The 114,830-nt window shown below is 38.9% G+C and overlaps 4 protein-coding genes across 4 annotated transcripts; 2 read left to right on the top strand and 2 right to left on the bottom strand.

Annotated features, from left to right (window-relative positions):
* Positions 1-6,486: 6,486 nt before the first annotated feature.
* On the top strand, positions 6,487-11,938 carry egr3 (early growth response 3). The gene is made up of 2 exons (XM_084728103.1): positions 6,487-7,333; positions 10,010-11,938. Exons 1-2 carry the CDS (start codon positions 7,180-7,182, stop codon positions 11,086-11,088), a joined length of 1,233 nt encoding a protein of 410 aa, XP_084584229.1. The 5' UTR covers positions 6,487-7,179; the 3' UTR covers positions 11,089-11,938.
* A 5,728-nt stretch (positions 11,939-17,666) lies between these two features.
* bin3 (bridging integrator 3) lies at positions 17,667-60,885 on the top strand. The gene is made up of 9 exons (XM_084728102.1): positions 17,667-17,799; positions 27,663-27,711; positions 29,428-29,468; positions 37,886-37,947; positions 40,447-40,583; positions 46,108-46,148; positions 55,021-55,162; positions 56,231-56,365; positions 59,009-60,885. The coding sequence occupies exons 1-9, from the start codon at positions 17,792-17,794 to the stop codon at positions 59,153-59,155; spliced, it is 762 nt and encodes a 253-aa protein (XP_084584228.1). The 5' UTR covers positions 17,667-17,791; the 3' UTR covers positions 59,156-60,885.
* A 1,149-nt stretch (positions 60,886-62,034) lies between these two features.
* Positions 62,035-87,259, bottom strand: acsl2 (acyl-CoA synthetase long chain family member 2). Its single transcript, XM_084728101.1, has 20 exons — positions 87,160-87,259; positions 79,430-79,680; positions 79,210-79,324; positions 74,418-74,482; positions 74,224-74,325; positions 73,452-73,551; positions 71,027-71,205; positions 70,857-70,889; positions 70,614-70,665; positions 70,384-70,457; positions 69,998-70,075; positions 69,784-69,918; positions 68,244-68,378; positions 66,485-66,653; positions 64,365-64,453; positions 64,167-64,283; positions 63,945-64,088; positions 62,814-62,915; positions 62,652-62,723; positions 62,035-62,566 (listed from the first exon to the last, which is right to left on the bottom strand). The coding sequence occupies exons 2-20, from the start codon at positions 79,676-79,678 to the stop codon at positions 62,423-62,425; spliced, it is 2,154 nt and encodes a 717-aa protein (XP_084584227.1). The 5' UTR covers positions 79,679-79,680; positions 87,160-87,259; the 3' UTR covers positions 62,035-62,422.
* Positions 87,260-94,140: 6,881 nt separating this feature from the next.
* Positions 94,141-113,002, bottom strand: prkg1l (protein kinase cGMP-dependent 1, like). The gene is made up of 19 exons (XM_084729453.1): positions 112,810-113,002; positions 112,580-112,703; positions 112,225-112,391; positions 110,915-111,028; positions 105,878-105,983; positions 104,853-104,916; positions 104,457-104,534; positions 104,166-104,260; positions 101,480-101,545; positions 101,282-101,359; positions 99,881-99,977; positions 99,637-99,776; positions 99,462-99,551; positions 98,698-98,839; positions 98,456-98,619; positions 97,169-97,291; positions 96,739-96,801; positions 96,572-96,638; positions 94,141-94,505 (listed from the first exon to the last, which is right to left on the bottom strand). The coding sequence occupies exons 1-19, from the start codon at positions 112,997-112,999 to the stop codon at positions 94,422-94,424; spliced, it is 2,052 nt and encodes a 683-aa protein (XP_084585579.1). The 5' UTR covers positions 113,000-113,002; the 3' UTR covers positions 94,141-94,421.
* Positions 113,003-114,830: the final 1,828 nt, after the last annotated feature.

Below are 114,830 nucleotides of genomic sequence, written 5' to 3'. Positions count from 1 at the left end.
GTATCCGTCGGTTGGAATATCGCTCTTGACCTTGATTTACCCATCTTATTTGACTTATGAAATCACATTTTTAACAATTGGCAAGTGGAGTATAATTCCACACTCATTGTGAAGCATGCCAAGTGGGAGAGCATTCTTCCAAAAAACCACCTACTTGAATCCATCAGTACACCATTGAAATGCCAAGATTTGTACTTCCAAATACACTATGCATTTTTTTTCTCCTTTATATCTTGGAGATATCCTGCCAAAACAGCTGGGTTTTGCCACTCAGCTTCCTTGAATGTGTTTATTTTTACTCCAAATGTCAGGAGAGTTGAAATATTCTGATTAAGAAAAACTGACAGCTGTAGTTCAACAGTGCACAGTATATTGCCTTCTCTGAAAAAAATAACTTCTCACATCCCCTGATGATATGGGAAAGGCATTTAATATTTTCTTAATTTATTCAAACTTACATTAATTAAAAGGAATTTGTATAATCAATTCAATTGCCTAACCGGCACTAAGTGATCTAATATGCATACGATGACTTGAGTCTCCACGCTGCTGCTGCTGCTGCTGAAGAAGAAGAAGAAGAAGTGCAGGAGATTTATTTCACAGGAGAATTTCTGCAGTTCATCACTTGTTGTGGTGAAATGGATTTGAGTGTGACATCTGTTCAATGCATGTCAACAGTATGCTCTCCTGACCACTTTGCAGCATTTATTTTCTGTGTGCTTGACCCCAACAGGCTGGTATTGTTCTGCAAATCTGACTGCAGAGATTCACTGCGGCTTAGTCCACCTGGAGATCTGAATCCTGCCTCTGAAGAAAATTCACATGAATATCCTTATTTTTAGGCTCTATTTAACGTTTGCATACAACCCTTTGACCTTCATAGGTGCATTTTTCTTCTAAAGTATCTGTGCTGGCCTTGTTTCCTAAATGTTTTAATTTCTCCTATAAAATATGAAAAAATGGAACTCTGCACATACAAAGAAGATAACAGTGACTTGGTACAAGCTTAAAGGGATAGTTCAGAGAACTAGCAGGAGTACCGGTGTGGACAGGGTCAGCAGCAAAACGTGTTTCAGCCGCCTAAAAAAATGGCCCACCTAAAACAAAACAAAAAAAAATTAATATCAGTTTAAGTGCACACTATATTTAGAATATTTCACCACTTTATCTTACCATCAGATGACCTTTTTGTCAGTGGGAAACCACAGTTAGAAATGTTAAATATTGCTCTATTGAAGGCAACCAGACTTCTTAAGCAAAACCAGTAATTGTAACTTAAAGCAGTGTTTCCCAAACTGATATTCTAGGGACCCACTTTTTAAAAATGACAAACCATTGCAATCCAATTCACAATAAATCCTGGAAAGAGTTCATTTGTGCATAAATGAACTTTCCTGACCATGTCTACTGTCATTCCCATGTCACCTTGTATTATCTTAATGCATGCTAATGAAAACAAATGAGAACTAAGTGCATTTAGGCTGAGTTATCAGGTCATCTCATTGTTTTTATTTCCTATCATCAGGAAATCTATCTAGAATATTTAAACTTACTTAATTCAAGAGACAAAATAAGTTAATTTAGGTGGAATTTGTTTTTTTCTTCTCATCAGTAAAGCGATATATACTTTTGAAATGCCTGATAAAAGCTGTACTGCAGATATAAATCTTAAATTTACAGAATTTCTGCACACCATCTTCAGTCAGATGGCAAGGTAAAGCAGTGAAAATATTCAAAATATAGCGTACACTTGAACTTTATAATTTTTCTTTTCTTTAATATTGATTTTTTTCTTTAGGTGGGCATTTTTTAAACTATAATATGTAACATTTCTACGTTAAAATGTATAAAAACACTAGACATATCATATAGTTTGTTGAGCTGTGTACTCACATTATCCTAAATATTTCCCACAATGTTCAAAAGCAGAGAAATCCTTATTTTATTAAAGGTAACAGTGAGTTTCCTGCTAGCCATTGCCAGATAATTGCTAGTCGCTAAACAGGGTATACGTCAGATACTTCAGAGAGTGAGGAAGGAAGTTAGCGAACGTGACTAAAGGTAACTTGAATAAAACGTTAACTTTCAGATCGACGTTCACCGGCTGAGGTGGCTGTTTAGCAGTGACGATAACAATTCCCATGATCCCACATTACTATATGACATCTTTTGTTATTGTTTTAATGTGAGAAATCTCTAGTGGCAGAATGTATATATTGTGCATTTAAGTGTCCAAAATATGTTTCACTCTTGACCCTGTCTACAGCAGTACATTGCATAGCCTCCTACAATAGTACTCCAGCTGCTGCCTTTACAAACCGGGGGCACGTTGACCACCGTTCACTGTAGGTAATACACTGATATGATAAAGTACCTCATACAACCCCAGTTCACTTGTATAGCAGATTTATGACTGTATAATCCAAAATTGGATGCTGGTAAACTTTTAAAAAAAAGGTCATAATTTTGGAGATATGAGGTCTTTCTGGGAACATTTACATATTATAGCATCATTATAGGGATTGGTCAGCCTAATTATAAAATACTTCAGTATACACAGTCATAGAAACAATGACGCATTTGTTTTTAAAAAGTAATGTACAACTGTAAAATAAAGGATGTTACTGTTGGCATTACTGCCAACTTTTTATCTTTCCGGCTCTTTAAGTAACAGCAAGGAACAACAATTTCAGCCTTCCCCATGAAGCTTGGAAAAACAAAACTAATTTGCCTATATATCCACAGTGCCTGGTTAGTTTTCCACTGTGCTGTACAGAGAGTCTGTGCTTCCATGGAATCCCCGTATGCAAAGGAGCCAGGACGCTGCAGTCAAAGAGATCTAACGCCGCGAGCCATCAACAAACACTGCAGGCCTGCCCCACGTGACCCAGTTCACAGTCGAGGAAATAGGCCTGCAACAGGTAGGTGTTCCAGCCGGGCTGGCCAACTTTCCAACCACAGAGCCACACAAACGCCTCCCCTGAGGACAGACACCGTAGTACAGTAAGTCCTCAGCCTCACCTGAGGGAACTCTCTTAATGCTTTGCATCCATAAACATGACAGTTGGGCACCCTTTTTCCATGGCTTTTCCTACTGCATTGATGTAGCTGTGCAGTTACATGGGATGGACAAAAAAAAAAAACAGGAACAACAGGCGGTATGACACAATCAGATGCAATAACCCTTCAATAAACATGACCTTTTATAAGCTTATAATAGTCTTTATTTTTAAACTTCGTCATTTATGAGGGCATAGGTTGTGGCATTGTTCTGCTTTTCATTTACACTCAGGCTTTCCTGTTATTTAATGCAAACTCAGTATGTTTGATACATTCCTCAATTTGTTTAATTATGTAATGGTATACAGTGCAGTCAGGCTGGGCAATATATCAATAATATATCAGTAGATTTTGGATGTCGTTATAACATGATATGGCATAACCATTGTCTTTTCCTAGTTTTAGAGACTGCATCACAGTAAAGTGATGTAATTTTCTGAATATACCAGACGGTTGTAGCTGGTATATTATTAGCCTTTAACCACTTACACCACTATATCCCTATTACTGATGATTATGTATTTTAAAAAAAGTCATTGTGTTAATATTTTGTGAAAGCACCAATAGTTATCCCCGCAATCTTGTCACAGTATCGATATTGAATTTGGTCAAAAATATTGTGATAATTGATTTTGTCTATATTGTCCAGCTTTTACTTAATGACCTGATGGTTTAATCTACAGTAGTACATCATATCCTGTCACCATAATTTAAGAAGAATAAAGAAAATTTAAGAATACAGTATGTTTTTTCAGAGAAAATGTGTATATCGAGTTACACATCGCAGCACAGTCTAAAAATATCAAGATATTATTTATATAGGCCATTTCACTCAGCCACACAATCAGGGGGTGAGTTCAGAAGGTATTTCACCATTTAACACTGTAATATTCATATGTTTTGGGAGCTGTTCACTTGAAAGAAATCAAACTTCTATCCAGATCTATTGTGTCCAAAGTATGTTTGTTCTTTTACCTGAATGTACACAACAAACAGATACTGCCTCTTAACATGAGCTCAACTGAACTTCAACCAGCCACTGTATCACAAGCAAGGACAAAAAAGTATAAAATCACCAAATCAGTGTTTAAATGAGGCCTATACATACACGGATGGACAACTTTTAGCTTCTACTCTGTGAACAGCTCAAACACAACTTACAGTTTTAACTCGTGCTGCCTTTTGACCTGGAGCAATGTACAAAAAGTGAAGTTTACAGAGTGAGTCAGTATGAGGCAGATGACGAAGTCTGCTTTGGATATCTATATTTGGTTGGACACAGGAATAAATTTTGAATCACGTCCATCATTGTTGTCTGTTTTCCTGATTGAAGGTGCACCAAGACCGGGATGAAGACACCCTGAGAGCAGTCCTCAGCTGTGCCCGCCGGTATGACTGCTGCTCAGAAGACACGCACACATAAACACACATGGAGGACTTGCCTGTGGTAATGAGACACACACAAGATCACTGGCTGCTCTGTTTGTGTAAGCCCCCTAAACGCAGAGCATGATTCAGACTAATTCTCCCACACACTCTGTTTACACTTCTGGTTCATTGAGGTACTATTAATTTCTCAGGTCTGAATATTCAGGCACTGACATTTCATTCAATATTTTCTGTGAAATATTTTGCAAAGGCCTGCAGTGTGTTTCATATTGTTGCAGCTGCAGCAGAAAATAGATGAAGTATACACCGAAACTAAGCATATATACACTAAACTATTAAAGAGACAGTTCAACTCTAAAACAAAAATGCATATTTCTACCTTTGGCCTTTAGTGCTATTTATCCATCTAGATAGTTTTGGTGTGAGTTGCAGAGTTTTTGAGATAAAAGCTGAGAGATATCACACCCACCAACCATATCACCGTGCAGAATGAAGCATGCATCTCCTCATGATGTGTGCAATATAAACATCCTCCTCAGCTGAGCTGTGATGCTACCATCACTTAGCCACCTAACACAGTGATACAGTTGGTAGGTGCAGTTCGGTAGAAAGAAAATAGGTCCTGCATGAAAGTGCTGGATTCAAGGGCACAGATCTTGTTGTATCTTAGTGGGGGACAGGGGTGAAGTTCAGCCCTGGACTTATCCACGTGGACTGGCGAGTGGGTTGATAGCTGTTTGTGCTTATTATATGACCTTTTACCATGAGCTGAGAGAAACGGGTTTGTTTATCTCCACTTCCTACATTACTTTATGCTGTTTGCAAGGTTCATTATCAGAAGGTCGGTCAGCTCAATTTATGTGACTTACTAATATTTAAAATCACCTCTGTAAACACTGTAGTTCACCATTGCTAAGACTCCTAATTTGCTTTAATTTACGTGCACAATCTGCACAAATACCATGTACTCTGTACCATCATTAACTAACCTCTGATGAACTGTTTACGACAGACGTACATTACACATATTGACTGGCCCGGCACTACAGCTCTTGTTTTCACCTGACAGGAAAGTGACGTATGTAGCAAGATAGCGTTGTGTTTATATGTTAATTATTTCTAAGGTGGAGTCAGCCTCTATTAAATATATATTTTCAATTACATGATTTATTTTAAAATTACAACTTACAACTTAATCCTTTTTTATATTGGAGAGAAGGCAGACATCTGCAGCTGATATCACCAAAATTCAGCCACTAATGAAAATGATCTATAGGGATAAATACCAGTGCAGGGAAGAGGAAAAGTCTGTATTTTTGATTTAAAGGTGAACTAGTCCTTTAATTCTGAGTGCAAAATAGTTTAATTATGATGTGATAAAGGTACATGTGAAATCAGTGAATGACCTCACAGTAACTGTCAGCTTTTTTTGGTAACAAAGCCAAACATAAAGGGTGTATTTTTAAACATTAAGGCAACTAGTGTGGGTAGTTTTTTTTTCACAAGTTGGTAAACTGGTGAAAAAAACACGAGCCATGACGCTGCTTTGTCCACTGACATCTCTTTGAGCGTCTGTGGCTTCCTGATCACTTTTCCACTACTACTTCACCCGGAACTCACATGTCCAAATACAGACGAGCAGGGGGCGGGGCCGGACACTCGCCTTATTTGGAGCTTCCACTTAAGCGGTCACTTGGGCTCCAAGTCAAAGCAAGCCTGGTGGATTTACAAGAGTGCATGCAATATTTACAAGCGATTAAATCCGTCAATTACGGTCTTTGGATAAGTGTTGCTGCATGAAAACGGGTTTTCTGCAATACAGGATAACACTAAAGTACTTAAAATCATTTTTGTGAGCTCATTTGGGACAAAAAGTAGTTTGAAAGTAAATCCAACGAAAAATATCTTCCAGAATCTATTTGGTTTGTAGACCTTAGTTCATTAGCCATAACACACTCTTTCTCTCTCACACACAGCTGCATAAATAGCTCCTTAGTGTGCCTGATAGTCCACGATGGATATCATAATGCCTGACAATAACAGATAGAAGATTTTCCACCAGGACAGGATCACAGGAGAAGCGCCGGCTCATCCCGAAGAAGGACTCGGCTGGAGGTGACATGCAAATTTAGTCAACTTTTTCTATCTTTTCTATCTATCTTTCTATCTGTCGGAGCCTTTTGCCTCCACTGTAGTTTCCACCGACTGACGCGCGGAGAGCCTGGCGCTGAGCTGCTCTGTCCATATATGGTCATCTACGTCACACAAATGTTCCATCCCCCTATTTAATACAGGCAAACTGGAGTCCCCTATCCAAGCTCCAATAGAGCAAGTAGAGCCGCTCTTGTGCAACCAACACCACCACCTCCTCCTACCATTGATTCACAGACTTCAAATTCCCCCACAAGCAGCAGCCCATCAGCTTCCACAGTGATCAGATTAATAACAACAATAGCCTGTGTGTGTGATCACCACCACACAGGAGGAGATAACCGGCGCTGCGTGCTCGTCTGTCCGTCCTCCGCGGGATACTTGGATACACCAGCAACAGGATCCATCCATCCATCCCTGCTCCTCTCCTCACCTCTTTTTTTTTTCCAGATCCACACCTGTGTTTTCCACTTTGAGAACACCCGCTGAATTTTTCTTTTTTTGTGTGTTTTTGTGTGTAACTACTTGGATACCTGCGCCGCGTTGTCCTTTATAAATGTCGGACTGAATATAACTGCTATGACAGGGAAACTAGCGGAGAAGCTCCCTCTTACCATGAGCAGTTTAATAAACACGATCCCTGACAGTCTCTACCCAGAAGAGGACATCCCGACGTCTATGAATATTTTCACCAACACGGAATCTATTAACCACTATTCACAGATGAACACAGGTAAGATTTTTAATCTACTTTTTCATGTTTAAGTGGTTCAAAGTGCGATGTGCGCGAAAAGGCAACAGTTGTCTTTGGGGCTTGGAGCACCTGTTTGCGCTCTGGCTGTTGCGCACAAAGACACATTCCCGTACTCAATACTTTTTCGGGGTCAGGTGTAACACTGCCCAATGTGAATTACATACATCTTCATTAAATGATTGACTTTTAGCTCGGACATGTGATTTTTCTTTGTTTCCTTCTCTTTTCTCTCTTGTCCGTAGCCGAAATGAGAGGATCTCAAACGCAACCTGAAAAAGGCTACTGGAATAATGTCAAAAGTTTTTCTTTTTAAAAATCATCAGCTACAATATTGTATTCAAGTAAATATATTGTATTTGAATAGTTTATAATTATCTAAAGCTGACGCGTGCTTGAGGAAATGTGTTGTTCACGGCTGTGGAAAAATGCTGTTTTACGCAAAGTCCACTAAAAACGCAATCGGCTCCTGATCTGAAACTGAAATCTAAAGATTGTGAGAAAATGTCTCCAGTTACTACAAATGCCACCCATTTATTAATCTAATATCCACCGCAGAGATGAGTCAACTACTTTAAACAACGACTTTCATTCACAACTCTATTAACATGTCACAGATTGGATTTTAGTAGGCGTGTGTGTCTCATTTTGCTTTTATATGAAACATATTTACACGCCAGGCCCCTGAATCGTCGTATATTCACTGAAATTGCGAGGCCGGAGATATATGATTGATTTATTGCTTGTGGTCCAGATTTTAACGTATATTTCTTATTAATTCAAACGCCAGCCTACAAAAAGATGACTTTATGGTTCGGCTCAGTGTTTTTGGCATTAAATCAGTCACTAATTGTCCAGGCTCACCTTCTGAGGTGATGGGTCAACGCTGCACGAAATATACTAAAATCTCTAAGAAGAAGACGATCAGTGGCCAAATTTATATTTACCCCGTCGAAGTTTCTTCATGAATCATTTTATGCTAAAATATTTTTGTTCACAAATTAAAACAACACCTCAGTTTGAATTTAAGACGAAATATGTCTGTTATTTACCTGAGAAATGTGCGTTAATTAATTACCTGAGCGCCTGATCTTATAAATAGCACACTTCATTTTTTAATAAGTGAATTTAAAAAAAGACACTTGAAGTTCTTGACATGTTGTATTTTTCTAATAAACACGGAAATAAAAATGTATTGTATTTTGTAGGTAACCTCTCACAAGATATATTTAAACAAATGAAATGAAACAGAGCAGAGAAAAAAAGGATATTGCAGCGTACAGGTGTTTTGATTAAGTCTGATCTGGGTGAAATTAACATTATAATTTCTAAAATTTATATATACATAATTTTTGTACCTGTGCCATTTTTGGGGCAAATAACAATAATAGATTTTTTAAAGCACCATGCTGTGATTTTACAGGTGGAGCAGGTGTGTGCTGCTGTGCTCTTCAACACTGACCTATAAGAAAAGAGTGGTGACTTAATTTCATGCCCCTCGTCCTGTTTAAATGTCCCACTGGCTCAAATTACCCCCAAAAGACTAAAAGAGTAAAAATGAATTGCTATTAACTCAGGGTTTTTTTTCTAAATGTCATACCCCAAAAAAGAAAAAAAAAAAAAAAAAGAAATTATGCTACAAGTGTGATTGTTCCTATGTAGCTCATGTTTGTGCAACATACGTAATTTTGCTTTGTTTGTTTCATTATGATTTTGCCTTTAGCCAAATTCCAGCAGGCTGTAATTACTGGGAGTGAGTATATAAGCACCCCTGTGCATGATTTCCTGCAAATGAAAAGAGACGTCTATTTTAACTTCTGTTAAGAAAAGAAAGAATTCTTTTCAAACATCTCACATTAAGCCTTCAGAGAGCATAAATGTATCTCCATTAGGCACATCTGCATTTGATGGTTTTTACGGCATCTTTGGAATAAGTTAAATGCAAGTGTGTGTGTGTGTGTGTGTGTGTGTGTGTGTGTGTGTGTGTGTGTGTGTGTGTGTGCAAGTGCGCGTATTCAGCATGAAGATTCTGTACAATTAAAATTATCAAGGAAATTTGTGAAAATTGTTGTTAAGCTCACTAATGCGGAGATTGGATCGGAAACACTTAAAATTTTTACCCCCATTATGTGCAGATGTTCTTTGCTGCAAATGTGTTTTGAATCCTTGAGCGTGATAGATGTGGCGTCTGCCTCATAATCCTCCCCGCTGTAAAGAAATCAGATCTTGCCATTCAGTTTGGCTGTCCTCCTGAGGGACACAATGACTGGATCAAAGGGGGTGTTTAGGTCTTGATTTATGAGAGCTTGTGGGATCTGAGAGAGAGAGACACACACACCACTGTCTCACATGCAGCAGTCACTCACTTAACTTACAGGTCTGACAGCGCTCACATTTCTTTATGAACTCTTATTGGACTTCTTTTATTTTTGATCTCCTGTTGTTGGCACACTGTTGCAGAGATATGCAGAAAAGCTGAATTTCGGACACACCGAGGACTGTCACTTCAAGTTCATACAGCTTGACAAAGTGAATTTTCTGTACTTTTTGTGCCACATTATCACTTTTAGAGGATTATCCTCCCAACTGATTGCATTTCATATTCATGTCTGTGGATGATTTGCTCATGTTATCTGTTTTTTATTTGCTCTCATCTAGATAATATCATGGATCTGGGCATGGGAAGTGAGAAAGCAAGCGCAGAGATTCAATATGGATCCAGCTTCCAGCCCAACCGCAGCGGGCAGACTGTCACGTATCTGGGGAAGTTTGCCTTCGACACTCCTCCTTCAGGTGGCATCGGTGGCTCCGGCTGGTGCTCTGACAACAATATCATCAGCCTCGTCAGCGCGGGGATCCTGGGCGTTTCTCCATCACCCGGCACGGTAACAACGCAGACATCATCCTCCGCAGCCAGCATGGGCGGACAGACGTCAGATATGGAGCAGGTATATGGTCCGCCGCTGCCTGCCTACTCCACCTGCAGCGACCTCTACCAGGACCAGGTCTCCTTCCACCACAGCCCGGCCACCAGCACGGCACTTGCCTACCCTGGCAATGACTATCATTCCACGTCCAAAGCCTCCATGGATGGCAGCCTGTTCTCCATGATTCCTGACTACAACCTCTTCCACCATCAGGGGGAGGTTGGCGTGATGGAGCACAAGCCCTTCCAGACCATGGACCCCATCCGAGTCAACCCTCCGCCCATCACGCCCTTGGAGACCATCAGAGCGTTCAAAGACAAGCAGCAGATTCACCCAGGGTTCATCGGCGGGCAGCAGCACCCTCCTCAGCACCACCCTCCACCACAGACTCTCACCCTCAAACCCATCCGACCTCGGAAGTACCCCAACCGTCCCAGCAAAACGCCCGTCCACGAACGGCCGCATGCCTGTCCGGCGGAGAACTGCGACAGACGCTTCTCACGCTCAGACGAGCTCACGCGTCACCTCCGCATCCACACAGGTCACAAACCCTTCCAGTGCCGAATATGCATGCGCTCCTTCAGCCGGAGCGACCACCTGACCACACACATCCGCACACACACAGGCGAGAAACCCTTCTCCTGTGAGTTCTGTGGACGCAAGTTCGCCCGCAGTGACGAGCGAAAGAGACATGCAAAGGTTCACCTGAAACAGAAGGACAAGAAGCCAGCTGACAAGAGCAGTGGGGCAGCTGGGAGCCACAGCTCGCCGCCCAGCTCCTGTGGGGGGCCGACAGTGGGGACGTCATGACCGTCACTACGTGCACACTTGGACTGGACCCTCACCATGCCCCATACAGAGACTAAGGAAGAAGGGATCACGTCCACTATGAGATAAATAGGTGACTCTTTTCCTCTCTTTTACATCCCACCGCTCTTTTCAGTTCCTTCTATTTTGAGATGGATGCCTTTAGTTTCAGTGAGAGGGGGAAAGGCTGCTACGCCCTTCTCTGTCAAGTAACTCAGAGCCTCAGCTACTGTAACACAGTGCCAACACAAAGAAGGGCACCATGGCACATTCTGTCCAAAAAGGCCACTGTGTATCTATAGGTTTTGGGGTGGATACACTTTTGTAAATTTCACTGAGAATCTCTAAATTGGAAGGAAGCCAGAATCCATCACAGGGGTCAAAACAGACAAAAATTACAGTGGAGCTTAGTTAAAGGGTGAGTTGTCTGGGAGGTATGCATTAATTTTATTAGGCTGTTTAAAAGTGCAATTGGTTATATTTGTGTACTGTCATGGATACCTATTCCTATTAGTGGCACTTGACTGTCTTTTTTTGTTGTTTTTTCTTTTGTTAAGGTGTCGTGTTTTTATTTTCTATCTGAATGTTGTTTTCTCAAAAGAATGTGCCAAATGTATTGTGGTGATACAGCCAACCTTGTTCTTATTATTGTGCCTGACATTTGCCAAACATAAAAGTGATATCAGCTTAGCACACATGTTGACTTAAAGGATTCAAACAACGTATCTCAGATTTAGATTTATCTGCACAATTTGGTTAAATCCAGATGATGACTGAACTGGGTTACACAAAGCAAAACGATGTCTTGTCCTGTAACCTGTACGTATAAAACAAACATGCCTGCAGCAAACAATGCCTTTGCCAATACTTATTTATTTGTAGTCACTGAGAGACACTGTGTGTTTTTGTTGCCTTTTTATATGGTGGCTTTATGTGGTGTTACCAGATATAATTTCTGTTGCTTTTTTGGAAAAGCTCACCAATACTGTTCATTTTCTTTTAGTTTTCTCGAGTTCTGCAATTATATGCAATATATTCATGACATATGCCACCAACCCGTAAATCAAATTAACTAAGAGCACAGTTAGACAGACTGAAATGCTCAAATAAATGACACTGGGTTGTAAAAACCAGCAGAATATGAAAGCAAAGATGAATAAGTGTAAAAAGGTTTAAGTCACCAAAAGACGAGCAGCATATGGTGAAAGAAAAATTAAAAAGTGTCCAAATTTATGTTTACATCTTTTATAATAATACAGCGAGACTGAGACTGAGTTGTAAACTAAGGAGTTGTTGTTTTTGTACAGTATACAAACATGTATGCAGGTAGCTACAGTAGAAGTTTCACTTTTGTACTCAAATGTCAAATGCACCATAACTCAGTATTAAAATTGTGCATATATGTGCATGCCTTCATGCACACTATGTAAATACAAAATGTCTGCATAAACAAGAACTTTCAAATTGACTGAATGCTTGTGCGGAATGTGTCTTAAAGCTTTTTAGTAATGTAGTTATAATACAGAATATTTTGTTGTCATAGGTCACATTGCAAAAATTTTTTGGAGCACTTCAACAGTGCCAAAATATGGTGTATTATCCTCCATAAAAGAAAAAAGAAGAATAGCATTTTGCACCATCTGTACGCTTAAAAAAAAGTGGTTAACTGGTTTAAGGAAGCACTAATGTGTTCTCTGAATAAACAACAAGATTTTTTACATTTTGTGTATCTCCATTAGAGTTGAAATCAGTTATTTCAATTAACACATCTTCCCCATTTTATAGAAAAACTGGAGACTAAATGATTGGATTCCCTCTTAAGCAAAATGCATTACAGGGCAATGCCAGTTTTTTTCAAATGTGGTATCCTAATAGAAGGAAATACCTCTTTTATCAGTAAATTAAACATTTTGTGCAGGCTGATCTCTTCCATTAACTTCTATAATATATACGTGTATTACAACAGTATTGACAAATGCACAGCAATGACCACATTTGATAAAACTCACTGTGATGCCAAAATATTATTTTTTTCCAGAAATATTTGTCTTTAAGGGTTTTTTTTTCTCCAAGAATGCATTATGGCTCTGTGGAGCAAATCAAAAATGTTCTAATTGTTTTATTAATATGGCATTTAGTTCTAAAAATGCAGAGTTTTGAGAAATACTCAAGATATTGAAAATAATGAGGTATTTCCTTCTGTCACGGCTAATATAAAACTCATATGTCAAAAATATTGGTTTTAGCAAACAAATCATTCACATTTATTTTCATTAGTTTTTTATTTGAGCAGTAGTAACCTTGTCCATGTGCTAAGATAATTTCAGATTTTATTATTTAAGTTTATACCAGGCAAAACTTCTCCTTCTTTTAAAAGAAACATTCTCCTCTCCATCCACTTTGACTGACAATATTTTTGGCAGTTGGTTATGCTCTCAGACTATTAAGCAGTGTAGGCTGTATGCGAGGCAGAGAATTTATATCAACATTGTTATCAGCTGGAAAAAAATATATCGTACTGGTCAGTAGACGGACCGAATCAGACTTAAAGAGAATATCGACTGACGAATGCAAAGGCCAGAAGAAAGGTTCAGAGCAGCAGTGCCACAGAGATCACAGTGCACACAGAAATGAGCTTCCAAGGCCATGCTTTCCCTTTCCTGTAACAACCAGTTTTCACTGCTGAGCTTCCTGGCAAGTGTCCACTTATTTTCCAATTAATTTGGCCTCAGAGAGTCTTTTCTCAACTCATCTACATGGTTAAATGAACAGACCTCCTTGCACTTTTTCAGATAGTTTAAAAGTTTACACACCCTGTAACATCTAACTGTAAATCGATAGTTTTGCATCATAAAAAATGTTATTTTATTGCATGGATGGTCATCGACTAATGAAACTTTTCTGAGCTCATCCCAATAAAATGCAACTGAAATGAATATCCCAAACTTTAAAAACTTTTACTCTTTAAGCATTACATCACACAGCTCTCCTTTAATTCTGATCCCTAGAAATTTCCTTGAGATTCAAACGTAAGATGAGTAATGGCCTCTGATGGAAACATCATGTAGCAGACAGCCTCATGGAGTCAGCACAAAGGAATATATATAGCACTTGAGGTGATAGGAAACACAAAATGTTTATTTTATAATAATTTGATGTTACACCCTGCTCATTATAGGCTCATTTTGAATTTATTTGACTCAGAAGTATGCTCTTGTGTGCTCTTGATTTAACACTTTGCTGGTGAGAATGGATGTTTTTAATTATAATATATAGGATGTGGCTTCCTCCGAGAGAAAACTATGTTTATGTTGCTTTGTGTTAAAGGAACGATGCAGAGTCGAGGCGGAGACTACACCAAACTATTTCCACCATCTAAATGAAGCCATGTAATTACAACTTTGCAAACTCAACATTTCATCAGTCATATAATCGCACTGTGTTTGTCACTTTTTGTTTTGTGACACTTTTGTAATGGACAGATAGATTTTTGTAAAATTTATATGATCCCACAATATACTTTGGTGGTTGAACAACAATACAGGCTGCACCATGCTCCTCTGAACAATAATCCTTCTGTGTAACGTGTGAATGTTATAGATATATATGTCAATGACTTGTTAAACAAACCCAGAAACAACCCCCTCTTAATCGTGCTTCTCCAAGAATAATTTATTTTATGTTTTTTTTATGTTCTATTGTCCAAAAGTGGGCGGCTGAACGCTCTGAAATTGGAATTTGCTTCATCCTCGTTCTCTGCTCCATGTTGGACCTGAGCCAACATCAGCAGCCATCTTTGTGCCAAACTGGGTTGCAGGGTTGGCTGATCAAAAACAATATGTGATGAGAACTCCACAGGAGCAACAAATCATAAATGTGACCTCAGTCCGCTCGCAGTTGAAGGCAGCCTTGTGCTAATGTTTGTGTTTAACTGTTTGATCGAGTCTCCGTGAAGTTGGCCTTGGGCAGGGCAGTAGGCTTGGGCTCATTCATCACAATTAATAATTACAGGATTTAAAAAAAGAGAGAGATTACAATAATGTGTAGATATTACAGGCTACTCACGTCATCTTATGGACTACAGGGTGGCTTCAGGGATTTTGTGGTCTTCAATTTTGACACTATGGTGTTCAGATGGAGTCGATACTCACTGTTTTCTGTTGTGTTGTGTTTCCTTTTCATTACAGTATATCCTCATGTTTGCATGTGCACGGAAATGTTCCAAAGTGCTGCCCTCAGACGCTGTGGGCGGTGCTCATTTCTTTATTATGCATGAAAAATAAAAGTCACATTGGGTGAAATGGAATAAACCCGACAACAATTCAAGACAGACAATTGAAAACACACACTGGGATAACTGTTCTGTTGGCTTTTTCTTTTTTCTTTTTTTTTTTTTTTAAAGAAAACAAGGGGTCTTGTTTAAAATGTTGTGGATGTCTTTAGCCTATTTCATGTTTTTATTACCTTATAATAAGGTCCTTTTATGATGAGCTGAATATTGAAATGAATTTTACTATATCCTTGTGATGGGGAGATGTGCTCCCCTGTTTACTCGGCACTTCAGTTTGTTGTAATGCAATTGTTTTGTTATTTCTATGTAAGTACTTGAATAAAGAAAAATATCACTTGCCTTCAGGTTACTCGGGTCTCTACGAGCAGACATACACGTGCACCCACAGCATGTATGCCAAACACACACGACATTTTAAGTAGGACTGGGTGATATAGCTCTAAAATAATATCCAGAAATTTTAGGGTATTCTGCAACGATGTTGTTGTTGTTGATGATATGACAAAATACTGATGAATATTTTTCGTTTATACCTCACAATAGCTATTGAGCATTCTTCACGGGATTTTTGGTTCTCCCCGTACTCAACAGGTTGCTTCTGCTTGAGGTGGTGAAATTAATTTGCTGTATTTTTTACAGTCTTTGTGCACTTCTAACATACACTTATTGTACCATGGATTATTGTACATCTGATCTTTTAAAACTAGTTATCTACTGAAGTTGCTCCCATTTTCGGAACTACAAAATATGATTTCTTTTTATAATTTAAAAAACTTGATATGTCATGAACGATACAATATGGCACAACCCTAATTTAAAGGGACAGCTCGTCTGAAAATGAAAATGAAAATTTATCTTACTTGTAGTTCTATTTATCCATTTAAATTGGTTTGATGTGAGTTGCCGAGTTTTGGAGGTATCGGCTGCAGAGATGTCTGGCTTCTCTCTGGTGTAATGGGACTAGATGGCACTCAGCTTGTTTTGCTCAAAAGGCCGTGCTAGCAGTGTCACTTGTCAGAAATCATGATCCTGTTACACAAAATAAACCACAGACAAATTATATGTAGGAACTGTTTTCTTTCTACTGAACTAAACCTGCCAACCACATCTCCATGCAAACAGAAGTGTGCATCTACTCATTGATGAAAGGTTACAGTTCAGCCAGTGAGGACACCATTAATGTTGCCAACAAAATATGCCAACAAAATTCCCCAGCTTCCGAGTTTTCTTCTGCAGTATGCAGCCCACTGAATATCCACAGTAGTGTTTCTCCAGCTGCTCCTGCCTGCAAGTTTCCAGTTGGTCCACAGAGTTTACATTGTGGTGATGTCACAGACTTTGAAATTGTTTTCCTCGCTTCAGGAAAGTTTTACAAATATAAAACCTCCATGGATCAAAAATTTAAATTAGAAAGAATGACAATTGACCTTGTTTGCGGTTCCAAGTGTCCTGTCAACAGTTTTACAGATGTCTCTTTTATAATGGTGGCTTATGGGGTAGTGAGTCATGGTCGGGAAAGGGATTTTTTCGCCGCAATACTGCAAGTAGCCAGGGGCAAAATTGGAGGCAAGGCTACAAGGCAGCAACATATCTAGGGCAGTTCAATCCCAACAAAACGTACCAAAACATTTATTTAAACAGAAACAGTGGTTGAACACTGCACAACCTTTTTAACACAACAGTGTTTGTGTACAAGTTGCTTATTGGTTAACAATTCTGACACATCTACCAAACGAGAGAAAACGTACCTCAAAGCAGATTGCACACCATTTTGTAGAAACATGACATTCAACCCCGAAACCACAGCCAATTGGTTTGCTCTGTTTTCAGATTGAACAGGCTCTAGGTTTTCTTATACATCTATGGAGTAGATTCATGCTTCATTGGACAGTAGGAAGAAAGTGGTTCCTACATGAAACTGCTCACAACAAGGTTTGTGGATTATCTTGACTAACTGGGAAATGATTTCTGGAAACAGACGCTACTTTGCACTTCGAGCACCACAAGCTGAATGCCATCTAGTTTCATTATATTTGAGAGAGGACAGACAATAGCTCCAAAACCAAACCAAAATAATATACATGATAAATAGCACTACAAGCCAGAGGAAAAATTTCTATCTTTGATTTTGGGGTGAACTGTCCCTTTAACTTGATGACTATGCCTGCATTACATACACCAATTTAATAAAGATACGTGCGCGTTAGCCGTCAGTTATTAACAATATTATTATTAACATTGTAACGTTTATCATAATATAAGTTTTTTTCCGCTTTTTAAAAACTTCCTGGAGGCACGAGCGGCTGAGCAGTGAACTTCCTGTTTAAAGCTCGTCTGTTGACTGGTAGAGAGGGATGAGGACCTCGGAAGATAATAAAACTACCCAATGAAACACGGAATAAAAGTTCACTCAAAATGAGCTGGTATGTATTTCTGATACATTATTAATTTAGCGTTTTAGATTAAAAGTACAACTTGGAAAGGATACATTAGTAGTGACCTAAGCTGGAACAGATGGTTGTCGACTGGGCTCCGGCTATTTCCTGGTAGCGCTATACAAACACTAACGATACAGTAGAGCAGGAGTTAGCGCTAGCTTGTTAAACTCAACAGCTCACGAATAAAACCTTTCCTGTATGCTTTTCTAACTATTTATAGGTATTTATCAGTGTCTTCTCTGGCAAAGAGTTACAAGCAAAGTGGTATTTGTTGTAAATAGTCAATTTCGACCGAAGGTTGTTTGTTAAAGTCGAGTATTTAGCTTGTTAAGTTAGCTAACTTGTACTGTAACTTAACTACTTAAGCTATTCAACGCCAGTGTGGTAGCTTAAACAAATCTAAACAGTAGAGTTGCCGTACTATCTGAAGTTATAGGGCTTGTTTGTACGGTTTGAACAAACCTAGACTGTGTCTTTAGCATAACAGTGAAACTCCATGTAGCTAGCTTATTATTAGGTTAACAGGTTAAACACTGAAGCCATTTAAAGGGATTTGATCATCTGTTGAGAGTGGGCACTGTTACTAGCTAACGTTAGCATTTTGACATGTACCTAGAAATCATTGAGATTTTTTGTACTCCATGTAACCATTATAGCAATATGATGTTGTGTAGTTTGCCATCTGTGTATGCGTCGTACAGCTGTGACGAATAAAAAGTAGGTGGGTAGGTCAGTGTGTTGATACCCCTAACATGTTTACTGCTACCAACAAAGCTGTGAGTTTCATCAGGTTTTTGCAAGCGTCCAGGCCACCCATATGTTCAAATGTTGTTTTAGTAGTCTAAACCAAGTTTGATAGTTGTTGGGTGGGCTTTTTAGGAAACATTTACCTTAAATTTGGGCTACTAACCCACAAATATGGAGTTACATACTGGAATCAAGAGGAGTCTCTAAAACCACAGATTTTAGGGCCACAGAGTTGATTCACTTATGTCTGCATTGTTAGCATAGCCCCACAACTGAACTCACTTTAACAAGTACTGTAACTGACACAATCAGTTTTTTAATCAGCCACTGAGACCTATGACTGACCTTACAAGCTTTGGGCATTAATTTATTTTGTGGGCAATAGGCAATCACTACCAATGTTGATACCGTACTGCTTGATATGCTGAAGAAAATGTTATAACATTGTGAAATGAAACAACACTGTGCTACATTTGCCTGGTTTTCTGCTGGTTTTCACACCAAGTCAATAGAATTTCTGGCCATTGTCCATTATTTCTCTTAATCCTTATTTGTACTCCTGCTTAGATTCAGATTTTCTAACATTGAAACGGGCCTAGCTCCTAGGGCTCAACAAATAATTGAAATTTTATCAAAATCGCAATATGGCCTACGGCAATTTTCAATTTGTGGGAGCCGCAATATGTGTTAAATACAAAATGTGTGTCAAAATACCATTTTAGATTAAATATTGCCATGTTGAAGAAATGTCCTACACATCATATGTTTATGTACTATAGAACATGTTTATTTGGTACAGATCCTTACAAAAATCATACCGTAACAATATGTTCCAAAAAAAATGAGAATAATGACGTAAAAATTAGCATTCCTTCTAATGTCGCAAATCATATTGCAATATCCATCAAAATAATTGCAATTAGACATTTTTCCCAAATCGTTCAGCCCTACTAGCTTTTTGGTATGTGACATTGCATTCAGCATCTTTATTTTTAACGCAGAAGTGAAAATTAGATCAACTAGATCACAGCTGAAGTCACTTTAACAAATATTATGACTGACACAGATTTTAATTGATAAGTGGGTAAACTATTTTGGTTACCAATTATTTTCAAGCAAAAATGCAAAGCATTTTTAGCTTCTCAAATGTGAGACATTTTTTGCTGTTCTTTGTTAAATGTGATAGTAAAATGAATATGTTTGAGTTTAGGACTGTTAATTGGCCTAAGCAATCAATTTCAAGATGTCACCTTTTGTTGTAAGGGTGGTTAGGGCTGTTTTCCATAAAGATTAATTGGGGAAAATAATGGTCAGATTAATCAATAATTCAAGCTCAGTTAGGCAGCTCAATTAGAATATGATAATCACATTTACCATCTTAACATTATTATGTAATTTATAGACATACTCTTGAACCAAATTGTGTCAGTTTCAAGAATTTGAATTTTTTAGTGCTTTGTCATGGAGCCACAGATGATTTAAGTTCAATGAATGAATAGAGGTTTTGTGAACATTTGGTCGTATGACATAGTCTGCATGGATGATCTGCGCAGATATTAGCTGAATCTGCAAGTCTTGTAATCAGAGAGCTTCCATCCAGCTGGTGATCTCCCTGAGAAAGTAAACAACAGCAAACAAGGCTGCGCTATCTTTTTCAGCCACATGGCTACAGGAAAAAGTATTCATCCACAACTGAATATGTTTTGTGCATCTCTAATTCTTGACTCTTCTCCAGGACAAGTTAAATTTATTTACATAATATACTTACAATGTTTCAATTGGCTTTACAGAACCACATCAATACTAGTTTCTGACCCAATGCAAGATATCTTAGGAGATGCAGAAAAACTCCCCCAAACTTGTGGTTATAAGAAAAAGTCCACTGAAGGGTGTCTGAGAGTTTATGTGGCTCCACCATGTCTTCTCATTTTGGCTCTCTGTAGAAATAGTCTGAATCTGTAGCAGTATGTAGTCTGTTCATGGTTTAGTCACAGGAAGATATATATATAAATTTATAATCCTATATATTGTATTACAATTTCTTCTCTTTGATAGGCTTTTGTGTTTGATGTGTGATTTTTTTTTTTTTTTTTTTTTGGCAACAGTTTGTTTTCATGTTTCCTAGCCAAGACTTGTTTTCTTTTCTTGGAAAACCATTGCCTACCAGGTTCAGAGGGATGTGGTCTGCTGTAAAGTCTGTGTCCATCACTCTGTGTGTTATGTTTCACACAGGGGAGGGCATGTTTCATTGTCTGTCACAATAACTGCTTTTGACATTATTGTGTTAAAAGGCATTATTGTAATTTTAAGACTATTTTATGCCACCGATATTATAATTATAATGATAATAATTTAAGAGTACCATAATGCAAGTACACTGTTTCAAAGAGCTTCAAACTTTTACTTCATAGAGCAGATGACAGGAATACAGAAGGAGCATGACCAGAAATGACAGCAAACTGTGTCTCAGCGTAGCACTGTGAAAAAACGCGGCACCCAAGTCTTATGATGGTAGGGAAAACCTTGCTGTTTATTCTGGCATCATGTTGAATGTCAAATGTAAACAAACAGCCATGTAAACAGAATGGGGCAATATCATACAATATAGACATGACTTTGATCATTTTTTTCTGACCTCAGTAAGCTGTCAAAAAGACGTAGGGTCTAGTGGCACCAATGGTTTGCTAAGGTATTGACAGATCTTAAAAAATTAAATGTACCTCAACATTGACTAACTTTTGAGGAGCGCTGTGAAGTAATGGTCATTAAGACAGTAAAAACCCAGTTTGTATGCCATCCTCACATTTTTGGTTTTCAAGTTATGAGGGCAATTAAGCTGGACTCTTATCTATTACAGTTTATAGGAGGTTTCAACCCATTAACATCCACAACAGTTGAATTCTTTGTTGTCCCTTCAGCAACATGTTGAAATCCATAGATCATGAAGAACTCAGCTCTGAGTATAATCGATCAAAGTATGGGAAGATTTTGTCACACAGTCCTCAGTTGTGTGCTGCCATTTAGAAGTTTAGAATGAGGTCTGAATAAATTCATTGCTTCTTTCTCACAATCTCACAATTCATTAATGCAGTTCAAGAGGAAATGGGGAAAAACTAACACGTATTATAACAAACTCTTTCAGTTCGTCTGTGACGTGTATGTACATGAACTCACTTTATAATAGCTTACACATTCCTAGTGTCATTTTCAAGGAAGACAGTGATCCAGTAAGAACGACAGCGTCACTCAGTTCAGTCAGACAGTCAATAGCTGGCAAGCGACGCTGCTACCAGCAGCCCAGCACGCACCGCCAAATACAAGGTCAAGAGTGGGGTGCCTGACTGCTGAAAAGAGTCCTTTATGGGCTCTGCTGACTGATGCATTCCAGTAGGCCCTGCACACTTGCTTCTATGACGTGAGAGGTTTGACTTTGGGGTCATCATCAGAACAATCACACTTCCCAACATCTTCAACTAGCCCTCTGTGCTCTATGGAATATCCGAGGTCGAATGATGCACTATCCCTCTAATCGCGCACACATTTGCTGTTTTCGTGAAAAGCCATTGGTTCTTCCAGTCGGTGCATAATGGGTCCCGGATAGAGGAGACTGTTATGTCTTTGTTCTGGCCTACGTGCTTACTCGAAGGTAGTGACGTGTAGCCCATTGCAGCAAAGATGAGATAGCTCTGTAAATGCAAGTTGACCATGTTGCTGGTAGTGACAGCAAATTTGTAATGGAGCATCTTTTTCAATGTATCTGGACTTGAAATTGGAAGGTGACTTAAAGTTTTTGTGATTTATCTAAACATTTCATGAATTATTGTTTTGTTGGTTAAGTAAATTATTGGATTATGGTACTATGGTAGTACTGTGTATAAATAATATAATAACTGTATATTTGAATTGTTTAAGTCACTTTTCGAGCTAAAATGGCAAAACTACTGATATTAGCTTTTTAAATGTAAGAATTTTTCTGCCTTTATTTGTCATTTATGATAAATACACAGTTTCTTTTGTAAGCTAAACAAATGTGTACAAAATCAGCAGATTAATCAATAATAGGGCTGGGTATCATTTATCAATTAAGATAACAGTACCCTTAAAGTGATACCAATAGCAGTGGAGTATTCCATTCAGTACCTTTATTCTTTATGACTTGACTGCGTGCAAAGCCATATAAATAGTAATTTTTTCATAGTTCTGGGCAATAAAAGGATTGAATGCAGGCATTGCTTGACCAGAGAAGTTTCAATACTAGTTGGTACTGGGTTATTTCAATCAGTATTTTAAAGGTACTGAGCACTGATACCCAGCCCTAATCGATAATGAAAGTAATTGTTAGTTGCATCTCTAATAATGTAGGCAATGTTCAGCTGAAATGCCCTCGCCTGCCATCCCTAGGCTTAGATTTATTTTCAGAAAGATTTGGACGTCAGCGGGTGTAACACATAAGTTTTGTGTCTTCAGCTGTCTTGTGGCCGGGTCTCTGCCATGTCAGACACTAGTTCTGGGTTCACAGGACCCGACTTACCAATGTTTCTAAATGTGACAGCCCCTACAGAAATATTGCTGTGTGAAGAAACATTAGAAATGATTCTCACAGTGACTACCATCCTCCCTCTTTCTCATTCTCTCCCTCTGGTTGCCTGCTACATTTTCCCTCTCCCTCCCCGAAGCACACTTCACTCTGTGTGTTTGCCAATTCTCATGAGCAGTCGAAGAGAGTGACCACTTTTCTTTGGCTCCTTGTAGAAGTGGATATACTCTGAATCTATAAAATTAAGGACTCTCTTCATTTTTTTTCCCAAGCAAATGTATCCTTTGGTACATTAAAGGGAAAATCCATCTTAATAGAGTTACACTTGGACACACTCTTGAGTCATCGAGAAATAAATCCTGGCATGGACACCTCTGCCAAAACGTATCAGAGAACATTAAAAGCAAACATCTAAATGTATGTTTCATGGTACGCTGATGGCTGTTTGGAACACTACAATTTTTTTACTTAACTCTTTCCATTTGGTATTTGCTAAGGATGTCATAATTTTCTCCCTGACACACCCACCAAATTGGAGCAAACATGAAAAGCTGTTGCCAAACATTGCGCAATGTGAGAAAACCGATTGTCCAACCAGAAAAACACAAATGCTAAATTGCAAAATCAGTTTGAAGTAACTGCTAGTGTTCTCCGTTTAAAAGCAAAATGTAGAACAGCAAATCAACAAAGTGATAGTGTATGTTAGGGGTGCGCGATATGGCCAAAATCTTTAAACATGATATGTAATTTTATATCATGCTAATGGAATATATGTAATGTAAATTCAGTTAAGATATTATTTAAAATAAACCACACCACACTTAACATTTGCTTAACAGACTTGGAACTTCCATACAAGCAGCGGCCTTACATAAGACCATGCTTGTCACTTTTTTCTTCTGGGCAAACCAACTTAGACAAGCTTTTCCACCACCAACACCCTCACGTCACATTAGAAAGTGGTAAGCAGTCATGATACCTAAATCACGTTACCTTACGAAGTGGCTGGATTCATGAGATCACATGAGAATACAACCCTGATCTGCTACACAGCCTGTAGAGTTGGGAGAAAAAGTCGTTTTTCACAATTCCTGAATAAATTTTTCAAAATTCCTTAGTGATTTCGCAAGCATTGCAATGGCGATAATATCAGAACAAATTGATGTATTTTACTTTACATGCTCAACATAAAACGACGTGTGCTCATACTTGATATATACATTTCCTCTGTCCCTCTGCTCTGTTAAAACAAACAAATAGGTGATGATTTCACATTGCTAACATACTCTGGCTTCAACACTGACCAGCTACAGCAACCTCAGAGGGTCAAAACTCAAAATACAACTACTATTTGGAAGAGACATTGCGTGTCAGGAGAGGGCAGCACATATATTAATATTTTATATTTAATATACTATTCACTACTTTATGAACTGAAATGGCTAGATGTAGCTTCAAAAGGTATATACTTATTATGAATTCTGTTGTAAATTTTATTTGCCACTTTTATATGCAGTCAATTCCAGGACTTTGAAAGGCTTGTTTTCAAGTTCAGTTGTATATGTGAAGGATGTTAATTCAACTGCTCAAATAGTGCTGTGTGCATTTTTCAGGGACTCAATTCATTTTGGCCTGTAATATTATCTTATTTATTATTTTCTTATGGCACCAACTTGATGTGCAGAAATAGCTGAAGTGTAATTCCAAGAGTATTTTATTTGCTTCTTTTACAGGCAGTATAGCTAAGATGCAGCTTAAATAAAACTCAGACTGGCTGATATGTGATATGCATTATTTTTGGAAATAGAAATCATGATATACAGTCTCACAAAGTTTATGGTTCAACTTTGTCACATAGTCCAGTGTTAACAAAAATCGCAAAGAATTGTAATATGGAATTGCAATACTTGTAGAATCATAATACTTTAGAATTGCAATACATGTAAAATCTGCACTCAAATATGCTGATAGAGACACTGAAGGATAGCTCCAGTGGTGGAAATGGTATTGCCAAATCACTACCAGTACACACATTTCTACTGTTGCCTGTTATTTACTGTCATATCGACCAGCCCTAGTATATGTCCCTTTTCTTTAAAGAGATACTGCACATTTAAACATGTTTTTTGAGTTGTAAATGACATTACTGTACAGTGATAAAACACACTCATGCTGGTGTTAATATTGACATTTCTGACCAAATTTAGAATCAGAATTTAACAAATTGAAAATGGCCTGACACACTATCTACTGTTTTAAATAATCCTGAACCTTGCTATGCTGACAGAGTTAACTTTATGTCATGAAATTTATATCTGACCCCCGTTAGGCTCAGACCAGGGGGGGAAGTTACACTTGAAATACAACCACACTAGCTGCATTATAATAAAATAAAAAAAATAAAAATTGTTAATCATTCGAATGGACACACACTACTGTTGTGCACATGTTAGTTAAGATTATTTTATTCAGGAAGTCTCATTTAGATCTCTTTTACAAGATAGGGAGAGATAAATTACATACTACATAGAACATCATAATAGTACAGTTCAGTCACAGATACACTAATGAAAACAATCACAATATTATTAGCAAGAAAATCTTAAATGTCCCTCAGAGGATTGAGTCTTTCATTTGTTTCTCAGTTTGTTCCAGGTGCATAGTACCTATTAATATCAAACCTATTAGTGTATATGAGTCATTTGTGTAGCTGTGTGTAGTTGTAGTTTCATCATTCATAAACACTGGAAAATGATGTGAGTAAAGGTCTTACAACTCGTCAGGACTTAAGCCAAACAAATGAATACTACATTAGCAACATCAAGAGGAACAGTGCTCAAATGAAGTAGATGCTTAACCACATTGACTGAAATGGTTAATGGGATATGTACTCAGCACAAGAAACTAGTGTTAAGGGTGGCAATTGATAAACTTTTGGAGATTGGTTGGTATGTGTCTGACCAGGCTGAATTGTTTCCCTAGTGGTTGTTTCTAGACTTAAATCTCATAGTGAAACCTGATGTTTCCAGATGCCGTCTGGCTGGTGAGGCTGGTTGTCTGTATTGTAGCTCTGAGAGAGCACAGATTGATCTCCAGACTAAGTTCACGCTCAGATAACTCTGCTAAAGCATCCTGCTGTTGTATTTTGGAAAAAGGAACTCCTTACATTTTCAAAGACCGCTACATACGTAAGTTTTGTGCCTAATGTGACGTTATAGTGCACAGATCAGGTAATCAGAGAGAGGTGAGTCACGTAAGATGGCAGTGAGTAATTTCTGTGGTTATTTTCCATGTTGGCTCACCCAAATGATGACACAATAGGTGAAACTGCTTTACTGAGCCAAAAGCAACACGATGTTTTTAGGCATCAGTAATCTGCTCAGATTTTAATGAATAACAGATTAATTCAAAACTTCAATTAAGATAAGGTCAGGAGGGCAATTGGTACCTGATACAACATAATACACAGCAGCAACACAGGACAACCAGCAGATCAAAAGAAATCTTGATACTTGAGCCACTAGTGGAACCAGTTTTTTTCTTTTTTTACTAGATTAATCCTGTCGTTATTTGACCATGTTGAGTTTTGTGATTGAGCTGTCATCAAAAGGATCTTCCCCACAGATCAGTAGCATTCCCTGGTTGCACAACGAGGCCCTACATCACACCCTCTCTTTTCCATCTCATTAGTCTACACACCTTTCGTTTGACGCAGCTGCTGCCTCACCCTGCCTGTCAGCGGCAACTGTCCATCATATACCTTAGATTTCAGGCTGTTAGTGCTACATCAATGACAACCTACAGCCAAGGCAGTGTATTCTGTCTCATGGATTTGCAAAGCACTCTGATGCTGCACAGCAACTTATTAAGGCAAAGGCAAGGTTTTGAAATGAGGATAAAAGATTGTGTTTTAACTAAGACGGAACGGGTTTCTTTTTCTTTTCCCAAAACTATAGTCAGGATGTCAGTGTGTTTGTCTTTCAAGAGTGAAGAAAAGTTTGTGTTTCATTCTGAAAATTCGGTGCAGCTACTGCACATACACTAAACCCTATGACATGTTTTGTTTTTTGACTGATTTGCAGCAGTGGTCTCAAGTTTTCTTTTAAAAGCAATCCATTGCACTGGCCACACCTTTTGTGTCCAAACATATATTAGTTCATCTTCCTCACATTCTGAAATATAGTTCCTGTTTTTCTGACATACAATACAGCGTGTGCATCTGTGTTTAATTGCCAGCCAGGGTCATGCAGTAAAGCCACACTGAGAAGAGGGGACAACCACTTCTGTTTAGTGATATCCGCCTGCAATGGGAGCCAGATGTGTTCAGTGATGACATGGAGTTCATGTCCATGGCTTTGACTACACACTCCTGAGAAGCAGGAATTAACAGCTTCAGATTGTCAGTGTCAGGGATCTGAAAGAGGTGTTTGTTAACCTTTTGACCTGTACCAGCCTCTACTTGTCACCCATCATGCAACTGATGATCTAAGCATTCAGCAATCATTTTCATTATTTTCCATTTCCTAAAGTCTGACATATGGCGTTTCTTTTTGTCTGATTGCAGGATTCCCTTCAAGATTGGACAACCAAAGAAGCAGATTGTCTCTAAAACTGTAAGTCATTCACTGGAATAAAAGTTGACTCAGTTCACTCCTAATGCAAAAGGGGATAGTGTAGTATATAAAATTCAGTCAAGTCTGCCAAAACAGACAGCTGATAACTTCCTGCTTCCTGCTACTAATGACCTAGCCAATAAGAACAGTTTTGACTCTTATTTTTTCTAGTTAAGTTCATCAAAAAACTTAAATATACTTTGGCTTTTACATAGTGTTTTGCCCTAAGATTTCAAATTAAATGTTTTGACATAATAGGGCAAATTGGATATTATTACAGGTGGTATTTATGGCTATAATTTTAATATTGGAATTATAAATAATATAGATTATTTGTTAAAGATCATGATTTGTGAAGGTTTAGCTGTAGTTGTCAGAGGTTACAAAGGTACATACATTCCTCCAGTCCAGACATTTATGTAAAAAAAAAAAAAAAGTAGAAGTACTGACTCAGCTTCTTTATCCAGGTAAAAGTGATAAGTACAGGTTAACTCAAAGTATAAAAGTAAAAAGTCACCGTCTGAAGGACCTGTCTACTGACTGTTTCTGTGTAAAGCTAACTGAACTTTACCTTTCCTCTGTGGTCGAGTTTCCCTCTCTGTCTGTTACATCTTGTTACATAATTTTTCGTCTTGCTACGTCTGTCGTACATGATAGCCACTGATGGATACGCCAAGATATCTTTTTTTCTGTTTTTTACTGTCACATCTATTTGAAATCAGTCTTAATGTTGAGAAGATGGCACACAACGATGTAAAATAAAGATAATCAGTAATTCCCCTCAAATGTATTAAAACTAAGTAACAAGCCTGTTTTGAAAATTTAAGGAGTAGAAAGTGTGGATCTTTGTATTAAAATGTAGGTAGTAAAAGTAAAAATTTGTCAGAAAAATAAATACTCAACTAAAGCACAGATACCTGAAAACTATGGAAGTACAGTAACAAAGTATTTATACTATTTATATATAGTTACTTCCCACCTCTGGTAGTTGTCGTCCTTTAAAAAATGGTATATACAACCTGACTAGTAGTCTAAATAAAATGTCATCAGAGTGCCTCACCCGAAAGACTGATTGGATGCCAATTTGTCTGAGCCATGTAAGGGGGCAGAAGTGGTTACCTTGAAGTGACAGTCAGTGGGTGTTCTCCTTGCTGGAGAAAACCACTTCCAGCGTAATGGGTCTGTGGCCCAGCAGGCACTGTTAGACTGGGTTCCCAGCTTCCTGTGCCATCCTAGGCAAAAACCAGCGAGTGGGTTAGAGGCAGCCCAGTTAGATGATCCACTAGCGACAAAGTGTCAGCTGCCTTCCTCGTTGTTTTGGCCACTGTGTTTAAATCCAGGAGCCCACAGAACCACAAGACAGGAACCCATGCTGCCTCTGTAACCTGTAAGGCATATTTTAGAGACCTGGTTCGACAAACTGTCAAAGCCCTTGTTGACCCTGGGAACTTGAAGTACTTAAAGTATTTTACTCACGTTTCCACTGGATCCCAGAGGAGTTACAGTTTATTAGCTCTGGTCTAGGCCCTTGAAAAAGTCTACAAGATTAAAAGAAAAGTACTATTGTTGCAAATTTTACATCTCAAACCTTGCTGTCGTTTTATAATTTGATATCAGTCTAATGGACCTAAACTTCTGCAGCTGATGTGAACATCTTAACAGAAATTTTGTCCCCAAACACATTTTAAATAATGGCATGTGTTCTTTTTTTTTTAGGTTGAGAGAGACTTCGAGCGAGAATATGACAAGCTCCAAAAGTAAGTTTACATTTTGAAGGTCTATATTAAGGTAGATGATCAGAGAGGTTTTGTTTAATGTGGTATTCATATCTCATTTGTGATTCTGATACAGCGTTATAATGAACCCAGAGTGTGTCTGAGCTCCATGCATGTGTGTAAAATTGCTGTCGTTTGGTGCTTTCAGTGTGGTGAGAGGCAATTTCTCCTACACCATATCTGTGCCCACATAATGCATTTTATTTTTCTCGAAGTACTGTTCAAATTCTTAAATCCAGCCATCGGTCAGAGAAGTCCTTTTGCCAATATGAAAAATTAGCAAAACAGGCATGTTAAGTAAACTGCCATCATTAACATTTAATTTGCAACTTACTTAGAAATATGTTTTTAAAGAAACATTAAATTACAGTATAATAGCTTTCTATAGCTTCTGCTATGATGTGTCTGAGGCATTCAGTTCTCCTTTTTATTCCTTTATTAATTATTGTAATAATGACAGTAAGAGCCAAAGCTATACCACTGATATGTATTTGTGTTCTTTATCGTAAAATAAATATCTCTTATTGTGCATTCCCTAGTCAGAGAAGTATGCGCTAAGGAAGCCACAATGTAATGAAGATGTTGGAGATCACAGCAGATCTTTTCACAAATTTATGCATGTTGATCCATAATTAGATTGTTGTTGTGTGTTATACTGTACAATTATTGTGTAATTTTACCTAACATGTAGGTATTTTGGTTTTACATGTTTACAAAGCACTCTGAGAAACTAACACTTAACATGCGCCTCATTGTACATACAGTTTCTTTGTTCCACACAATTTGCCAGTCCCTGCTGTGTCTGGTCACTTTTTTTTCTCAACATTGAACTGTGAAAGGACCCACATTTGAGCTATGGTGGAGTCTGAAATTAGAAATTGTGAAAGAGAACTTGCTTTCTGATATTCCCCTCAACTTCTGATAAACCTAATTTTAAGCAAGGAATTTCCTACAAATTAATGCAGAAGAAAAAAAATTATATATATATATATATATATATATATATATATATATATATATATATATATATATATATATATATATGATATATATATGATTTCTGTAAGATCAAGGTACTCATGAGGCAAACAAAGGTGTGTTTTTAATGAAAGCTAGGTTAGTTTAAGGTACAGAAGTAAATATGACTGGATATCAACTGTCAGTAGCCTACTTTTTTAACTCTGTTATTCTCTACCTGAGCAGATGAAACAGGCACTACATAAACTTCTGTCAGTTGCTAAGCAAAGCATGACATCATGATTTTTTTCACTTCATTGTAGGGCACTCTAAAGGTGTGCACCAAAACTGCGTATGGCCGTGCATGCTAGGCACAATCTCAAACATTTGCCAGTTTTGTCTCAAAAAATCCAGACAAACCTTGGTTATGACACGCCCACTTTTCAATGTTAAAATCAAGTTCCTCTGTCCCATCTGTCTGTCCTGTTTCCCTCAAGAATAGATCACAAAACGGAAGATAGATACTCTCAAAATGCCACTTTGATTTGTTAGTGTAGTCATTCTAAATTAAGAAGTTAAAGCACCCAAAAAGCTTAAACTAAAAAGTAAAATTCTAAACGGTTGACAGATACTATTTAACCAGCCTACTTCAAATTGAGTAACATGTTTTCAGTGTTTCTATGAAACAAAGGAGAGACTGGTTCAGAACACTCAAGCACCCAAGACCTGAGAGCTCAGTACATCCGGGGCTTTCCTCACTGTGAGGCTGAGGTTAGAGAAACTCCCTCAGGGCCCCACAGAATGAGTGGGAGCACCATTTCCCTCTCAGGTTTTGTTGAGTAGGAGGGCCCATTATCAGAAAGGTGTGGTGCCAATAGACCTTATAGATGAGTCAGAGCAGCAGGCATGTACAGACATTCAGGTTCTCCACCCTAGAGATCCATATCAACAGACCGTGGAGCATCTCTGACCTAAATATACTTGGTAGGCTTCACCATGGTTCCCGTTTTTGCTTTCTGGCCACCTGAAAAAAGATTATTTTGGTGTAATTTGACTTGTGATTTTGTGGGATTAATAATCTTGAATCTTAAATAAGTATCATTGCCATGTGGATATCTTGTGTAGTAAAGCTGTCAACAAATATTTTAAATTCAATTACATAATCAAATAGTAAAGAAAAAACAGACATTCCACAATTGTGTCTATGTGTTTTTGTGGGAAAAAGCAGCAATACCTGTGTGGCTGTCTGCTTTCCAAATTCTTGCTTGGGCTGCTGTGTTCAAAGGTTCAGTGAATGATTTCGGAGAAAGAAAGTTGATTGTTGAGTTTTCATGTCAGGCCGTCAAATTCCGTCACTCTGGGTTAGAACCTAACCACAATAACACGTTGATATTTTGTGACCTGGAGAGTGTTAGTTATTTTTCTCCAGAATCACTTACTACACCTTGAATTTACTGCATGACAGGAGTCACACAATGCCGCTTTCATTGATTGAAAATGAAATTTAAGTCAAGCTGAATGAGTGAATTCAAGAACAACTGTGTGGTAATGATGACGCAGGACTCAGTGGCAGAAAAAGTGATTTACTGTCTTTGCACTTTGGCATTTTGGTCAGATGGCAAAATTGTTGCATCTTGAGAAAGTTGAATTCAAATCAAATAACATATCAATTACAAATTGTTTATTTGATGTTGCTACACGAAACTGCCCATTCTCATGTTTCACTTTAGCACCAACTACAGCAAAGAGAGGGAGAGTCTTTAAATGAGTATTTACAGTATTATAGGACATTATTTTACGTGTTTATTTTCTGTGTATGTATGCAGATTTATTAAGACATGTTTTAGTTGAAATAAATATGCCTATATAAACAGTCTGTTTCTAGTTGTATTGGTTTGGATATAATGCACAAAAATATATATTCAAATGGTTCAAACCCTTGTGTTTTATAGAAGGAATAATCAAACGCCATTTTGACCAATTATTGTGTAGTTTATGACAGTGGACAATAACCAGTGCCACATCTGAGATGCCTCATGACATCCTGACAACAAGACTAGCATGATGTCCAGTAGGATGACAGAGCAGTCTTCGAAGCACAACTATAAATAACAGAGGAATGATGCTGTTGGCTCTGGGAATGGGAACCGTGAAACAGAGAAAAGTTCAACCATTGCTTTTTCTTTCTTTCTTAGGCTTTTCCAAACACAAGACAGCCAGTATCATACACAGCCATTGTTTGTTTACATAGTTGTGTCCAGATTCGGCTCCGAGCACCCCTCTTTCCTAGTGACAGAGCATGTCGTGAAAGACAGCAAGCTATAATTGGTCAGGGAGCAGCGTGTATCCTGTCATGTCTCTCGGGCAAAGCATGCCAACAATTTATGACTATAATCGTCCAATCTGACACGTAACAGACAAAATTATCATGTAGTCTGAACCCAGCATAAGGGAACACTTAAATTTGTTGCTAAATAATCACAGTCAAAATATGTAGTGAGCTGGACATTGTGTGTTTGAAAACTAAACTTAGAAGTGCTCTCCTTTTTCACTGGAAAAAAACACCAACACCCTCCAACATCTGGCATATTTATTGGCTCCAGCTGAACAACAGTGATGTAAATATGACAGGTAGACACAATATTTTTGCCCCTTTTCCTGCGTGATGCTATGAAGGCTTGTCAAGCCTCTGTCCGTAATTTGTGCAACTCTTTTGCCCCTTTTGCTTGAAGGTGTGTATTTAACCAATGACAGGCTTGTTTTGAGTTGAGCAGCTGTAACACGTTGGATAAACACAATGATTTCCTATATATTCTTCGCCATAAATGTCCTGATATTTTATTATGTTAAAACCTTTGTTATGAAGCAGCAAAATCTGGAAGTGTTGGGTTTTCATTGGCAGTAGCTTAACACAACAACCATCCAGCTGAAAACAAACATGAAACAATTAAATAAAGCAGATAACTGGCAGTACAAACAGGGAGAGAAACTCAACTTCAAACTGCAGAGATTCAGTTAGAAGCTACAAATGAAACGAGAGCTGAACACACAGAGACTTTTAAAAAAAACACCTTTCTACCTGCTGTCCTGCACACACGAGTGACACTGATTGGCTACTTACTAGCAAGCTAACCCTGACTGGTTGTTTGATTCATTTAAAAACTAAATGCAAACACACTTTTTTCATGGAGCCCTTCAACTGAATATTGCTGGTGACATGTATTGTTTAAAATTAGTTATTCCAACCAAAATAATTATGAAATTATGCTGCCTACTGCAGCTTTAATCTACTGAAACTGGAGAACTCTAGTTAATAAATAAATTCACACAATGTCTGTTATAAGTATTTTGTTTCAGCAGTGATTCACATGGGAATTAAGTACCTGGATCGTTCCTGTGTGAATGGCAGTGACCAGGTATTTACCCAGAAGGTGTGAATGGTTAAACATGGTTGAAAGTCTGTTCCCTTTCTAGTGTCATACAAAGGATTTGTGTGTGTCAAAGTCATGTAAAATGCAGTAGTGTCATTCCAGTTTTCAATAGGCGATGTGGCTCGGTGATTGTGGCTGCACAGGCCCAATGAACGTTGGGGCAGCGGAGCAAGGAGCAGCAGCTGTTCCACTAGGCCGCTCTATTAGCACCTTTTGGAAAGAGACTCCAGGCTCACCTGGCACTCATCCAGAATGGCTCTCTCACTGTCAGTGCTGACAGAGTAGGGGAGATGCAACAGCATTGTGCAACACATTTTAAAGTAGGAGGTACTCTGTGGAACACGAGTTTCACATGCACGAACAGGCTTTGGTCTCAGAGAAGGCTAGTTTGTTTACAGAGTGTGATGCTTTCACCCACCATCCCGCAACCCGATCTCCATGATTGGCAGAGTTTTACTGTTATACTGTTATTTTCCTCATCTCATATTTGTCTCCTTTCATTACTCTCAAGTGTTAACTGTGTCAGCCAATTTACAAGACTATTTTAGTTTTAGTTTGTTTTACATGATGCCCTCCATTGACTCCACTGGCACTCAGAATTGCATTCAAAACAAAGTCTAGTTTATGTTGTATGAATTCTCAATAGGATTGAAAATTTTGTGTATTTTTCTAAACCAGTAGTTGCTAACAATCGATTAATCATTAATAATTAACAAGATACAAAATGCATGTTTTTTACTTTTTTTTCTCATTTTCGTTTATTTCCTCTCTTTTTCTTTAGATTGAAGTTTAAGGTTCATTATTCAACCAATGCCTCAGCCAGACAAAATGTCAAATGAGGCACAATTGCTGCCATTTCTAGACTATTGATTAATTATCGCTTAATAGATTTTTAATGGGCTAAATATCTAATTGCAGTTAATCAGCTGCTTTGACTTGCTTCCACCACAAAGACAGAAGTGATACAACTTCCAGATGCTTTTAACAATGTCCAAAGCAATTTTCTAGTTGCAGGTATGATTGAAAACAGAATTGTAATATAATCTGTACGCAGTGACCTGAACCCTTCACAGCACATTCATTTTCCTGGTCTTCGTGCAGGCTGAAAATGTATTTTCTGAGCGACCTATGTTATGGAAACAGGAAGAGGTCTTCTAATTATTGAATACTGACTAAATCCTGCCTGAGTTATTGCTAATAATGCATGTCAGTAGCATTTGGTGCAATTAGAAACGTCTGTTTCTAAATATCTGGAATGTAAGAGTATATTTTGATGACTTTAGAGGAAGGCTGATATGGCTTATTATGAGACCCAGTTACATCTAATTGGTGAGAGAATACAAGAAGTTACTGTGGAGATTGTTCTGACAGAGTGTTTTTTTTCCTGTGGTGTGAACAATAAGGGATGAAAGTTACATCATTTACTGCAAATGACATTTTTGGAACAACCTCCATCTGGTCTGTGGCGATTGAGTGCAAAATCCTAAAACACGTCAAGACAAACAAAAGCGTGTAGAGGACAAGTTGTGATAGAAAATAATTAATGGTTTTCTAGTTAGCCTTAGACCCTACATCTTCAGAGTTTACTCGCCTTTTGTTAGAGCAACAAACGAATGAATAAATTAAATTGCAATCACAGATCACTATCTAATTTCCAAGCTGTTATAATTAAGGCTGTCACGATACCAGAATTTTAAACTTTGATATAATAATAGTATATAAAATGATACTCCATACCTCTTTTCAGACCGTGGCAAAAAGAAAAATGTTCTCTGCACATTTATTTTTCTTTTTTCATAAATTAACAACCTGCACACAGTGCTGGTACAGAAAAGGTCAATTAACATTGTCTGGTTTTGCTGTGCTGAAAACCAGATTTCATGCAGGACAATAAAGACTAAACTGAAGTGAGATCTTGAATGAGCAGTTAAATCTTTTCTTCTTTTATAGCGTTGATACCTCCGATACTATTAAATTAGTGTTGTTGCATTGTATTGTTTTTAATCATGTGGTGTTGAAAATGTATTATGTGTTGCTACTTTTGCCAATTTTCGTTACAGTACTAATGCAATCTGACATACCAGAAAAACACATGCATTCGTCCTCCCCTCACTTAGGCGTGAAAGTAGCAGCAGTAATTTCAATGAACTGCTGAAATGCAACTCAAAGACCCAGCAAGACTCGATTAAAATAGGTGGCAATATGCAACCCTCCAAAGCAATTGACTTGATTGTCTTGGCTCTTGTCTATAGATTTAAACTCTGGTGCCTACAGTATTTATTTTTCAGAATTATTGAGAAACATTAACAAGATTTCATAGATCCCATCAGCATTTTAATCAGTTATTGCCAAAATGTATATTCCTGTTTTTGGTCGGCTTCAGTAATGTAGTTGAGATGTATATGATTTACAAAAATCATTTAAAAGCACAGATATGTGGGATATGAGCTTTTAAAGTCCAGGGGTTTATAATTAAAATGATTTAATTAAATTTTGAATAGGTACGACATGCACTTTTATAGAGGTCACTCCCTCATACAAAAGACACAAAAGAGCATGGAAGAGGAAGTCATGCCTATTGCTGACTCAGCAGGAATAACATTAAATCAGAAATCTAAATTTGATCTTGTCTTTCTGTTGTCAGTTTGTGTCCCTCCCCACTCCTCCAAACCCCAACTTGCTCTCTGTCACACACACCTTTTCACTATAAATTAAGTGTAATTGCACTTCTTTTGTGCTTTTGTACAGTTATGATTACAGACTCTTCCTTCAGCTCCCTACACTTGTATTTTGAGTGTAACTCATTAGCTTAAAAAAAAAGACAAAACACAGTAAATAAAGTTAAAGATGAATTTTGCTGATAGCCTTTTTTAAAGTAAAATATTACCATAGATTTTGCGATACTATTGTTATTGTGATTTTTTTTGCCAACAATAAGTGTGTAGTGAAAATCTGATATCAGGTACAAATTTGCTGCATGAAAATTTACCAGAATGCAGGAAAAGAAATGCATGACACTCAAAATTCCTGGAGGAGGACTCTCAAACCACCAATGTTGAAATGAAACCTATGTCCTTGTCCTTGAAAGTTTGACAGATTAATGAATAATTTTTAGAAATTTGAGGTGCAATATTCCTTTGAAGTCTGTCTTGTTTAGTTTAAGAGTTTAAACCAGTTAAAGCCAGTATTGAGGCAGCAGAGAACCAGTCTTATTCATGTTTGGTTCATGCACCTGTGGGTTTGTTGGAGCAACCCACCATTTGTTTATTTCACAGCTGCTGAACCCTGTATTTGAAGGAAACTGACTGCCATTTTTGGTTTGCATAGCCATATGTGTGTTACCAGTGTCTTTAAACGTTGTGGCTAGTGGCCATAGTGCCCCTACCAGAAATCCCATGAGATTACACAGCTATTGTCTTCCTTGTTAATATAATCCCTCAAAGCAAAGATGGAAATGAAACCCCACCACGTTCCCTTTTTCATCAAACCAGGAGAAGTGATATGACAGCAGTCTCAGGGGAGATTCTAAACCCCTCGTTTGCCTTAATTGATATAATGAATGGCATGTGTTTTCAGCCTCCATAGTCTGGTAATTGCCATTTTTAACACCCATCAATGGAATATGTGCAGTGGAATGATTGAAGACATTAATGCTTTTGAGCGCAAATGTAGTTGACAGTAACAAGAAGGATTCCCTGTATTATTAATTAGCTAACGGATGTTATAATAACATTTTATGTGGAATCAATGAAATGTGTAATTCCTTCTTGATCCATTTTTTATATACTAATTTCCTTTTCTAGGTTTTTGGTTTGGATATTTTCTTTGTCCATGTCAACACGATTAGATTTTGAATTGGGCTATATATAGAATAATTATAAGACATGTGAAGACAGTGTACAAATTTTTTTTTTTCAGCCCATATTTCCCATTGTTTTCAGCATTACAGATGCTTTCAAGTCTTACAAGAGCAGGAGCTGACTGATAATCATTCATCTTCTTGTCTTACAGGCTGGAGGATCAGACGAAAAAGCTTCACAAGGACATGAAGAAAAGCACTGAGGCTGATTTAGGTGTGTTCTGCCACAAACCCGTGTGTTATCGCCGGGTGTGCCATTGATCTCCACTTGTTCACCAACATACTTGATGTTGCTTGGCAGGTTTTTCAGGGCTAGACAGACATTTAGTTGCCTTGGTTTGTTTGGTGGCGCATCAGCTCTCCGAACGACTCGACAAATGAGACGAGCGCGTGCGGGCCTTAATCTTACATAGGGATTTTTTTTTTTAGGCTATTACAGTGTGAGTGCTTTGGATTTCTGATTTGTGCAGTGTTCAGTTAGAGCTCAATTTGTCTACCATCTCTGTCTTCATTTATTCATGCATTTGTCGGCCACAGAGAACATGTTTACTCTACTTTTTATTTGCTTATTTGTTGGTTTTGGAGTTGTGTATTTGGGAAGCAGCAGTAGACATGGCCTGTGGTAAGTAGTCAGTTGTGGGGGTGGAGACGCGGGGACGGATGGAGGAGTGAGAGGCTTCTTCATTTCCTCTCCTTTGTGCTCTGGAATATGGATGTCTGCATCATCAAAGTGTCATAGCTGTCAGGCCCTCATTATCGTTAATGGATTCCATCTGTTGCACAGGTCCCGTCTCCACCAACTGCTACTAAACAAAGAACTGGACCTACTCTGCATGTCAGCACTGCATTTAATACACTGCTTTCTATATCGGCCGTCATTTATCAAGTCAAGGGTGGTGATAGGCAGAGTTCTATTGAACTCACTGCCAATTAGCTGGTGAGGGACGATAATATCTTTTAAGGGCTGCTTTGGTTCACACTTTCAATTAGACTAAGTAACAGAAAAGGCAGAGAAAGTGGCGGGAATAACTATGCTTTTCATACTGAGAAATTGTTCATTTCGTTTCAGCCCCAGGTACAAGAGACTTACTTATTTGCACACTACTAATACAAATAATTAAATCACTACCTTCAGCTCACCTTTTGATTTTCCTGACCCTATAGCCAACACGTCTCTCAGTTATATCAGAAAATGTCAATCAAGCAATTTGTTGCTTGTCACAAGGAGAGAGATACAGAAATGCCACACCACCATAATTGATTGGTTGAAAATTGGACTTGAGAGAATCCCAAGGTGGTGTGAAAAGACTGTTCCAGATCTCCATGAAGCCCATTTTCACCACAGCCTCTCCTGTCAGCTCGTGTCTCCTCAGTGAAGCTCATTTATTTTGACTGTGAAGCCATAATCTGATATGTGCTCTGTGTCTAAACAAAGTGGCACGAGTGCAGATTAACAGTAATTGGTGCTGTCACTGTAGAAACATTGCAGAGATTCTTGGTGAATATTCAGCACAGCAGCCGGCCCCAATAAACCCTTGAGCATTGTGTCATTCTACTTTTGCTTTTTAGGTCTTTCCCAAAAGCTCACTTTTGAAGACCCCACCACACACAAACACGTACACTGATGAAATGCTTTAAGCCTTAGAGTAATTCACAGAAATTTGTCTGTCTACTTTGAGAAAAATGTAAAAATCTGTCGCTGAATCAGATGATAATATGTAGATTTATGTAGGCTGTAATCTGTATATTCGTCTTTTCACAAATGTATTTAAATTTAAAGGGTTGCTACAAATGTTTTGTTTTCAAGGTTAGGGATATGCTTGAATTTGAATATATTCATAGAAAATTAATTGATTTTCTACATATTCTCAGGACTCAACAACAAGGATTGCCTGCGTGCTCGTGGAAAGTAAAATGTCTTGTCAGTCTAGTTAGCAGATAAAAGAGTATTTTAAGTATTTGATAACTGATTAATGATTAAAGTGACTTTTCATGCAAAAATGGCAGAAAATTATGTATTTGGGCTCTCAAATGTGAAGATATCATGCTTTTCTCCACTAATTATCATATTAAACTGAATACCATAGGTTTTGGAGTGACAAAATAAGACTTTTAAAGACATCACCTTAGACTGAAAAACTGAAAAATTGACATTTTTTGCTATTTCCTGACAAATTATAGACCTTGCAGTACTAGACTAAACATGAAAATCAACTGTAGCCTTTGTTATTATTTGATAAATGCTACTGAATAAATGTGTACAGCGACAAGTAAGTTTACATAAATCAAGTAGATCTCTGAAAGTGAAAAACACATCAATGTTGAACCCTGTAATCTGTATTTGTAATCAAATATTTTTATTTGAAATGAAATGACCCCATCATCACATATGTTATCCATAGTGAGATAGGTCCTTTGCTGATCTTTTACTCATTATCTCAAGCATTAGATAATCATGAGAATCACAATCAAAACATACTATCAGACTTAATATGAACAACTGTCAAATTAAAAGTGGAAATATTCATTAATTGCTGAGGTTATGGAGGAATTTACATTTATAGCAACAATTTAGATGAGATGATAAAGAATCTGGAAATTTTTGGTTTAGGTACTTTTGAAAGTGCTTGAAAAAGGCTTGAGTGTTATTTTACAAGCCCTGTATTTAACTAGGTTTTAACAGTATCTTTGTCTTTGTGTGTTTGTCTGTTAGCCATGTCCAAAGCAGCTGTGAAGATCTCTGCAGACCTGCTCAGTAACCCACTGTGTGAGCAGGACCAGGCCTTTCTGGAGTCCATGACTGCTTTAGATACAGCCATGAGAAGGATGGACGCCTTCAACCAGGAGAAGGTCAGACTCAGTCCCACAGTCCTTCACACTTGTAAATTTTTAGTGTGCATCTCACCCTTTTGCTGTTTCTCTCTGCTTTGTTTTCTTGGCACTTGCCATTGGCACTGATACCATCAGATTGGTATCGGGGGAAATGTCTTTCCTCAGACATACAAAGTAGGAAACTAGACGAGTTTTATTTGAAAATGCATGTTTTCATATTTGTCAATATTGTGCAGCCTGTGGACTAAAAACTATCCGTATGTCTTTCCTTCTGCTGTTTTTGAAAAGCATCTGTGGCATCATCCTCTATAAGCTCAAGCTACTGGTTATCAGCTGTGAAAATTGATGCATTTGTGACTCACTGGTGTCTAAAATAACTCATACAATGGAAAGGCCTTTTCTCAACAGGAAAATATGCCAGACCAGAAAATCCATAGAAGTAACGTTTGCAGCTTGTGTAGTGCACAAGTGTATTGTATTACTTGGATTACTTATTGAAACAAACATTTGGCCTCAGTTCATGACCTTCTTCTACATTAGTAGTTGACCCCACCCCATATAGTCCAGCCTTGGTGACTGCATCTATCAAAATTTGATTGAATTTGATCATTTTCGTAGCTAACAGTAACCTGCATCATGTAGGCTTAAGTACAGAACTTTTTTTGCTCAGACTAAAGTGTATTGTGTGAGAAAGATTGTCTGTGCATGCAGAGTTTGGCGTGAGTTGCTTATGTAGGTCATATAGAGGCATCAGCATTAAATTGAGACTGTTAAAAACTTTAGTAGCTTTGATCAATACTTTCAATGTAAGAATTTTACTTGTACTGTCAAAGTCACATCGAGTGTCGTCTCCTCTTAGTTACTCAAAATTACATTGCCATGCTGTAGCCTTGGTATATTTATCTTTTATTAAAACCTAAATTTTATGCCCTCGACGTTGAGTCCATTTTTTCAGTGGTATCAAAAATAGTATTGAATATTGATATTTTTCAAAGTATTGTATCAAAATTAGAAATTGCAGTATCGTGACAACACTACTGTGATATTACTTCTTACAAGTATGCATGTGAAACTGTTGTACAGGCAAAGAGAATCAAAAAAGAAAGAAAACCATTCTAAAACTTATTTGTTAATCAAAACAAGATGTTGTTTTCTCGTTTTATTCTAATCTCAGGCTTCATTTGCATATTAAAATCGCTAGAATTCCTGAGGAGATTGCCAATCTGATTTAAGTTTCATATCATCCTTTCTTCTTTCATCCTTTTTCACAACTCTAGAGCTTGCAGGTCGTATAGTCTTGAAATATTATAGCAAAAAGTTGTTGTTTTTTCTCCATGGAGAAGAACACCTGTATTCAGATAGGTATTATTAATTCAAACACTATATTTACATATCAGATCTGTCCTGCAGACAGGCCAACAGGCAATCCCAACCTGACATTTCCATCCATAGAGCTACTCCACTAGCGTGGCTAAAATATGATCCTTCACTTCCTTTACCTAAGTTTTGTCTCTTTTTGTGTTTTTTTTTTTTGTTTGAATTGTGATATTTAGAGTACTTGTTGATTTGGAGTGTGTTTCCTGTAATCTTTGTGCTTTCCACTCTTGTATGTTTTGTCCTTAGGGGCACCCGTAGATAGGCAGACATTTCTTTCCAGAACTGTACAGTGTACTTTTGCCTGGCTCTCTCACAGCTGTGAAGATCTCTTCTTTGGCTGTCAGGCCTCTTCAGATTATTTGCCGGTTGCACTTCAGGTTTTTGATTAGAATCATCGCCAAAGGTAGTTATAATGTGAATCATAGTGGCACCGCATGTGTGCATCCTCAAGGCACTACACTGTGAAGGGTAGACTTTTAAAAGAGGAAAAAAATACAAGAGAACACAGGAGATCACACTAAGGCATATACCGATTGACTTTTTTCCATCTGTGTTTTCTTGACTCATTGCCCTGCTGTTAGGTGTTCTGTGCTTTTCACATTTGTTGCCTTAAAACTATTCCCCTTTCTTTTCACATTTAGTTTTGTACCAGAATGATTTCATAACCCTTTCACAACAGTGATCTAACAAGGTGGAGAAAAATGAATACCTTTCAAAAAAGTGCATTTTTTTTTTTATTCCATGCTTAAATTGTAGTGTAGTATCTCGGGGATAGCACACCATCTGGATTTGTACATATGGGGTCGTTGAGTGGACATGATTTATATTTTCTGTGGAATCACATGAACTGGTTTCCATAGAAAATCAAACCATAGCCTTTTCACCAAAGTATGTGATTGAAGCTGTGTCCATGTTACAACCCAATGTCCTCTAATCATTAAAATGAATTGCATCAAATGAAATGCAAATAAAAGAATATATAAAGTAATATATACATATATGTATATATATATATGTATATATATATATATATATATATATATATATATATATATATATATATATAATTTAAATGTCAAAAATATGCATCTGTTTTTTTTCCAGGAAAAAAACATGTTATTGTATCATTTGTGTTATATTGTTGTTCTTACCATCTACCTGCCCGCAATTAGTTCTTTTGTTTTGTTTTTTTTTTGTTTTGTTTTGTTTTTTTGTTTTTTTTGTTTTTTGAACTCATTGCACAACTTTTTTGTGGGTGGGTACCCAAACCAGGACTCTAATTTAGTATTATTCCGCCTGAAATTTGGCTTGCAGCGTAGAAAAATTAGTAAATCAGTGACATTTTCTCTACTAGTAATATGTCTTTTCTTTTTGGTGGGCTATCAAAAGAGGTATTGAGTATCGTTTGTTTTTTTAATACTAGTATTGTATCGAAGTTTAAAATTCTGATGCTGTGACAACTTCAGTGTAAGGTGGAGTTTAAGCAACTGTAGCACTCACTTTAGTTTCTTTCTATTCTTCAGTTTTAACATACCAGTCTTTTAGACTGGCTTTGCTCACAGCTCATCAAATTTTACAGGAGCAATTTTGAGTGACTAGACAAAGTAGAATGTGGGTTGGACGGAGCGTGTGGGTTTGTGACCCGGGGTGCGTATGTTCCAGGACTTGGCTTGGTCGAGTGCCCAGGAGAGCACTCCTGCCAGTTTGACTGTTTTCAGTATAGAGTAACTTTTACATTCTTCTGATTTTATACAATATCAAATTTGCTTTTTTTCATTTTCACTGTCTTCGAATTTGAAACTGGAGACTTTCCACCAGTGATGCCATGCACACTTGACTGTCAATAGGGATGTTGGGTACCCTTAATCCACCTCGTTCTTTCCGCATCATTTGAAGACCAAAGTTTGAAAAGACTCTTTCAGCATCAAAGTCTCCCTGCTTATCTTTTTCCCCCTGGCTAAAACTGCAGCCTGGAAGGTCAGGCCGTTAATGCATCCAGCTTGAGCTGGCACATTTCTTCTCAGCACCCTCATCAACTCAGTCATTTCTCATTTTAATGTGATTTTGTATTTTTAAGCAGTCTCTAGTAGCAAAAGGCACAGTTTATCTTTTTAGTGTAGAGTTGTGATTCTATTTTCTGGCTCCATGGTGTGTAGTTTTCTTGTTTGGCTCAGTGACTGGGATGTTTGACAGTGATTCAGCTCGGCAGCCCAGTTTTTAACTTGTGGAGGACAACAGTCACCAACTGTATTGACGTGGTTGTATTTTTTTTAACACACTTTCATCCAGAGTGGATTCTGACAGCTAGGTCACACCTGATTTTCTCTACACTTCTTTCAGTCTTACTAAATAAAAATCCTCGCCTTAACACAATGTTCAGTTCCAGGTTTGGGCAGGGCTGTGTGGCTCCTTTTTGTAGAGTGGCTAAAAGTGAGCTGAAGGCAATATAGTGATTGTGAGCACTTTTTGGTCAGTCTTGCTATGTGGAATATCACCTCAGGTTTGCTAGGTGTTTAAAATCCAGTACAGCTCACTCGAACACAACTCGAGCTTCTCCCTTCAAGCTGACTGTTGATTCTGACGGCACCAGCAGCAAACCCTATTGCTCCAGCAAAACAGACACAAAAGCATCCACCCTTTGCTCTTCTCCGTGTTGAGACGAGATGTTCTGCCGCAGGGCCCGCAAGTGAGAGAGCCAGCAGATAAAACGTGCAGCGATAATGAAGGCAGCAGTGGCCCAGGTCTGTGTGTTTATTTCTGGGGCTGAGGAGGGCGCACAGCCCCGCCGGCACACTGCTGCCGAAGCTGAGCCCCAGTGTAGATGGCGGCAGCGCAGTAGAGGATGCTCCGTTTGGAGGGATATTGATTTCCTCTGCGATCTGTGTGTATTTTTGGGAGGCCTGTGTGCCAGGATGGCCTCTGCCCCGTGACTCACTGATGGAGACTACTGCTTGAGCGTCGGCCTCAGGCTCTGTGGGGCCTCCAAGGAATAGCTCTGCCCCCCCCTCTCTGTGGGAAGGGGCAGAGGGTAGAGGGCACCAGCATGCTTAAGCAAATCTGCCGCTGTTGTTCTCCCTCCTCGCTGCATGCTCTCACCTTAGAAGCAGCGGCGCAGCTCGAGTCGGGGAGGGGGGGATGGTGTGAATATGTAAAACAAAGAAAATGTGAATTCCCATGTACTTATTTGTTATTGGTTCTCTGTTTTCCCTCAAACCACAATCAACCATTTTGTACTTGGAAATGTGCCGGTGTGAAGCAGCGAGTGTTGCTGTATGTTCTCATAGATGGTCAGGGCATTTTTACAAAGCACAGCTGCGATCTCGCTTCCTTGTTGTTGTGTGATTGACTGTCCTTCCAATAGCGAGTGAACATATGATTAGCGGAGCTGCTCACTGTTCTCATGCAGCTGTCACTTCACATCTCGCTGCTTTAAAAATTCTCCTCCACTGTTCTTAGCATTTACTCCTCACTTGACTCAATTGCCTGGTTAACTTAGCATCCTGTCATGCTCGGAGATCCAGTAGTAACAGTCATTTTGAATCTGCAATGTAAATGACGCTGGAAACTTTATTAATTGTGCGCCAACTTCTGTCGATGAGACTTGGTGCCGGGGCTGGAGGCCTCGAGATGAGATGTTCATTTACTTCCATTTAACACCCCCCTTCCCCTCCTTCCCTCCCCTGTTGGCTCTGGCAACCAGAAGGAGAATGCAGGAAAATATAAACTGTTATTGTTAAAATGTTTGTTTGCAAAGAACTTTCATCTTGTAAGGCAGCCCACCCTCCACAGGATTTGAAATCAGTTGGGCTTTGCTTTCATGTCCGTCCCCTGACAGTTGCATCCTTTTGTATCGCAAGCTCAATGAATATTCAGGGGTTTCTCCTCAGGGCTTGTGTACAATAAAAGAGTCAACGTCACGAAAGTTTCTTTGCAAGCCCCCCCCCCCAACTCCCCTCCATTTTTCTTGAGTGCTCTGTTTGAAATATACACAATTGTTGATGTTTGTGCTGTGGCATTACTTAGCAGCTAATGAACGTGAGATGTAGAAGCTGTTTTGTTCTGATTGTAACTGAATTTGACAATGAATAACAATTTGTAATGTCACTTCCCTTGATATAGTGGTGCTTTTTGCTACTGTTAACAGTTTATATTTTTTTTATTACAGGTCAACCAGATCCAGAAGACTGTTATCGACCCTCTGAAAAAGTAAGTGCCCGCTTTTGTTTACTGATATTTTTTAAGAGTTGGCTTTAAATGTCTCTGTATACCAGAGTGTGGTCAAATAGTTGTTGCAAATAAGTTTAACATTTGTTTGGAGTAGCAGAGTGGTGGATGTTTTCACATAGGGTCATACAGTGAATTTAAATACATTAGGAAGTCACAGAATAGTACTGTAAAGGCAGTTTGGTTCAGTTTTTGCAGCTTAATGTTCCTGATGTAATAAAAAAAAGCGTTAGAGCACTGAAATCTGTACTTAAGAATTACTGAAATATTATTACTTAAATACAAGTAAAACTGCTGGTGTTAAAAAAAAAAAATAAGTAAAATGAGAAGTAAAACTTCAAACAAAAATGTGTTAAAAGCCTTCAAAATCTAAAACTTACAATAACTACTGATAACATAGGTGTAAAAGTGTGGTATTAAACTTAAACTCTCTGTTTTTTGATAAATTCAGTAAATAATATTTCTATCACATGCGTTTCAACAGTAATGTGTCAACTCTGTGGCCCTATGCTGATGGATGTGAGGTAACTCTCAGTTACATTTAACTTTAAGTTTAAGTAGTACTTTTTTCAGTTTAATAAAAAGAAGTCAGTACCCCACTCGGGCCACTCAGTCAAAAAAGCCTGGACACACCCCTTTATGTGACATCAGTTTTCAGCTGGCTGTCAACTCTGTCATAGAGGTTCTTCTGTTATATTCATATGTTCATAAGGATTTATAAAATGAGTTCATAGTACACCTAATGTGTGTTCTTTGTGTAAACTGATTTGTGTGTCTTACAGAGTTGACAAAATTCAAGTCCTCAGCTGCAAAAAATGCAATCTGATAAAAAATTAAATCACTAGGAGGCTGGCCCATTACTTTTAATAGACCTTTTAAAAATATATTTTCGCAGCATAATTGAAGAGTACAAATCAATGCCCCCTGAAAATGTGGTTTTGTCCCACTTCTCAAGAATGAGTGGAGTATTAGTTACTTTTTAATCCATCAAAAGTGGTTTGTTTCTCCAGATCTTCAGTCTAAATTATTTCCAACTCCTGCGCTGTTCTATCCAGTGGTTACATTCACCTCTACAAACTTGTACCACTGGCAGCTTTTTTTTAATCCACGTCATGGTTTTCATTGGCCAGTTTTGCCTTATTGTCTACAAAAATGCAGATGAAAGGTTTTGATATTAATTCAAATTGTAGGCCTACTCAGTAGTATATTATGATTTTAAAAGTGACTAAATAGTTTACATAGTGCATGCATTGTACAAGTAAAATTACATACCTGAAAAAGTACTTTTAAAAGTACAGGTACACCAAAAAATTATTACTGTGTATACCCCAGAAATGCATTAATTACAATAATTTGAGTAGTTGTAATTTGTTTCTTCCACCCAGCGTATATCCACTCTGGGCAGATTAAGTCCAGTGCCCTGTCACATTTTTACTATTTGACCCACGCTGGTGGTGCAGGACCACAGGAAGGCCTGCAGTGTAGTAATACAGATTGTAAAACTGAACTGGGGAGTGAGTGCTGCTGCTGTGGTGGTTGTAGTGTGTCTGGAAGAAAGTTTATTTGGTTTTCATTCCTAATACTCGCCCCCATTTGAGCAGGCTGTGAGTGCTATTCCATTCCTTTAGCCTCCCTTCCTCACACACGCGCGCAGACACACATACTGTACACACACATGCAAAGCAGAGGTAGTGGAGGGAGTGGTTGGACTATCCCACCCATCTTCCGGAGCGCTTGTTAAGGTTTTGCTTCCTCCTCTTGGCTCCTCCCATGAGGTTCAGCATATGCTGTGTAAGAGAACACGTGCATCTATTTCTATTGGAAGTTTATGTTGAAACCCATGAGACTGTTAGTTCATTTTTCAAAACAACCAATGTGAAAAGATTCCTCCATAAAACATGAATAGGTTGGGTCAGTGTCTGTCAGTGTGTGTGTGTGTGTGAGTGAGTGAGTGAGTGTGTGTGTGTGTGTGTGTGTGTGTGTGTGTGTGTGTATGTGTGTTAAGCCCTTTCTTCCTCGTGTGTTACTCTGGTGGCGGAGCAATGACAGGATGGAATGGTTCTAATTTCCTCTTCCTGGTGGGCGGCAGGCGGACGTGTGGGCAGGCTCAGAATATGGCAAAGGGCCCAGCTTCCTGGGCCCAGAGCCGCGGATTGGTTGAAGAGGAGAACTGTCTCAGGACAGTGCACACACTCACACACACACACACACACACACACATCCACGAACATCAGCCCAGAGTTTGGAGGGGGCGCTGTCTGACAAAGATGGTATTTTAGACTATAAAGTTAGGCATTTACATGATTCTGAAATAGAGCAGAGGAAGGAAGTAAGTTCTTGAACGAGTTTTGAAGCTAAGCTAAACTGACCTCTTCATTAACTTTTTCTTTCCTTTAAAACACAGCACTATTAGTTATTAGTTTATCAAAGTGTCCTCTATAGAAAACTGAGACACAAAAGCTACTATACTTTAAAAGCTTCCATTAAGATTCCATTAGTCCATCACTAATGAATATTTTTTCATTGTTTACTTAGTCGCAAAATACTCTATTGGTGATCTTGTGTCATCATAAAGAGGATTAGAGAAGAGTTGAAAAGGAGAACGTTAATGTTAATGGAAGACCTTGAATGGGTTGTGTGTGAGTGTGTGTGTGTGTGTGTGTGTGTGTGTGTGTGTGTTAGGAACATGCTTGTGCTATTTCAAATTTTTTTGGCATCCATCCTTAATACTCTGTGTGGTAAAATGTACAGTAAACAAATGAAAAAGAGGAAGCCCCCACCCCAGCCAACCCCCACACCCCCGTGTCTCTTTCTTTCTCTTTCTTTCTCTCTGAGGCCCAGACGTGGATTTCATCCACTCAGCGGGGTCACTGAGTGACATCACTGTATTTATGTGAGGGGAGGGGGAGTGCGTGGGCATTGAGGCATTTGTGTTATCTCGGCCTCCTAACCTAGCCCTTTCTGCTCCGTTGCTCTTTTGGGTGAGACAGAAGTCAGGCCTGTTTTGAGACCTCTGCCCTGGGTTGAACACTGACTGGACAAGCCACATTCAGCCCTCTCAATCAGTAGAAGACTGGAGCAGGTTGGGAGGCCCCAAGCAGACAGGACTATTTGGCCTTAGCTGTTGGGTTGATGCATTTTTTGTTTTGTTTTTGTTTGTTTTTTTTAAAGAGAAGCATAAAATGACAGTCAATTACAATAAAGAACAGTTTTTTTTTCTTTGCTGCAGCAAATTTAAATAAACAATATATTGACTGGTAACAGTTTAAAGTATACCTAAAATATATAAACATTTATTAGCCATCCCTCTGCTTACACACGTGCCCCTGTGTGTTTCCAGATGCTTCCTCCTGTACACACAATTGTTTCTAAACATTTGTTGCTCTTCCCACCCAGTGTTGGAATCCTTTGGAGTGGAAAAGCGGCCACACCTCAGACCTTTTAGTTTGGCATTTTAACTGTGTTAAAGGAAGCTACTAGCTAACAGAAGGCTACCCGCTACCAGAGCCATGTAGAGTGAGTGTTGCAATAACGCATACTATCAGTTATCGGCACCAAAATGAAGCTTCATAACCTGCGTTGGAATTCGGTCCAGTAGGTACAGTCGAATAGGAACTGGGTCCTATTGGGACCGTATTAGGGTTTGGTACCCAACGCTAATTACTACAGTTCAAATTCAAAATATTGGAGCTAGTTGTTTACCCCCACCTCCTCCTCCCAGACTTGAAGCTCAGGCAGGTTGCCTGCAGGTTGCAGGGACACTGACCTCCAAGCAGACTCCAGAAAGTAGAATAAATAGAATTAATAGGTGTCTGTGGTGTCCACAGCTGCCCGTGTATGCGTCTGTTCAAGAGTATAATCAAGCCCTAAACCTACAGGAGTACAAGATGAGCGCAACAGTATACTTTGACAAGCTGTGGCCTACACTGTAAGCTGATTAGGTCTTTATATCTCTGTCAGTTGTCTGTCAATGTAAAAATAAGCCTGTTATCCTGAAAACAAAGCCCACTGCTCTAAAAATGCACTCTGGAGCTGGAGTTCAGTGACTGCCTGCTTCCTGTCTGCCAGACTCCATTAACATATTGCCCTATTTAACCCGAATAAGCAACTACTCCTCTAAAAGATTATTAATGATTTCTTATGACTCATAAACAGACACTAAGTCATTCAGCAAACATTCAGTATTAGCTTCACTTCCATGTAAAGTGCGTAAAAGTGAAATGAGTGGTGTGTGAAATCACACAGCCTGAAACAAAAAAGACGTTCCACATCAGAATGGAAAATTCAAAGGACAACATACTGGGTGTAGCATCAGGGTTTACCCGCAGTGTATCACACCGCCCACTAACCCTAAGTTGACTTGTCCTTCATGGGAATTTATTTAAAAAAAAATATGTGCAGTGGTCAACGGCGGGGGACAGGGATTTTTGTTCCCGTTTGAATTGTTCCATATTTAAAAAATTATTTTACAAGTCATTTAAGTCATAATTCTATTTCTTTTGTTGTTCTTGTAAACACAACAACCGGACACTGTCAAAGTTTTTGCAAAGCACTAATACAGTTGTTGATTTTGTAATAATGTGTGTTAAATAAATCACTTAAACATAACAATACATAGTGGTATTTTTTTTACATTTCCAGTCATCTTTTAGCACTTACTTAATGTCTGCCCCAATAAAATCTGTGTTATAGCTGTTTTAAAATGTCAAATTGGCAATCCCAGGTGATTATGTCATCACAGAAACTATAGGGCCCTACCTTAATGATGCCATCGGTCTTTGGCACACACCAGGCCCCTGTCAAAAGATATCTGACACCAAGGGGAAACCGTGGTTGCGTTATTGTCAGAGAAGCCAATACTTCAACTTAACATGTTTTCTTAATCTCTGATAATTTATCATGATAATTTTATGATTTAGTACAACAAACATATTACATATTTCTCCTTTAATTTGATCTCATTTTGTTGTTGCAGTTTTACAATTGAAGTTTTGTTCTGTTTTTTGTACCCAGGATGTTTGCTATTTTTTCCATCTTATCTGGTGTATCATGTATCCAGGCTGCGTGAGTTGTCTGAGTTTTGATCAACAAAGCACAAGGCAAGTTGCAGCAGATCAAACTCTCCTCCTGCTGAGACAAAGGAGGTTCTGCTGCCATGTACGTCATACACACACACGTTCCCATGGCCCTCTGCTTTTAAACCATTTACACAACAGGTGGTAGTTATTTTATATTCACATTAAGTATATTTTAACAAAACCTGCCACGTGATGTATCTTGTGTCTGTGTGTGTGTATGTGTCTGACACTCTTAAGTCTTCATCCACGACCGTGACACATCGGAGGTGGTAATTTGCACATAAACAATTCCCTTTCCCATATTTTTAGTGGTTTGCTGTGTGTTCTTTGCAGTAGTGAGTTATGTGATGGTGATAGTCAAGAGGGAAAGCCAGCCTGCTAGACTGAGGGTGTCTAGACCAGACTTGGGCTTGGCTGACGGGTCAGACTGGCCTGTCTGTGGACTGGCAGCTGCTCATAAACACACTCTCTGGTCCAGATGCTATTTCTATCCAGCCTGTTCACCACACCCTGACCTGTCACATGGACAGTGGTGTGCCCTTGGCCCCTGTGCAGCCCTCAACCAGCAAGACCTCATTCAAGCAAGACTGACCACAAGTGCAGACCTATCCGGCTGACCGGTAGTTGTCCAGCCAAGGCCCGGACATCGAGGGAAAAGTCCAGTGCTTGGACAGTTTTAGACCAAACTATCATTCAACCAGTGCTGTGTATTCTTGCGTGGGAGCCTTTGACACAGCTGAGTCACGATAACTTCTGGACACAGAGAGTCCTGAATGTAACAGTGAGACACCATCATCCAGCATGTAGAGGACAGGAATGGGTTAAGAAGCAATTGGCTTTGTGTCTAGCTCTTCCGCCTCCTTCAGCGCCAGGAGAGCAGCGGTCCTCAAGTCTCTCAGTGTGCTGAAACATAGCAGTTGCTGGCAGTGTTTTCCCACTTTAGAGCACAAACAGCAGGCCATCGTGGTGTGTCATGAGCACGTTGCACCACGCTGTCAGGTGAAGTGCGCCGGTGAGAATGCGATCAGCCTGAAAGCTGGTTTGCTGCTGCGCTGTCATCAGCCAATACGATCGCGTTGGAGAGCAGTCATGCCTAGAGGGCAGTTACATAATCCCTTGGCACTTCAAGTATGTGTACACTGGAACAGATAGTAGACTTGAGGATCGGCATCCACCCCTGCCATAAACTGGGCCAAAGTGGTATTTTATAAATAGCGGTAGAGCGTGGGCCGCGGGGCTGGGCTGAGCTGAGCTCCGTGATGTCACTCAAACGCTACAAGACCACTCCTTGCCTAACTTCCTGTAGTAAACAATCCATGCTTGTCTGAGACTGAGCTTCAGTTCGCATCACTTTCTACTCCCCCCTCCTGCCCTCTGGTAAGGTGCACGGGCAGACACATCTAGGATTTCACAATCAATCCACAGGTTGTCAGCGGTTCCCTCATCTGCTCTATAGAGCAGGGCAGGGGTTGGCATGGAGAGGAACGTAAATCATGAAGCCCACACATTTTGTGGCCAATAACGCTATGGGCGGAGGCGCGCATAATAAACTCTTGTAGTAGTGTGCCTACACAGCTGATGAAATGCTTTAAATGAGTCATTCAAAAAAGCTATATCTCACTCTTCATTACGATTGTTTTTATTACTGACTCACATGAAGCAGACACCTGTGTGAATAATCTTGTGGCCTGCTTTTTAACAACACTGTCACTGGCTTGTGTTTACATGAGAGAACAGCCAACACTTTTTTCTTAATGGTTTAGTTTGCTTTACTATTTATTTGTTAATGACTGCTGGGATTTTTAGAGCTCATGTCAATCTCATTTCCAATTGTTGTATATCCTAATGAAAATGGAGTATAACTACCTCAGTTTAAAGAAATAATGTTGGGTCTTTATAGGCTGATGTGTGTTAAAGGTTCTCAAGCTGGGGGTCATGGGAGTCTTTAGGCCATCTTGATTTAAAGGGTCTGTAAGATAACCTTTTAAAAAATATACAGTATGCCTTAGGGTTGCAAATTTTGTGATTTCTTTTTTTTTAACAAACATGTTAACTATCAAGAATTGATTAATTATTAATAATACACAAAATGTTTTCCATTTAAAGCTACTACAAGGAACTTACATATTTTGTTGATTTTGGAGGCCCCATGTGGACAAAAGCGGTAGGGTTTCCATTGCCTTAACCACAGAATATAATGTCAAAAATAATAGAGTGAAAATAAAAATTTCCTCTTGCTTCATTTTAACTTGCAAATGTACTACTCAACTGTACTTTGGCTTTGGCTTAAACAATGCTAGTTACACATTAGTTGTTATTATTATTAGTTAAACATTGATGTATGAAACAAAAATAATCTAAACGAACAAAATAATGAAACAGTAAGGCTCTTGCTTGAAACGGCAGCTCTTGTCCTTATCCAGAAAATGGCTTGCCAAATGAAACAATGTCAAGTGGGGCACAGTTACTTCCATTTTTAGACGCAGGCAGACGAAGGCAGACCAATCCAAACTGTGAGAAAACCTGTGAGCTCTGGAGAAATTTTACCCAAAACATAGTAAGTTTTTGATTAATTGAATTATTAACAGTGATTAATCGATTAATAATTGATCATGAATGTCCCTAGTAGGTCTGTATCTCACCATGTCATTCATTTTTGTGAACAAAACAAAATTAAATTTTTTTTTAAGTTTAGATTATTATTTAAGATATAAACTCCACCATATAAACCAAAGAGCTAATAGAAAATTAGCCAAGCATCAGGGAGAAGGAAACATTGAATTTGTCAAAAAAGAAGCATATTAAATCTTTATGGTTGGTAAAAAAAAAATAAATTTATTATTATAGAAATTAAATTTTTATTCACAGGAAATATTCAGCTCACAATTCACCTGAATCACTCATTTTCCACAGACTTACTGCAATCACTGAGTTCACTGTTTGGGTTAATTATACAGTTTATCAGTTGTTCTGTTGTGTTTTTGTTATGCATTGAATATAATTTCAGATATCCATAATATATGTCACTTAGTCAGGAATCATCAATTTACTCTGTTAGAAAAGGGGTCCCTTGAGAAAATAGGTTTGGAAACACTTCATTAGGAGATTTCATTCTTGTAGTTTAGATATTATGTATCACTCAGGTTAAGTTTCATTTATATGTGTATGTGTGTGTATATATACAAAATATTACTATATACAGTATTCCTGCTTCCCATTAAAAGCAGCCACAAAACCAGTGCAACAAGTCCCAGGATGAAGCTCAGACTCCTGTTGCTAAGTTACAGATGAGTGTTTTCCTATTTTTAGTGCTGAAGACTAGGATTCTCGTTGCAAGAATATATTTTCATTTGGAATATGATAATTGTCACAAAATGAATTGTTTCATGCCATTTTGAACTACAGTAATTAGATAATAGATTAGAGGAAGCTTAATGCAGAGCTGTCCTCTGGGGTTTGAGAGTACCTCTACAATAAGATGTTGAGGAGAGGGATTTTATTAATTCAAAATGACTTTTATTAAGATGGGGTGCGATGCAGAATGCATGTCTGCAAATTTCATAGAGCAAGGAAAGCTGCTTTAATGATTTCAGTAATTTTAGTTTGTTGCAAAAAATTGCTTTGATAGTTCTTTTTTTTTTGCAAATTGAGTACTCTGGTGTGAGTGTCTGTGTATTTTTTTATTTGTGTGTGCATGTTTGTGTGTGTATTTTGTTTAGTGCCCTATCGGTTGTGTCAGAGATGTCTAAGGTTTTCTGTGTGCTTGTTTGTTGCAGGTACGGTGGTGTCTTCCCCAGCCTCAACATGGCAGTGAAACGCCGGGAACAGGCGCTGCAGGACTACAAACGGTTGCAGTCCAAAGTGGAGAAGTATGAAGAGAAAGAAAAAACTGGGCCCGTCATGGTCAAACTACATCAGGTACCCTCAGTTTAAAGCTTGCATCGCCACACGTGTCAATCCACTCCAATGCTCCCTCTATCTGCAGAGGACCAGAGTTCACTTGCTCTTACATGTTGCATGTATTGTGAATAGAGCGCAATAAGTGGAAAAAGACACAAATGCTGACTGGATATGAACAAAAATAGTTGAGCACATGCATACTGTACATGTGCGCTCCTTCACCCACGCAAGCTACCAGGCTCTCAAGTAGTGCCTTTTCAAAAAGGCACTGCTGCACATCTACAGGCACGTAATTGAGAATTGTAGACACACACATACACACCATGAGGCCACTACAGAAGCGCACACATTCACAGATAGCGCTGCAGTGTTGCCTATGCTATTGCCTCTAACACATCCTCACATGGCGAGCCACCCACACACATTGAGAAAAGCACTGTCAGGGGAACAAAGCCTTGAAGAGGCCCCTACATCCCTGCCCTTTGAATCCCTGTGCACTTAAAGAAATGATCCTGACAAAACACTCATGTGCCATTTCAACCGGCGTGTCTAAAGAAAACTAACTAATGATCGCACCATAATGCAGCGGATAAACAATATGTTGTAGTTCGAATATAGCAACTCCCCCCTTCCCCTTAATAAAAATTCTCACCCTCTCACACATATTCATTGTGCATTCCATAACTCCGTGCCTACAGTAGACTACCCACTAATACATTCACACACACAGATCAGTGGTGCTGGAGTCCACTCACAGCCAAGTCTGCCCACATTACCCACTCCTCCTCACTGTGGTCGTGATTACAGCCTTTTTTTTTGCACTGCTTCTCCGTGGGAATTAGGCAAATATCTTTCTGAACAATAAGAAAAGGACTCTAAAGATGGCTCCAGTGCTGAAATTCTTAAAACTAACTTGTTTATCTTTGCAGGCATTTGTTTTTCTCAGAATTTGCACCATTTTTTTTGTGGAAGAATGTGTTGAATTATGTGTAAATTATAACATGAGGGGATGTTATGTAAAGTTTGAGCTGATAGTGACCGCTAGTGACCTGTTCTTTTGTTTCCTGCCTTCCTTCCACACCCCAGGCCAGAGAGGAGCTGCGACCGGTCAGGGAAGATTTCGAGGCCAAGAACAAGCAGCTGCTGGACGAGATGCCCAAGTTCTACCACAGCCGCATCGACTACTTCCAGCCTAGCTTTGAGGCCCTCATCAGGGCACAGGTTAGTGATCCCCCCTGGAGATGCGCACACAATGAAGCGCTCACGCATGCATGAACACACACCCACCCCTCAGTGTCCTGTTAGGCCCTCTGAGCGTTGGTTAAACAGTGGATAAAGTGTCTGATGGAAGGGAGTGTATAATCCTGGCAGTCTGTCTCCCTCCACGCAGTCGTAATGTGATTAACCCCCAGTGACGGCCCACACTACTGTGTTTAGCGCAGGAAGGCCTCATCTGTCTGGCTCCACTGCAGCCTTGCAAGTCATCCTCTAACCTGAATCTTCTCTTAAAGCAGCTGGACGTCTCAAGTTAGCGCCACCATGTCCCCCTCCCCCACCCCAGACCTGCCTGGCCATGTCATTTCCTCTTTGGGACAGTCCCTGGCACACTCCTAATTAGTAAACTAGATTATCCTCGACCTAATGACAATTATGGAGTTATATGATGTACTTTGAAGTTAAAATTAGCAAAGTGAGCAATCAACAAAAACAACACTAAATTTTTGTACAAATGGGAGCTCGGTCCTTTTTGTCTTCTACGTTTAAATCTTTTTACCTTTTTACCTACCTTTGCACAGTGCAAACACACTGATGCTGTTGTATTCTGTTCACATTATCTTTGTTCATGTAGCTCACGCACATGAATGAGCATTTACACATGTTTACACACACACAGCCACACGTGGGTGGCCAGAGGACCAGTGGACCTCATCCCCAGCCTTGCTGCATGTGCTCGGTTTCATCCTCCACTCCCTTCTCTCCCAGCCGCTGTTGCTGCTCAGCTCCCAGCGGCAGCAGGAAAAGGCACAAAGGCTGCCTTTGTTGTGAGGCTTCGGCTTCACTACCACGAGTCCTGTCCAGCGACTGTCAATGGGACACTTGGCCTGACCCGTCCACCTGTACAGATGTTGATGAATTGAGACATTGTCTTGATTTCTTTTTCTCAGTTTTGCATTCTCTGCTGCATGTGTTCATTGTTAAAAAAGATTACTTTCTTTGTCCATCTTTCAGATTTTCTTTGTTTCCTGAAACAGTGGTCACGCATTGTTAAGGATGCAACTTAAATTATTCATTATTTTTGTAGGCTATGAGGTCAAAGTGTAACCTCTCTGTATAAATATTAAGCAGCTGGGACTATGGTATGTTAAAATGCCCAGACAGAAGTCATGTAAATTAAAGCTCTGCTTTACCGAAAGGCTCGTTGTATCGTAGGTGGTCACAGTTGTGTGAGGCTGCGTTTACTCCTCGTGGTGACTCGACTAATTGTAATAGTAGAGTGTCTATGCTACAGAGGGCACCCAGACACTGATCTGGTGTACATTATCATCACTGGTCATATGGACATTTCCGATGGCCCTTTCAACAGCCACTTTCCGGGAAAAAAAATATCCGCTTTACCCCCACAAACAGCAGTAACCCGATACTTATGGCCCACTCATGTGGTTTAGGTGGCAAATATTGGTATAAACATACAAAAGTCTTTCAGACTGAGAACTTAAAAAGGCTTGTACAGTGTGGTTTAGAAACTTGATTTTTTCCCTTTGGCTGACGGTGTCAAAGAGATAGTGAGACAAATGTTATTTCTATGTAAGATTTTTATTGTTGATTAATCTGCCAGTTATTTTCTTGATCAATGGATTACTTGTTTGGTCTATAAAATGGTTAAAAATGTCGATGAGTGGATCCCACAGCCCAAGAAGACATCCTAAAATGTCTTGTGTTGTCCACAACCCAAAGGTATTCAGTTTAATGTCATAGAGGAGCAAAGAAACCAGAAAGAAAATCACATTTAAGAAGCCGGAATCAGAGAATTTTGACTTTTTTTTATTTAAAAAAAAATTACTCAAACTGATTAATTGATTATTAAAATTGCTGGCAATTAATTTAGTAGTTGACAACTAATCAATTAATTGTTGCAGCTCTACTTAGTTCAATTCCAACTTGATGCTATTTTATTGTGACCTTAAACAAATCAGGGGGCATTTATCCCACTGGTATCTTGGTTGGTCTTTGGTTTCACCTTACAATAGGACACACATGCAATTTCAGAGTAGCCAACAATGCCCCCTTAAGAGTGAGGTATCGTATGCATCGCCACATGAATAAATATTGAGATGTGTGTATGTGTGTGTGGGTTTCAAGGGGTTGTATTTCCCAGTACTTTCATTCTCTGCCTACTCTTCTGGAGTCTTGTAATGTGATTAAAGTCTATTAATCATCAAAGCAACTCTCTAGGGAGCCTGACTCATGAACTAAGGGGAAGAAGCAGGGGTGGGAAGTGTCAAGAAAGCTTTCAGTGAACACTCTCTATCTCTTGTTCAGATTGGGAGAGAAAAGCAGGGTCACTACCCACTGAAGTGCTGGGTTTTTGGGGGCTTTGTCTGAGTTGTTTGATATCTGTGGGCTCCCTCTTCTCCTCTCGAATCACTTCTCATTAGCAGGGTTGAAGAGGTATGAGACCAGCAGCTTCCGACTAGTGTAAGCAACAGCGAGGTTAGATTTGTGCAAGTGGAGCAGAGTTTGGATATGATTTTTGAGTTTTTCTCCTTCTAAGAAAGGCCTGTGGATTGACCCTGTCCGGTCTTTATCAGAGGGCAGACAGGACTATTTTTAAAAGTCTTTTTCTTTTTCCTTCCTGCCCTCCAGGTGGTCTATTTCACTGAAATGTACAAGATCTTCAGCGAGCTAACAGACCAGATCGACCAGGCAGGGTTGACTGATGAGCAGAGGGAGAGGGAGACGGAGGCCAAGCTCAGCGAGTTGCGTGCTCTGTCCATTGTCGCCGATGACTGAGGGGAGGAAATGCTGCAAACCGGGGAAGGGCTCCTTTCTTTCATGCCTCTCTGAATGGATTGCACTCTTTTCAGGCTCCTTCAAACGGACAGCAGCGGCCTTAACCTTATTATCAGCTTGTTTCCTTGCGGCCTCATCAAAACCCCCATTCCTCTTGCACTACACTCCCATGTTTCATCCTCAGACACTCTGCAACTCAAAGCAGCTGAAATGCCACATTAACTAAGCCATCAGCCAAGTGCAACATTATAAGCCAATATGTTGTTTTTTCTAGTAAAGGAATCAAACCGTTCTCGTTAGAACTAATTAACAGGGTTACACTTCTTGGTTTCAGAGACGTCTATAAGCATTTGTTTCTAAAGTAGGAAATGAGCGGGGAAATGTTTTTATTAGTCACATCTGCTTTGTTACCAACAACCTGTGAAACATTGTTTTTATCACCCAACTTTGAAATTACAAACACTACAAACTGAATGTTATTTAAATTACTGCAGGTTAATGGCAACTAAATGTATTTCTGTATTTTTTTTTTTTGTTTTTGGCCTTTGCTGGTTATATCTAAGTTTAGCTCTGTGCCATGTTGTGTTGAGGGCTTTTTATTGGGGTTTACAGGATGATTATTGGTAACATCACCTGTGCATAATGTGCCTACTTTGTCCTGACTGTGGATGTAACATGAAAGCTAACTTGTGTGACGTGACATTGTGCCTTTGCAGCCGTGTTGAGAGGTCAACCACTCAGGCTGCGGAGAGTCACTGCTGAAGTTCAATCGCTGTCCAAAACAAAGGCAGGTGCTCCCTCTAGTGGATAACACTGATCATGACACACAGTTTCCTTCTATTCTCACCATCCATCGTTTTTTTGTTCTATTGTTGTGCTTCAGTTTGTCTGTCGGCACTCTAGAGAAAGTCCTTTCTCTGTACCCTCTGTACACCAGGGTTGGAAGTCAACTTGTTTCTGGCTTTTCTACATTTTGGACCAAATCATACTGTCATTGCACTCCTTTGTTTCCACCTTTATCAGGTACTGCCTCAGTATGATGAGCACTCTTTGGGTAATGGGACTTTATGGTAATGTGCACACAATGATGGCTTCCATATCATGTTAGTTGTTTAGGTGTCATGCTAGGAAGTTGGCTATTTATTCTTTGACAGATGTTATGATTTTGAAATTAATGAAGCTAGTTAGTCGATTGCCTGTGTTTGTGTTCTGCAATGCAGACTGTTTGAGTCACACGTTAATAACTGTGTTAATGAAGGTGTTTTTCTAAATAATTAATGAAGAATTAAATTGTAGTAGTGGTTTTTAACACAACTAAGTGCTTACTTTAACATAATAGTTTGTTTTATTTAGTTTTTTTTAAGGACCAGTGTGTCTGACTTAGTGGCCTCTAACAGTGAGCTTGCAGATCGGAAACGACTTGTCTCACTCTTTCCGTCTCACAAAACTACGGTGGCTGCTGTGGCCTCCGGAAGAGAACCCCTCTGTTAATATAAATGGCTCATTCTAAGGTAACAAAATCCAATAATTATTATTCTCAGGTGATTATACACTAATGAAAACATACTTATTATATTTTATTTCTGCCATATTTTGCCTGTAGATCCCTCTAAATCTTACACACTGGATCTTTAAATGTATTAATATCATAATCTGTTAAATGACAATGTCATCAGCTGTCATCTCAATTTGTAATCAATCGTGAAATAAATTAACTGTGACAATAGAAACCATGTCTACAATCTGCATTGTTAACCAATTACTGTTGCCATGTTGAGTTTAAAGGGATAGTTTGGATTATTTGGAGTGGAGTTGTATGAGGTACTTATTCATAATCGGTGTTTTGATGGTGGTCAGCACACACTCAGCTTGGAGAAGCAGCAGGAGTCAGAGTCAGCAGTAAAAGTATTTTAGTCACCCGAGAAAAGGCCCACCTGAAAAAATCAATTTCAGTTCAAGTGTATGCTATATTTAGAATATTTTCACCACTTCAGCTTGCTGTCAAACAGCCTCTTCCACCTGGAAACCATCATTACGTAAGTCAAATATCCCTCTCTCTAAAGCAACGACACTCCCTCGGCAAAAATGTCATTTTACCTCACAGAACTGAGAGTTGCCGGTCTATGGCTGCCCAATCGGTTAGTTTCTTTGGTGTTTTAAAAGGTTAGCTTGGATTCTGATTGAGGCATTGGTAGATGAGCAATTCCCATGTTCTGCAAGGTGTGTTTGCCCCAACGGTCTGGTGGCTTTGGAGAGAGCGACATTTGGCTTGTATAATGGTGGCTTCCCATCTGAAAAGGCTGTTTGATGGCGACGTAAAGCAGTCTTCTATTGCAGGTAATACATTGATTATGGTTGAGTACCTCATACAACCCCACTTCTACAAATCTGAACTATGCCTTTAAGTTTGGATATCCATTGCATATTCCTCAGGATGAGTCGTGGAATTGCTCTGACAGCGGCGTTGCAGAATTAAATCAGACAAAAGCGTTACAATCAGTTACTAATCTTTATTTCTGTTCAGCTTTACTTTACTGGAATTAGTCAGTAGTGTCCTGTCAGCAAAATCTCAATATAAGCACTATTTACAGTTCAGCCTTTTTTTTATTTTTACAGATCATTGCTGGTTGAAACCATCATTAGTTAAAATGGTCTAGCTTCAGGTGAAGGATTACATGCTCACACTGAACAAATTAGAAAAACGCATGACCACCAAGCTAAAATTAAGGATGTTCATGAAAAGCTTTTGTCATGGTAATAAAAAGGGCCCAAAAACCGTAAAATACAAACCTACAGTTAATGCAAGTTCTATGCACAACAACGTTGCAAGTACACATATAACAGTGTCCCTTTAAAATCCTCTCGTGGGAAAAGAACAGGGCGGTTTAAAGAAAACGTCTAATTTAATGTGTGTGCAGGTTCCTAATAACATCTGTGATTCTTACCTCTACAACTAAAAAAATAATTTATTTATCAGTAAAATCTCCCATTGAATTAAAAACTCTGAATTAGTGTCAAAGACAACAGCGAGGTTGAGAAGATGTGAAAAAATGGTTTGGTCCCATTCGGTCTCATTTTTCATGTGAAGTGTTAAAACATTACAAATGTGCAAGAGGTGGACGTGAATTAAAACTTCTTTGATGCAAAATACCAATACTCAAAAAATATATCCACTGGTATATTTTAGACAAGGCACTGCTGGACGTTTTTACTTTGACGCTCACAGGTCCCTTTTCCCTTATTGGACACGAGTAACCCTTGGGCGAATCACTGAATGGGTGTCTTGCTGTACATGTTTGCTAGTTGTTCCTGAAAGACTTTGCGGATGTCGGCACGTCTGCTTTTCAGCGTGGGGGTGAGAAGGCCGTTGGCGATGCTGAACGTCTCTGGATGCAAGTACAGGTCCTTCACCTGAACAGAGGGAAAGGTAAGACACAGAATCCGATCACAGAATCTTGCAAATTTTAACCGAGATTAATGTCAGCAGACTCCTCACTTGTTCAAAGGACTTCAGCCCTGCTTCCTTCCCCACAGATTTCATGTCCTCTAATACAGCCTTCTTTACATCCTGTTGGAAGAACAATAGCTTAGTCAATTGTTTTGGGATGCATACAGTAATGTAAAGTAGTTGGTTATGAAATTTGAGTTTGTGACATACAGGATTCTGACACAGCTCTTCGTAGGATCCCACAATTCCTCGCTCTTTAGCCCAGTCGACAAACACCTCAGGATCAGGCACAACTATGCCTATGAGATAAGACTGGTGACATGAAATATAGGAGAAAATTAAAAATTTAACTCGTATCACGGAAAATGTTTTAAATCTAATAGCCTGTCATTAACACGTCTTTGGCGATCCACTCTCAAGTGAACAGCTCTAAGTACACTTTTTCACATAATGCATTGCGATTTTATATGGGTCTTGCGTTACCAATTGCAGTCAGATCATGTATACAAATTAACACGTAGCTACATCAGAACAGTTTGGGACAAATGCACACAATGATTCCTATACAACAAAATAACTTGCCTAATTTATAACAAGTCATACAGTTTCTCCTAACTTAACACCTGACCAGATTTCTTTTTTTTTCCTTTTTTCTTTTAGAGAAGTCTGGGCACTTTTTCCTCAGGCGACAAAGTAGCAGCCTATATTGGTTACTGTTTACTCCATTTATCAAATTGTTGTCTTTCATAAATTTAATGTAAATTGTGAAATCAGTTTCAACAATGTGTTCAAACAGCTTTAAATGTTGGCAGGTACACAACTTCAACTCAAACTTGTTGCATTTAATGCCAAATTGCCAAGGAGGCACGAATGATTAAGAATTTGCTGCAGCCGTTTCACAAAGTTTAGGTTTCTCCTCGTTTACCAACTTCCAAAATTGCATGATTCATAAAGGGAGTCTTGGTTATATTTTGTTTTCTAGTTTGACGGTGTAATCGGTTGAAACAGATGGTGCGCTGCTGCTGCTGCTTATCCTGGCAGGTAAGAGAACCCAAATACATAATTTTACACTGAACTAAATGATGACCTTACAGGAGGTCAGTTTAGTTGGCAGTACTTCAACGAGGCCTCAGACACACAACGTACAAACTGCTGAAAGAATGTGGTCACATGTGGCCCAGACCACCTCCAGATGTGGTCTGAGGTCAGATCTCAATGCATCTTGGCTGCAGTCACACCTGTACTTAGAGCTATCCACCTGTGATTGGATCATCCAAGATACATGTTGATGCCAGATGTAAACATGTTCTATCAGAATATGGATCACATCGTATAAAATACCTGTAAACTATCTCCGTGGACGAAAACCTGCAGCACAGGAACACAACGCATGTAGACGTTTTCTATCTTCTCTGGAGCGATGTACTCTCCCTGAGACAATTTGAAGATGTGCTTCTTCCTGTCAATGATGCGTAGTGTCCCATTCTGGCAGAGGTGAACATACACATTAGACTAGAAGATGAGACATGTCGCCTACAGACTGATTATTGTGTCTAATCTTACTGGAAGCCACTGGCCCACGTCTCCGGTGTGCAGCCAGCCATCGCTGTCCAATGCTTCAGATGTTCTTTCTGGGTCCCTCAGGTAGCCTCTGAACACACTGGGGCCACGAATACAGATCTATAACAGGACAAAAATGTCAGCAGGCACCAGACCGTCTGTTAATATGCATAGTATGAAAATATTTTCAGACTAGCTCACCTCTCCAGCTCCGTTCTTAGCATAGTAGTTCATGTCAGGGATGTCGACCACCTTCACCATGGCACATGGCAAAGGGGCTCCAACGTGACCTGACAAAAACACATCCACATACTGCTGAGGACAGGATTAACCAAAAAAGCACAAGGCATTTAGAGAACAGAAATTTAGAACAGCTTCTAAAACTCTAGAGTACAATATTTTACCTCACTTCAGTGGTATAATTCAGGTACACATAACTTAGGAGACATTATCCATGATATTCATCCAAGAAGCTTTCAGGACTTGAGAGAAACAATTTGTCAGCTAATTTTTTCCTATATTAAGACTACATTCTCCTACACAGGCTGCAAATATTCTGTGTGACCAGCATCCTATTACTCATCCAATGATAGGTTTAATGAAGAAACTATCTCATCCCCAGACTGGTCCAGAGTTTGGAGCAAAATCCAAATCATAAATTAACAACTTCATATATAGCTTCTCCAAACTGTAACCCATGTGATCTGAAGCAAACAGGGACTTTTTTTTACATATTGTGGGAATGTTCGTTAGTTAAAAGCTCCTGGGAACAAATAAAATGTGGTGGAAGCATGTGGTTTAGACTAGGGCTGCACAATTAATCGCAATATTATTGAAACTGCAATATGAATGAGTGTAATATCCAATTTTTTGAAAAGAGAAAACTTGCTTGCTTGGTTCAGACCCCATCAATTTTTTTTTTCAGTAAAAATGACAACTGTAATGCAAAAATGATCGTTCCCACTGATTGTACTGCATACTGTAATTCAGGCAAAATAACTTAAACATATCGTGCAGCCCTATTTTAGATGTCATCTGCTCTCCAGAATGCATGTTGATGGATTATGATTCGGGGCAGGAGTTTAAACATACTCACACGCAGCTCTGGCTATTAACATGTACTGTTGCTAAAAAGATATTGTCAACTATCGCACACGCTCGATTTTTCAGTTGAATTACTGTTTAGTACTGTTAATAGATATATTATTTATGGAGCTTTCGGTTGCTAGGATGAACAGGGCAGGCCGGGGTCGGCTTGAGGCCATGGAACACATTGTTATGAAATATCCTGCATATATAATGGGATGTTAGGTCGGGGTGAAGAGGCAATCAATGTTCAGATGTATGCTTTGTGTTGCTGTATCCTGTACTGTCTTAGTCATATTTGTATAACTGTAGTGAGTAAATGTTGAGTTATGAATTTATTAAATGTATTAAAGTGTAATGAGCAGTAGACGTCATATCTGAGCATTTTTTGCTTTGAAACTTCAGCGAGCGAGGGCAGTCTCAAAAACAAACAGATTTTGGTACATGAAACTAAGGAACCAATCCTGTTGATCGAGAGGGTGGCTGGGCATCAATAGCGGTGATGCCCAGCCCACAGGAGAAGTTGGATGCAGTTGGTTACTGTGATTAGCTAGCAAAACAGAGGAGAAGCCGGGTGTTGGGGGGGTCTGGAGTGCGTGGAGAGAAAGGGGACAATTTGCATATTCAAGAATCCTTGAATACTAAATGAAGACAAAGTGAAGAGAAAAACATATCAGACAATTAATTACTTCTTGCAGAGCATTTTATATTGTTTAAAACATGACTGGAGGGGTGAGTTAAGAGAGGGGTAAATACAATTAAATTAAAGGTTATTTTAGTATTATCTGATATTTTTTACTCACAATGCTTTGGCATACCTGCATATTGTGTTATTGACAAAGGCTATTTGTTGACGTACACCTGCAAACGTTGTGGAAAATACACTTTAAAAAGTCACAAAAGAGCAGGGTTTGTGCAGCTTTTTAAGGGTAAAATTCAAGCACGTTCAAGGTACCTAAACCAAAAAATTTAATTTCTAGACTCTCAGAGTCTTTATCATCACATCTAATGGCAGAACAGAAGAACACCCCCTTTTCATTTAAGCTCTCATGACAGTCAGTGTAACTCTGCTCGCATCTCGTGTGAGATTCCAGGAGAAAACAAATAGGAGAGACAACAGGATTGTTTCATTTAAAATATTTAAAGATTTTTGGCTTACATGATAGTTAGATTTAAGAATTTTCCAAACGTTCAAGACTTTGTACGAACCCTGTAACAATCAGATGATGTCTTACCTGCGCTCCAGTCTCCAGGCATAGAGAAAGTGCAGCCCGCAGTGCACTCTGTCTGTCCGTAACCCTCAAAGATCAGACAGCCCAGAGTGGCTCTGAGGAAGGACAGCACCGCGGGGGAGATGGGTGCTGAGGCAGTCAGGGCGAACCGCAGATTACCTCCTAAACTGGCCTGAAACACAAGTGATGCACACGGTATTTAAAAATCATATTGTGGATAAAGCAAAATTCCATTTTAACAGCATTTTCAACCTAGACATATTTTCCATCTGCATTGACCGCACTCAGCCAAAATCTCTCAGTTCTTGCTCGTCTGTGTGGCTGCTTCTCCAATACACTCCCACAGGACCAATATGCTCTGGGTGATTTTGGCACAGAGAGCTGGAAGAGTGCTTCTCTTACAAAGTTTGGATACAGTTTTATTGACTATGTGCAGGGCTGCTGGTCTGCATGTACAACTGTATTATCTACTGCAAAAATATAAATAGTGACAACTGTAGAGTCCTGGATTAACGGAAAATATGTCATTAAAGACCGAAACCCAATGTGTAGCAAAAGTTTGTGTGGGGGTTGATTTCTCAAGATGCCTGTTTTTTTTAAGTCTTTACAGGAGACTTACAGCAACAACATGGGAAATTATTAGTGATGCACAAGAATACTGGAAAAGATGAGACTCTGATTAAGTGCAGGCGACACACATCACTGTCTGTGGTGTGGAGGAGTGTCCACAATGGATAGCAAAGTTGCTAATTGCAATAATTATTGTGAGGAGGAGCCAAACTCCATTCCTTAAACACTACAAATTTAATTGCCCATCTTAAAAGGCAGAATCGGTAGAATTTGACTGAGCAGTTTGTAAATGCACCGGAAAGATAGTTGATTGTTGAGTCTTATTACCAGAAATGTTGGATATTATGCCTTTAAGAGCCATCTTCCGATGATATTACAACAAATTTGTGAAGAACAAACAGAAACATGCAGCAGATGAAAAAAAAAAGTTTTCCTTTTGGCCAGTGAGTGTGTACATTTCAAAAAGCTTTGTACTTTTTGTCTGCCAGTAGGTCGTCACAATAAGAATAAGCATAATTATATGTTAAAAGGGCATGTCCATCTTTTTTTTTTTTCATGTTCAGGAGTGTTACTTATGTATTCTAATTCAAATATTTAAATGTGGTCAAAGAATTTATGTTTTAGCATCAAAAGGAAATTTTCTAGGGCCCTTCAAAAACGTTTTCCCACATGACCTGATGTAGGCTTCTGTATGACGACAGTGCTACACATAAACCCCCTAAGTTGATGGTGCTGTAAGAGATTCTGTAGAAAGAGAGTGGATTGGTTTATCTCATTCCCAAGTTCTGCATTACTGACGCTTTGGGTTTGTTGATTGTTGAGTCTCAATCTTCAGCTTGCATCAGTATTTGAGAGTAAGACTTAACAATCAAATATCTTTCTCCAGAATCACTTACAGCACCTTTGATGGAGAGGAGGAGAGGTCATTGGTGCTCTGTCGCCGCTTTTTGCTAACAGTTAATTGGAAGTTTCCATTTGAAAATCCCAGAAAAGGCCACAGATAAGTCACAGTTTAATTCCACTACAGGAGAGACTTTGTTCTCTGCAATTAGGTGGAAAGAGCACATGCATATGTCTATATTAACATCAGCAATAGACCAAAATGATTATTAGATACTGACAAAAATCCACTATCGTGCATCCCTCGAAAATATGATCCTTGGGTAGTAAAACTGATCTTTAAGCCACTGACCTGAATCCTGTTGAACACCAGTTTGTCCCACAGACTGTTGTTACGTACGACCCCACTGCTGAGCTCCGCCTGCTTTCTCCTCACGGCGTAGTGAAGCAGAGCGCGTCTCAACGGAGAGGTCACAGAACCCAGGATCTTTATAGAAACCAGGGAAAATGTACAAAAACTGAAACAAGGTTTAAATCACAACCCAAACAAGAATTCAGTCTTCTACAGCAAGTGCGATATGTGGCTATAAAGGGACAGTTAACTCCCAAATCAAAAATACATATTTTTCCTCTTACCTCTAGTGCTTTTTATCCATCTAGATTGTTTGATGTGAGTTGCAGAGTTTTGGAGATATCAGCCGTATAGATGTCTCCCTTCTCTCCAATATAATGGAGCTAAATGGCACTACAATACATTTGAAAAATTCAACATCAGCACCTCTTTCCAGAAATCATAACCCAGTTACTCATGTAGGAACTATTTTCTTTTTACCACGTTACACCCGCCAGCCATATCACTTTGCAGAAGGAAGCGTGCATCTGTTTACAGCTCAGCGGACATGTTTAGAAGAGAATCATACATTGACAAAACTCACAAACGCGCGCTTGGTTCAGCACAGTAGTGCTTCACTCCAGACACGTGTCCAAATAGTCTCGTAAAGTTTCAAGTGTTCAGTTTTACAAGGATAACACCAAGAATATTTTTTTTGTCTTTCTGAATTACTTTAGAGTATTTTCTCAAAGTAACATTTTTGATAACAGAAATCAGTGCACACCACCACTGTAGACATTCACAGGTACGTTCTGAATTGACAAATCATGCTGTTGTAGACTACTTGGAAATTGCACAAGGTAGAAGGTTCACTTTTTTTTTTTATCATTTTACAACACAGGGCTGTTCATTGCAGTCCTTTTATGCTCCTCATAAACATAAAATGTATAAATGGATGAATAAATGTCATAATAAGGTTCATTTATTTATCATTTCAACCGAGCTGTATAATGAAATGCTAGCTGTAGTTCCTTTATGCTACTCACAAAACAAAACTTATAATAACAGACTAATAAATACGTCAGTAAAATAAACCACTTTTTATCGTGGAGTGCAGTGAGAGACTTTGAATACGCCTACAGCCTGAAGAAAATGCACTATGAAGGAACGGCATGTATAAATCTAGGGTTCACCTGTGGACGCGACCCAGCTCTGCTGAGGAGGGCGCCGTTTTTTCTTTCCTTTCCACACTGTCCCAAGCACAACCTTCTCGTCCATGAGTAGATGCACGCTTCCCTTTGCACGTTTGAAATTTTAGTCCAGAAGAAAGAAAATAGTTCCTTTATGAAACCAGGTCATGATTTCTGTTTTTCAAATGTATTTTAGTACCATCTAGTTGCATTATACTGGAGAGTAGCAGACATCTTTACAAACTCAGCAGCTCACACAAAAAACGATCTAGATGAATAAATAGCACTGCAGGTAAAAGATAAAATGTGTATTTTTGATTTGGGGTTGAACAGTCGCCCTTAATGACAAAGATCTGAAGCTATTTACTGACCTTGTCGTAGATGCGATTGAGTAAACGTGGCACAACAGGAAAGAAGGTTGGTTTGAGAGTTTTAATGTCGTCCATTAGAAGAGAAATGTCGCCTTGGTAGAAACCTACTCTGGCCCCGTGGCAGAACATAGAGACCTGCGACAGACGTGGACTTTAATTTGGTGTTTACACAACAAACACGCTGCAAAAACAGCCTGAGAAGAAGATCAACTACCTGAATCATCCTCTCAAACATGTGGGCAAGCGGCAGATACGAGATCGACACATCCTCTTGTTGGAAAACAAACGAACCCTGAGAGAAAACGAGAAACGAAATGAGCAAAGCACAGGGGAGAGATAAAAGTTCCGGCAGCAGCATACGGCAGGCAATCAAACACGCTGTATGGCTTTTTCAACAGCAGTTAGATAGCTGCATCTTTATACAGGGGCAATTAGTTAAAGTACCTCGCAGCGACAGGGGCAATCAAACAGCCAATTAATCATACCATTAGACACAGCGGGGAGAGGGACAGTTTTGATACAGACACACAAGCAGATGGGAAGTGATGCTAGCTGGGAGGCTGTTCTCAATTAGACAAGGAGGTGGAAGTGTAGACAGACCTCCAGGATCTTAATGACAGAGGAAGTGTTGGAGGCGATGTTGCCGTGGGTGATCATGGCTCCCTTGGGCTTCCCTGGATAAATAAACAAGACATTATTGCAGTGCCCTGCGCAGCAAAGGAAACTACAGCGGTGCCATAAAGAGAGGTTGTTAGTGGGCACTGAAGGACACTTGTCTAATGATGTGAGTGAAGGATAATTACGCAGAGTTGAATGAAATCAGACGGTACCTGTGGTTCCACTGGTGAAGCAAACCACGGCCAGATCCTGAGGCTGGGGCGGCTACAGCAGGCAGCAATAAAATATGAGAATAAGACAACCTCCACTCTTAATTCAAGCCATGTTTACAAGTGAGTGTTAATGACATCTTATGGGACAGGAGCAACTATAAAACTGTCATCCGAGCGTTTAGAGGGCGATTAGCTATTTACTGGGACCGGTTTGATGTAGCAGCTGAGAGATGATAAACTCACCACAGGATCTTTGAGGTTCTGCCTTCCCAGCTCCTAAGATGTGGACAAAGAGGAGTTTTGCATATCAATTTGCACATCACCATCGATGACCAAATTAAAGGGGATGATCTCAAAATGAGTCCTGCATTAGAGGGTTTTTAGGTTTTTAGGACTTCCACCCTGCTGCTCACCATCAGCTGCTCCAGTTTCAAAACCTCCACCTCGCAGCTCTTCGCCCTCTCCACAAAGGCGTCGCTGAAGTCGTTAAATAGAACCAGGCAGGAGAGCTTCGGAGTCACGCCTTTCTCCTTGTTCTCCAACAGAGACGCCGCTTTCTCCTCCTGGTCACAGATCACCAGAGAGATCTCCGCTGAGAGGAACCACCACAACACACAGACTTTATTAATCACAGGCAGGAAAATTCATATGCAGCAAGAACGAAAACTGGTGTATATAAAAAGGTTTAAGAAATTACAACTTAAATTCCAAAAAAGTGTAAAACAGAAACAGAATGCAATGACCTGCAAATCATTTTTGACCTATATTCACTTAAATACAGTACAACGACGAGATATTTAATGTACAAAATGATAAAATTTAATGTTTTTCGTAAAATACACAGACTGAGAAAGCTGTGAAATGCTCAAAAACACATTCAGAACATTCCACAGGTTAATTGGTAATAGGTGACCATATCAGGATTGGCTATTAAAGAGCCATGTTAACTCATAACTGCAAGAAATGTAAGGATTTCCTCATCTACAATCTATAATAAAAGACACAACATGGGCTCAGGAACATTTTGGAAGTCAGTAAACACAGTCTGTCGCTGCATCAACAAATACAAGTTAAGACTCTACCATGCAAAGTGAAAGCCATACGTCAACATCCAGAAATGCTGCAGACTTCTCTGGGCCTGAGCTCAACTGAGATGGACTGATACAAAGTGGAAAAGTGTGCTGTGGTCTGATGAGTCATTTCAGATTGTTTTTGGAAAGCGCAGACATCGTGTCCTCCAGGCTAAAGAGGAAAAGGTCCATCCAGATTGTCACCAGTGCTAACTTAAAAAGCCAGCATCTCTGATGGTATAAGCAGGCGTTAGTGCCCATGGCATCGTGGGTAACTCACATCTGCAAAGGCCCCATTAATGCTGAAAGGTACAGGCTTGTTTTGGAGCAACATATGCTTTCATCCAGAGGAATTCTTTTTCAGAGACGTCCCTAGACGTCCCTATCAAGCAAGAATCGGAAAGACTTTCGCTTTCCAGACTTCCAACAATTAGTGTCCTCAGTTCCCAAACACTTGTTGACTGTTTTTAAAGAAACAGTGATGTATCACAGTGGTAAACACGCCCCTGTCCCAATTTTTTTGGAACATGTTGCAGGCATCAAATTCATAATGTTTTAGTTAAAAAAAAACAACAAAAAAAGAACAATTAAGTTAATCAAGTTTGAACATTAAATATCTCATCTTTGCACTTCACTGTACTGGAATTAGGGTTTTACTGTTTCCATTACATTTATTGCCATGTGTTAATAACACGTGTGATATTACTTTTCATTATTATCACGTACAATATTACTTTTAATATCATGTGCTATTTTTACATTCATTATCTGGTCCAATATCAATTTTTATCACCTCTCTTTATCCCAATATTACTTACTTTTGTACTTATCTTACTTCTATTAGGCACTGTTTCTTTGCATTTATTCCTTATACACTAGATTTTATATTTCACCTTATATTTAGTAAACTGTTGTTGTCATTCTTGTTTTATTGTCATTTTGGAGCAATCTGGCACCAGATTTTCCTTTGGGATTAATAAAGTTCTATCATATGTATCTTTCTTATTTACTTTTGAGATAAGTATGCCATTATTTAGAGAGAAATTCTCTTTATTTTGGGATACTAATTCTTTATTTTGAAAAAGTCGCTCATTACTGTGAGTAATCAAGTCATTACTCTGAGAAAAGCAAGTCATTTAAAGAAAATTTTCCATTATAATGACTTACAGGATCTTTTTTTTTTCAGACTGGTGGAAATGAGGTTCTGTATCTTCCACTGCTGTTGTATGTATGTATTTCTAAAAATGTCCTATATACTTATAGATAGACTTTAAATCATCTTTATTGGAGTTGCAAATATGCAGACATTTTGCATAACTCTCAGACTGCATTCCAAATCACATACCATTTCTTTTTAATTTTAGTACATACTGCAACTGCTCTTAGAAGGTATGTACTGTTTCATGCAGTGTGCATACAATTGGAACATATTACTTCCTTATAAGATGGCGAACTGAACTTAAACCCTCTTGCTCATAGACCCATCACAGAGGATTGTGGGTCAAAATAATCAGAAAAACACGCTGGCTCACATACTGCAAAATGGGATCTGATGCAGTAGGACATCCTGGTATTTTTGGCATGCTGCATTTGACTATGTACTGGGACATACTGAATCTTTTTCTGGCATACTAAATAGTATGGTAGTGTGGGTACTGGAACACACAGTGAGTCTCAAAAACAATACAGATAAAATATTTTGTGATGATCTGTTCCTTTATAAAAAAAATTAGCTGTTTTTGTTGTTACTACATGCAGGTTATCTCACCCAGGTTGAGTATGTGGACCATGGCCTCGAGCCCCAGAGTGTCGTACAGAGGCACCACCGCCATGGAGTAGGTGTAGCAGGCCAGCTCTGAGATGATCCACTGCCACCAGCAGAGGGAGACAAAGCAGCACGTTAGACTCATTTCACCCACTACAGAGGAGGCGCTGAGTTAAATACCTACACATCAGGGAGTTACGATCTACGTGACCACGCATTTCACATTTACAAAACTAAATCCCAAATAATAATAAAAACACGCCACTCAGTGTGCAGATTGGACTGATGATGAGAGGTTAAGAGCTCTGATGGAGCAGAAAATTATCTTCCACTTTGAATCTACACAGGAATGACAAAAATGGCTTTGCCTGCTGGATATATTAAAAAATGAGTTTGGGAGCACACATGCTCCAATATTAACTGCCCTGGAGACCCACATTCACCACAGTTCTCTGCTCTCAATATGAATAAAAGCAAACACTCTTTTAGGGCAGACACAGACAAAAACAAATCAGATTTTAATATTCTAAATTCATATAAAATATGTTATCCTGGGCTCCGAGGGCTGACGTGAACCTCTGAGGAGATGTCTGCATGAGAATATATTAAGTTCAAACCAGGTGAAGTACAAATATTGAATTATATAGAGCTGCTTAGAGGTTGGAAAACAACTATCATGATCAGACGCAAGAACCCTCTATGTCTTACAATTTATCCCATCAATTTTAAAGTTTAACAGAAACGAAGCAACTACAGAACAGTGACGAGCTCATACCTCTGGTCTGTTCTGTGCGAATATCCCGACAAACTGCTGCGGGTTCGGCTGGCAGCCTTTGGCCAGCAGACCAGAGCCCAGCACCTGCGCCCTCTCCGCCACCTGAGGAGTTGGGAGACACAAACAGCAACAACTGACACACGCAGTGCAGACAACTGGAGGATAAAGTGCTAAAATATTAAAGTATGTCAGACCTCAGTGTAGGAGATCCACTCGTAGGGCTGCCCCGGCTTTCTGAAGCCAAGACACGGGCCGTTTCCTGAAGGACACGAGACAGCTGTGTCAGGTCACTTCAAATATAATTATGCAATATTTATAGGGAGGGATGTATGGTATTGAATTTTTTCCAATATATGCTCATTTTGGCTGACTGCCGATACCAATAATTGCAGAGAACATTAAGTCTCTGCTGTGGTTGAATTAACATATTATTATGCATATTATTATTCATGATGATGGCCCACTAGCAGATGCAGACAATGTTTTTTCATGTACACATTCACTGGGCAAACTCAGAAAACTTTTTTTTGCTGGTGCCTGTATCTTAGCGCTTCACAGATTTGTCCTAATGATCAGGGTGATGGCTCGTAGGATGAGCGATTAAATTAGTAGTGTTGAAGGAATGCAATCTAGAGGAGCAATCACTGCAAATAGCAACTCTGCTCTCCATTCTAGACACCTCATGACCCACCAGTTACTCAGGATAATCCACAGTCCTCGTTGTGATCAGTTTTGTGTAGGAACTACTTTCTTTCTGCTGAACTACACCCAGAAGGAAGCGTGCATCTACTCATGGATGAGAGGATAAAGCTCAGCCAATGAGGACGCCATTCATGTTTACATTAGTTGCCTCTACACTGCCTTTATTTATTTATTTTTTTACACTGAACCCAACCACACCACTATAAAGTCTTCCCACAGCATGCTGGTGTTGCAGACTCAAAAGAGGCGTGATGTTACACAACAGCGCACACATCAACAAGTGATTCTGCTCATCTGCTCTTTTTTAATCACACATATAGTTGATAATCTCATGAATTTGTGACAGAAAGCTTTTTACGTGTTCCTAAATAAATGGAGCGCTCCTTCTTCTGCAACATCTTAATTAAAAAGATCACCTTGTCTGATGATCTGTGGGGAGGATTTATCTCCTCCTGCCTGCCTGTGTGTGTGTGTCTGCTTAGTGCATACAGCTCTGTGTCAGCGCTGTAAAAATGGTCTGCTCATCTCCCTCCTTCTCTCAGCTTAAAATGATCCTGATCCTTTGCAGAGCTCAACTAAAACACCACAAAAACAATCTCGGTCATTGTGCCCGTCTTCATTTTCAGATTTTCCACCACAGTTTGGTGTCAGGAGTGGGATCGCTCTTCTGAGGGTTTCTGGACTCGGGGTCGACGGTGGCAGCGCACACCCTGAGGAGATATTCACTTCGGCCTAAACCTCCCCTCAAAGACGGGTGAGAAAGAGGGTCTGAGAGCCGAGACCAGAATCACTCAGAGCTGCGATTCAATGATTGGTGAGAATCTGAAAATTGATTTTAAATAAATAAATTAAAATGGGAACAAAAATCAGGTCACTAAAGATGTCAAGATTACTAAAACCACAATAATTATTACTGGGTTATAATTATATTGTGTGAAGTAAGACTCCAAAAATCGCGCGTGGAAGAGTAGAGAATTCCTCTGTACTAACACTCTTTTGATCATCTTGGGACCAAAAGACAAAATAAATAAATAAATAACTTTAAAAAAGAAAAAAGGTGGGGTTAAGAGTAAACACCAATAACTAAAGTCAATAATATCATTTTGAGCATACTAAAATCAATTCTGATATATTGAGATTAGTTGAAGATGCAGCTTAACTATCTTCTAAATTTGTCATTACCCTTTAATCTACCAAAAATGGGTATTTTTAACAGCAAAAATCTAACAAACAAACAAAAAAAGAATAACGTGGATCTGTCTGCTCCAAACCTAAATAATGTGAAAGTGAACTATGGTGAATCATCTGTGAAACAGGTGACTGAATGTGACTTTCCAAGCAGAGAAAGTTTCAGTATCAGACAGCTGAACAAACTAAGGGAAAGACTGCATGAGAAAGAAAAAGAGACTGAACATAAGAATGGTTAAGAGTAAATTCATAGCAGATTAGAGAGTATTAGTTTATGGATGGATGAAGCACAAAGGAGGGACAGAAAAACACAGGCAGGGACAGACAAAACCTTATCTGTGTCTCAGTCTGTCAAAAATGCAGGGTTCCGACCTCGACTGTGAGACACCGTAACACGCCATGAGAGACAGCTGGACCACAGCCAGGGGCACAACTGCCATACAACACTGACCTCGCCTCAACCGCCGACCTCCCTCCATCCCCTGTTCACCTCATCTATCCAGATACATCTGATCTACGACGACTTCTGAACGGTGAAACAGCAACAAAGGGTCAACAGGGCGACCATGCCTCTCCTTCCCACACCAGGTCTCGTCTGGTGTTCAGAAAATCTCCAAATCCATTCATCTCTCTGTCAGCACTGAGATCACAGAGGGAAACGTACACAAAGTCCTGAATCGCAGGGGACATCCGATCTCGGTCCGCAGACCATGGACTATGGAGGACATTAAACATAAACTCAGCTCCCATCACCATTAGATGGAGGTGTGGAATTTGCTGCTGAACTGACTGTGTTTTGCAGAGACAAATATTACAAATGGTGAAACGGACACGTAAAACATGGGACTAATTCAGCCTGATAGAAGGACACGCTGTGCATACTGAAAACTCCTCAAAGAGGGGGAGAAAAATAATCCCATTTTGAAGGTTTATTGCCAAAATTCACCTTTGTTGTCTATACACAAGACCAGACACACAACACATTTGCCTATTTACATGAAACGTGATGTCAAAAACAATCCAGCCTTACAGGAAGTCCCTAAAACTCTGTGGGCCCCAGGCAAACAAGATATTGGTCTAATCAGAGGCACGCAAACAATTGTGATCACACCAAAATCTGATTACACAGCATGCCAAGAATTAACTACATCTGAATTTTTTACTATATGATGACACTAACACACCCTTCACTCCTACAGCTGTTTTATCTAACATTCACAAGCAGGTGAATGAAGCACTACCAGCCACAGGACCTCTTCATGACCTACAGCCTGGTGACTGGGTAGTGGTGAGAGACCCAAGACAAAAGACATGGCGCTCTAAGTGGTGGATCGGTCCATTCCAGGAGCTGCTGACCACACAGAGGGCAGTAAAGGTTGTTGAAAAGTCCGCTGGATCCATGCCAGCCACTGCAAAAGGGTTCCACCTCCACCAGAGACGCCTATTACAGAATAGGTCGTCACATCACGAGGACGAGAAGACGAGGTGACAGTATTGGCATGCTGTCCAACGAGAACGTGCCAGGCTCCACCTAAGTGGCGTGCTGAGTGAACCTCAGTGTCACCATCGTGGGATCACCGATGGAACCCGAAAGACAGCCACGGCACCCATTCAGACACCCTGGACAGTGTGGCCTGTGAGGTTCAATCTATTTTCTTTTCATGGCTTCATTCCATACGGTTGAAAAAACAGTTTCCCATCAGATGACACAGTTAACTACTGACTACCTGACTGGCTCCCACCACGTAATGCTGAAGACATTCCTGATCCTGTTGACACAGTCCAAACTGGAACAGGCTGTGTGTGAGTAGATGCACGCTTCCTTCTGCAGAGCAATACAGTTGACAGGTGTACTTTGGCAGAAAGAAAATAGTGCCCATCTGTATTTGTATTTGTATCTGTGTATGTATTTTTTTTCCTTTTTAAGCACCACAAGCTGAAGTGCAATCTAGTAAATTACATTAGAGAGAAGGGAGACATCTCTATCTGTCACTCTGCAACTCACACCAAAACAATTTGGATGGATAAATAGCACTACAGGTAAGAGGAAAAATGCTTTGTTTGTTTTTTTGTATTGGGGTGAACTGTCCCTTTAATATTAAAGTTCTGTTCATGACCCAAATAAAGTAAAAGCCGTGTTGATTTAAAATGACTTTTTATCTGACATAGATAGAAGATAGATAGAAACAATCATGAACAATACTTAAATAAAAGTAATTTATCATGTTCAAGTGAATTATATTTTGATGAATAATAATTGTAGCCATTACACCACAGCAGACTAAATTAATGAGGAAAATCTAATGTTAATTAATTATTTTAACCAATTCTAATTATAAAATGGCATCACTTAATTCATTAATAAATCACTTTTAGTTGTTGAGATTTCACGTTGTCCACTGTGAACTAACTGCTGTTTGAAATCCTGCAAAATGTCAGTTTTGTTCAGAACATAAAGAACTGCTTTCCCTTCAGTAACTTGACTGTTACGTGTTTGATAGCTTTTCATAGGACTAAAGGGTATTTATGTTCGTTTCCATCAACAGAAAACAATTATCAGGGACGCACTGATTTAAAGTCTGAACATTTGTATCAGCTGATATTTGCCTTGTTGAATGCAATCAGCCTATCTGCAAATAAGATGACATTCACCAATGGCAGTGGCCAGTGTTTATCTGTTGTGTTGCATCAATTCTGCACTCCCCAAAATGTTGTTTAGTTATTTTAAGTCAGACTCAGACAACAGCAGCTAACATATCCATCTACTGTTTCTGAGAAAAAGCCACTGGCTGGAACCAACTGACCAATGAAGAATTCTTTGTTTCACTGGCACAAAATGGGGAATAAATGACAACAAAAGCAAAATAAATAACCACAACAAAACAAACATCGGCATTAGCTATCAGTTAAACTGTTATATTGAACATAGGTGCATCCCTATATGTAATTCTTGAACTGAAAGATGGCAGCTACTATGAGAGATTCAACAGCTGCAGGAAACTTTTTTCAATGTTAGTTGTCATTTTTCATCCTCTTCACAATAAAATTTAGGAGAAAGTTCAGTGAGCTGTGTTGTGAATGTGCCCCTGTCTCTACCTGCAATCCTGACGCCTCTCTGGAACATGTCGTAGGCCGTCCTGGTGTCTTCGTAGTAAAACTCCAGCAGTGAGTCATCTTTGAGGAGAGCCGATCGCCTGCAGCTAGGATCTCCCTGCAACAAACACTCCTGTCAAACACCTCGACACACTCCTACGATAATGACATGATTCCACTCACACAGGTGTAAACACACTGGTGCGGACCACGATCCACTCACGTTCACAGCCACAGACTGGGCCTGTAGATCGCAGGGAGGACGCATTGGGCGAGGACGGGTCACCAGCCAGTACGCAGTGAGAGAGGCCAGAGCTCCTAACCCCAGCAGAGAGGACGGAGACAGAGACAGGGAAGACAGGGAGAAAGAGGACAGAGGCAGAGATGGCAGGAGGCTCCAGAAGTCTTCTGATTCAGAACCTTTAAGTCCGGCGCTGGAACGAAGTGACCGTAACCATTCCTGGAAATGCATAGCTGAGAGAAAAAAAGAAAGTGAGTTATATGGTGCATTTACTGCACATCACAAAGGCTTCATTGTGCAGCAATTAAAATAATGAAGCATCTCCTGCAGGGGGCACCACACAGTAAATATGTAGCCGATTTCTCAGGCTGACAGGTTCAATCTGTCCCTTTAAATCACTTTATAACAAGCAAATTTCCTGCTGAGCAGTTTTTATAATGTTTTCTGATGAGAATTATGTTTGTATTTATTATTTTCCTAACTTTTATCTGCTAAATTCAGTGCAAGTTACTTTGTAAAAGCACTAATAGATATCTCTACAGTTTTGTCACAATGTTGATATCGAGGTATTTGGTCGAAAATAAGATTTAAGATATTTGGTTTTGTCCATATCACCCAGCCCCAATACACAGTGCAACATATTCTAAATTTGTATACAATAAATATAAAATGAATATTGAAATAAATATTAGTCTAACAATAAATTATAAAAGAATCTAGCAAGCACAAACTAAAATTATAAAACAATAAAAATATAGTAGTAAATACTGATAGAACAACAACAGTACAGTCTGTGATTTTCAATCTTGAGTGTGCCTTTCAGGAAAATGAAAAAGTGAAATTATATAATTAGATTTGATAAAAATGAAACAAGACAACAAGTGCGTAACAGATGCAATACAAGGTACTTTGTTGTCTTTGCCTTGCTTCTATCACCCTCCTTCACTTTGATTCACTTTGTTCTCTGAAATTTAATATTTATTATGATGAACCCTCTGAGATGTATCATCTTGTTTCCTAATGGAACAATCAAACAAACAATAAACTAAATAACAAAACAGAAAAGAACAAAAGGAAAAGAGTTGTAACCTTAGACTTGAGACAATCCCAAGAAAAAGGAAAACAATCAATCTATGAATAAATTAATAGTGATAGCAGTGCTGAAAATACAGGATGCTTATTTTAAGATCAAAAAACAAATAAGTAAAATGATGACAAAGAACAGATATAGCATAAAACATAAAAGCCAACATTATTGCACAAAAAGAGGATCTGATCAGAACTTCTTAATGAATAATTTGATGTATAATGAGCAATAAATTTTTTGAGACAATAAGGACAGTAAATGGATTTAAAAAATACACTGATACCAGTGAAACTGACGTCCCATATTAGAGGGAGCCACCTGAGTGTAACTTTGTTGCTAGCTTGAACAGTAGTAGCAGTATTGGTGGTGACAGATGAGTAAGAGATATTATGGACAAGGGTTTAGCTGATGTATGATGCCACTGTTCATCAACGATGGCTGACAGTCATCGACCACTGAGCCCTTTACCATCGTAACATTGTGATTTTAAAACCGTATCAGATATAGAGTTGTTGCCTGCTTTTTGACATGTGGGAGAGAAAATAAAAAGAAGGTATTGCTGCTGGTCAGTGTACTGTGTCTCAATGTCATGTTTATTACTTTTAAAAAACACATCTGAGTTACGGACATGTGGAGCCGAGACAAAGACCCTTTTAGACTCTGCAACAATATCATCGACCACTGCGATGTTTCACTGTGGACATCATCAAATTCCAGTTTGGTAGACATCATCTAGCTTTACTGTGGGCTGCAACTAATAACTAAATTCTTTAACAGTGAGATCAATAAACTGTTCAGGCCCAAATACAGACAACAGTATCAGCCTCAAAATCCTGTATTGGTTAAGCTATACAACTGATTATTTTTTCAGTTAATCAATGTCTATAAAATGTCCACAAACTGTAAAAAAAAAAAAATGCCCAATGCAACTTCCCAGAGCCAGACTTAACATGTTCAAATTGCAAAACAGCAAATCCTCACATCTGAGGAGAAGGAACAAGTATCAGTAAAATATATAAGCCAAAGCAGCAGTTCAATGCACTTGAAATAGGAGGAATACAATGAAGGGAGGTACTTTAATTCACTATAAGTTATTCAGTGTAAATTGAAACTGATGGTAAATTATTCCAGGATTTTCTAGACATCAAAATAAACTTACTGCCAACTGTATAAATAAATAACTGACCATATTCCCACTGGGTCAGTATTGGAAAATAAAACATTTGATATTTAGCATTGCACTCCTAACACAGTCAAACTGATGATGGGCAGAACCAGAGGTCTGGGGTGCTTTCCAAAACATACGAGGTCAAATGCAGTGTGCAAAAAATACCAGGATGTTCTACTGCGTCTGGTTGCATTTTGCAGTCTGCAAACCAGCATGCCTTTCTGGCTATTCTGACCCACAATCCTTTGTGCAGTGGAAGACACATCACATTGACTGAGCCACAGAGAGCAGACAGATGACAGCTGCATTCCAAATCACATACTTTTTCGTTTTACTTCAGAATTACTCGCGCTATGGACTACACTGGATGTATGAGCAACTGGGTCAATATTCAGGGTGCGATGCTCTGACACTGACTGCATGCAACGGTATGTACTTTGTAAAGGCGGCTGCAGTACATGCTACAAGTAAAAAGAATGATTTGAATGCATCTATTGTCTTTTTTATTCAACACATTCTTCCTTGTCAAAACCTGGTGTCTACATTACCCACAATGCAATTCTACCGCTGACTGGTCAAAGAGCTAATGTAGCCTCGAACCATTAACCTCAAGTAAGCAGCTACAGAGGTCTGGTAACCTCACTTCTTTCTACCTCTACACCTGCAGATTTTTTTTTTTTTTAAACTTGGAGCAGGAAGTGACGTCACTTGAGGCAGCCGTATTGCCACGCAGAGGAAAGCGTGCACCTACATCTGAGGTCATTGCTGAGCTGTAACCTCTCATCCATGACTAGACGCATGCTTCATTCTGCTGAAAATGAAATCGCTCACAACAAGGTCTGTGTATTATCTTCAGTAACCGGGTCATGATTTCTGGAAAGAAAGATTGCTGTTGAGTTTTTTGAAAGTATTTTTTTTTCTTTCAGGTCAACAAGCCAAGCGCCATCCAGTTCTATTATATTGGAGAGAAAGCAGACACCTCTACAGACAGTATCTCCAAAACCTGGCAGCTCACGACAAAACAATCTGGCTGGATAAACAGCACAACAGGTAGGAGAAAATATGTATTTTTGATTTTGGGGTGAACTGTCCCTTTTAACATCTGCTATCACCTGCTAGCCACCACAGTAAACTCTGTTCATATACTACAATCTATCATAAACGTAAAATGCAACAAACCCTAAAAGAAAACGTGATTAAAAAAAACCTCACTCCACTTGTGAAACTGTTAAACAGCAGTCTGAGGAGTCTGGTTAAAAGGCTGAACCACACGGGGCCACAGGCTTGGCACCACTCAGAGAGAGAAGAGGAGAAGAAAAGGCCTGAGCTTTACACAGGGGGGTGAGCGGTGGGTGTGTGGCGGTGGGGGAGGAGAGTGGAGAGACACCAGGAAGTAATAACGATTGGCTTAACAGAAACAGGCAGCGGGGTTACTCTCAGTCATGTTGTGCCACCCTTTCATTCAGCAGGGAGAGAGCGAGAGAGACTCGGGGTGCGTACAGTAGCGAGGGGGCTGGTGGCGGTGAAACACGGTGAGGTGGGGGAGGAACAGCTAAGTCCACTCCCATGATCCTCTCTGCCAGAGACTTTATTGTTCATATCAAAACTGAATGAAAGAGGGAGAAACAGGGAGGGGAATTTGAGAAGAATCTATACTCCTAATTCCAAAAGAGTTACAACTCTGTGTAAAACATAAATAATAGCAGCACGCGATGATTTGCAAATCCTTTTCGACTTGTATTTGATTGAATGGAAAACTGACTTTATTGTTTTTTGCAAAAGATATGCTCATTCTGAATTTGGTGCCTGCAATAAATTCCAAAAAAGACTCAGTAAGCGGTTGGGAACTGAGGACATTACTTGTTCAAGTTGAAATTCTTTCCCAGTCTTCCTTAATATACCACTTCAGGTGCTCAACAGTCTGGGGTCTCCGTCGTTGTATTTTGCGCTTCATAATGCCCCACACATTTTCAGACGGAGACAGGTCTGGACTGCAGGCAGTCAGTCTGGTATCTGAACGCTTTTACTACAAAGCCAAACTGCTGTAATGTACAGAATGTGTCTTGGCATTGTTTTTACTGAAATAAGCAGGGACGTCTCTGGAAAAGATTCTGTCTGGATGGCAGCATGTGTTGCTCCAAAACCTGTATGTACCTTTCCCTTTACCCATGATGCCATGGGCACTAACACACCTCCATACCATCACAGACGCTGGCTTTTGAAGTTAGAGCTGGTAACAATCTAGATGGTCCTTTTTCTCGTCAAACCAAAGAACACTTTTCCACTTTGTGTCAGTCCATCTCAGCTGAGCTCAGGCCCTGGATGTTGGCTTTCACTTTGCATGGCAGGGTCTTAACTTGCATTTGTAGATGCAGCGACAAAATGTTTATTGACAACAGTTTTCCAAAAAGTGTTCCTGAGCCAACGTAGTATCCTTTGTACAATTATGTGGGTTTTTAATGCAGTGCTGCCTGAGGGGTCAAAGGTCACAGGCATTCAATGTTGGTTTTTGTCCTCTCTATTTCTACAGATTCTCTGAATCTTTTAATGATATTACAGATTACAGATGATGAAATCTTTAATTTCCTGCAGTTTTGTGTTTGAAACTGTTGAACTATTTGCCCATGCAGTTTTGCTTGCATGCTTGTGAACGACTGAGCCTGTCGAAAACTCCTCTTTTATAACCAATCATGACACTGATACCACTTCACCTAATTACCTGTCAAATGTTACAAACAGGTGTTTTTTGAGCATTCCACCACTTTCTCAGTCTTAAGTTGCCTTTGTCCCAAACTGAATGAGTGTATACTCACAAAAATCAATGTTTCTCAGCTTGAACATTAAATATCTTTCCGTTGTACTGCATTCTACTGAATGTAAGTTGAAAAGTCTTTGCAAATGGGTTGTATAACCTTCAAAACAACTCCGACACACAAACCAACTCACCACTTCATCTTCCACCGGGCAAGGAATTCACCTCACTGAATAAATCTCAGCTTTCCCACATGCCCTCCCCTCCCTGAACACCCCTCAACCTCTCACCCACTTTCTCCCCCAGCACCCAATAGGAGGGGGGATAAAGAGTGATATCATACCCCTCCCTCCTCTTTAAGCGGGCCGCTCCTGCACTGCTTCCCTTCCCCTCATGGGCAAAGCGATGCCACGCTCATCCTCAGAGGATACATTATCTACTTTAAGCATCACTTTATCTGAATTAAACTCAGATGCCACTTTACCCCTGCCGGAGAAAAGAAGCAGCTTGTGATCCCCCCCGAGTGCTTTCAGTAGGTAAATAAACGGAAAACAAAGAGTTTTATGAAATGTGACACATCAAAAAAAATGACAGTCGGCTGCGAAGAGAGCTTCCTGTAGCCCCTTTTTTCTCTGTCTCTCCCCACCGCTCCCTCCTCTCTCAGTGCCATTCATAATGGCTATTGTCAGGGCCCAGACAGGGACCATTGTGCTCCCAGCTTTTACTCCCTGGAAGACACAAGACAAAAGAAACGGCACACACATGTGAAAATAGACTGAGGGAAAACAAATGCACCTTCACAGCCTGTGTGCCTGTCCATCTGTCTTCACAAAGTGTTGTGTAAATGTAATGTGTAGTGTAATACCTATTCTCTAGTGGGGGGAAGTCATTTTTTTGGGTGCTTATACTTTTATGGGTATTTTTTTTTTTCAAGTCTAATTTTACTTGCACTTAAAGCTACGAACAGCAAGTTTTTAACAGGTCATGAAACAGTTTATACTTTATTTCTGATGCCTCTATGACCTACATAAAAGACCACCAGCGAAAAAGATCAGCTATTTCTGTATTGTTATTCTTTATGTCTGCTACAGCGTTGGATTCCCTTTGAAATCAGATGAAACAAGCCTGTGTTTACATTTTCCCAGGCAACTTTTCAGTGAGTAGTACAATAGTCAGTTAAATATAAGCAGGAGGAGGTGCAGTTGCAGGATGGTGCAGTTGCAGCCAATGCATTATTTTGCAATAACGACCTGCTCACTGTACATTATCCTGCTTATTACACAGTTACTCCACAGCTGCACCTACTGAAACATGAACAGTGGTGGAAAGAATACTGAAAATCTGTACTCAAGCACAAGTACTGTTAGACTGCTAAAATATTACTCAACTACAAGTAAGAGTACTGGTGTTAGAAATGTACTTAAGTAAAAGTATGAAGTATTCATCACAAAAACTACTGAGAGAATTAGTTACTTTTAACTGTTGGTGTCATAGTCACCTTTCCAAATTAGCATTGCAAATTTTGTGCATTTTCCTGCACCCATAGTTGAAAACACTAATAATCGATCATTAATCATTTATAGGCTATTAAACACATTTTTTTCCTTCAATTTCCTTTTTTTTTTTTTTTTTTACTTTTTTCATTTTTATAATTCTATAATTTAAAAGTTTTGTTTTAAGTTTAATTCTCCTTATTCAAGAAATGGCTCAATGAGACAAAAAAACATCAAATGGGGTGCACATACTGCCATGCCTATTAATTAAATATCCAAGAATACATTTTTAAATGGTTAAATTCTTAATGGCAATTAATTGATTAATGATTAATCATTAACATCCTTACTCCATACATGTGCTGCCACAGTGTTTTGTATTGTTTTTCATTTGTATGTCCTTGTTTTTATTGGGACGTTTGTGATCAGATCACCTGACTGGTTACAAAAATGAAGATGAAAGATTTGGATATTAATTCAAATTCTACTCAGTAGTATGATTTTAAAAATAAGTAAGTAGATTAGATTAGATCTTGCAATACATACTTAAGTACACATAAAAGAGCAGACTTGAAAATCTACTCTTAACTTAATTACTTACTTAATTACAGTAATTTCAGTATTTGTAATTAGTTACTCCCACACCTGAATATAAATAATTACCAACTTGCTGTACATTATCCCTTACGTGGTATATTTTATTGTCTAAAAATGAATAGTTTGTGTTTAGTTTTTATTATTATAATATGGCGGTATTTGTCTGGGGCAAGATTTAATTTAGTTAAGTTTAGAAGGTTTTACAACAAAAACACAACACTTTGTGTTCAATTTCAGTATTTTAAAGTCTGTTATTCTGAATAGCAGGCCGCTGCTGTGATTAACAGTGCACCAACTACACCAACCTGTTAGGGTTTATTTCGCAATAATGATTCGCTCACTGTAGGTCACCCCTTACATATAAATTATATAAAACACAAGCCTACTGAAGGAAAACACATGCACATTCACAACTCGTGTCTGCTCCTGCTTGAGGAGAAAAATCTGATTGTTTTTGGCGGTTCACACTTGAATTTACATTCAGAGGGCAGGGCACATATGGCGACATCATGTGGAGAGGCGTCTGAACGATAACAGCAGATTTTAAAAGTATGTTTGGGGTAAATGATGTTTGATCCAGCAGGCACAGTTATGTAAAAATGGAGATAAACTCACACCGAAAATGCCATAAAACAGCAGAACGCTGGTCCGCAGGGAGACGGCAGGCGTGTAAAAGATAGCCTCAGGCAGTCTGCATGTCTGTGCACAATTATTCCTGCTGACAAGCAGAGACAGAGCAGAGGGCACTGAAGATATTCAGAGCTGCACTATACTGTGTGACAAAAACAAGTGAGCAACACAGAACGAGGAATGTACAACCACAGAAACTAAAAACTGGTTTGGGGAAAAAAAATCTGGCACATAATCAATGTCAACTATGACTTTAATGAATCTCAATGAGCCTCACATAAAATGAACTAGACAGGTGACGAATGAGTAACATTAAAACATAGGAGGAATTATTGAAGCTTTTACAGTTTAATTTTTAACGACAGGAAAAATGACGCCGTTTCAGGTCAAATCAGGGCTTGAATGAGGAATCTGAGCTCTGAAGCTGTGGAGAGACATTTCTCTAGAGTTTATGTTAATAAATGTAAAAGGCAGCTTCATCATAAGCCTTTAGTGCACTAAGAGACAGGATGTCAGTTGTCTCCATCAATGAAGTCAGGTAAAGCCTACCAGTGGTGAAAAGTAAGTAAGTACATCTACTCAAGTACTGCACCTAAGTATAACTTTGAGGTACTTTTGCTTTACTTGAGTATTTCCATTTTATGTGACTTTATACTTCGTGGGGCTGTATGAGTCAGTGTACTACCTACAGTAGATGGTGACTGATGCACCCGCAGTTTTGAGTAACAGAGAAAAGTACCAGTAGAGAAGGTAAGACCAGCAGCTCTTCTGTTCTGCAAGGTAAAATAACTGATTTTTACCATGGAGTCTGGTAGAACAAGAGAACATCTTTGGATTTCTCTACAGATATTTACTAACACCTCTAACTCATCTCTCTTGAAGTAACATGTCCATCAGTGTTTTGTTTGTCGCAATCTGTTTCAGTATTCTTGAACGGTTACAAACTTGTTTGACGAGATTAGAAAAAGTTGATACACAATGTTGGATTGAGCATTTAGGATTTCCTGAGATAAGACAGGGCTCCTGAAGTTAGTCAGGATTTGCTTCTGTAATTATCTTAGAGTCCCCCATCTTAACCTAAGAAGTTTCTATAATAGTCAGAAGACCAAACCAGTATGTTTAAGTACATTTTAATGTTAACAACAATGTACTTTTATTTAAGTTGGATTTTTCATGCAGGACTTTTACTTGTAGTAACAGTGTATTTTGGCACTGCTGTATTGTAAGTAAAGCTGAAGCTGCAGTGACTTATTTAATAATCTATTAGTTGATTAAAAGAGAAAATAGATTTATAGTAAAACTGACAATCGGTTTTACATCATTGGATATATGTATGTGATATTTAGTATCTGCACTCAACACTGTGTTTTTTCTAATGAAATCTGTCGGTGTGTGTGTTTCCTTTCACCTGCCCACGGACTGCAGGTGGAAATAAACTCATAATCTAAATCTGGTACAAAGCATCTTTTCCTGTTATTGAGACTTATGTATTTTGGACACGATCCCTGATATAATTAAACATAATGAACTAAACAAAGACAGTTTCCAGCTGTCTAGATAATCGATTAATCGATTCAGTCATTTTTCAAGCAGAAATGTGAAGAATTTGCTGGTTCCAGCTTCTAAATATAAGGATTTGCTGCTTTTCTTTGTCATTTATGATAGTAAATGAAGAGTGTTTGAGTTTTTGGACTGTTGGTTTTACAAAAGAAGCAATCTGAAGACCTCACTTTGAAATTATGATGCTTGCATGAGCAGTTTGATATTTTATTGACTAAACAATCAATTAATAGCAAAAATAATCTGCAGATTGATCAGTAATGTAAATAGTTGTTATCTGCAGCCCTATACTGAAGTAAAGGACCTGAATACTTTGTCCACCACTGAATCCTACTTGTATTAATAAAAAGGTGCCAGTGCAAAGGCTGAAAAAGATGAGAAGTTCATTTTTTGCTCCATTTAAAACTCCAGACTCTGCTTAAGTTGTAAATGATTTCACAGGCTTTTCAGTTGAGGCTGAGAGCACGAACAAGCAGTCAAGGCTGCTTTCAGCAAATGGATCCAGAATCAGACAATGTCTTGTTTTTATCAAGTCTGACCTTGATGATATTCTAGTGATGTTTTCAGTCGGTCACTGTTCAATTAAACTTAAATTTATGGATTTTGGTCCACTAGAAAAGTCAGACTTAATGCACAGAGTAGGTCCCTGAGTAACATGAGGCTCTGTACAGTAGCCTACAGAGCTTCTGTGGTGATGAGAGCAGTGCTGGGGAATGCTTCCCCCTGACCCAGAAAACTACAGGAGGTGACACACAAGGGGGAGGAGGGGGGAGGGCGACAGCATTTTGTACCCACACCAGCAGCAGCAGGAGCAGGAGCACTGAACTCTGCTCACTTTCCATGTGCCCGGAGAAGTGAGTGGTCTGATCAAGGGGAGATGAGGAGAGAGGTACAGGAGGGTGAGGAGAGAGGGGGGGGGGGGGGGGGGGGTGACACGTGAGGCCGGCCAGAACAGACGGGGAAAGAAAGAAACGAAACGCACGGACGTTTTCCGGCTGTGATTCCCAAATGAAGCGTGAAGTACACAGACACACACTCGGTCACAATGAGTGTTTCTTGCTGAGGGGGAAGGAGGTGAAGAGCGAAAGAGGAAAAGCACCACTGCACCCCTGCACGTACAAAACACCTTCATTTTCCCACTCATGGAATGTAACTGAGTACATTTAATCAAGTACTGTGCTTATGAATAAATTTATGATACTTACACTTTACTTGAGGCTCGTTTTCATGCCATTCTCTACTTCTACTACATTATATCTCAGAGGGAAATAGTTTTTATTTCACTACATTCATCTGACAGCTTTAGTTACTTAGACTAGCAGATTAAGATTTTTATACACAACCATTTAAGAGTTTCTAAAATCTGATGTTTTGCATGGAAGAACTATTTAGAACTGGATACTGGATGCAAAGATATTTCCCATTGGAGCCGCAATAATTAATAATTAACCAAACTATTTTGATAATCAATTGTTTGAGTCATTTTTTTTAAGAAAAAAGTAAATTCTCAGCTTCAATGTGAATATATTTTTGTGTCTTTGCTCCTTTCTGACCGTAAACTGAACATCTTGAGTAAAATAAGACATTTGTGGATGTTATCTTGGGCTTTGGGAGACACTGATTGACATTTTTCACATTAACATTTTAAAACAAACAACTATTAATCGATTAATCAAGAAAATAATCAACCGATTAATGGACTATGAAAATAACTGTAAGTTGCAGTGCTCAGTCTAATGAGAATCGCCTGGTGCACGCACCAAAAAACTTTTCCATCTTCAAAGTTTCCACTGAATACGTGCGGTGATGTTTTCCCTGCTGGCCCCGCCCACAAGTTCAAGCTTAGCTCATAGACTTCCTGCATTTCCATCAATGAATGAGTACTAAGAGAGTGTCACAATTCTCCAAATCAACAATTCAATTTGCCCTCTGATTTTAAGGTCATGATTTGAGTTTTTCATTTAAACTGTAAAGTAAACTGTAAACTCTTTATTAGAAAGACAGAAAAGTGCACCTGCAACTTAAAGGTTAGTTTAACTGTGTTGTCTTTATTGTGTTGTTTTGTTTTTTCCTTTGGACTTGTGCTGGATGCCCACAAGTAGGCAGGGTGGGGAGAAAAAATAATACTGGGAGAACTGCAGATCCTGTTTTGATCCATTTTTGATTTAGTTCCCTTCAATCAATTTTTGAGCTACCTGGCAACCATACTCATTTATGTTTGATATGCAGGAAGTATGTTTACCTGCTTTTATGTTTGTTTATATGGAAAAAGAAGCATGGAAATACCATATTTTGTTATCTTTGTTCTAAGAGATGACATGAAAAGATGCAAAAAGATTCTGATCAGTTGTTTTTGCAGAAATAAGTTAAATTGTTTCCTAAGTTGTCATATTTAGCAGCATTTTCACCACATTTAGCCCACACTTTTGAATGTTTTCCCGGTCAGCTGTTTCTGTAACATTCACAGGCAGCAGTAACGTTTGTCCAGGAGCTCATCAACATTTCGGCACTGACCTGTCAGGAACCGGTACCGGTTTAGTACCAGTTATTGACACCAATCCCTATGAGTCATAAATAATCAAATACATTTTGTTGATTATACTTATTTTCAACGGTAGACTTTTACTTGTGACAAAGTATTTGAACACTGTAGTATTTTCTTTTGCTTAAGTAAAGGATCTTCCTCCATCACTACACTTTCCTCAGTCTCCTCCTGTGGCCTCAGGCTCACAGACAATGCAACATTTGTGCATTTTCTCCTGCAAGCCCAAAGTGTTCGGTTTCATGTAACTAAGCAGCACCGGGTTCAAACATCACTATGTGAGGGTAATCTTCCATATTTAGCTTCACTGGCACTACACCTCATGTGTCACTTCTGAATCAGTGAATGTTTGTGCAGCAGGCGGATCATCCAGCCAAACTTAAGCTGCTGCTGCTGCTGCTACACTGTACACTGGAGCTGTCAAACAACACTCAACAGAGGATGCCTGAGAGCTGGCATGTGGCCGGGGTGGACAACTTCTAACATGTTGCATGACACAGAATTTGGAGACATGCAGGTGGGAAAGAAGGTTACATCACACACCAAAACCCAAAGCATTGGTTTGCACAAGATGAGGACATGGAGAGGGGAGTGAGATTTGAGAAAACAATGTCAGAAAACCTACCTCTGAGGGCTGAACCACTCTCAGCTATAATTATCCCCAGCTTGGATCAGGGACAAAATACCACAGCACAGTTGACAGCCACATAAGTACACCCCAGTTCCCCCTTAAAGAATGTGGATGCAAAAATATCCATTTAACTTAAAGTTCTCTGCACTATTAAGCGTTGTAGTGGGGGAAAAACACAATGAGGTCAACAGAAGTCAAAACTTCAGTTTTTAAACAAATGCAAAATAGAAGCATTATTGTTAAGAATCACCTCTTTAAATGTGTTTACTAAGAACTGTGCAGCTGTGGAGTCTGGATCTTCTTTAAAACTTCATGCAAAAGTTTGTGAACAGGTTGATTTAATCTTTACAGAGCTCCAAACACTACAACAAACTCTCAGCTCAGAAGTCTGGGAACTCAGCGGGCTGCAACCAAACTTTTCTTAGTTCTACATCGGAATCTGCCTTCGTTATTTCGTGATGTTTCTGGAGGCCGAGCTGAAAAGACTAACAAGAGAAACAACAAACAAACAAACAAACAAAAGGAAAGAAAGAAAGATCTGACGAAACTTACCTAACGCAGACCTCGGATGTCTCCTCAGATTGTTCTTCAAACTTACTACTTCAGCTGCAGATCCATCGAAATCAGAGCAGCTGTCCAATCAGAGACAATATACTTTGATTTCCGGTCAAACCCTTCAAAATAAAGCCTCGACGGATGGATGGCTTGCTCGTATTTGTGTTTTTGTTTTTGTTGGTGTTTGTTTGTCAGGAGACGTTGCAACTTAGCAGGTTGCAAGTAGGGCTGCAACTAACAATTATTCACTCACGATTAATTAATTAATGTTATCTTTACAATGTCAAAAATAAAACTGATTTTAAAAAATGCTTATCAGAATTTCATCTTCAAATTACTTCTTTTGCCCAATCAGCAGTCCACAACTCAAAGACTCTTCAATGACAAAGAAAAGCAGCAAGTCCTCACATTTAAGAAGCTGGAACCAAGAAATCTTTGACATTTTTGCTTGAAATGTGACCAGATTGATTAATCAAATAAAACTATCAAAATAGATGGTAACCCCCCCCCCCCCCCCCCCCCCCCGCCTTTTTTTTCTCCCAGTTGATTAATACATGCATAATACATACAATACATTCTCAGACATTTGAGTGAAATATAAATATGGGGTAATTATTGGACAATATCTGTATTAATTTGATCACACTACTACTTGCTATATCACATTTCAGCATTATAGCAAAGAGTAAAACTAAGAGAAATTTAATGAAATAATAAATTTAACACGTTTGCAATGACACTGCTTTAAAACATTTAACTGAGAATTAGAGTGTTTTTTTAATGCAACAAAACCAAGTATAAATTCCAAAATCTGTCTTTTTTGTTTCTCTCTTGTGGGATTTGCTCTTAGGGTTTTTTTAAGCTGTAAAGTCAATCTATTACATCTGTCAGTGAAGCATGGTTTTATCCAGCCATGGCATACATCAAATCACAGTTGGCCACATTCTTTAAAACAATAAAAGATTCACTCCATATTTCAGCCAAATCTAATGATGCCTGTACATCAGTGTAGTCATTTTTCTTTTTCTGCAAAAAAGTATAATTTTCACATTAAAATCCTTAAAAATGTGTCTAACCCTTCGACCTCATTAAAAATTCCTGAATTTATGAATATGCTAATCCTGTTCATTTAACAAAAGCTGTCTCTTACTTCTCTGTAAAGTCCATTCAGTGTATTTGCACTGGCAGCTTTAAGTTTCTACATCACATATGTGAATTGGCCAAGTATTAACTTCCAAACTAGTTGAGATGTCACAAATCATACTCAGGATCATCCCTTAAAATCACATTTTCAGTGAGCACATGGAAACTTTCCACTTTCAGCAACTGAATTAGAAAACAGCCTTCCAGTGTCAAACTCATTGCATGTGTCGTTCTGCACAGCGAAGCTCAAACATCCAACAAAAAGAACAGGGACAAAAAGAAAAAAATATTTTTGTAGAAGGGGACTTGATCATTTCAGCTCTTTTATGTAATAAGTTCGTTAATTTGCTTTATTTTGAAGTTAAAATCACAAAACTTCCTGTGTTTATCTTTCTACTTCTCTGTAACTTGACACTTTTCTGCGAGCCTGGACCGGCTCTGACGTCACTTCTTAATCATTCACAGTCATGCATTTTGGGGAGAGACCAGCTCATGACAGAAGTGTTGTAATCAGTGAAAAGGAGAAGAGACGGAGTGATGCAGCCCGTTTGTTTATTGAGTTACATTCAACAGCAGATACATCATCACTGGACTCTTTATGTTTATAAATCTAAAGAGATTTTACATCAAAAAACAGTCTGAGCTCAACACAGTAGGCATCACGGTTAATTATCAAACAATATCTGCAGTTTGTCTGAAAATATAAGTGATTCTCGATGGCAGTAAGACTGAGGGCAGCTGGTTATTTACAAGGACTAAAACTGGAAGTGATGACGTCTCGTCTGACGCTTTTCTCTTCACTTCACAGCTGTTCTGTTAGAAATCATCCCAGTTTGTGCACAGCTCCACTGAGCCCTCACTGTAATGATCACATGTACTGCTGTCCAAAGGATGCTTCACCTGAAAGACAAAGCAAATTAATTGAACTTCAGCATTTTTTAAACGTATCCAATGTTTTAACGACAGCAATAATAAACTTATATAGCACACTTCATACAAAACATGCAGCTCGAAGTGTTTTACATAAAAAAAGTATAAAAAACAGGAAATACAATAATTATCAATCACACAAATAAATTAAAATCAAGAAATTTGATAGATTGTCTAAAGATTGTCTACATTTGAAGGCATAATCAAAAAATCTAAGGTAATTTGAGGCATAAACTGTAATTTAAAAACAGCACAAGAGGTTGATTCAAAGGCATTTTAATGGAGAATTAAAAACAGGACAGAAGGGTATTTAACCACAGCCTGTGGAACACCAAAGAAAAGCAGGTTAAAAGGATGTGTTTCATGGTGCTATTTAAAGCCCGCCTCTTCGATATGTTTGGGTATTTTGTTCCATAATTTGAAAAAGCTGCTTCTCCAAATGTCCTTTTTGGTGGAGTTTTGGGTGTCTAGGAGGCCGGCAGCAGAGGATCTAAGACTTCATGAGGGAACGTAAAACAACAAGGAGTCTGTGTTGTAGGACAGTCGTGCTAATTCTAATAGACACAGGGATTCAGTGCAGTGTAGCTAAGACTGGACTGATGGGTATGTCTTTTTGTTCGCAGTCTAGCAGAACTCTGGATAAGTTTCAGCCTCTCAACAGACTTTTTTGGAAGACTAGTAAAAAGTGCATTACAATAGTTTAATGTACTTGTATAAGTGACTAATAGCTACAACCTTTGTTTTTATGTTAGTCCAGTATTGAGCAAACAGCAGGCGTCAGCCATGAAACGCTACAACATAATCCCTAAGGGTAAATATCAAAGCACATCAATTAAAAGTGCTTATTTTTCCCACTGACAGGCTCAGATTGTTAGTGTTTGACAGCATTATGTAAAGACAGAAATAGACCTTTTAGTTCAAGGGTAAGATTTATCATTTTAGCATCGCAACACACTTCACTGAAACTTCAAATTTCTACTGATCCAACAATCACCACCTCTGGTTTGGTCAAAATTAGTGTTAGATGTGAAAATATTATGTCTGTACATACCACTTTCTCACACTGCTTCTTTGACCTTCCTCATGATCTTCTCCAGATATTTTCAGTGAATTAAGGGTTTATTTTGACCAAACTGGAGTTGATGATTGCAAGAACAGTAGAAAGACAAACCAAGATGGTTTTGGTGACTTCTACTGTTAAAATTAGTTTTAATGAGGATGACAACGAGGATCATAAAAGGACTGTTTTTGTAAATGGAGTCTGCTGGCTTTGATGGGTGTGATAAAATGGCTGTTTCTGGATAAACAAAAAGGTCTGTCTCTGCAAGAATATTTTACATAATGTTGTCAGACATGTAGAATAATAATCTCAACCTATCAGTGACAAAACAAGCACTTTCAGTGGACGCACTTTGATGGTGCACAGTTGCCTGTAAGGATTACATTACTTCCTGTTTTCCAACTAATGGCTGCAGCAGTCTCCCTCCAGACCAATTTCAAAAATTCTTGTTCCCATTAGTCACTCAGACACAAAAACATGGGAAAATAGGGTTCAGGTTAAAACATATTAAAGTTAGCACTTAAAGCTACTACAAGGAACTTTCATATTCAGTTGATTTTGGAGGCACCTGTGGACAAAAGCTGTAGTGTTTCCACTGTGATAACCCCTGAATATATTGACAAAATGAAAATAATCTAGATAAAAATCTCCTCCTGCTTCTTTTTAACAGATTAACGTACTACACACTATAACTCTGCTGGGAAAATGTGCACACAGACTCATTTGATCTGATTTCAAGGAGAATCTGACCTGATGGCAGCCCTTAAGAATAACTATATACTGTGGAAATAGGCAATCTTTTCGCAGATGGACTTGTTTTCTTAGACGAGTCATATTGAGGCATTGGTACTGAATTGAGACTGTTTTTCTAACCAGTTAAAAGCTCATAGTAGTACCTTTAAGTGGATCTATTCAGTGCAGAGTTATCACAAAGCTTAACAGAGAACTGAACAAAACTGAACAAAACATGTCTTACTTTGGGAATAACCGGTGGGTTTAATGTGCCTTTACAAAGTCCGTCCCAGTTGAAACCTTCAAACCATCTGAATGGATAAAAGCAGAGAAACATCACAACCTATAAAACCATGTTTCCACACACGGGCCACAGTGTTTTCCTCCAGTGCAATAAATCTGTCATCTTACTTGTGCTTCTGAATGTCCTTGGCCCCATTTCTCTGACTGCCCAGTCTCTCCGAGGGATTGCTCCTTGGTGATGGAGAGCACACAAGAATACACAAATAAATAAACTATGAATTAATAATCAGATTCTGTCATTCAAGAGGTGGTGTTACAGCACAGGTCGTGTCCGATACGCCCGCACCATTTCTTAATTTGCTTCAGTTTGTGTGTGCAATGGAGGATGGATGGAGGATGTTCTTATTTTTTTCCCCTACTGGTTCACCTCTGAAGGTGTGGGGGAGGTCTGCTGCATCCCATTAAAAGGAGCTGGGTCGACTCCAGCACTGAGAATGTTTTTTTTTAATGTCTGAAAAAGCACTATAAAATAGCTAGAAAACTGTCTTTAGCTTTCACATTATAATGCATGGTGTCTAGCAGGTCATATTTACAACACCTGCACAGCTTCTTTATGAGGCTGGAGGCACTTTTGCTGATGGTTTTTGGGAAGTCGATCTGATCGATGCCACGAATGGTTGCAGCGAGAATCTTCATCGGGTCAGAGCCGCTAAATGGGAGCCTGGAGAGTAAAACATGAGGCTATCACCATCACTTCAATTTATAACTGGAGAGACATGAGCTTAAAGGGATAGTTTGGGTTTTTTGAAGTGGGGTTTTATGAGGTACTTATCCATTGTCAGTGTGCTATTTATAGTAGATGGCAGTCGGCCCTTCCCAGTTTGGAGAAGCAGTGTTATATTTACGGTATTTTCACCATTTTAACTTGCTGTCCAATGGCCTTTTCCAACAGGAAACTGTTGTTATATGAGGCAAATATCACTCTCTGCAAAGCAACGAGACTCCATTGGTATTTTACCTCATAGAACATGAGAGTTGCTGGTATATTGCTGTCTCAATTGGCTGGTTAGTTTGTGTTATTGTGTGACTTTGGTGTTTCGATTGGGTTAGTTTGGATTCATCAAAGTTGCACAGTAACACAATCAAACTAACAGATCAAGGCAGTGGTGGACCAGCAACTCCCGTTTTCTCCAAGAGAGTGATATTTGGTTTATACAGCGGTGCATTTCCTGTCAGAAAAGGCTGTCTGACAGAAAAGTAAAGTGGTGAGGCTGAGGAGAAAAAGAGGTTTTTAATTCTGGCTTTTTGTGAAGCTACACCTGCTACTTATGTATAGAGGTGTGTGTGGATGCCAAAGCAAAGCAAGGAGTGCTGGGATTGTGACATGAAAGGCTCACACAAATACATTTCATACAAAATTTCAGGATGTCAAGGAGCTAATTTTAACTACATCTGTCAGCACCTCTACCCCCTAGAGTCTCACAGGAAGACAATTCAGGCGAGTGAGTGACGCAAAAGTCGCATGGATTCTGATCTGACTGTTCACACTAAGCTCACAATGCAATAACTCAGACCTGTATCTGATTTAGGACCACATATGAAAATGGCCCAAAGCAGAACTGAAAACATCAGATTCCATGTGATCTGTGCTTGTCACACTGTTATGCAAAAAGAAAAAAATATCTTAGTCAGATATGAGCATATTCGATCCACTTTTGCTTTTGTCTGCAGTCTGAACAGAGTCTGAGCTTCCTACGCTGGTACTCCTGCTGCTTGTCCAAACTGGGCGCGGGTCGACACTGACTATAGATCTCATACAACCCCACTTAGAAAATTCCAAACTATTTCTTTACAAAGTAAGGATGCACAAAACTGTAAAACTTACGTATCACTCAGAAGTTCAAACACAAAAATGCCCAGTGACCAGAAGTCTGCAGACACACTGTGGCCTTGGTTTAAGATGATTTCAGGTGCCATGTAGCCCGGTGTACCACAGAACGTCCACGTTTTCTTACCCACTTCAACTCTCTTCAGACATCTGGAGCCAATCTACAAAAGGCAGAAATCAGTTAACTTTGGTAAAATTCAACAGACGACTCACAATGCGTTTGTAGCCACTTGTTGTACCAGTTTGGCGTAACCACGCTCATCCACAACCACATTTTCAGGCTTGATGTCTCTATAGACGACACCTCGACAGTGAAGAAAGGTCAACGCCTCAACAATGCAGGCTGTGTAGAACCTGGTGCTGCATTCGTCCAAAGATCCTCTGAAACATAATGTGGAAACGCTGATTTATATGGATGAATATTATGGCCATAATCAGACAAATGAGACGGGTTTTTGTTTTGTTTTTTTTTATTTTGCATGTTGAGAATGAAGTCCAAATGTCAAGTATAAAGTCAAAATGTTGATAATGAAGACAATCAGTTTTAGCACCAAAAGAATAAACCAGAGTAGTAGATTTTTATTTATTTATTTATTTATTTATTTTCTTTTTTCAGAATAGAGAAATATCATTTTGACTTTATTCCCAGAATGGTATTCAAACTTTGAATACCAAACTTTTCAATTTTTTCTTATGCCTGGGTGAAAGTTTGACTTCATTCTTGACATTTCAGCTCTTCTCAACATTTTGATTTTAACTCAAAATAAAAAAAAAAAGAAAGAAATCTTCCTGCTCTCATTGTATTTCTTATGCCTGGCCCCACTGAACAAAGCATACATGTGATGTAGACGGATGTAAGACATTAAACCCTGATCAGCCTTAAAATTGCGTTCTGATGAAAGCTTGGCTAAAAACACAGTGGCAGGGCTATAAATATTTTATCAGCCTAATGACAAAGAAGTGCTTTGCATCTTAATTTTCTCCTCTTTCTTTAAATACTTACTTCTCTTTGAGTAGACTACACAAATCCCCACCAAGACACGCTTCTGTCAAAACATACAGGCACTCAGCGTCTCTGAAGAATTTATGTAGCCTTCAATAAAAACACAAAAACATTATCATGAGTGTATTATGTAATCAAAACAATCTTAATTAGAAAACTGTTGAAGAGCAGACACCTGACTATGAATGGACAATGAGTCTCCATCAGAATGCGCCTTTCTCTCAGGATGTGGTCTCTTTGTCCGCTGTTGAAGATCAGCTTCTTCTTGAGGACCCTCATGGCAAAAAGACACTTCATGTTGCTCCTTAATTGCACCTGACAGTGGTGGGAATCGATAGACTGCATTACAGAAACATGGAATCTGTAGGAGGCAGCAGCATGAGGAGATCTGTGTCGCTGTGTGTAAGATCAACGCTCACCAGGTCTACGTGACCAAACTCCCCAACTGCCAGAGTGCAAATAATCTGGAAATCACTCAAAGTGGAGGACGAGAGGAGGTCAGGATCCTTGTCTGACCTGCTCACAAGGAAAACAAAGATGAGCTTACACCTGCAAGTGACATGTAATTATTGTAGAAAATAGGGTTACACTTTCTATGAAGGTCGTATTCATCACCATGCATGACAACTTATAACAAGATTTCTAAAGTATAAAGGGTGGACATAATGTATTTAAAAATTCAGCTTTATAGTTCTATGCCCAAGTGAGAACAGTGAATCCTGAGTTATGCAGCACATTATACACTGTAAAAAAAACAAAGTCAGACTCAAACAAGTTTTGAAATAAACTTAAAGAGAAGCACAAATGGGCATAAGTGCGTCCAGCTACTGCAACGTATGCACATGTATCCACCTGCGCATGCATTCACCCACACACACAGCCACATGACCAGCACACTCCCAGTTTGGAAAGTATACGGAGTCCTTTGGCTCATGACCAACTTTTCATTAAATGTTGCAAATCTGTCAATCCATTTGGAAGTTATGCAACTTTTTGCGAAAGGTTACCCCCATTGTCATGCCCCCTTTAACCCCACCGACATGAACACACACGTGCACTTGACCTCTTGACCACTTGACCGACCAACCAACTGACTGACTGATAAACTTGAATCTTTTATTCTCCTTGTGTTTTAGAAACCTCAAATCAAAATTGAATTCTGTGTTCCAAAAATTGTTTCACAGTGAGCTGTGAACCTGATTATTCTGGTGCCTGAAATGTTAAATCTTTTCAACTCAAAGTATTAAATTATCAACCATTATTCACTTTTACTTAAATTTATAATGAAATGCATTTTTTTGTTTCTAAAACTCAAAGATTCTAGTTTTTCTAAACAGAAAAATAAATTATGTCAACAAGATTATAGGTCGGCAAAATTTATTTTTAGATGAATTCAAAAAAGAGTTATAGTTTGACTTGTAATTAAAAAAAAAATAGTGAGGACAGGTTCCTTGAAATTATGAGTTTAGTTACAGCGTAACTACTTTATGTCTTATAAACACCATGCAATTGCTAATAACCATCCACTTTACCTAAAGCTCACAAAAGTTATGGTAAATATAATGTGTTGTGTAACCCACGACTCAGATTCTTCTTCTTCTGTTATCTTACACTCTTATCTTCTTACACTGTTGTCACTGGCTACAGCATTATGAATGCGGAACTTATAATACATTATGTCCACCATACTTTTATAAAAAAGAGTTTTGTAAAGCTTTCTAAAAGCATCACAATGTCCTATGATACAATGAGCTTACAATGCATTATAGACATGACCTTCATAAAAGTGCTACTGATCATAGTGTTGCAATGCTCCTCACTCGCTCTTGGATTCATGGCTTTGGTGCACCTCGTGACTGCAGTCAAATACCAACCCATCGATGATGCCTTTGAAGGTCCTGAAAAACAGATGCATGTAAATATTCTCCAAATCTTTGGATAAGCAGGTCAATTTATGAACAACTGATGGTTTGCAATAAATTTATGGCATGCAGTGAATTAAATAAGCCTCCACTTACTCTCTGTCTATGACCAAACATGTAACGTCACCAACAGCAATCACGCTCACAGTCCGAACATCCTCTCTAAAGACAGAAGAGAAAATCATCATGTTATCAATGCAAAGCACACAACATAAACTATAAGAAAACTGCAAGGCATTATAAGGAAATAATCACAGTTCTTCTGCCTCCCTTAAGTCACAGGTACTGACTATATCCCAAAAACCTAGGGCTGGCAATATCTTAAATCATTGATTGAAAAGGGAAACCACATGGGTTGAAAGAGGCATTATACTTGATTCCATTTTTATAAGCTGTGCTTGTTTGTCTAACCTTCATTGTTTGTGTGTCTACAGGTGACCTCGTATGAAGGTAAACCTGAGCCAACTCCACCTGGCACAACCACCTTCCCTCCCCTCCCTTATTAAAACAGGTATATTCAATATTTACTCTGTAAATAGTGCTCACCTCCTCTGACCTTTGTTAGGTATTGTTATGCATCATACTATAATAGCTGTAATTTGCACAGTACTTTATTTCTTCTAATATATATATATATATATATATATATATATATATATATATATATGTATATATATGTGTGTGTGTGTGTGTGTATGTATGTATACAGTATATTCTAATTTTATCTCAAATTTTAGGTACTTTTTACTGCACTATATTTGTCTGTCAGCTTAAGGAATGAAGGATTAAGTGTTCTTTTATGGGTTGAGAAATATCTCCTTCTTCTTTAGCTAAATAAACTAAATAAAACCCTCTTGGATTAGTTGGAAAATTCATCATCACAAAGCTGAAAACTGGGCTGTTTTTCTAAGCTTAGTGAAAGTTTTAGAAATATGTGTTTCTCACAGGACAGCGACGCTACAAACATACGATTATCTTATAATGCATTGCTGTAGATTAAACTATCCTACAGAATATGAGCTCAACCTTAAACACCTAAAGTAGGAAATTGCAGCATGCACATAAATGCAGCAGCAATATTCATCCAAAAACATCATATACAATAGTATGACACTGACAGGGACCATTTTACTTGACCAGCACTTTTACTTTTGATACTTGAAGTATTTTGCTGATAATATTCACATACTTTTACTTTAGTAAGGTTGTTTTGAATGCAGGACTTTACAGTGTGGTAGCAGTACTTCTACTCGAGTAAAGGATCTGACTGTATTTAACAGAAATGTATGAATTCTGGATTTACTCATCCTCTGTAGTATTGGAGATGACTACTAATTTATTGAATTTGAAATGTTATATTTATATCTATCTATCTATTCTATCACAGTAGAATTATAGTTGCTATTGCCTGTTATTGAGTTTTTGAAGTGCATTTGTTTTGGGGAGTGTGAACCTTTTAAATATGAATACTTTATCTGATCAGGAAGTCACATTTAGATTGAGATTTCATTTACAAGTGAGACCTGAGTCCAGAATAAAAAAGTAATACTAAATATTATATACATTAATATAGACAACAGCATGACAATATAATTATAACAGAATAAAAATAAAGCAGACAACAGCAAGATGAATTGTAAATACTGGGTGTCTATTTGCACCTGGGTGAGAATAGTCACACAGCAGCTATTCAGTTATTTGCACCCAGACCCCTGGTTTAGTAATAAAGAGCAACAAAGCCACTGTAGAGAGGAAGTTGCGGTGGATGAATGAGTTAAATGTAAGACTCAGTTAAACTTAAACTTAAATGCAGGAGATTAGGTTTAGGCAACAAAACTACATGGGTAGGTTTAGGAAAAGATCATAGTTCGTCTTTGCCATGTGGGTGTAAATAGCCACACTGGCTATATTGTCTATTTACACTTGAGACACAAATACCATTGTTGGCTAAAGATTCCTGAGTGCATGTCACTGCATGCTAGGCTGTCTACACCTAGGTGTAAATAGACACATTGAGTATTTCCACCTCTGGTGCAAATAGCATTTTGACTACATTCAGTGGCACTTGTCTCTGCCATATACCCTAGGTATATACAGTCAGGTGTAAATAGCCACACTGACATTTTACACCCCAGGTGCAAATAGTGTTGTTGGCTACAGACACCTGGGTGCTTGTCTCTGCCATGCTAGGTCATATATACCCAGGTGTAAATAACCACATTGCACATTGCATGTCTTCCAGATAATTTATCCTAAAATAAAATACCTGTGGTTTAGTTGTAAGCATATGACTGTGTCAAGTTCCAGTCTAATCTGTAAATTATTCCAAACAAATGGAGCAAAACATGTAAAGGCTTTCCAAGATTATTTTTTTTACTGCAGGCACATAATAAATCACCCTGTTTCCTCTAATCAGTACCTGATTATTTAAAGGCACACCTGATAGCAATCAACCACAGAGTGAATCTGATGAAGCAACATGAGGAACATGTAGTTTGCTCCTTTTTTGTTTTTAATGTAACCTGCTGATAAAAGTATCAATCTTAGTATCCTGTTGTGAGCTGAAACTTTTATTTTTTGGTTTACTGTCGTTTACCCTGCACCATCTGGCACCCGGGAGAGAAGCACGGCTGAGCATCGGGTACAGGACATGCAGCTTTTTAAAGCTTTGCGATATCACGCTGGCACAAATGACACTTTTTACCACCATGTGCTGTTTTCATAAAAATCTCCTGCACCTTCTGCATAATTTCTCTCTGAAGGTGCATTATTTCCTCCTTACCCCCACAGAGCTTTTTCTCCAAACCACTGTCTCTCGGAGAGCTTAGAGAGGACTATCTGCTCTTCATGGCCTGCCTTCTTTTCTGTCACTTTCACCTGGCAAATCCGAGAGAGAGAGGTAATGAAAGAGAGGTAATGGTGGAAGGCAATGTAAAAAAAGCACCTAAGTCAATTATCGTCATCATAGTGCAATTTCTAAAACCACTCTGACATTTCGTCCTCCACAATCTAAATCTATTTCTCTGAAAGCCTCATTTCATCTGTGCAGCAAGCAGGGGGCATAAAACTTTACCTGGCCTTTGCTAACGATATAAAAGGTGTCTCCTGTGGCCCCTTGTCGAATGATGTAGTCACCTTCAGTGTAGCGAGTCTGTGGTACATTAATGACAGGCAGAAGAACAAAGAGTGGAAAATAATTTAGAAAGGGCATGAAAAGGGAGAGAGAAAAAGATCAGATATACAGATGAGGGCTGGTAACAATGAAGGATTAGTTCTGATTCTGTCCCAGCACCTGCTTGTTAACTGATGCAACACAGAGAAAGCTGAAAATAGAGGTGCCGCCTGTAAACAATCATGTTTACACGCATCCTGTCTGTGTGTACACCTAATCTACAGACTGGATTCTGTTTGAGGAACGAGCAATGGGTACACAATACTGTGCCTCAGATTTTAAGCACTTAATCTGTACCTCCTCCATGAGATCGGACATTTTCATGATGACATCCTCTGGCAACGACTGCAGGAAGGGAACGCTGCAGACACACAAGTACAAAGAAGATAAGAAATCATCCACAATAACGCGTCTGAAAAGGCTTTGATTGAATGTTTCTGCAGCTTTAGAATGCCTATAAGTATATTCACTAACATATCATGGGATGGTTGACATTTTGGACAGAGACAAAGACCTAAATGCAGCATTGTGGCAGCTGTAAAACAACCAGCGGTGAAAAGTAACTGAGTACATTTATTCAAGCACTGTACTTAAAGGACCAATGCATAGGATTTAGTAGCATCTAGCAGTGAGTTTTCAGATTGCAAAGGCCTCGCCTCACACTCTCCTCCCGTGTAAGTCCAAAACAGGTGTTACCTTTTCTTTTGCGGTGATGTAGTAATTTTAATGCATGGGCTCTCCTTCTGACATGAAAATGTTCCACCAAAACAAGTGAGTTGCAAAGTGCAAAACTTGAGTGCAAAGACTTGAGTCTCACTTGTGACTTGCAAAAAATGCATGATCATATGATCTGACTTCATTAAATGCTCAAAATATCCCTTATTTGATGAAAAAAAAAATTTGAGAAAAAGTCCAACAACTGATCATCTCATGAGTCCTCAGATTTATCTGGCCCGACCTCTTGACCGGGAGCCACTGGACTAAACAAACTAATTGTGTGTAAAGTAGTTCAAGCTGCTTCACCTCCTGCAGCACCAATAGTAACAGGCTGCTTAAACACCGGTGCTTCAGTATTAATATTCTGATAATGTCATGTATAATAATCAGAGGGACCATAGCAGTATTTTTTCATGCAAGACTTTCACTCATAATGGAGTATTTTTACATCGCTGTATTGATAATTTTTAAATAAAGGATGCGAACACTTCTTTCACCACTGCAAACAAAATGACCCTGGTGATATTGTGTTGAAAGCACCAGAATACAAAGCAGCTCTCTGGGCCCGCTCCATGTCCAATCAAGTGTATCGGTCTGATGTTCACCTGCTAAGCAGCTCCATTGAATGAGAAAGGCTGTTGAGACCGCTCTGCATAAGTATGGTCTGGTAGCTCTTGCGGTCAATAACCCACAGCTTGCTGTCCGTTTGTGCTGCAGATCAAAAGAAAGAGGCATGGGAGGTGATAAAGGTTACAGCAGTCAGTGACACTGGAGCTCACAATCAAGAGGCAAATATTGAAACAGCTCCAAAACACATACGCAGTTTGTCGATGTGGATGTGCAATGCAGGATTAGCTTAAACCCTAAAAAGCAAACTGTAAGCACTCTGTTAGAAAAGCTCATCATGTACATTGATTTTATTCTTTTATTACTGTGACATGCCGAATAGTATGTGCAGCCCACACAGGCTTACAAGCAGGGCTCCTACCCAGTACAGAAAATTATGGAATTTGATGTAAGCAATTTCCAGGTCTGTCTGAATAATTATGGGGGAAAAAAGAAAGAGGGTGTAGAAAGATATCCGTGTTTCCAGACTATTGCATCCGTATTGTTCTGTTTTCTGAAATATAAAATTCAGAAATAAATTGATCATTCAAGTGCAGTGTTTTTCATGATGTTTGGAGCGGGCAGCCAGCACCGCCAACATGTTTACCACTGTCAGAGAGCACGGGCCAGAAACCAGAGCAGCAACATGAAATACTGGATGAATCATTTACATCAAAATCTCACCACTTAACTGCAGAAAAAAGACTCTGTCCAGGAACAGATCCAGTTTCCCTTGAATTGTAGTTGAGGCAGTCTTTCTATCAGTCCTAGATTATAGTGATATAATCTACAGACATGCTTCTGCTTCCACTCTTAAACCCCTAGAGTCAGTTTATCTTTCGGTGTAACAAAGTTAGTTGGTCCTCTCTGGCGCCGTGATACACACCACGTCTTTTCATCCATAAATCCTCTGTTGGACATTCACCACCCTGCTAGACCGGACCACAGGACCCTACCAAACTCACTCTACTTATTGTCTTATGCTTTGAGTCCCGCAGGTTTATTTTGAACTTGGAAAGTATGGCTCGTTTTATGCCCCAGACACATGGAATTACAACATATTCTCAAGATTGACACTCTCACTGCTCCTGGACAATTCAAGACAATGGTCTCAAACCACTTCACCTCAGTGTGCTTTTGTTTTGACTGAATATTGACTTCTTTTTATTTGTTAAACTGCTCAACATCATTACAAATGAGGGAAACCTCAATTATTTCCAAGGCTTAAATAAAGGTTCGAATGAATGGGATTACAGTTAATACTAAATAAATAAACCATCCTGGTGTTTTGTCTAAGCTTTAGAGACAAAGGAAGCCAATTTATAAGCATTAAAATTAAACAACTAAACAATCATTCCATTCTTTCATTGCCAGTGCACTAAAGCGTTTCTGCATTTTGAGTAGACATTTATTTTTAACTCATCATAATATAGAATACAGATGAAAATGTGACTCATTCTCAACATCTCGCACAATTTGCACAGTTCACACCTCCTGGATGTTTTCAAATCTGCTAACGTCAAGGGCCAGAGGAAGGGTTCCTGTTCTCAGCTGTGCAAGACCTTTGCTACAGCATAAAGTTAAGTGTGATAACTGTGTTTGACATGAATGTATGTTCGTAATTTTGGTTTTAACAAGATGTACTGTATTTTAAATATTTTTCATTAAATTTTTCATTAAATTTCTCCTAATTGTGTTCATGCTGCATGATAAATTATTACTACTCTGCACCAGGCTTATTAATTTTTGAGAAGTCCTTTGTCTATAAAGTAAATGTGTGTGTGTTCTCCACTTTATTAGTTTTCCCAACTGGAAAGAAACACTATGTACAAAAATACAAGAAAAAAACCAAAGCACCTTGGTCACCTGGAGTAGAAGTAACTTGTTGTTTTAATAACACAATATTATTTTAATATCATTTTTTAATCTTTCTTAAATTGCCTCTGCTTAAACAGCTTGAGTTTACATTTTTTAATGGAAACTTAGAATGTTATTTAAATAAAACCACAATGATATACTTTTTCCACATATTTATAAATTGTCAAGGGGCCAGATTGAGGTTGTTAAAGGGTCAGAATCAGATAAGACAGGTCTGCTATACACAGTAGTCGATTTGATGGGGGATGTCATGCCGCATGTTAACCTGCCGTCCCTCCATCTTCATCCTCTAGTATCAGAGAGAGTGCAGGGGCAGATAGGTTGTTTGGTTGAATATGTTAGCTAGTAAGTCCGACTCATCGATTCTTTATCTGACCAACGTTGTAAGTTAGACTCTATGGCCCCGACAGCGGCTCTGAAATATCAGCAGCCTAACTGTGCTGTGTATTGATAAATCCATGATGCTGTCTGTGGTGCTGGAGGGATGGATTAGTAATTGTGCCTTTTCTTGAAGTCCCACCCTTCTGTCAGTTTTGTCTCAGATTAATAATATTAACTCTACATTCTTGATTTTATACTATACTGTAGCCTTTATGCTTTCTCGCAGACCTGGGCAACCATTATCGGGCCTTTATTCTAAAAGGGTTCATCGTAAGGAGCTGTCTCTTTTATATTAAACTGGAACTTTATTTATTCAATGCCATACATCTATGTCTTTTACATCGTTCTTCTTCTACTGGTGCTGCTACTATCACTGCAACTTGTATCTGGCATGCATGGGATACTGTAAAACTTTTTCGACCCCGACAACAAAAATAACAATCCACCATTCCTCACATTTCAATTCAGAAAAGGTGACCAACACAATAAGTGCATAACTATGTTAGCTCATAGACATTCACGTGTCAGTTTGTCCTAAAAAGGACTTTACATTACATTTGTGTCTGCCCCATGGCAGCCCAATCAAATTCTCATGTGGGCCCCATGAAAAATAATTGCCCCCCTCCACTCTATAGAGTAATGCCACTTTCATGATCAAAGTGACAAGTAGCAACATGTAGAGCAAGAGGATCATAGAGACACATTGATGTCTATAGTATTCCTATAAGGTGTCCTGCAAGGACGTCCTTTTGGAGGTGTATGTGTTGGTTTGGTATGGGGGCAGGGGATGCTCCCATCGGGCCATTTCCCCCCTGTTAAAAACAAACAAATCACAGACTGACAATATTGTAATTTGGCCTCCACAAAAACATCACAAATGATCTGTAGCCCATTTGGAATTGTGTAATTTAAACCTTCTTATTGATCCAGGAATCCAACTCATATCACCCTTAAAAGCCAAGGTAAGACAGAACTGATGAACGCTGAAATACAGCATGCAGCTCTCTTCTTTAGAGTCTGCTATTTTACGCTATTTGAATCCCCATAACTCTGAGGCAGAATTTAATATGAGTGAGTCAGATATATCATAAAATGTAGAATAAAAAGAAATGTGAGTGCTTATTTTCTTTACAGAGAGGGACTTTTAATATAGAATTAATCTGATTTCCTTAACTATTATTACACTCTTTCTTCATAATAGAGCTTGAGAGAGGCTGTTGTAAATTAATAATGACCCATATTGATTGGTGAACTGAAGCTTCCTGCAAATGGAAGTAGACAATCTAATTAGATCCACCATCTGATAATATGGTGCAGCAGCCTTGATATCTCAGTTTCTCCATTTGGATTATCAGTTTTCAATTTAGCATCACATGCAATTTAGGGATTTATTTAGGGTATGTTTTTTAAGTTGGTTAAAATTAAGTAAATCATTGTTCTCAAAGAATCATTTCGTGACATTTTATGCAGTATATCAGAAGCCGCCCTGAACTTCCACGACCTGATGATAAGGCCCCGGTCTCACCTGCACCTTTATCACTGTCACAATGGAAGAGACCACACGAGCGCAAGCCTTATTGATGGTCTCAGATGGCAACAATGGGGGAAAAAAAGTAATTTCAGGTCAGGAGAGAGATAAATACAGCGGGACGTGAGCAGATACAAGAGGAGGGATGACAGAAATGGACATGGAACAAAGGACAACAGACGGCAGACATGAGCTGAGCATTGTTACCGGAGAGCAGACAATTGGAGAGGCTGACTGGTCGCGAGATTAAAAAAAAAGGAATGAAATGATTTGGGACCAAACAAGGCAAATAAACGGATTTTTTCAATCTAAACTGATCCTGGCTATTTCCACAGCCTATTTATTTGTGAAACCAGGTCAGCTGCACAGGGCGACGGCTGAGAAAGTTTTCCCACAGGACTCTGTGGTCTGATGCTGGAAGGAAATGACAGTACTCCCTCTGTTTTATGAAGAATATCACACATTCTTTACACTAGAAATGCATATATGATCAAACCATGAGAAGACAAACTGACTCCCATTTTTCATTGCCCTCTCCCTATTTTCCCTGGGGACCACAATTCTCCTGTATTTTTCCAGATTTTTGACAAATTTTGTGCTTTTTTCCTTTTCATTATCACAACCTGAGCCCTATATGACCCTAAAGGTCGACTGCTTCCACCCAGACAACAATACAGCTACATCAAACTAGGCGTTTAGAGAAAAGGGGCATGCACTTTGTGAAACCCGCTACATCTATCTTCCTTAAGGGGAAGGACAAATAAATGCATGAAAGAAAACAGTTTATGTCGAGGGACAAATTATTCAGTATTGTTTTCTGAAACTTAAAAGTAAAATTAAAAGTATTCAGCATGAAAATTATTTGGTATCGAAATCCTCCCTATTTTTGAGAGCTCAAGGTTGGCAAGTACGGTTATTTGTAAGAATTCTGTTAATGCGTGTTGGATTGCAGGCAGTCAGACAGCTGGGTTATGCAGTAAAGAAGAAAATGTTTCAAATCCCCCCACATCTCCGAGAAAACCGTTTGAAGTTGTGGTGTTGTCTAGGATATCAAAAGGTCTTTGATTTTAAATTCAACAGGCATCTTCCGTCTGAGACCACTGCCAAAAATATGCCTGCTTGTGATATTCTCTTAAACAAAAATTATTTATATCCCCATCAAATCAAAATTAATTACAGCTTTCGGCGTGCTAGATCTCCGGTGATATCTACATGCAAATATAAAGCCAGCAACACAATTCTCTGATACCTGAGACAGAGTATGTGTGGGTGCAGTTGTAGAGGAGGGCCAGCTCTCCAAACACGTCTTCTGGCTCAACTGTGAGAAGCTTCAATCCGTCTTTTGTCACATCCAGCCTCCCTTCTGTTGATAAACAGACAGCCAGTGAAGAAATACAGCACATATATATAATATGCAGAGCTGTTATACATTATGGAAGCCAATTTCTACCAGTATGATGAAAACAAAAAAAGATCTTGTAAGTCAGGGGTGTTTAAAGTCTGAGACTGTGAGGCTCCCTCAGACAAAGCTGGGAGAAGGTGCCCCCTCACCCATCTTTATTTTACTGGCTTAGGATGAATTTGATCCCATAGATGCTCAACATTTGAGTCATATATTTCTGATTTACATAACTTTAGAAAACACCAAATACATAAAAAGTCCTAATTTATTACTTTCTGACTAATAAATTGTGGACTATGACTTTGAACCAATCACACTCATTTAGGCTATTCTACGTGATCCCTTCCCCCATCATGTTAAGTCATTATTTTGAGATTAAACTAATTATTTTGACAGAATAAGTCATTATTTTAAGATACCAAGTCATTCATTTGAAACACTAAGTTGTTATTTTAAGATTTTAAGTCATTATTTTTAGTTACTAAGTTTTTATTTTGAGATAAGCAAGACCTTATATTGAGACAGGCCTACTAACATTATCATTAATTTGAGTTACTATAAATATTTCAAGAAAGTTTATCATTATAGTGATTTACAATACCTTCTTTATTTTTAATATTAGTGGAAATGGGCTGCCATGCTTCCATATGTCTGAGACGTACTGTACAAACAACAGATATGCAATCATCACGCTGAGCCAAACAAGGCCTCCACCCCTCGCTGGCCGGGATGACAGGAGAAAAATAGAGAGCAGCCACTCTCCATTAGCTGTCACATTACAAATGCAGCCAAGATTCCTGAGGACAATCAAGCACTGATGAACCCTACAACCAGGGTGAAGCAAAACCTCTTTTCTCCTGTCTTTTCTATCAAGTTGACATTTTCAACAGAAAACATCAATGTGGGTCACTTGTTATTCCCCTAAGTGCCTCCTCTTTTCATGCTCAAACATGCTATTCTCACATCAGCGGGTTTGAGAGCAGAGTCAAATTACTATCTAATCAAACTGTGAGCCCGCAGTAATAAAAAGATATACAAAGATGATAAACCTAATCATTTCATCTGGCTCCTCTTAAGCACCTGTCATCTCAAGGAAACGTTAATAAGTAACCTCAAGCGTGATTAATGCGAGCAATTGCAAGAAGGAAATGATTTACCTTCTAAAACATAAGCCTGAGCCCCGTTGGTCCCCTCCTGAATGACATAGCAGCCTTGATTGATGTGGGTGGGATACATACAAGCTGTGATGGCTCTGATTTCTCCTTCGTCAAGGTTCTTCAACAAGTCATTTTTCAAAAACGCTGCCTGTATCAGCCGCTGAGACCTGAGGGCATGCAGGGAGGATACTGATGTAACATTTAAGGGCAAGCAATTAAATGTTGAATGCAGTGTCACAAGCTAGAGTGTATGACAGTGATTAGAAATGTATTGATTGTGAGGAAACAGTCGGTGAGCATTGAACATGTGAAAGACAGGCTTCCTGGAGCAGGTGGGAACACTGTGTGCTCTTACTCCTGGCTTTTGTCACAGCTTCTGTGTGAAACCATGGCCAGAGTGACCAGGTCCAGACTGAAGGGCTCAGAAATCACTGTTTTCCTTTTGGTTCTCTTCTTGTCCTCAGTTTGAGATGAGCAAGCTACAGGAAAGAAAAAAAACACACACACACAATAAGTCAAGTTTACTATCAAGTGAGTGTGCTTCCTGCTGTAAAATATGACATTTAAAAGCACCATGTTCTGTACCTGCACCGGCTGCAGAGGTTCCTGGGAGGGAGACAGTGGCTCTGTAACGATCCAGTTCTTCCTGCAGCCTCCGAATGAGTTCATCCTTTGTATCCAACTCCAGCTCCAACTCATCTATTAGTGTGTCCCTCTGACGAAGCTCCTCGATCTTAAGTTGCAGGGCAAATTGGAGGTCCCGAAGTGTACCCATTACCTGCAACCATCAGATAAAACACAGCTTATTATATATCTTTCTACCAGGGCTGGGCAATATATCAATACTACTGTGATATGAGTCAAGATTCAAAAGATTAATTTCAGTTTGCACAGGTACATGACTGCACAGGTACATTGGAATTCTTGTGTGTACCTCTCAGAGTCAGCTTTGTAATGGAAAAAGGGCAGATAAAAAGGCCATAAAAAGAGCTGCATAAAGGGGAAATAAACAGATTATATACAAAAAGCACACAATTAGGAAAATACACACTTGCAAAAACACACAGCCTAAATATCATCTTAGATTTTGGATATCATTTCTCATGATATGGCGTAAGTGTTTCCTGGTTTTAAAGGCTGCATAACTATTAGAATTGCCATGAAGTTGTTGCTTAAGTTTCATTTTGACATGTGGAAGATGAAATAAAAAGAAACCATTGCTGATGTTCATAGCATCACATCTCTATGTCGTGTTTGTTTTAGCCACAACTACGTTTCGGACATATGGTGCAGAGACAAAGACTCTTTTAGACCCAAGCAACGATATCATCGCGATGTTTCACTGTGGGCATTGTCATATTCCAAGTTGGTAGACATCGCCCAACTGTAATAAGAGGATTGTTACTAAGTTAGATTTGTAGTTTCCTTGGGTGTGTATATTGTACTATAATATTATTGCACTATTACTAGTAATAAATTAGTATCATAATGTGTATAGCCTGTTTTGCACTAATGAGCATTGCTCCACTGTTTCTTCTTTTTTTTTCTACTTTTAATGGATTTTTTCCCCTGTATCATGTTACTTGTTAATTACTACTCTACATGCATCTGCAACAGCCCTACTGAGACAAATGAAGTGATGTGATTCAAATTGAATTGATTTTGTCTTAAATTCCTATTTAGAAAAGCACAAGTGACCCTGGATCATTACTGAACCACAACAGTGCAGCTGGGCTCTAAATATTTCAGAAACCCTTTTTTTCCTTTGGACCTCCTGCAGTCAACTCAGTGGTTGGATTGAACAGGTTTAAAACTGTAAGTTGTCAGTCCATAGCTGACTTTCAATTTCAATTGTGCTAAACCTACACTAATCCTCTGTTTTTAAGTTTTAAGAATAAGTTTGCTAAAACCACACACCTGTTAATTCCAGCTTGTTCAAATCATTATTGCGTACTCTCACACTGAAACAGAAAGCTGTTCCTGTTTATGTTTGCACAGATTTTGATGCTAATCTTCAAATTTCTTTTACCAATGACTGGTGATTTCCTACATTCTTATACAACTGTTGCTCAGACTGGATATATAAATATACAAATATATAAAGTATCACAGTATCAATATTTTTTTCAATACCATGTGTTAAAAAAAATACAATATCCATGAATTATTGTAATGACAGTACTGAAGCTACAACAAAATAATCAAAATGTTCATTCAATATCTCATTCCAGTTCGGTCTTTACTGTCCTGCCTGGAATTTGGTTTGCATTAAAACCAGACAGTGTTCAGTGACTTTTTCCGAAGCAGCTACTGCTCAGAGGTGTTTTGAACCATTGTGAAACATTTTGTTCCCCATATACAAAACATTACTTTTTTGCAGACCCTTGAAACCAAATAACATCTATTTGCAAAGACGACTACAACCTTAAAGCACCATTCAAAAGAGAGAAGAGTGTAGTCCTCTCAGCCATCTGACTGTACCGAATAAGCCTTTTTTTTTTTTTTTTTTGGCAGACAGTTCCAAACTTTTGAGCGGTTGTGGACATAGAAAATGTCCATCTGCACTAAATGCACAATTTCTGTCTGAATTTGAATTGCACTTAATG

The sequence above is a fragment of the Lutjanus erythropterus genome, chromosome 10, assembly GCF_056507025.1.
Source record: "Lutjanus erythropterus isolate fLutEry1 chromosome 10, fLutEry1.hap2, whole genome shotgun sequence".
NCBI lineage: Eukaryota > Metazoa > Chordata > Actinopteri > Lutjaniformes > Lutjanidae > Lutjanus > Lutjanus erythropterus.
The sequence above is the reverse complement of the archived record's forward strand: the minus strand, read 5'-3'. Positions and strand labels throughout refer to the sequence as shown.

Bases quoted from the DNA above. Each gene is read 5' to 3' on its own strand.
- egr3 (XM_084728103.1), top strand. From the start codon at position 7,180: ATGACAGGGAAACTAGCGGAGAAGCTCCCTCTTACCATGAGCAGTTTA. The intron at 7,334-10,009 runs GTAAGATTTTTA...GCTCTCATCTAG, and splicing joins CTATTCACAGATGAACACAG to ATAATATCATGGATCTGGGC.
- bin3 (XM_084728102.1), top strand. The intron at 29,469-37,885 runs GTAAGTTTACAT...CTTGTCTTACAG, and splicing joins GAATATGACAAGCTCCAAAA to GCTGGAGGATCAGACGAAAA. The intron at 55,163-56,230 runs GTACCCTCAGTT...TCCACACCCCAG, and splicing joins TCATGGTCAAACTACATCAG to GCCAGAGAGGAGCTGCGACC.
- acsl2 (XM_084728101.1), bottom strand. From the start codon at position 79,678: ATGCATTTCCAGGAATGGTTACGGTCACTTCGTTCCAGCGCCGGACTT. The intron at 70,890-71,026 runs GTGAGCAGCAGG...TCCACATCTTAG, and splicing joins TGAAACTGGAGCAGCTGATG to GAGCTGGGAAGGCAGAACCT. The intron at 66,654-68,243 runs GTCAGTGGCTTA...CTTGTGTTTCAG, and splicing joins TGGTGTTCAACAGGATTCAG to GCCAGTTTAGGAGGTAATCT.
- prkg1l (XM_084729453.1), bottom strand. From the start codon at position 112,999: ATGGGTACACTTCGGGACCTCCAATTTGCCCTGCAACTTAAGATCGAG. The intron at 98,620-98,697 runs GTACAACAAGTG...TGCCTTTTGTAG, and splicing joins AGCGTGGTTACGCCAAACTG to ATTGGCTCCAGATGTCTGAA. The intron at 94,506-96,571 runs GTAAGACATGTT...TTTGTCTTTCAG, and splicing joins ACCCACCGGTTATTCCCAAA to GTGAAGCATCCTTTGGACAG.